Source organism: Myodes glareolus, chromosome 6, assembly GCF_982192425.1.
Source record: "Myodes glareolus chromosome 6, mMyoGla1.1, whole genome shotgun sequence".
Taxonomy (NCBI): domain Eukaryota; kingdom Metazoa; phylum Chordata; class Mammalia; order Rodentia; family Cricetidae; genus Myodes; species Myodes glareolus.
This window is the reverse complement of record NC_142031.1, coordinates 82,127,313-82,271,491: the sequence shown is the minus strand read 5'-3', so window position 1 is coordinate 82,271,491 and position 144,179 is coordinate 82,127,313. Positions and strand designations below refer to the sequence as shown.

General features: G+C 41.2%; 2 protein-coding genes and 2 long non-coding RNA genes across 6 annotated transcripts; 3 read left to right on the top strand and 1 right to left on the bottom strand.

The window, feature by feature from the left end:
* The first annotated feature begins 19,178 nt into the window (after nt 1-19,178).
* LOC125388302 (uncharacterized) lies at nt 19,179-32,652 on the top strand. 2 transcript variants are annotated; one of them, XR_007228186.3, is made up of 3 exons: nt 19,179-19,318; nt 19,809-19,987; nt 32,414-32,652. It is a non-coding gene; the product is annotated as an uncharacterized LOC125388302 (long non-coding RNA). The 2 variants fall into 2 exon arrangements; XR_015002355.2 differs by lacking the exon at nt 32,414-32,652 and adding an exon at nt 21,449-26,216.
* A 4,373-nt stretch (nt 32,653-37,025) lies between these two features.
* On the top strand, nt 37,026-57,897 carry Msh6 (mutS homolog 6). The gene is made up of 10 exons (XM_048416240.3): nt 37,026-37,348; nt 47,367-47,566; nt 50,488-50,657; nt 51,739-54,283; nt 55,669-55,934; nt 56,715-56,832; nt 57,010-57,099; nt 57,191-57,345; nt 57,426-57,625; nt 57,729-57,897. Exons 1-10 carry the CDS (start codon nt 37,092-37,094, stop codon nt 57,808-57,810), a joined length of 4,083 nt encoding a protein of 1,360 aa, XP_048272197.1. The 5' UTR covers nt 37,026-37,091; the 3' UTR covers nt 57,811-57,897.
* Fbxo11 (F-box protein 11) lies at nt 57,864-136,557 on the bottom strand. Of its 2 annotated transcripts, none has more exons than XM_085690939.2 (23): nt 136,159-136,557; nt 86,293-86,417; nt 86,092-86,173; nt 85,148-85,292; nt 82,329-82,458; nt 81,172-81,255; nt 80,802-80,934; nt 78,893-78,999; nt 78,699-78,810; nt 78,500-78,606; nt 78,284-78,421; nt 71,440-71,657; nt 69,073-69,158; nt 67,696-67,790; nt 65,406-65,528; nt 65,223-65,308; nt 64,139-64,215; nt 63,909-64,052; nt 61,268-61,378; nt 60,116-60,223; nt 59,774-59,882; nt 59,267-59,365; nt 57,864-59,187 (listed from the first exon to the last, which is right to left on the bottom strand). In XM_085690939.2, exons 1-23 carry the CDS (start codon nt 136,421-136,423, stop codon nt 59,058-59,060), a joined length of 2,814 nt encoding a protein of 937 aa, XP_085547065.1. In that variant the 5' UTR covers nt 136,424-136,557; the 3' UTR covers nt 57,864-59,057. The 2 variants fall into 2 exon arrangements, with proteins under 2 accessions (XP_085547065.1, XP_085547066.1); XM_085690940.2 differs by having other exon boundaries at nt 85,148-85,289.
* Nucleotides 136,558-137,240: 683 nt separating this feature from the next.
* On the top strand, nt 137,241-138,385 carry LOC148121871 (uncharacterized). The gene is made up of 2 exons (XR_015738136.1): nt 137,241-137,673; nt 137,939-138,385. It is a non-coding gene; the product is annotated as an uncharacterized LOC148121871 (long non-coding RNA).
* The last annotated feature ends 5,794 nt before the right edge of the window (nt 138,386-144,179 follow it).

Below are 144,179 nucleotides of genomic sequence, written 5' to 3'. Positions count from 1 at the left end.
CATCTGAGGTTTGTGAATTCCTTATATATTCAGGAATCAATTCTTTTGCTAGTTATGTTTTGTAAAATTCTCCCAGTTTTGTATGACTCATCCTCCCTCCCTCCAGTCCTTCCTCCTGCATATGTATGTGCTTGTTTTAGTTTGGGTTTTTATTACTGTGACGAGGGACCATGACCATGGCAACTCTTATGAAGGAAACATTTAATTGAGGGGGCTCGTTTACAGTTCAGCGGTTCCGTCCGTCATGCGGAGAGCATGGTAGCATGCAGGCTGGCATGGTCCTGAGGAAATAGCTGAGTGCCCTGTATCTTGCAGGCAGCAGGAAGTCGACTGACCACCCAAAGTAAAGCTTGAGAGAAGGAAATGTCAAAGCCCGCCCCCACAGTGGCACACCACCTCCAGTAAGACCACACTTACTCCAACCAGGCCACACCTCCTAACGGTGCCTCTCCCTTTGGGGCCATTTTCTTTCAAATCACCACAGTGCATGAGGTTATGTGAGTGTGTGTATACATGTTCCGTATGCTTGTGGTGTCTACTGTTGACAGCAACTGTGGTTGACAATTGCTTTCCACCTTATGTATCAAGACAAGGTTTCTATTTTATTTATTTTTTTATTCATGTGTATGTGAAAATACCTTTGGGGAGTCAGTTTTCTCCTTTTACTACCTTGTTGAGGCAGGGTTTGAGAGGGCTGGAGAATCAGATAAGGGCCATGACAGGCCCTGCTAATAGCCTTCCTAGAGACCAGGCCTTAGTTTCAGTTTACTGGAACCAGCTGGAGCTGGTTCTTGGGACAGTCGCAATCCAGGGACAACCAAAGGGCACCCCACAGCCTTGTGCAAGCTTAAGAGAACTAGAGACAGCTTCTCCCACCCTGCAGCTGAAAACCCCTACCCACTAAGCTACCAGTCAATCCTATAGCAGCCCGTAAACTTTTTGTTTAAGCCCACCAATCAGGTCCCAGACTAACCTCCCTGCCCTGGAATCCCACAATCTTGTTTAAAAGGAGCCTGCGAACCATGCGCCACCCCAACACATTAGAATTTTATTAATGCTCTTTATTGATGATTGCGTTCGTGACTGGTGAGCTTCCATAGGACTTCTCACGGACCCTAACAAGTTATTTTTGGTGTCCTCTAAATGGCTCTCTCGGTTCCTAGGCAATTCTCTTGTCTTCCCCCAGTAACACTCCGCTAGCCCTGAGTCAGAGTGTCTTGCTGAATCTAATGTTCACCTTTTGGGTTAGTGTAATTTGCCAGTTTGCTCCCAGAATTCCCTGCTCCGGTCACCTACACTGGCTTTACAGACAGGCTGCCACCCACACACCGCTTTTGAGTAGTTTCTGATGATCTGAACTCTGATCCTCACACTAGTTCATAAAATGCTTTACTGGGCCCTCTACCTGGCTCTCTTTATTTCTTTTGGATTGGTTATGTTTGAGATAGGGTCTCACGTAGTCCAGGCTGGCCTACAATTTACTGTGTAGCTGAAACTGGCCTTGAACTCCTTGGCCCTTCTGTCTCCACCTCACAGGTGTCTCCTGTGTATGTGAGGCGAAGGATTTTCTCTTTGCTCCCTTCCTTCATTTCACCTCTTTCTCTCTCTCTCTCTCTCTCTCTCTCTCTCTCTCTCTCTCTGTCTGTCTCCTTTTTCCAACCCTGGAACAGAAGCACTAGATCCAGGGCTTTGAGTATATTGAGCACACACTCCACACCGCCTGAACCATCCCCAGGCCTAGAAGAGGCCTCTATTTTGATTTAAGTTAATTCTTTTCTTTCATGAGTTGTATTTTGGTAGCAAATCTAAGAAACTTTAACCCCAGTTCCAAGTTCACAGACATTTTCTTATCAAAGCTTTACTGATAAGGTTTTATATTATTTTTATTTCCTTTTGAATTTGTTGTTTTCTCGCTTTAGCCATATAAGGGGATTGCATCCAGAGCCTGTGTACGCTAGGAAAGAGCTGTGCAGTACACCGCAGCCTCGGCCCTTTCACATTGACCTTTCTGATCTGTTCTGCGTTATTTTATATAGGGTGTGGAGTAGGGATTAAAACTTTTTATAGGGGCTGGAGAAATGATTCAGCAGTTAAAAGACTGGCTGCTCTTCCAGCGGTCCTGAGTTCAATTCCCAGCAACCACATGGTGGCTCACAACGCCATTCCAGAGGGCCCTCACACAGACATATATGCAGGCAAAACACCAATGCACATAAAATAAAAATAAATAAATAAATAAAATTTAAAAGTCTTTTTGTATGACTTCTATCTGCAGATCCAATGTTATTCCTTAAAATACCTTTTTACACCGAATTATCTGGGGGGCGTTGTCAAACATCAGGTGACCTTGTGTACTTGGATCTATTTCTGAACTCTACTCCACATCAACGATCAGTAGATCTTTCTGTCTTGACTCTTGTGACTTCACAGAATGGAAATCAGGTCACATGAGTTCTCTGACACTATTCTTTTTCAAAAATATTTTTGTCTGTTTCTGTTCCTTTGACTTTCTGTGTTTATTTTACTTTATTTTTCTAGAAGAAAGAACACAGAGAATTTATTACACCCTGAGGTATACAATATTAGACTACCTCATATATGTTTTACTTGTTCTTAAAAAAACAAAAAAAAATTTTTTCTTTTGAGTCACTCTGTAGTTCAGGATACTTGGAGTCTCTGTGTAGCCCAGGCTTGCTCCTAACTTGCCATGATCATTCTATCTCGGCCTCAGTGATGGGATTACACGTGTGAGCCACCACCATACTTGTTCTCTCCATGTACATTTTAGAATCAAATTGTTTTGGGTTTGTTTCTTAAAACAGAGTCTCATGTAACCCAGACTAGCCCTGAACTCACTATGTTACTAAAGATAATCGTAAACTTCCAATCTTCCTTCAAAGCACCAGGATAACAGGCTTGTCTTGCCACATCCAGCTCAGACTCTGTTCTTCTCTAAGGGATTGCACGCTTTCAGTCGCTACCAATCAATATTCATTCTGTTGTTCATGATGCTTTCAGTGGCTACCCATCAATATCCACACTGTTGTTCACAAAGTACCAAAACAATAGACTTAGCCAGTTATGCCTTGTGGTGGTTTGATCATGAGTCTATGACCTCCAAAGACTCATGTATTTAAATGCTTGGCCCATAAAGGGTGGTGTTATTAGGAGGAGTGGCCTTGTGGAGGAAGTGTGTCACCGTGGAGGTGGGCTTTGAGGTCTCATATGCTCAAGCTGCAATCAGCATGACGTATAGTCTCATTTTGGTGCCTGTGAATCAGGATGTAGAACTTCCAGCCCCTTTTCCAGCACCATGCCTGCCTGCACACTGCCATGTTTCCTGCCATGGCAGTAATGGATTGAGCCTCTGAAACTATAACCCAGCCCTGACTGAGTGCTTTCCTTTAAAAGAGCTGCCATGGTTGTCAGGCAGTGGTGGTACACACCTTTCATCCCAGCACTCGGAAGGCAGAGGCAGGTGGATCTCTGAGTTCGAGGCTGACCTCGTCCACAGAATGAGTTCCAGGACAGCCAGGCCTAAACAGAGAAACCCTGTCTCAAAAAGAAGAAGAATGTCTGTGGTCATGGCATCTCTTCACCGCAATGGAAACCCTAACTAAGACATAGCTGTAATCCTAACACTCTGAAAGTTGGGGCAGAAGAATCCCATGTTGAAGACCAGCCAAAGTAGTGCCAGCAGAGGGAAATAGGGTCTTGGGCAGGTTTGTTTTCTCTGCCAGCTAAAGAGTTAAAAGGCAGGAAAAATCTCAAATTCAATAGGCAGCAGCCGACAGAATCAGCCAATGAAGAAAGGCTTTCAGAGGGGTGAAGAAACACGCACAGCAAGGCACACTGAGGCAAGGACCCCTCTGCATGGTAGAGAGGAGACTCAGAGCCTGAAATCCCCTTCTCCTGCAGGGCTGAGGTCTGAAGGGTCTTTGAGAAGTCTTTCTTCCAAATTTAGGGTAGATCAGTTTGAACAGACTGGGCGGCTGATAGGTCAACTTTGGCATAAGCATGTCCTAATATAGCCTGACCTTGTCCTCCAGTTCCAACCAGTTCCAACAATAAGGGCTCCACTGGAGAAAATAAAAACCCACAAGGCCTTTGTTTTAAGCTGACAGATTTTTGTCTCAGGCCTGGAGGGTAAAGAAGCCGGACATCTTAGAGGTCTGCCATCTTTATCACCTAGGTGTGTCTCTTCTCCCTGTCCATCTGCCTGTCCACCCAAATCCTAGCTCTGGTACTTCCTAGAACTTGGGCAAGTTATTTGACATCCCTAAAGCCTCAACTCTCTGTTCTGTAAAATTGTGGAAATGCAGAATATATTTTTATAGGATTTTGTGTGTACCCCATTGACACAAGAGGAACAGAACAGGAGCCATGGGTGTGACTCGGTGATAAAGTCCTTGCCTAGGAGGCAGGAGGCTGGGGTTAGTCCGCAGCACCACAAAACCCCGAAATAATGCTGGTTACATAAAGTCCGTGATAAATGTTAGTTGTATTATCTTTGTCTCAATCTTTCTCCTCTCAGAAATCCTATTAAAGCAACTGCTGAGCTCTACTGAGTTTTCCATTTGAAGCCATATAATAGCCAACTTATCACCCTGCCATGCCCTCCTGGATAGGGAGAGAGCTAGCTATTGTTTGCACAGTCGCTCCTCTCCATAATCATGTCCATAAACCATTCGCTTTGTGAGCGATATCGCTTGTCTGGTGATGAGAGACCAGGCTGAGCTCTGGCCACTGTATCATGTGACACCAGTGCTAAAGGCTGAGGAACGTTTATGACCTCTGAAACAGACAATGAGGCCTATCCCTCTGCACCAGGAATTATCCCAGCGGAAAACCCCAGGGGCCCAGGTCTACCATGGCCTCTGTAGGGAGGCACTGGGACTACCACACGAGGGTGAGGTAGCTGGGAGGGGTGGTGGGGTCTACTCCAGTGCTACAAACGTCCTTCCGAAATATCATAATGACACCCCCCGCCCCTGAAAAATGACCTAACCCAAACCCAGATTCTTAGTAAATCATTAGTATACAGATATGTAAATATGGAGATTAATACCTACACACAAAAAGGAGGACCTGACGCAGCTACAGGAGTGCAGCCAGGCCCCGGAGGAAGATGTACACCCTTCAGCTCTCAAAGCTCTGTGGAAGTCTGGTTGTGCTGGAAATATAGGTGAACAATTATCTGAGAATCCTAGGGACATATTTGGACCAACATGAAGCCCCCTAGCGCACATTCCAGATTAACCCAAGAGGGCAATGTGCTCAGTTCTACTTCATCAAGGAGAGAACGCAAGCAAGCACGAAACTGCTCACAGAATTATTGGTAGAACAGTGTCCGTCCCTATATACTGCCTCATTAACCGAACATTGAATGGTTAACAACACAAACAGCTGCAGAGACAGCTCTACGTTGGTTTCAGTGAGTTTCCATCAATGCTTAGAAGACAGAGAAAATAAACCTTGTCATGGGCAGGTCGCGCTTGATTTCCATAGGGGAGATATTTCTCATTGAACTCACTTCCTTTCCCTGAAACCGGAATGCACTTTTGGAAGATAATAGCATATTACCAAAAAAAAAAAAAAAAAAAGTGTCTCAAGCAGCTGCAAGGTGGAAAGATGAAGATCTCAAGTTCAAGGCCAGTCTGGAGCACATAGTAAGACACTGATTAAAAATCAAATAAGCAGGACAGATGTGGTGGCACAGGCCTTTAATCTCAGCACTCTGGAGATAGAGGCAGGTGGTTCTCTGTGAGTTCAAGGCTAGCCTGGGCTGCGATGAGTTCAAGGTCAGCCTGGTCTACAGGAGACTCTGCCTCAAAAAGCAAAACCAAAACCAATCTGATTCTCAAATGTACACGAAGAGAGGTGAGTCTGGTGGCTCACACCTCACTGCCACTACTCAGGACCGAGAGTCACCCAGAAAACAAGCCGCTGGGTGTGTCTGTGAGGGTTAGCTAGATAAGTTAAACAGGTGGGACAACCTGCCCGTTGTGGGCAGCGCCATCCCCTGGGCTAGAGTCCTAGACTGAACAAAACGGAGAAAGCCAGCAGCGTGCAAGCTTGCATCTTCCTCCTCTTCCTGACTGTAGGTGCAGTATCCCCAGCTGCCCAAGCATCGGTGTCACGATAGAGCGACTGTACCCTCAAGCTGTGAGCTAAAGAAACTTCCTTCTCAAAGTTGTTTTTGTCGGGCATTCTGTCACAAGAAGACAGGTGTGTACAGCGCATGCGCGCTGTATGGGGAGGCCACTAGAGAGGAAAGACAAATCTCTCAGACAGAAGAACGGAGGGTGGGAAACCACGTCACTGCTTCACCTAGTCTTTCACTTCCTGTCTTGACTCAAAAAAAAAAAAAAGAGTCACTTGTAGCAAAGTGGGCCTCATTTAGAGTGTGTTGAAGATGGGAGTAAGTGTGCCCCACAGCAGGGACGCTGAGCCCAGTGGATTGGGATGAAACCCAGATTGAGAACCCACAGTGCCTCTCCACCGGTCTGGAGCCGGTTCTCCTTCCTCCTGGGTCTCTGCAGTAGCTCACCTTAACCTCCACTAGGAGGCAATCACCATTTTCTCCTGCTCACAGTGTTTGTTTTCATTCCTTACAGAGCTATCATTAAATCAAGGAGCACTCGGGGGAAATCACTTTAATCTCTTCAGGGGTGTGTTACAAGCCTCTGAAGGTGACTCAAGTGCACACAGGTAATATTTCACTACTGAACTGGAGGAAGAATGAATGAGCTGTAGAAAAACTCATTTGCTGTTTAGCAGGAACATGCCCCCCTCCCTCTCCAGGGCTGGTTCCTCCCTGACAGGCTCAGCCTCCTCCTAGTCACTTCCCTGTTCGGCCAGTGAACCAACCACATTCACCTCCTTCGCTCTTCCCAGACTGCTGCTAGCTCCACTGGCACCATTGTGCTAGCAATAAGCCCAAGGCATGGAAGTAAAAATATTTACTAGACCAAAATGATAAAAAGGTTTTAATAAACAGTCTACTATTAGACAGACATGAGCACAGCAGGCTAATCTCAGGGAGAATCACCAGCTGAGAGGGAAGGGTCCTTCTGGAGCAGTTCAGAAAGGCTGCATGGCTTTGGCACGGGTCCTTTGAATGGGGTTGATATTTTAATAGCTAAGCGGAGGGCAGCTCACTGTCTTGTTAGGTAGTGAATGTTAAAAGCGACTTTGTCCTTCTGAGATTGGTCATTTAGGGTGAAGTACCAAGGGCTTTAAGTGTGAGGCTCATATTTCTTGTATAGGGCATTTATACAGATCAGAGGCAACGGGTTCCAAACTGTTAATGTCTGCTTCTTAGACACTGGGGATTATTGTTGTGTGATATTTTGATCGCATCCTGACAATAAAGTTTGCTTTGAGTCAGAGGGCAGAGCTAGCCGCTAGCTGACCAAAATTAACCATACAGGTCTTGGAATGAGGACACAGGAGACAGGAAGTAGTAAGGCGGGGCCGAGAGAGGATCATAGGCATTTTGGATGGAGGAATGGCAGAGAGGAGGTGATTGGTGGCTTCTCTAATCATTCAGGTTCTTACCCCAATATCTGTCCATTTTTATTGATAAAAATAATTCGATAAGTGCTTCAGATTATGATTATGATTTTTGGTTTTTCATTTGTTGCTGCCTTTGCCAAAAGCCTTAGAAAATCTCAGTAGGACAGTGAGTGTCAGGAAAGCCTGTAAGAAGAGTCAGAGATGCTGTTCTCAGGTGGGGGCAGGCAGAAGGAGTGGATAGCTAGACAGGATGCTCTGGCAAGAAGGGCAGTCTCCCTCTTCCATTTCCTGCTCCTGCGCTCAATCTTGATGGCCCTTTGTTTGTTTGCTTTGTTTTTTGTTGCATAGTCTCATATAGACCATGCTTGACCTTGAACTCACGGACCTGAAGACGATTTTGAGCTCCTGATCCTCCTGCCTCCAATTCATAAGTGCTTTTAAATTTTCAGGTTCTCCGATTATTCCCATCTTGCTGAAGTGACTCCTACATAGGAAATATTCATGGAACAGAATTTAAGCAAAAACACAGCAGCAACAACGGTGTTCCTACAGCACATCCTGCCAACAGCTGGGCTCTAGGCTGCCTTCAGGATGTTTTCTGTTCTCAATTTTTCCATCTATAAAATGGAAATGTTCTCCGGCTAGATTGTAGGTCCTCCTTTAATCTAAACGGGTCATTAACAGAAAGAATAGAAGATGCTGTGATATTCTTAAGTGGAGAAAAGGGGTTCTTTATTTGTTTTTTGTTTTTCAGAGGGTTTCATGTATCCCAGGCTGACCTCAAGCACAGTATGTAGCCAACGATGGCCAACAATGATGATCAACGATGACCTGCCTCTCCCTTCCTAGCCTTGGGGTTCCAGGAATGCACCACAACATCTAGTTTTCAATGCTTTGTTTTCCCTCTTGAGGACCCAAAATTGAGCTGTACACTCCTGGCAATAATCAATAAGCTCTACTTTCCCAGAGCAATCGCAGAGAGTCTCTAGGTCACTAACCTGACCCGATCAGAGCTAGCAGTCACTGAGAACCGAAAATAATATAAGTCTCTTTGCTATTGGCCAGGTTGGTCTGTTGGTCAACCCAAGGGACAAGTTGCTGGAACAAGGAGACAGATCTTTGAAAGCCAACAAGGCAAAGATGGAGACTGTCTTAGTCACTGTTCCCATGCTGTGGAGAGACACTATGACCAAGGCAACTCTTAGAAAAGAACGTATTTAATTAGGAGTTTGCTTATAGTTTCAGAGGTTTAGTTCATGATCATCATTACGAGGAGCACACCGGCATGGTGCTGGAGCAGTAGCTGAGAGCCTCATCCTGATCCGTAGGCAGAGAGAGCGAGCCTGGCATGAAGTGACCCTCCCTGGTGACTACTCATTCAATAGATGAACCTGTGGGGCCAGTCTTATTCAGACCACCCAGAGGCTATCACCTACAAAAATATCTTAGGGAGGTAAGAGACAGAGAGAGCTTTTCTTGGGAGGGGGAAGGGAAGCAGGTAGCGGCCAGGAGCATTGCATGCTGAGCAGAGTCTACACCCTCCACAGCGTGAGTCTTCTTCTCTCTTCCACCAGAATATCCAGCGACAACAGCTGACTTTGGATGGCCCAGCCACTCTCTAGAATTCCTTAAACAAACGCATTACTTCCCTTTGAGTTAAACATCATTCTACTTTTAACTAAAGAACAAGACTCCAAAACCTTCAGCCCACTTCTTGGTGTTCTTGAAGACCATTAGCTATTTATTGGGTTTTGTAAATCTAGAGAAAAGTTACTGATGAGTCCATTATTTTACAATTTGATTTTTTTGTTTTATTTTATTGGTTTTGGCTTTCGTTTTTTGAACACAAGCATTCTCGGTGTGACAGTCCTGGCTGTCCTGGAACTTGCTTTATAGACGAGCCTCAAATGCATAGAGATCCTCTTGCCTTTGCCTCCTGAATGCTGGGGGGTCAAAAGAGTGTGCCTCTATGCCTGTCCAAGGAGGTTTTTGAGTCAGTCTTACCAGGCCCATATGCATGCTGGAGGACCGAGGGTGAAGTGGGTATTTCAGTGTGGATGTACTGCCCAGACTGAAAGGCACAACACGAGGTTTTGGAGAAAGACGTTTGAAATTGGAGGGTAGAAACATTATTTGTTTGATCTTAATTTGTCAAAGTCCATGACTTTAATCCCAGCCTTTGGTGGGCAGAGGCAGACAGATGTTTGTGAGGTTGAGGGGGACAGCCAGGGCTACACAGAGAAACTCTGTCTCCAAAAAAAAAAAAAAAACCAACAAACAACCCCAACAAATGTATTTATTTCATGAGCATGTGTATGAATGACAGAGAGAGACAGATGAGAAGAAAGAGAGGATAAAGCCGGGCAGCGGTGGCACACGCCTTTAATCCCAGCACTTGGGAGGCAGAGGCAGGCAGATCTCTGTGACTTCGAGGCCAGACTGGTCTACAAGAGGAGAGGCCCCAAAGCTACAGAGAAGCCCTGTCTCGAAAAACCAAAAAGATTTAGAAAGATGGGTCAGTGGTTAAGAAAAAAAAAGAAAAGAAAAGAAAAGAAGATAAAGAATTCAGATTGAATAGCGCCCCTGAGGTTTATGTGACAGCCTTACCTCCATACCCCGACTTTGACCTCACATGTTTGCCTTTGGAACCAGCTGATCACCTTCGGGTTCCAGGAGCCCAAGCTGAAAGATGGAGCTGCAGCTATGAACTGAGTGTCTGGATTCACGGCCTGGTGAGGGCTGACCCCTGGTGGCCACACAGCGCCTTGCAGCTGCCATCAGCTTAATCCAAGCAGACTCTTTGAGGACCTCTACTAAACGGTGCGGAGGAAACCAGGGAGTGAGCCAGGATCAGAGCCACGTAATGATTTTCAGCTCTATCAGCTAGACCACAAGAGACAATCGCATTTCCCCAGTCTTAGGTAATGCAGAGCAATTAGGAAGAAGGCCTGGGAAAGACAATAGGTAGGTTGGTGGGTTAGGTGTGCTAGGATAGGTTTTTAAAATTTTGTGTTTAAAATTTGGGATTGACTGTTGTTTTGTTTACCTGCTTATTTCTCTGTGTAGCCATGGAAATCTCCAGCTTGGAACTCAACTGAGGATGATCTTGAATTTGTCCCCCTGCCTCTACCTCCCAGAGCTGGGACTACAGGTCTGCTCCCCCTGGCGCTGCAAATAGACCTGTGGAAGAATGAGGGGCTGAAAGGGAGGTGTGCGCTAATGAGGGTAGACTGAGGGACTCAGCTTGCCTGTTATTCAGCTCCTCCTCTGCGTCTATAGGACTGCATGTCTCTTTAGGCATGGGGCAGGACACAGGTCACTGAGGTACTTCTGGGGGGTGGAGGTGACCTTCAGAAGTGACCTTCCTGGGGTTTAGGACTTGACTGGGGCAGAGTCAGGGGAGACAGAGGGAGACCATGGACAGGAGGAGGTCCATTTTGCACCAAGGGCTGTTGAGATAAGTCTGGACACAAAGGATGTTACCTAGGCATATCTTATCTCTTACAGCAGGCCTGAGGAGACGTGCCTGCTGGCTCTTTCTTCAGAACTACAGAGACCAGTTAGCTGGAAGATGTGAGTGACTTTGCAGAGGTTTCCCCACCACCCTCTGGTCACAGAACCACTAATTGCCTTCTGCCCCAGAAATCAGGCTATACCCTACTGCTCAATGTCAGTATCCTTGCACCCCTTGAGGACTTGGACAGTCACCCCTTTGCATATGGCAAGCAGGCCCTAATTTGTACACAAGGTCCCTTTAAGAGACAATCTCCACCCACCCCCATTTCCTCCCCAGTAGGTCTCTCTCTCTCTCTCTCTCTCTCTCTCTCTCTCTCTCTCTCTCCTCCTCCTCCTCCTCTTCCTCCTCCTCCTCCTCCTTCCCTGTCTCTCTGTCTCTGTTCTCTCTTCCCTTCCCATTCCCTTTATCTCAAATAAGCTCCACACTCAAGCTCTCTCCGCATGGCGTATTCTGTCACCTGCCATGGTCCTCACCAGACCGGCCAAGGTCCCAACTGAACACTCCATCTCACAGAATCTAGTAACCCAAGTGTGCCATGGACTTGCAATCCCCTTCTCCCTTGCAGCTATAAGCAAGCCCAAGACAGTCTTGAATTATAATTTTATTTGTTTTTAAGATGGATTTTTATTTGTGCATATTTTTATGTGTGTCATCAATGTGCAAATACCTTCAGAGGCCAGAAGAGGATGGAATCAGATCCTCTGGGGCTGGAATCACAGGTGGTGAGTGTTCTGAGAACCAAACTCGGGTCCTCTTTAAGAGCAGCAAATCCTTGCATCTGCTGAGCCCTATAACTTTACTCTTAAAAAAAAAAATTGTCAGGCCATGGTTGTACGTGCCTTTGGTCCAAGAAGAAGCAGGTGGTGTTAATCCTGATATTTGCAAAAGAAAAACCAGTTCCACAATTTTGAGCCAAATTTGAAGCAAGCTTTAGTTAAATGTGGACTAGGATGGACTTTGGTCAGGACCACGCCCTGGGATTCAAATGAGTGGCCCCAAAACATGTGTTGTAGGGGCTTTTAAGGACAAACTCATACGGCCACCAAATTTCCCATAGGGTTTTTACAACTTCCGGCATTCTAGGAAGTTGGCTGGTCCTTGGGCAGGTGGGGCTTACAGCTTAACTTTGGGTCTTACAGTGGATCTGAGTTTGAGGCCAGCTTGATCTACAGAGCAAGTTCGGGAAAAGCTATACAGAGAAACCCTGTCTCAAAAAACCAAACAAACAAACACTTTTTTTTTAAATGTGAATAGGTGTTTCATCTGCATGTGTATCTGTGTGTCATGTGTATGTCTGATGCCTGAGGAGGCCAAAAGCACTGGAGCCCCTGGATTTACAGATGATTGTGAGTCGCCACCATGTGGGTGCTGGGAATTGAACCCAGGTACCCTAGAGGAGCAGCCAGTGCTCATAACCACTTGGGCATCTCTCCAGCTCCAATGTGACTCTTATGCCATGCCTTTCTCTGAGAGTTCTGGCACATAGGAGAGGTTACATGATATGGGATGCACTGTTCCACCCCAAAACCTAGGAGACAGAAAAGTTCCCTTTGTGCTGAGGGAGCTCCTTCCGCTCCTTCAGCCAATAGCCTTGAAGATAGCAGCCCACTTAGGTGTGGTCTCTTTTGCTTTAAAAAGCAGCGATAGCTCTGCTCTGGCTCTCTTGCTTCCAGCTTCTGCTTCCGGCTGCCAGATTCTGTACCTGTTCATTCAGAGGGTTGTTGTCTAGGACAGTGATCTGTAAGTTTTCCCCTTAAATAAGTAACCCTTTTATTAATCATAATTCCAAACTGGTGTGGGATTGTTTTGTGACTTACGCCTTCACCTCTGTGTTGTGAAACTGTCTTTTCCCCTTCAAGCCATCGGCCACATCATCAGCCACATTGTCTGGAAGCACTGTCTGCGAAGGCCAGCTCTCCTAATGAAGCTGTTTTTGGACCCAAAGCCTTGCTTTCCCACTTCAGGCTGGGATGCAGGTGAGGCTCTGGGCTCACTACTCTGACGTCAACTTAACACAAGCTATAGTCATCTCAGAGAAACAACCTCAAATAAGAAAATTCCTCCATAATGGGGCTACGGGCAAGCCTGTAGGGCTTTTTCACAATTAGTGATTGATGGGGGATGGCCCAGCCCATTGTGGGTGGGGACACTCCTGGGTTTGTGGTCCTGGGTTCTATGAGAAAGCAGGGTGAGCATGCCATGAGGAGCGATCCAGTAAGCAGTTCCCCTCCATGGCCTCTGCATCAGATCCTGCCTCCAGGTTCTTGCCCTGTTTGAGTTTCTTTCCTGACCTTTGATGATGATGAACAGTGGAAGAGTAACCAAAATAAACCCTTTTTTTCCCAAGTTGGTTTTGGTCATAGTGTTTTTTTGTACAGCTATAGTTATCCTAAGACAGGGTCCCAGGTTGCCAAGTGCTTTGTTGGTGAAGGGATGGGCTCTAAGTTGTTATTAGCATGTCTGTCCTGAGCCAAGCAGTGGTGGTATGCGCCTTTAATCCCAGCACTCAGGAGGCAGAAGCAGGCGGATCTCTGTGAGTTCGAGGCCAGACTGGTCTACAAGAACTAGTTCCAGGACAGGCTCCAAAGGTACAGAGAAACCCTCTCTCAAAAAACCAAAAAACGGGAAAAAAAGAAAGAAAGAAAGAAAGAAAGAAAGAAAGAAAGAAAGAAAGAAAGAAAGGATGTCCATCCTGTCTCAGACACACAGTTGCAAAAATGGAGACGGGAAACAGCAGAGTGTGGGTTCTGCTTGTCTGTTTTCTGCCGTGTGATTTTTCTGTGCTTTCTCACTGTAACCTATGTAAGCGCAGCAAGCAAGAACCACACCACAGCCTGGATAGTATCCTGCTTTAACATTTCCTCCACAAGGGGCTGGAGAGATGGTTCAGTGGTCAGGAACACTGGCTGCTCTTCCAGAGGACCTGGGTTCAGTTGCCAGCACCCACATGGCAGCTCACAACTGTCTGTAACTCCAATTCTAGGGGATTTGACACCTTCACATCAATGCACATAAAATAAATTATTAAAAAACATTCCCTCCACGAACCCCTCAGTCTTGTTCAGCATCTCAGAACACAAATGAGACTTGCCAGATTCCTCACCAGAATATAACATGAACAGCTTCAGTCCAGGTCCTGGTAGAATCCTTGCTCCCTTCTCAAACTCCAACAGCCTGAGTTTCACCCTCCAAGTCACTATCAGCTTTCTAGTCCTCTATGGCCCTACCAGAATGGTCAGTTCAGCTTTCCTTAGAGCACTGCAGGGACTCTCTGGTTTACAGATCCGAACTCTTTCCAATGCCTCCTGCAAGCCATTTCCAGAAGTTTAGAAACCACATGCTCAGCCAGACTTGGTGGCATAGGCTGTTAATCCCAGTACTCAGGAGGCAGAGGCAGGAAGATCTTGAGTTCAAGGCCAGCCTGCTCTACATAGTGAGTTGCCCGACAATCAGGGCTACATAGAGACCCTATCTTAAAACGAAGAACGAAACACATGGTCAGGTAGTTCCTGAAGGACCTCATCCTCTGCTATCACCTGACAAGAAGCCACTTTCGGGAGGCAAGGTCAGTGTGAGGTCATGGTACTAAGGGAGTACGGTCCATCGTAGGGGTCAAGTGTGCTGGTGAGCTGTTATTCACTTGATGCAAACTTCGCTGGAACAAGGAAGACGGAGACTCGGTTGACGAATTGCCTTCATCAGATTGGCCTATAGGTAAGCCAGTAGGGCATTTCTGTGGGCAGCACCACCCCTAGGCAGATGGTCCTGAATTATATAGTTGAGCAAGCCAGAGGAAACAAAAGTGAGTAACATTCCCTGGTGGTCTCCACTTCCTGGCTTGGCTTGGCTTTCCTCGGTGATAAACTATAACCTGTAAGTCGAATAAACCCTTTCTCCTCCCCCTTCACCCCCACGCCCCAAGTTAGGGTTTCATCACAGTAATACAAAACCAAACTGGAAGAGGGAGTCACAACAGCAGATGGCTCCTCAGTGGCAGGAGCATGAGGCAGGTGAATGGGGAGCCAAAGGAGGACACAAGTGGGGCCAGGCAATAGACCTCAAGGCCTGCCCCTAGTCACTCTTCTGTGGTGAGGCTCCACCTTCAAGGGGTTCCGCAGCCTCTAAGGACAGCACCAGCAGCCAGTGAGCCAGGCTCACACACCTGCAGCTGCTGTCTTGCCATGTTTCTCAGGCCGCTCTAAAAGGCCCCACCCCAACCTTCCTAGAGGCTAGGGTTACAGGCACAGGCCGCTGCGCTGGCAGCTAAACCGCATCGCTTGTGCTTTGCTTTTTAGGAGTAGATACTTCCTAAAGCAAACCGTTTTGCTATTTTTACTTAGTATGAACCTGGAACCAAGGGATGGGAAAGTGTTGTTTATTCCGTTTCAGTTCACTAGCAATTAACCGAGGGCCCTTGGGCAAATGCCTTGCTTTTCCAAAATCATTATTAAAGGGTACTTAGTCTGTGCTATACGGTTCTGAGCATTTCATGGGGAGCCATTTGCTGAACTCTCTCAACAACTCTGTGTGATGATTACCATTATCTGCCCAAGGGTGGCCTTTGGAGGGGGAGGCAGATACTAGGAACCCGGGCCTCAAACATGCTAAGTGCGCACGCGCTCTGCAGCTGAGCCGCACCCGAACCCCTAGAGAAGCCTCTTTTCAAGCACAGAGAGGTTTAGTCACCTGCACAAGGTTAGACAGCCAGCCTATCAGCCAGGGTGATCTAGGAAACAGACCAATAGTGTGCATATATACTATAATGGGATTTATTAGAGTGGCTTACATGTTAGGGGCTGGGTAATCCAAAATTGACAGTCTATGTTTTGGAGAGGCAGAGAACCACACAGCTGAATGGCTCAGCTGTCCCAATGGGTGCTGAAGGCCTGGAAGGTCCCCAGGTCATTGCTGACATTCAGCTGCAGTGGAAGGCCAGAGACCCCGAGCCTAATGTCAATAGAAGACAAGAGCAGCAGCAACAGACCCGTCACTTGGAAAGAAACGAGGACAGCCGGCCATCCTGCTCCAGCCACCAGCTGGAAGGGGCCACCCACTTTGAGGGGCAGGTCTTCCCTCAATTTGTCCTCTCTGCCCATGCCCTCACAGGCAGGCTCTGAGACGATTCTCAATTCCACAGAGTTGACAGGCGAGCACAGTCATCAGAGCTGCTAAGGGGTAAGCCTGGCCTCCAGAGGTCCAACTTCTGTTCTCTTCACGGTATCAAGAATCAAACCCAATTATTCGTGATCCTAGAGAAGCTAAATAAGAAAGTGAACCTGAAGAAAATCATGTAGTTATCCTCCTGGAGATTGGAAGTAGACAAGAGTGCCAGGCAACCTCAGGTGCATGGGGGGGTGGGGGGGATTGTTGGAAGGGGAGAGGGTTAGAGAGAAGGGAGTAGGGGAGGAATGGGGAAAGCTCGGGGGATTGGGATGGGGGGGAGGGAGGAAGGATGGATATGGGAGCAGGGAAGTATATATCTCAACTAAAGGAGTCATTTTAGGGTTTACAAGAGACTTGATTATAAAGGGGATCCCAGGTCCAAGGAGAGATACCCAGATTGTTCTCTGGACAGAGGAGAGGTTGCCTGAACCGGCCTTGGCCCATAACCATACTGATGAATATTTTGCATATCACCATAGAACCTTCATCTGGCGATGGATGGAGATAGAGACAGAGACCCACATTGGAATACTGGACTTAACTCCCTAGGTCCAAATGAGAAGCAGAAGGAAAGAGAACGTGAGCAAAGAAGGCAAGATCAGAGGGAACCTTCACCCGTTGATAGATGGAGATTGAGACAGAGACCCACACTGGAGCACTGGACTGAGCCCCCAAGGTCTAAATGAGGAGCAGAAGGAGGGAGAACATGAACAAGAAAGGCAGGGCCGTGAGGAGTGCGTTCACCCACTGATATAAGGGGACTGATCTAATGAGAGCTCACCAAGGCCAGTTGGACTGGGACTGAACGAGCACGTGATCCAACCAGATTCTCTGACTGTGGCCGACACAGGGTCTTTCTGAAAAGCCATTGACAATGACACTGGGACTTGTTTCCTCTGCATATACTGGATTTTTGGGATCCAGTCTGTTTGGATGCTCACTTTCCTGGACCTGGAGGGACGGGGGAGGAACTTGAACTTTCCACAGGGCAGGAAACCCTGACTGCTCTTAGGGATGGAGAGGGAGGAGGAGAGGGAGTGGGGGGAGTGGGAGGGTGTTGGGAGGAGGGGCGGAAATGGAAACTTTTATAAATTAATAAACTTTTATAAATTAAAAAAAAAAGAATCAAACCCAGGGCCTTACACACTCTAGACAAATGCTGAGTTAAGGACCAAACTCTCAATCTCTGCCTGGGTTGGAGAGATTTCGGTTCTTCTGTATGTAACAGTTGGTCCAGACCCTTAGAGCTGCAGGGAGGTGAGGATGGAGCTAAGTGGTAGAGCATGCGAGAGGCGCTGGTCAATCCCCAGCACCAGACACACAGAATTGTTTTGTTATTCAACAGTGATGAGGCTGTACCTCAGTGGCAGAATACTTGGCTAGCATTCGTGAGGCCTGGGCTTCATCTCCATCACTGCCAGAAACAAAACAACCACGAGCTTTGGGACAGGGATCACTTTTTACTTCTGCCTTCTTCATTTAAGTTCTGGAGGCCGACAAATTCAACTGGCAAAACCAAGACTGCAGTAGTTCAGATGAGGACAGTCCCCGTAGACACATATATTTGAATGCCTGATTTCATTCCCTAGTTGGTACAACTGTTTCAGAAGGATTATGAGGTATGGCATTGTTGGAGGAGGCATGTGACAAGGGGTGGGCCCTGAGGTTTCAAAAGCCTTACCATTTCCAGTTAGTTCTTCTCTCTGCCGAGTGCACAGTCTGTGGGCGTATACAGCAGGTGACAACAAGTAGTCAACAGGTCCAGCTGCCAGATGAGTGACTCTCTGATGGGGAGAGTGTGGGGTCACCGACTGTAAATGACTGGTTGTTTCTGGCTGCAGTTTTTCTCGTGTGCCAGCTTATGGGTGTTTGCCCCACTGCCTGTGTGTTTATCTCATGGAAATATCCATCTGCTGGGCACACATCCAGCTGTGGGTGAGCAGGAAGATGATTTCTGCTTACGTTATTTAATTCTGACGAAGAGAAGTAACACTCGGGTGCCCCGCGCTACCATCTCGCCCGCAAGAACGACGCGGGACACTTGGGATCCTTCTGCAGCAAAGCTTTAATGCGTCTTGAGAGGGAGAGCATAAGCTTACATTGCGGAGACCCGGAATGAGGGGAACCCAGCCCTTATAAAGGAAACAGTCCTCGCTTCTGACGTGTCACTCTTGGATTGGTCCGCTGCCCATTATCCCAGATGATGCCTCGGAAGTAGGCAGGGACGCAGCAGTAGAGAGTTACCAAGCACATGCGCTGGGATTAAAGGCGTGTGCTACAAAACCTTGAACTCACAGAGATCTGCCTGTCTCTGCCTCCCAGGCATTGGGACCAAAGGCGTGTACTACCACACCTTGAGGTCACAGAGGTCAATCTGCCTCTGCCTCCCAGGTATCAGGACTAAAGGCGTGTACCACCACACCTTGAGGTCACAGAGGTCAATCTCTACCTTTGTCCCTTGAAGCAATGGAGACTGTGGTTGCGGCCCTCCACACTCAGGTATTTTTCGTTACTCAGACTGACATAGGAAAGGAATAGATGCTCAGTCACAAAGACAGCTAACTTTAGACTTCAGAACAAACTCAAAGCAAACTGGTTTCACCTAGAGACGAATCAAGGACAATCTCCAGGGTGTTTATTGCTGGTTCATGGTCAGGCACAGAGCCACTTTAGTAGACACAGCTTTCTCAGGAATGGACTTTCTGCGTGCATTCCCAACCTCAAGATTCAGCCAGCTAACTGTTTATTGCTGAAGTCCTGAATTTCAGCGCCACTTCCTGTCTGGGAACCCTGACCTCTCAGAGCTGCGTGCTTATGTTACTCACTGACCGGTCAGCGTGCCCTCCTCAGCCTGAGAGAAACTGTGATCACTTTGGCTCTGTCTCTTATTGTTTACTCAAGACATGCCACATGACCCTGAATGTGATTCATATTTGTCCTGAGGTGATGTGGGATTTCCCTCTGTATGTGAATACCATTGGTTAATAAAGGAACTGGTTTGGGTCTATAGCAGAACTGTAGAACAGGTGGGGAAAACTAAATGGAATGCTGGGAGAAAGAAGGCAGAGTGTGAGAGAAGCCATGTAGCCCTGCCAGAGACAGACGCCAGAACTTTAGCCGGTAAGCCACAGTCACATGGGGCTACACAGATTAATAGAAATGGGTTAAATTAATATGTAAGAGTTAGCCAATAAGAAGCGAGGGCCAATGGGCCAAGCAGTGATTTAATTAATACAGTTTCTGTGTGATTATTTCAGTTCTGGGCAGCCTGGACGAACAAGCAGCTTCCCCGTGTAACACAAAGGCTTTGCTGTAGAGGGAGATGTAGGAGAGAAGTGCATGTGTGTGCGTGCATGTGTGCTCATGTCTGTGTCTGTACACATACACTGAAAGGGACATGTAGCTGAATGAGAGGCAGAGAGAGCAGAGCTATGTAGCTGTGTGGAGACAGAGAGAGAAGTACTTTGTAGCTGTGTGGAGACGGAGAGGTTTTCAAAAAGGGATTTTTTTTCAGTTGAAGTAAAAGAGAAGGTTACCATTAGGAAAGCGTGTGATTGTTCCTGTTTTAAAGTTACCATCAGGAAGTGTGTGTTTCCTTATTTACTCTCAGACAGAGAAGAATTTTTCCGAAGTCCTGCTGCTCTGAAGGCATTCTTTTCGCTACCCTGGGTGTAGTCCTGGGTGCTGGACTCCCGGCCTCGGTAGAACAGGATGCAAGCTCCAGGAAGCATTCTGCCTGCTCCCATGCTCCCAGCTACAACAGTCGTGGACTCTTAATACTCTGAAACTGTAAGTCCCAATAAACTCTTCCTTCTGGAAACTGCTTTTATCATGGTGTCTGAGCAGCAATAGAAAAGCAACTAAGACAAAGACTGCCAAATTGGTTTACTGTGGATATATTATGTCTGTGGATATATTAGTCAGGGTTCTCTAGAGCAGTGACTCTCAAACTGTGGGACACGACTCATTTGGGAGCAGAATGACCCTTTCATAGGGGTTGCCTAAAACCATCAGCCACCTAGGACAGCTTCAAACTCATAATTCCCCTGCTTCAGCTTTCTAACTGACATGAGGTCTATCGATATCAAAGTGTCTCTGAACCAGGTCTGGACGCTCACCCCACAGGAACTGCTGTCTGGAGGCTCACCCCACGGGAATGGGTGTCTGGAAGATCCCTACTGGAGATGTAGAAAGGCCAAAGAATGGAGAAGAGAGACCTTTGCTCACATATCAGATTCTAACTCTTGGGGGTTGAGGCCCACAGAGCCAGGATAGGAATAAAATGGGAGAAAGGCCAGATAAGAGAACTTTTTAAAAAATGTTTATGTCCTTTCAGAGAATAGGCAGAGCTTCTCCTGGAGAGGGCTGCCTCTCTTTTCCTGGTGTTCCTGGTCACCATGGCCAGTAGCTGCCTTTAGGTTTGAAGAGGAGAGAGATTCGATGTCTGGGTCCAGTTAACCAGCTCTGGACCAAGTGTTCCCCAACAGTTCTGTAAATGTACAAGCTTAGCTAAGGAGGAAGTGACCCTGTGAAGGCGTAGGTAACAAACAATCCCACACCAGTTTGGAATTATGATTAATAGAATGGTTATTTATTCAAAGCGGAAAAACTTACAGATCACCGTCCCAGACAACAGCCCCTCTATACGATCAGGAAAGGAGTCTAGGAGCTGGAAACAGAGCCAGAAGCCAGAGAGAGAGAATGGAGGACAGCCGCAGCTTTTTTAAAGAGAGAGAGACCACGCCCCAATGGGCTGGTATCTCAGCGGCTATTGGCTGAAGAAGCAGAAGGAGCTCCTGTAGCACCTTCAAGGTGTGGTAGCATGCACCTTTAATTCCAATGCCTGAGGGCAGAGACAGACGGATCTCTGTGAGTTCAAGGTGTGGTAGCACACACCTTTAACCCTAGCACTGAGGAGACAGAGAAGGGTGGATCTCTGTGAGTTTCAAGGACAGCCTGGTCTACAGAGTTATTCCAGGATAAAGATATACAGAGAACCTGTCTCAAAAAGTAAAAGTAAAAATAAAAGAAATAGAAGTTAAAATAAAGCTGCACAAAGATGGAAAATACACAAAGAATCTTGATACTGTATGTTATTATGCTCTCTTTGAATTGTTTGAATGTTGAGGAAGGAGAAATAGCTGATAAAAGATATTTGTTTATAAATGCTGCTGAACTAATCCAAGATAGATATTTTGAAAATACCTTGACTTCAAAATTTGGATCTAAGGTTATGATGCTTTGGAAAAGTTCTTTTGTTTTCACAGAGGATGAGACCCTGTGGATTGCTTCTATTCCAATATGGTTTGATAGACCACGCCCTCCTGAAAGGTTGTTGTGAACACCCTCAAAATATTACTTCACTCAACTGCCGACTGAGATGAACCTGGCACACAGGTTACACCATAAAAGACCTGATTAACAGCTCCCCCATACAGCAGGAAGCAGTTTGGAGAGAAAAAGCTGTGCTCATGTTCCCAAATATTGTTTATAAATGTTCTTTTACATTTAAAGAGGGATATGATACAGATATGAATAATTTGCATTGGTATGGATTTTCAGGTCAATTTTGTTATATGTATATTTCTGATCTTGGTTAAAGTATTGTGATTGTGTAGTTCATTTAAAAATGTAATGTATAATTAAGAAATATAGGTTGTTGGGGCTGGAGAGATGGCTCAGAGGTTAAGAGCATTGCCTGCTCTTCCAAAGGTCCTGAGTTCAATTCCCAATAACCACATGGTGGCTCACAACTATCTGTAATGAGGTCTGGTGCCCTCTTCTGGCCTGCAGACATAAATACAGAATATTACATACATAATAAATAAATAAATATTAAAAAAAGAAATATAGGTTGTTAATGGATAATCATTGATGATAGTCAAGCTTGTAGTCATGTTAGGTAGATTTTCTAGATATATAGAGATATATTTCAGTTAGATAGGCATTCTTCATATCTTTCAAAGACTACAGAATATGGCATTTAAAATGTTTTAATAACTTAGGGTTTTCATGACAATGGTCTGCTCCTGGCAGCACCAGCTACTTCAAGAGGAAGATGGGCATTGAAGAGGCTCCTTATGGAGTTTGCTAGCCATTTGGGCAAGAAACTGCTCTTGCCTGGACTGATGCATAAACTGGACACAAAGAACCCGCAGAGAGAGAACTGCTAAACTTGCCTAAAGGTGAGATGGTCTTTCAGGGTTCCTGATTCATGAAAGAGTCTACAAGACATTCTGCAGGATACAAAAGAAAGTGACTAAACTGTCTTTGAAATATCCTGCTTCATGGAAATGTCTGCTGGATACTATGGGCCTGTAGGCTGAAGATGGATGCCCCAATGGTACAAAAGAATTTTGGGTGACTGTCCAGGCAGCGAGATGTTTCTGTCATTTCTAGAGTTTGGAAGTTGCTTATTTCTTGTTTGCTTAGGTAACATTATATCCTTCTGGAGTCTTTGATGGAGTTGAAGAATAGATAGATAGTTACTGTTTTCCTTAGTTATGATAAAAGATAAAGTAGATATAAATATTATAACTGTAATTCTTGCTTGATAACTGTTTTGTTATATGTAATTTTAGTATGTTAAAATGAAAGCCTTTCTTTTTTGTATAAACAGAAAAAGGGGAAATGATGTAGGTGGGTCTTTCTATGTGTTGCTTTCATTGGTTAATTAATAAAGAAACTGCTTGGCCGGATAGGTCAGAAATGAGGTGGGCAGAGTAGACAGAACAGAATGCTGGGGAAAAGGCAATGAGGCAGATGATGAAGCTCAGGCCCAAGATGGACGCAGGTTAGAATCTTCCCAGTAAGCCACCACCTCGTGGTGCTACACACATTAATAGAAATGGGTTAATCAAGATGTGAGAGTTAGCCAGTAAGAGGCTAGAGCTAATGCACCAGGCAGCGTTTAAATGAATACAATTTGTGTGTTGTTATTTTGAGTGTAAAGCTAGCTGTGTGGGAGCTGGGTGGGATGAAAAGCAGGCTTGCTTGCCTCATCACTACAACCCCAGGTAAAGGCAATGGAGAGGATCGGTTCTCTACCTTGAGGCTGTGAGTCTTGTGGGGTATCCACCAGAGAAGACTACTCAGACATGGATTTAAGCCAATAGAAAGTCTTTATTAGCCAGCTGAGGACTACACTGGGTATTTGGGATGCCAGTATAGTTCCCAAGCTTTCTCAAGGTGAGCTTTATGCACAAAACAAACAAATAAACAAAAACAAAAGCAGTTGACAAGGATAGTTACCCAGAAGCAGAACTACAGAGCTAACTTAGTGGATATAGAGACTTTCCCCGAACTATGGACTTTGATGGATTAGGTCTTTGTTTTCATTTGGCAGGTGGTACTGTCTACATTCTGAGTTTTATAACCTGAATGGTACTTCCATCACAGAGTCAGCTGTGCTAACTTCAGGGGCCTGCTAAGGTCTGGGGGCCTGGCATATGAGTTTATGATGAAGGAGGGTCATCTGTCTATGTGTTACTTTCATTGGTTAATAAAGAAACTGCCTTGGCTTTTGATAGGACAGCAGCTTAGATAGGCAGAGTAGACAAAACAGAATGCTGGGAGAAAGAATCAGAGTCAGGCTGAGGCAGAGAGCCGCCCGCCATGAAGCTGCCAGGTCAGACATGCTGAATCTTTCCAGGTAAGCCACGACCTCGTGGTGCTACACAGATTATTAGAAATGGGTTGAATCAATATGTGAGAGTTAGCCAATAAGAGGCTGGAGGTAATGGGCCAGGCAGTGTTTAAAAGAATACAGTTTCTGTGTAATTATTTCAGGTAAAGCTAGCCAGGCAGCAGGAAGCAGCTCGCTGTTCCTTTTACAAGTTTAAGGCCAAGATTACATAGTACGTCCCAGGCTATCCTGGACTCAGAAGAGTGAGATAGACTCTGTCTTTAAAGACACAAAAGACGAAGAAGAGGAAGAAGAAAAGAGAAGATCTCCCATGCTTGTGGATCAGTAGGACTAATATAGTAAAAATGGCCATCTTACCAATAGCAATCTACAAAATTCAATGCATTCCCCATCAAAATTCCAACACAGATCTTGAAAGGACATTTTTAAACTTCATATAGAAATACAAAAAACTAGGTTAGCTAAAACAATCTGGAATAATAAAAAGAATTGTGGGAGGCATTACCATCCCCAATCTCAAAGTTGTAGTATAAAACTATGATATTAAAAATAACATGGTATCGCCACAAAAACACACAAACACCAAACAATGGAATTGTACTGGAGAACCAGACATAAATTCACACACTTATGGACATCTGATTTTTTGATCAAGAAGCCAGAAATACACACTGGAAAAAAGACAGCATCTTTAACTGTAATGAGCATGGAAACAGATTTCTCTAAATGAATAAACAAAGTGGAATCTGTAGTGCAGATAGAGCAAGAAATTTATAGAATAAGAATGAGTGCAACTCGGTGTAATGTAAAAGCATTTCCTCTGTGTGTGGTGTGGAAAATTACTAAGGTGAAATATTAAGAGAACATTTTGCCCACTTGAAGGCTGCCACACACATCTGGCCCTGCCAGATGGGAAGGCTTCACCCAGCAACCTTGGTAATGAAGTAATCTTGCCACACGAGAAGGACCCCCACCCTTCTGTGGCCAGTCGATACTGATAACCTAGGACATTTGGTTATCAGAAGGATCAAACGAGGGGCAGTTTCAAACTGGCATAAAAAGAGAGGACAGAAATCTCACTTCTCACGATGGCCCGGGCATGCTGTGTGATGTTGGAGGGTCTTCTTTCTATGTGTTGCTTTCATTGGTTAAATAAAGAGACTGCCTTGGCTTCATTGGTTAAATAAAGAGACTGTCTTGGCCTTTTGATAGGACAGCAGCTTAGATAGGCAGAGTAGACAGAACAGAATGCTGGGAGAAAGAAGGCAGGCAGTGAGAGCCACCCGCCATGAAGCTGCCATGCTGAATCTTTCTGGGTAAGCCACGAGCTCGTGGTGACATACAGATTATTAGAAATGGGTTGAATCAATATGTGAGAGTTAGCCCATAAGAGGTTAGAACTAATGGGCCAGGCAGTAATTTAATTAATACAGATCTCCATGTGATTATTTTGGGTATAAGCTAGCTGGGTGGCCGGGACGACAAGCAGCCTGCCAGCCCAGGAATAAGCCAGCCGGGCCAGAACGCAGCCCACTCCTTATTACAACAGCTGTGCCTCATAGAGATCCTCCAAGCCTGCCTCCCAAAAGCAGAAACATTTAACGCCTTGCCTAAACATTTAATGCTTTGCCATCCCAAGAGGAGAGCTTTGCCTCCTGACCCGAGAGCAGACAGAACACTTTGCCATTTCGAGAGCAGAAAACTAAAGCCTTGTCTCCTGAGACTCTGTCACCCGAAAGCAGAGTCCAAAGGCCCTGCATTCCGAGATAGACTAGCACCAGACCACAGACTATGCAGTCAAGAATTGAGCGAGCATCCTATACCAGCCTGAGAGCAGGACATTGAATGCCTTATCTCCTGAACACAGACTAATGGGGTCAAGAGTTGAGCCTTGCTATTCAGCCCCAGTGCTGTCAGGCATCCAGCCTGAAGAAATCCAAAAAGCCCCTTTTAAGCTGAAGAACACCAGGCCGTATGATGCTATTTAATGCGTGTATGAAATGTTAAGAGAAGAGCATAGATATGTTAATACATATGTTTAGTGTGTGAAATGTTAAGAGATATCTTATGGATAATTGATAAGATTAGGAAATGTTAATTGATAAGTTGTATTAAGGTTAAGAAGTGTTTTATAGATAAGTGATAAGTTGTATTAAGGTTAAGAAGTGTTTTATAGGTAACTGATAAATTGTATTAGGTTAAGAAGTATTTTATAGATTAGTGATAAATTAAGGTTATGAATTGGTTTTATGTATTAGGATTAGTAGGATTAATAATTGTGATATTGAATTGCCTGTCTGTTGTCCATCATCAATCCCCCATGCCTATTAAGGTTGTAAACCCCAATGATACATTGGATATTAAAGTTGCTAGTGAAGAATCATAAAAACAATTCTCTTGTTTGATCTGGTTACTCATCACTCTCTGGGCACTGAGTCCTCATAGTACTACTTGGAAAGAACCTGAAGCTAAAACCCAACAACTCGTAACATTAACAAATGGTGCTGGTCAAACTGGATGGCTGCATGTAGAAGAACCCACACTTATCACCCTGTACAAAATTCAACTCCAAATGGATCAAAGACCTCAACATAGCACAGGAAAAGACTTTCTGAACAGAACACCAATAGCACAAGCACTAAGATCAATAATTAATACATGGGACCTCGTGAAACTGAAAAGCTTCTGTAAGGCAAAGGACACTGCCATTTGGACAAAGCAGCAGCCTATAGAAAGGGAAAAGATTTTTACCAACTTCACATTCCATTGAGGACTAATTTCCAAAATATATAAAGAACTTAAGAAACTAGTTATTAAGAAAACAAATAACCCAACTAAAAAATAGGGTACAGATCTAAACAGAAAATTCTGAAAAGAGGAGACTCAAACAGCTGAGAAGCACTTAAAGAAACGTCCCACATTCCTAGCCAACAGAGAAATGCAAACCAAAGCTCAGACTCCATTACACTCATCAGAATGTCAGATGGACTTGGCCATCACTGGGCCACTTTCTTCGCCCCACTGAGGACACAGTGAAGAAGTCTCTTTAGTCTGCCCTTAACTGTTATTTGTCTCTCACTGGGCTGTAGGAACTGTTGGCCAGGCTCAGGAGTTAGGACCACTAATTCCAGACTTTTCCTCTAAACACTCCTATATAGAGTTCCAAGCTGGGTAGTGGTGGCACACAACTTTAATTCCAGCACTCAAGCAGAGACAGGCGAATCTCTGTGAGCGCAAGGCCAGCTTGGTCTATAGAAAGAATTCCAGGATTGTTCCCTTTAAGAGACATGCCCCCCCCACACACACCCAGGCAAGTTGAACTCAGGCCTTCTCTCCACCCCCTCCCTCTCTGTCCATTCCTCTTCTGAAGAGGTGACTACTGCCTCCTTCCTCCCCACCCCCACCTCTCTCTTTTCTTCCCCCCTCCTCCCTTACCCCCCTCCCTTCTTTTTTCCCTCCATAACCCACTAAATAAACTCTATACCCAAACTCTCTCTCTACAGGGCATATCTGTCTGTCTCTCATCCCACTGTGGTCTCCCACCCTCCAGGGGACCTGCTGAAGTCTTGGGTGACCCACCACTGCCCGACCGAGGCCTTGGGTGGCCCACCACTGCCCCCCGTGGGACCAGTCCCCTACCATATGTTTATAAATAATAACAAGGACAGTCAGGGAAACACAGAGAAAAACTGTCTCAAAAAACAAAACAAAAGTTCTGACTCATACCTGTTATTATTTAGTTTATTATTAAATTAAAATATTATTATTTAATTTTCATATGAGACAAAAAACAAATAAGAAACAACTTGTACTCAGTCTGTAGGAAATGCCAAATATGATTTATTTATTTAATTAATTGACCTTTTTTAGTCTTTGCTATGATCTCATGTACCCTAGGCTGGCCTAAACTGGCTGAACTTGAACTCTGTTTTCCTGCCTCTGCCTCCCAAGCACTGGGATAGCACTCTCTTCGTTTCCCTTTTATTAAAAATAGATTTTCCCCCTCACATAATAGATCTTGATTTAGGTTTCCCCTCCCTCTCTTCTTTTCAGTTCCTCCTCATCTCCCTCCAATCTGGATTCCCTCTGTCTCTGTCTCTCATTAGAAAACAAACAGACTTCTAAGGGATAATAATAAAGTATAATCAGATGAAACAAAACTAGCATATCGGACTTAGACAAACCAAACAAACCGAAGGGGAAGAGCCCGAGAGAAGGCACAAGAACTCACTTGTTCTCATACTCACAAATCTCATAAAAACACTAAACTAGAAGCTGTAATACACACGCAGAGGACACAGTGTAGTCTGAGCAGACCTTTCTGCTCGCTGCCTTAGTCTCTGAATTCTTGTGAAGGCTGCTCTTGTTGATTTAGAGGGCTTTGTTTCTTTGTCTTCCTATATTTCCTCTGGCTCTTACACTCCTTCTGCTTGCTCTTCGGCAGATTCCCTGAACCCTGAGGTCTGATGAGTTAAATCTGTCTTCAAACTGCTTACAGACAGTCCCACAATACAAGGCCAGGGGTGGGGGCTCCACAGAACAGTCCAGGTTTCCTGGGTCTGGCTGGGGGCTGGCTGATTGTTATCTTGGGTCATTGTCTTAGGATCCACCTTGTAGAGCCGTGTAAGTGCCAAGAAGGTCTCTGTTGCTTAGAAAGTGATCTCTTTGCTTTGTTCCACAGTCAGACTTGTTTCTGGAAAGACTCAGGAGAATTCAGAATTCAAAAGGAAAGAAATAAAGTAGGGTCAGAAAGGCAGAGGAGTTTGGTATGTCAGTGTAGGCAAAATAAAGAAACCGATGAAATGACCGCTCATGGGTGGAAAAGTTGAAGTTTATTCCAAACTGCCAAAGCTTCCTAGGTGGTGTGTGTGTAAATTATGCAGGTTATAAGGAGGATGAGTAGCTGGGGGTAGGAAAGCCTGTGTGCTGAATCAGCCTGGAAGATTACAGTAGGAGTTGGTGGAAAGGGGTGGGAAGGGCCAGGACGGGCTCTGAGATGTGCCCATCACACATACAAGTATGTGGGAATAGAGACCAGAGAAGTCTGACGGCTTCCACTGACTTTGGTGTACACTGTAGGTACATGTCAATAGGAAATCAGATGCCTCATCTGCCAGAGGAAGAGGAGATGGGGAAGTGGCTCTATGCATACAGAAATCATTTCATAATTCCCTGTGCCAGCAATCCTACAGTCCAGTGTGATCTGAACCAAGATTGTCATTTCTGGACATATGCACTGCCTTTTGGGATCTGGGGAACTGGAGATTCCTCTGGACCTGACAGAGCCTCCTCTCCCCCTCTCTCTCCCTACTTCTTTTCTTTCCTTTTTTAATTTTTGGGACAGGTTCCCACTATATATTCTGGCTGGCCTAGAACTTTATGTGTAGACCAGGCTGGCCTCGAACTCAGAGAGATCCATTTGCTTCTGCTTCCCAAGAGCTGGGATTAAAATGTACCCCATTGCCCCCAGCTGTGCCTCTTTCAGAGCCTTCACTTTCCTTTTTCTTTCTTTTGTTTTGAACACTTATTTACTTATTTTGAACACTTATTTACACACTCTGAGTGTGTGTGTGTGTGTGTGTGTTTACACAAGCATGCTACTACATGCATGTGGAGGTTGTCAGGTTTCAGACTGGATATTTAACATATCCAAAGAAGACAACCTTTGGAGTCAATCCTCTCCTTCCACCACGGGGCGGATTGTGGGGGGGGCAAGTATCAAACTCAAGAATATCAGGCTTGGCAGCAGGCACTCTTTCATGATGAACCATCTTGTTGGCCTCCATCATCCATTTTTATGGAAGGGTTCTTAAATTGTAGGCCCAGCTACAACTCTTCCTTTTCTTCCCCATTCTTCAATCTTAAGGGACTTGGCCACTGTCATTGACTTGGCTATCTAGTGCTTGACTTGGTACTGAAGTGAGAAAAACATATTTGCTAAATCCTGACCTGACCTCGTGCTAAAACAGAAGGCAGCCTGACCCTCAGGAACTTTTGCTAACCTACGTTGTTCAGCTTCTATGACCAGAAAGCTTTCTGCTTCCTGATCAAACAGAAACTCCCTGGCATCTGAAGGGGTTAAACTGTCAGACTTTTACAACCGAATTCAGGTTTCAGTTCTTGGCAAAGCACACACGCAGGTGTCTCTCCCAACGAGCAGCCAATTATCCACTGCATCCTTCCATTCAGGGTCAAGGGGGTCTAACAAACACAGAGGGTCTAAGTTGGCCTCAGGATCTCAAGGACAAACCCAGCAGCACCCTTCTGAGTCATGTCCAAGCTTGTACGTACATGTCCAAAAATGATAACATGAAACCTCGGCTAATTAAAAATATACTAATGTAACAACTGTTTGCTTAACCAACTAAGTTTGAGATGACCTGACTGCTCCTAAATTCCCCTTTGCTATGCTTAAAAGGAGCCCACATATTCCTCTCAGGGTTTGTGGCCATTTTGTACAGGGGAATAACCTCACATGCATGTCCTCCATGCTATTTGAATCTGGGGTCTTCAGTGTTTCCTTGAACCCTATAACCCTACTTGGTGACACAACTGTGCCGTATTCTTATTAAAAGTTCATATCCTGTCATGCTGGCTGACAGCAGCTACGTCAGCAGGAGGTACCAAACTTCTGGTTTCTTCACCTTTATAACCCTCTGCTCACTCAGTTTGGGCTGCATTTTTAGACCCGTGGTCACAAAAGTGTGAGCCCCAGCTGGGCCTGTGTGGCTCAATGAAAACTGCAGATTCACAGACTGTCCTGATTGGTCACCTTGTCTTGGGTGAGAGCAACCGAGCTACAGCATTGTATAGATTTCATCAAGCATATCAGTGCCACCAGGTACATCAAAAGGAACCAAAGGCCAGGTGTGATACTACATACCTTTAATCTCCACACTCAGGAAGGAGGCAGTGGTAGTAGAACTTCTCAGAGTTTGTGGCCAATCTGATCTACATAATTTTTTTTTTCAGTTCCAGGATAGCCAAGGCTACAGAGAAAGGACGCTCTGTCTTTCTTTTTTCTTTTATTTTTTTTTAAAAAGACTTATTTATTATGTATACAATGTTCTATCTGCATGAATGTCTGCAGGTCAGGAGAGGGTGCCAGATCTTACTACAGATGGTTGTGAGCCACCATGTGGTTGCTGGGAATTGAACTCAGGACCTCTGGATGAGCAAGCACTGCTCTCAACCACTGAGCCATCTCTCCAGCCCCCTTGTTTTTGTTTTCGTGAGATGAGGGTTTCTCTGTGTGGTCCTGGCTGTCCTGGAACTAGCTCTGTAGAACAGGCTGGCCTTGAAGTTACAGAAATCTGCCACTGCCTCCTGAGTGCATGCCACCACTGCATTTTTTTTTTTTTTTGACAAAGTCTCTCTCTATTAAATAGCTCTGGCCATCCTGGAACTCCATATGTAGACCAGGCTATCCTGGAAGTCACAGAGAGCCACTTGCCTCTGTCTCCTGAGTGCTGGGATTAAAATTGTACCATCACCACACCCAGCTAAAAATTCACACACACACACACACACACACACACACACACACACACACACTTTTGTCCAAATTGGGAAAGAAAGAAAGTTTAGAAAGACTGGCCCAGGAACTAGAAGTAGTGCGGGCCTTTAATCCCAGTACTCAGGAGGCGGAGGCATGTGTTTCTATGGGTAGAGGACCAGCCTGGTAGGTAAAGCAAGTTTCAGAACAGTCAGGGATACACAGTAAGGCTGTCTGAAGACAGAGGGTGTGAGGGAGTTGAAAGAAAAGTAGGCTAGGAATTTGGTAGGATGTTTGTCTAACATGTACCAAGCCTTCTGATCTACAGAACTGTGAACTGGGTGCAGTGATGCACTCCTGTAATGTTAGCACTCAGGGATGGGAGTTCAAGGTCATCCTCTGCTATGTAGCCATTGTGATGCCAACCTGGGTTTATAAGAACTTGCCTCAAAACAAACAAAGAAACAAATAAATAAGCAAAGGTCAGGTGTAGTGGCGCATGGCTTTAATCCCAGCACTTGGGAGACAGAGACAGGCGAATCTCTGTCAGTTGAAGATAGCCTGGTCTACAGAGCAAGTTCCAGGCTAGGCAGGGATACACAGTGTGACTCCATCTCAAAGATAAATAAACAAATGGAAAAGTTTTGGCACCCTGATAAAGCTCTCTGCCAACACAACAACCCAAATCAGACCAAATAAAACCAAATTAAAAGAAGCCCAGGTTTAGTGGATACCAATGTTCCTGGGTGGCCTTCCAGCTCCACAGAGATGAGACCGGGAAGGAAGACCAGAAAAGCATGAGTTTGTTCTCTGGGGGGCAGTTCCCTGTGGGAATGGTCTTGAGCATCTCTGGGGAGGGGTCATCATTTGGTAGGCTTTCTAGGAGGTGGAGTCTGGACTGAGGCAACTTCCAGGGGAGGGGGTTTGAGATGGAACTTCCACCCAAACATTCCAGACTCTTTGGGTATATGGATGCCAGGGGCTAGGGTGAAGCCTTAACCCAAACACAAACAAGTAAAAATTAAATTAAGTAAAAATGTTAAGTGAAAAATATAAACTGGTTTTTCTCTTAAAGAATTCCCGTCGGGCGTTGGTGGCGCACTCGGGAGGCAGAGGCGGGCGGATTTCTGTGAGTTTGAGGCCAGCCTGGTCTACAAGAACTAGTTCCAGGACAGGCTCTAAAAGCTACAGAGAGAAACCCTGTCTCGAAAATCGAAGAAGAAGAAGAAGAAGGAGAAGAAGAAGAAGAAGAAGAAGCAGCAGCAGCAGCAGCAGCAGCAGCAGCAGCAGCAGCAGCAGCAGCAGCAGCAGAAGAAGAAGAAGAAGAAGAAGAAGAGTTATTTCCCTTGGTGAGCAAAGTTGCAAGGTGCAAGGTGATCGGGGTGGTGCGTTGTTCAGTTGTGTGGGTGAAGGGTGTGGCTGCATTTAGGAACCTTTAGCTTTTAGCATTAGCTCATTAGCTGCTCTATATTCTTGTTCCAGATATCTCAGGAAGGGAGGATGGCCTTCAGTATATGAAAGCAGTGTTAAGGCAAAGTTGGTGGCCATTATAGCAAATGCTAATTGTGCAAGGCTTCTTGTTTCTGAGTTAGTGGAGGCTTCATTCAGAATCCCTCTTCTTATCCTCATGCTGTTTTTTGTCTAGCCTGCCTTAATGCAGCAATGCGCAGTATTTTTTGATCTTAGAAAAAGTCTATAAGTAACTATTTGGTCGTAACCAGTTTAATTATATGAGATCTTTTCTCATATGCTGTATCATCCTTAAATAAATAATTTCTCTCTCATTTTTCTCTGTGTAACAGCCCTAGCTGTCCTGGAACTAGCTCTATGTGTTGTGCCCAGATTACGACACCCAGAGAGACCAGAGAGATCACCAGATACCAGAGAAGCCCAGATTACAAAAGGCAAGGTTTATTGTTAGCTTAATATGGGCTAGTTCTGGCACAGCGAGGCAGGGAGCTCAAATCCCTCTGTGGGGTTAGCTTTTTTAAAGGCAAAAACTACAAGTCCTTCAGGACCCTGGGGGGGTGGTGGTGGTTTGGCATGGGTGCAAGGTCTTTGCTCTTTCTCATCCTGCATTTGTTTTTAGAGCAAGGTCACCCTGTCCCGGGGTCAGGACATATTTATCAGTCTCCACCTGAAGGCTGGGTATTCTTGTGCTTTGAAATTTCCCGAGTGCTAGGAAATTTCTTCTCGTTCCTTTGAGAATAAGGGAGGAGGGTCTCACACTATAGACCAGGCTGACCTTGAACTCACAGAAATCCACCTCTATGAGGTGAGAGAGAGAGAGGGGGGACCTCTGGCTTAATTTATTTGGCCATGATGGTTTGGGTTAGGTTTTTGGGTAGGGTTTACTTAAGAAGGAAAGTGAGGCAGATTACCAGGAAACTAGGAGTTTATTAGAAGAGTTGATGGCGTAGACAGACAGAATGAGGGACAATGGCATGGCAGGGGCTTGAAGGAGAGCTCAGGCCCCAGGACCAGAGACAGTCAGCAAGGTGGGGGTCTCTGAAGTGAACCAAAGCCATTCTGTCAGAGGAAAGAGCCTCTTCTAGCAACTCTCTGGGAATGGAAGCTTTCATAGCAAGAGCTGGTACCGGATAGGAGGCACAGAAGTGAGTAAACACAGAACTAAACACAGAACATGGCACCCCTTGGATGTAAACTCACTTCCCAAGTCAATGTTGTGGCCCTGGGAGGTCAGTTAGCTAGGGAGGGACTCATAAATGTCTCTGTAGGATATAGAATGTGACAGCTGTGTGTACCTGTGTGTACATGTGCGTGTGTGTGTGTAGGGGACACTGCTGTGAAGCTGTTGGAGTCAGGCCAACCTAAGGCTTTCCTGAAGGCTATGATGTTTAGGGAAGGAATATGTTTCCTTGTGTAAAACCAGGAACATTAATGGCCTGGGGCCAGGACACTGAGGAAGCTTTGATTCTGGAACCCAAGTCCTTCCCTTAAAGGTTATGGTATTAGTACCAAGAATGATGCGAGCTGGGTCTGTAATTCCCTTGAGAAACCCTGTGTCCTTTTTGTGCAACATTACTTGATTAACTTTCTGTTGACCTTGTCCCACTGTGTGATGGTTTTCTTCTGACTGTTCATTTTTTCCCTCAAAAATAATATATATGATGCTGTACTTAGTAAATATGCTGGCACAAGTCTTTGGCTCATTCAGACCTGATCGCAAGGTTCCTGTCTTCTTAATTTCTGATCTCCTGAATCAGGAACAGGATCCTTAGGAACCTGATTGAAGAATGACCTGCTAGTCCTGTGACAGGGTAAGATAGTACAGAAGTTCCTCCATCTTGTATCCTCGCTGAGGCCTTTTCAGATTTAACTAGAATTTGATCTCTCGTGGAAAACCAGCCAACTCTATTCTATGAACCCAAGGTTAAAATGTCCCAGCTAATTTACCTATCTTTGGTTAAACTGCCTGCTTGTGCAAACTTTGCCTCCAGCTAACTGCTTATTTTAGCTTCTGTCAAACACACACACACACACACACACACACACACACACACACACACACACACAGCTGCCTAGTAAGATTGCCAGAATGTGATTTTTGCCTTCAAAAACCTTGTGTTCTGCTGATCCCTGCAATGAGGAGGCAGAGGCAGGCAGATCTCTGAGTTCAAGGCCAGCCTGGTCTACAGAGCGAGCAAGTTCCAGGACAGCCCAGTTCAGAGCAAATCTTTTTTTTTCTTTTTTTCTGAGACAGGGTTTCTCTGTGTAACAGCCCTGCCTCTCACTTTGTAGACCAGGCTGGCACTGAACTCAGTGAGATCTTCCTGCTTCTGCCTTCCCCTTGCTGGGGTTAAAGGCGTGTGCCACCACTGTCCAGTGTCAGAGCAAATCTTATTATTACCTGTTGTGCCCAGATTACGACCCCCCAGAGAGAGACCACCAGACAGGTTCAGACTGTAATAACCAAGGTTTAATCAGCATAACACAAACATGTTTGGAAACCCTGTCTACTGACCCCCTATAGCGAGGTAGAGAGAGGAGTTGTATCTCCTCTGTGGCATTTGGCGCGGGTGTAAGGTCTTTTGCTCCCTCCCATTCTACTAAGTCAGCTTTTTCCTTGTTTTCTTTATCACCAGGTGGCTGGCTGGCTGGGCTAAGTGACCTCGTACTTGGAATCTCCCAGGTGGAAGAGGGGAAGACCACTATCTTCCTGGGAAAACATTCTGCTAGGAAATTTCTTCCCGCCCCTTTGAGAATAAGGGGTGAGGGTCTTACCTACCCTTTTGCCACAGTGAAGTTGTTGGGACTGATTCCATATTTACTTATAGCTGGTTTAAGAGACCATAGGATCATTAGCCTCCCAATTTCTTTTGTGTGTGTGTTTGTGTGTGGGGTGGCTTGGTTTTTGGAGACAGGATTCTCTATATAACAGAGTCCTGGCTGTCCTCAAACTCACTTTGTTGGCCAAGCTGGCCTTGAACTCAGAGACCCAGTTGCCTCTGCCTCCTGAGTGCTGGGATTACACCTGGCTCCAACAGTTTTCTTGAATTTGAATAGGAGCTTTAATTTCCTAAAAGTCTTGTAACCAACCTAAGAGGAAGCCCTTCTGAGAGACACTTAAACCCCTTTGTCTATCAAGCAATTGAAACAATGGATCCCAAGGAACTGGTATTTTTCCAGGAATTTCGAGGTGGGAAGCAGGAAGGCGAATCCTGGTGTTGGCCAGAGGAAAACTTGTTTCCGGGAAAGAGGTTTCACATATTTCTAAAGCCTGTTGTGTCAACCTTGCAGGTCAGACTGGAGCACAGGCCTTGTTGGGCCAGATTATCCCTTCCCAATGGCCGTTTTGGTTTCTCTTTAAACCTAAATCTCATGTCAGTACCCCAAAGATGAATTTAGAGGGGGGCCTCCGAACTTCCTTTTCTCCCTGATGTGACCCCATTGAATAAATCTCCTTTCTCTGGTTTTTGTTATTGTCTCCTTTATTCAGTTATTGAGGATGGGTGGGAAGAGCCTAGTGTGTTAGGGCTGCTAAGGCCCAGATTTCGATTCTAAACATTACCTTAACGTTCTCAGTTTCTAAAATACAAAAAAAAAAAAAAATTTCGAACACCTATGCCAAAGGACTCTGATATAAGATTGTGGATTTTAGCGATCTACTTCAGAGATTACGAAGCATAAACTAGTTGAAGCAATGATGGGTGGCGGAAAGTTTTGTGGATAGCTGGTTTGAAATACAAGGGCCTCGCACTTGACATTCACAAGTGCCACCTTGCACACCGCTCTACGAATAAATACACCGTCCAGAGGAAACGGTAACAGTCAATTCCTGGGCTCTGGTCTGTCCAACCGCAGGGCCGCCCGCAGCGCCAGGTGTTTCCGGGGAACGTTTTATGCGGCCTCCCGCAGGGTGAGTCTCGCCGCTCCAGCTTAGGCCCCGGAAACCGCGCTCGCCACTTCCGTCTTAGACGGGTGACTTCCCAAGGTGCCCACCGCAAACCCGGCAACTTTCCTGCCCAGAGTTTCAAGGCCCGTCGGCCCCACCGGCCCCGCCATGAGGGTGGGGCGGGGCGACTAGATCCCGCCCACCGACGCCGGGGCACGTCTGCGGTGGGGCCCCGCCCACCGCCCCGACGGTGGTGCGTGCGGATTGGCTGCCGGGCTCCGGGCGCTCGGGTCGGACGCGCCTCCTCCCGATTTTCCCGCCAGCTGCTGCCGCGCGGCGGAGGCGGTACCTGTGGGCGCTTCGAGTGGCGGCACGGTCGGGCCCGCCATCCTCCATCATGTCGCGACAAAGCACCCTGTACAGCTTCTTTTCCAAGTCTCCGGCGCTCGGCGACACCAAGAAGGCCGCGGCCGGGGCCTTACGCGAAGGAGGCGCCGCCGCCGTCTCCGGGGCCTCCGCTTCCCTCGGCAAGGATGCGGCCTGGAGCGAGGCTGGATCCGAGCCCCGGCCCGCGGCGGTGTCCGCCTCGTCGCCCGAGGCAAAGAACCTCAACGGGGGACCGCGGAGCTCGGCCGCGCCGGCGGTTCCCGACAGGTAGCGGCTTTGGGGCGCTTAGGCGGCGCGTGGGGCGGCCAGAAGGAGGGGGAAGCTGTGCAGGGCCAGGCGGGCGGGCGGCCGGAGGAGGAGCGGCTTGCCCGGGAGGAGCGGGGCTAGTGCCTGGAACTTTCGGGGGACGCTGGAGGCGCATGCCCACTGTGGGGTGGTATGGGTCGGGTCAGGTCAGGAAGCTCTGGGGCTGAGACGCCCCCCCTTCGGCTCCGCGGGCGGGGGCGTGTCCCGCTGCGGGCCGGGGCCTGGAGGGGGCGGGGCGGGGCACACGTCACGATTGTGTACCTACAGAGGAAGATAGCAGGGAACTTGGGCTGCCGGTGGAAGTTGTAGCTGATGAGAAAGGTGTTCCGGTTTGGGACGACGCAGTTTTTAAATGCACGATTCCACACGAGGGAAGGGTGCGGAAGGTTTTTCTGTTTTGTGGGCCTTCGAAGTTTTGGAGTGTAGTGCCCTTGGCAAGAAAGTTTGCTGGGGAAACCAGCGTGGGGTTGTCATATCACTTTGTGAATTTGTCTTTTTTGTTTGTTTTTTTGGGGGTAATTAGACATTCTGGAAAGCTCGCTTTTATTGTTTGAAACACATAATGTGGTGGTGACTGTTTAAGCCATGACATGGAGGCTCAAGAAAAATCAGATCAAATCTCTAGCCAATGGTTCTTCGCAGCGATTTTTGGTGCCCTGTGTTCAAGGTGTCCTACAGGAATTGTTGGATTTTTCAGAGTTTAACTGATTGTAGGGGCAGTTTCTGTGTACTGGGAGGGGGGTTGTGGTTCTGGCCCCGGAGTGTAGGACCTTGCATGCTGTACTACTGAGCTTTCGTGTCCAGCCCAGAGTTGTATATTTAAATGATCGAAAAAAGCCACTTGAGTAGTCTGGGGTTGGGTTATAACTCAGCACTTGCTGTAGTGTGTTCAAGGCCCTAGCTGTGTCTGACCTAAAGAATTATTAGTAGTCTCTGCTTGTGGGAACTTGAAGCGAGTATCTGTTGAAGAACGCTTATTTACTTGGCTGTGAATTGGTTTTTGTGGCATCCAAAATAAAGGGTCGCATTTACTTTAAAGTACTTTATGTATTTTAATGTATCCTGAGTAGAAACTGACTCCAAAGTAAAATAGGAGTTTTTTTGTGTGTCGGAGGAAGGAGAAGGTGCGGTTCATGTTAGGCGTTTCAGTTCTGTAAACAGACCAAAAGGACAGTTGGAACTAGCCAGATTTGAGTGGCTTCTGGTTCTGGATGAGAACCTGCAAACTAGAAAATAAAAGAGGGTCAGAGGACAACTTGCAGGAGAGTGTAACCGGTTCAATCACTGGACTAATAAGTAGTCCAGTGATTGAGTGTAGGATGGGAGGTGAAGCATCATGTTTGCTGTTAAAATTTCCTTTTGACACCCGGGTGGTAGTGGCACACACCTTTAATCCCAGCAAATCCCAGCAATCAGGAGGCAGAGGCAGGTGGATTTTGTGTTCCGGACCACCTGGTCTACAGAGTGAGCCCCAGGACAGGCTCCAAAGCCACAGAGAGAAACCCTGTCTCGAAAAACAAAAGGTTTTCTTTTGTGCTGAAGTGCTGGTAATTCGCTGGTTCTTTGTCAGCTACCTGTAATACAGATGGGTTCTTCCATTCTGCATTGTCCTCTCATTAAGCTCTGGCCCCCTTTTTTTTTGTCCTGAGACAATCTCTCTGTGTAGCCCTGGCTGTCCTGGAACTGTAAGGAACTGTAAAACTCTAAAATAACTAAAGCATTTCTGACAACTCTGAGGCCTCTCAGCAAGAGTGTGCCCCCTCCCCTTCCTTGGGAACCAGGAATCTAACAAGTAACACGCACTGAAATGTTGGGAACTTCCCATTTCCCTGAGTCTTTGTAAATGTTCTCCAGAAATTGGGGCAAGATAACCTTTAAGATGTTGACTCAGTTCCTGATGTATGTGCCAGGTGGGAGGCCTCCCGGAGACTTGATTTGACTCAGTCCCTGGGAAAGGGGTCAAAGTGACCTCATCTGATCTAGCAACCGCTCTCCAGCCAATTATTGGTAATAGCCCTTTTAAATAAGCCAATCATAATAGTTAAAGAACAACCCCCAGACACCGCCCTTGCTTCTGTGGCTTTTTACTTTAAAAGTAGCCTGTACAGCTATTCCGGGTCTTTCTGGCCTCTCTAATGCTGAAAGACCCTGTCATGACAGAATTAATAAAATCCTCATGCTTTTACATCAGCTGTGGTGTGAGAGATGGTTTCTTGGGGTGACTCGTCCTCAGCGATTGGACTCTAGGGTCCAACAGAACTACCTATGTAGACCAGGCTGGTTTTGAACTCACAGAGATCTGCTTGCCTCTGCATCCTGAGTGCTGGACTTAAAAACATTTGCCATGCTTGGCTCAGGGTATAATGTCATCTTTGTCTATCTTTTTTCCTTGTTTCCCTTTAATTTTTTTATTTTTAGTTTATCTTAATATAGCATTTCCCTCTTCATTTTCCTTCCTCCAATTCCAATTTTTAAATTACAATTTTAATTTAATATAAAAACATTTTATTTGCATACATATTTATGTATGTTGGTCTCTTTATATGAGTGCAGATGCCCATGGAGGCCAGAGTTAGCAGGTGGTTGTGAGTACCCAGCGTTGGTGCTGCGAATAGTACTTATGTGCTTTTAACTGACTCTGGAGCTATCTCTCTGGCTTCTCCTTTTTTAGGCTTAAAAAATACACAGAAAAATTTCAAAATATTTTAGACTCATAATACATTTACAGACCTAAATTGTGGGGTGTTTTTGGTGTAAGTTTTCTTGGATTTTGGTCACACTAGAGCAGGCTAGCTTTTAACTTGGACTAGCTTTTAACTTTAGCTTTCTGCATTAGCCTCCTGAGTGCTGGGATTACAGGCATGCTGTGGTCTTTTTAATTTTGTTTAGTCCTCCCATCCCCCAACACAATATTAGAAGTTAGTCTGGATAGATTATTTATATGGTATCTTTAAACCAGTTTAAATTTTGGAGATGAGTCTTGCTTTGTAGATCACATTGGTTGTGAATTTAGCAATCCTACTCCCCTTTGTTTCTGAAACATGCTCCTACCACCACCTGGAATGCACCACTTTTACTGTGACTGGCTGGCTTTGAACTTCATACATAGCTGCAAGTGACTTTGAACTCCAAATTCTTTTGTTTTCGCCTCTCAAGTGCAGGGATTACAGGCCTGTGTCACCACGGCTAGCTTTATTTATAGAAGCAGATACTAGTTTTGGTCACTAAATGGATTCTTTTTTCAAAAAGTAGGTTAGAGGTGTTGATGAGGTTTATAAACAGCCGTTAGTTGGTACCCACATGCACTAAATGTTGCCCGAATATCAGGGAAATGCTTTGCTATCGAGCTGCCCCCCTTAGCAGGTCATTTTTTAGTTCAGTTAAAATGCTTTTGAAATGAGTATGGTAACACCATTTTGCCTTGAGTCCATTTTGTGTCTGTCTTGTTGCAGGACATGAGAACCCTAAGATTGCATTATTTACTGGAAAATCCTTTTCTAGTTGTGGTGTGGCTCAGCCCTCACGCACCTTTAACTCAAGAGCTTTCTGCTTGAATATTGTAAACAGGATTAAGTAAAGTCAATCATGGGTCAAGAGGCCTAGCAAGCAATCAGTTGACAGAAAAAAAACAGGAGGGATAGAGAGATGCTCAGGAAGTAGATGGGACATTCAGTTTGAGGTTTGTTGTTGGAGATGTGTAGGAAAAGGGATTTGGGGGAGTTGGCTGGGTGCTTTGTCTCTGGGCTAACAGGCTTTCACCCCAGCATCTGGCACTGGAGTCTTTACTGGTAAAATTGCACAATTGAGATTTTGTTAAAAACAACAGTGCCTAACCATTTCCACCTTGGCAACACTTTTGGGACTGTCAACCCTGACCATTGGCCAGATGTTTTAACCGAAGTAATTAATGTTTGTGCAAGCTAAAACATAAAATAACTAAGAAGAAGCATTAATAAAACATAATTGTAGTGTTGTGTCTGGAAAATACTGCTGAGTTCTGCAAAAAGACAGAAGTCACAAAGATACTCCAAACCATCCCTCCCCCAAACACTAATGTAACTGGTTTTGCCTTTAAAAAGACTACTCCTGAGCTGTACCCAAGAGACATTTTGGAGGCATTAGCTTACTCTTGGTCTGGCCATTATTAAAGGACTCTTATGCTCTTAATAGACTTAAATAGCATGGTTGTTGGTTATCTTAAGCAGATCATTTCACTATTACATTACTTTATTTAAATTTTAAGTTAAATATTTTTTTAAAGGCTGGCATGATAACAATCCTTTAATCCCTGCACATGGGCAGGTGGATCTCTGTGAGGTGGAGGCTACTTCATCAATGTAGAGAGTCCCAGGCTAGCTTGTGCTCCATGTTAAGGCTATTATAAAAGTAAAGTTTTACTTTTGTTTATGTGTGCTGTGTTTGCATGTATGTCTGCATCACATGTGTGTCTGGTACCTGTGGAGGATAGAAGGGTTACAGATAGTCATGAACTGTGATCTGGGTGCTGAGAGTTGAACCTAGGTCTTCTGAGAGAACAGCCTAATCTCTGAGCCTTATCTCCAGCCCACTAATTAATATTTGAGATAGTCTCAAATATCAAAAGCTGGCCTCAAAATTTGTTGTGTAATGAAGGATGACCTTGAACCTCTGACCACCCCCCACCCCCAAACCCACTTCTGGATACTAAAGATTACAAGTGTCTGTCACTGCGCCTGGCATTTATTTTTACTCTTTGCTTTTACCCGAGAATAATTTATTTAAAATTTAAAAACTTACGGCATCCAATATTCTGGCATTTCACCTTGAGCATCATGAAGAACCAATGTATGTTACTGTGGGAGAGGATAAGATAATTTTGGCTCACTTATTTCCCACTTTCTTTTTGTTTGTTTTGATAAAGGACACAACCCAGGAACAGCTAAATATAAGAAATGCCTATATATGTGTTTTGTCTGTATGTATGTATATGTACCCATGTGCATATGTGGTGCCTGAGGAAGGCCAGAGGAGGACCTCAGAGCCTCTGGAACTGGAGTTACAGACAACTGTGAGCTGCCATGTGTGTTCAGGGAATTGAACCTGGTTTCTATGGAAGAGTAGCCAGTGCTCTTAATTGCTGAGCCATTTCTCCAGTCCCATTATTTCTATTTTTTAAAAATTACCTGTTAGTATGTGCATGCTGTAGTAGGTTGTGAAAGTCAGGGAACAGTTTGGGGTAGTTTGTTCTTCCACTGTGTGGGTCCTGCAGATAATAGTGCTCAGGCCATCCAGCTTGACAAGTGTTTACCCTCTGAGCCATCTCCTCACCACTGTCTTGACTTTTGGGAGACAGGGTTTCCTCTGTGTAGCCCTGACCGTCTTGGAACTCTCTCTGAAGACCAGGCAGGCCTGGAATTTAAGAGATCCACTGGCCTTTTTTTGATCCACACTGGGATCAAAGGCGTGCACCACCACACTCTTTTTTCAAAATTAATTGCACTATATATGTGGGGCTCTGGGAGATGGTTATGGGGTGTGTATGGAGTTCAGGACAACTTGTGATGTTGGACCCTAGAGTCCAATCACCGAGGAGGAGTCTCCCCAAGAGACCACCCTCACACCACAGTTGATGTAAAAGAAAGAGGATTTAATTAATTCTGTTGTGACAGGGTCTTTCAGCATCCGAGAAGCCAGAAAGACCCTGAATAGCGGGTACAGGCTACTTTTAAAGTAAAAAGCCACAGAAACAAGGGGGGAGCCTGGGGGTTGTTTTCCAACTATTGGGATTGACTTATTCAAAGGGCTATTAACAATAATTGATCTGAGCCAGGACTGGAGGGCTGTTGCCAGATCAGGTGAGGTAAGAGGAAACATTTGAGGGTTACTTTGACCCCAAACATCAGAAACTGAGTCAACATCTTAAGGGTTATCTTGCCCCAATTTCAATAACTGAGTTCTATAATAACTCAGTCCTGGTTCCCAAGGAAGGGCGGGGGGGGGGAGGGGAGAGGACGACACACTACTGCTGAGAGGCCTCAGAGTTATTTTACTGTAGAGTGAGAGGCACCCTTACCCAGGTACTTTGACTTGCTGAACTCTGGCTCTGCTGTAGTTCCAGATGTAGTCCAAACTGCCTCTGTCTCTCAGGTGCTGGGATTGAAGATTGCATCATCATTATATGTGGGAACTGGGGAGGTTGGGTGGTAAAGAACTTGCTTTACAACTATGATCTTAGTTCAGTACACAGAAACCACCTTAAAAAATGAGCTGGGCATGGTGGCATATGCCCTTGGCATTGGGGAGGATCCCTGGGGCTAGCAGGCCATCCAGCCTAGCCCATTTGGCAAGTTTGAGGGCAGTCAGAGATTCTGTCTCAGAACAAAAAAACGATGGCTGGTAACAGGAATGACACGAGATTGACCTCTGGTCCTCACATCCCTGTGAATGTATACACATGCACTCAACACACAAAGCTTTTAGTATTGCTAGAAAAACCTGAAAGCCGGGCAGTGGTGGTGCAAGCCTTTAATCCTAGCACTTAGGAGGAAGAGGGAGGTGAATCTCTGAGTTTGAGGCCAGCCTGGGCTACAGAGCAAGTTCCAGCAACACTTGACCTCATTGGCATATTTTTCCCTAGTGCAAAAAAAATTGTCTTGGTTTACAACAGAGGTTAAATGTGCTCCACATTGGGAATTACAGCCATAGACATCCATCAGCGATAATAAAGGAATATAGCTTAGAGAAAAAGTCCCCGTCCTTAGAAATCAAAGCCAGGTGTGCTGGCTTTGATCCTAGCCCTAGGAGGCAGAGACAGACAGATCTTTTGTTTGCCATCCAAGTATACTGAGGAGTTCCAAGACAGCCTGGGCTACACAAGAAAACACTATCACGGAAAAACAAAATTAAGGAAAAAAAGATTTTAGAGAACTCAGTCCAGTTTTCCAGTTGCTAAACTGACTGAGTGAAGGGAGGGAAGGCCAGCCCTCATTTGGCCCTAGGCTTAGAGTTATGGGCTAGGCCTTTATCTGAAACCCTGAGAGTGGAGAGGGAAGTTACTGGTTCCCTGTTGAAAACCTGGCAAGGCCAGTAATAGCCTGGAGACAGGGCTTTGGGGAAGGATCCTGGGAAACACCCCCCCCATCCCCCTCCCCTCCCCGGCTGTATGCTTTATTTAATAAACTTGCTTGGCATTAAGGCACAGTTTATGCAAGACCTTCTGACCTCAGTTTTCCTATCTTTATTTTTTGGTCCCCTGGTTCTTCCTCTTGGGATGTTTGTGTCACTGAAGATAAGGAAACAGTTATCTGTTTGAATTGTGCAGGTACAGCTTCTTAATGATGACCACAGTGTGAGCCTGATGTGATATGCATAAACTTGTACTGGCCATTGTAGAATCTGAAGTTGTGCCAGGCAGTGGTGGTGTCTCACACTTTTAGTCCCAGCACTTGGGAGGCAGAAACAAAGGATCTATCTCTTGAGTTCAAGGCCAGTCTGAGTTTCAGGAAAACTGGAAAAGTGAGTTTCAGGACAGCCAGAGCTGTGTGTGTGTGCGCGCGCATACACACACACACACACACACACACACACACACACACACTGTTTGAAAACAACAACAACAAAAACCAAAAAGTGAAATTATAAGTCAGTCCTTATAAAGATACAGAGACAATACAAGATGATGCTCATATTCTCTTACTATTGTAATCTTTTTAAAAAAGATTTATTTTTTAAAATATGTATACAGTGTTCTGTCTGCATACTTGCCTGCAGCACAGAAGAAGGCATCTGATCTCATTTTGGATGGCTGTGAACCACCATGTAGTTGCTGGGAACTGAACCCGGTACCTTTTAAAGAGTAGTCAATGCTCTCTCTTAACTTTTGAGCCATTTCTCTACTCCTCTTTCTGTTGTATTCTAAAAGTATGTTTTCCCTCTTTGAGTTCCGGAATGGAGCCCATAGCTATGCCCGTGGTATACAAGTGTTGTACCATTGACCTATGTTAACCAAATAAACGTGTTCTTGTGTGCATGTAGACACATTTTTGAGCACGTCTTGTAATCCAGGATGGCCTTAAAATCATTGAGTTCCTCCTGCTTCAGCCATAATTATGGGCTGGGATTGCAGGCATGTGCTCTCATGCCTGGTTGGGGAAGTGGTTTTTGAAGAAATACTGCTTCATGATTGGGACCAAGTCAGTTGACGTCAGTTGACTTCAGCTGACTACTCTGGAAAGGTTGGAACTATTCTTACTGTAGTAGTGTGCTTATCTTAATGTCGGGGCCCACTAGGAATGTACAGCAGATGATGGCTATTCAGCTGGTCGGCCCCCATCGGATGAATGATTGTGATGGGGAGCTCCACTGTGTGGGGCTGGCTGTGGGTGGCATTTGTTTCTGCCTGTAGTTTTCTCATGTGCTGCCACAATTCTTCCCTAAAAAGAACAGCTGTGTGGGTTCTTTCCACAGCCTACTGATGGTGTGTTTTACACTTTTTGGGCATAATTATATCTGAATTGACAGAAGGATGATTTGTTCTTATACTGTATAATTTTGATGAATAAAATATACTTTCATGCCAGGCCTTTATTCCATGGCTTCAAGATAGTTTTATGCAATTAGCTGATTTAAAACCTCAGAGCAAATCCAAAGTAGACTAGTTATAAATGAAATGCACAAGGACAAATTCCCAGGTGTCTATTGCTGTACCAAGGTCAAGCATGGAACAACTATTATGCCAGCTTTTTTTTTTTGCTTGCAAAAACCCTGGCAGACAACTTTCAAGACACAACTCCCTGTACAAACCCTCTCAGCAGCTGCACATACTCCTCACTTTTATGATACGAGGTCCAGCCAGCTGTTTATTGCTTAGGTCCTGAATTTCAATGTCACTCTGTATGATGTCTCTCAGGCTAAGTACAGAGAGACTTTGCCTCCTGCCTACATGACTAAGTGCAAGCGTTGTCATGGTTATTCATTTCCAGCTGATCGGTGTGACATTCTAACCTGAGAAACTGTGATTCCTTGTGTATCAGAATGACCGTTTCTTATGTTTACTGAAGAAATGATATGTTTCTTGAGTGTGTGTTTCTTACTCCCCTCAGATAGAAAAGCTGCATTCCTGGATTTTTTACATACCCTGGGTACAGTCTGGGAGCAGACCCTCCAAAGGCTGCAATATTTTAATATTGTACGTGCTGACAACCTTTTAAGTGGGCCTAGAGAATACTGCTATTTAATGCACTTGGGCAGGAATAGTTATTAGTGGCCTTTCTATCGTTGAGGGGGTTCTTGAATGTTCTGTTCCGAGTTCTTTCCTTTTCCTATCTCTTCTTTGCTCAGAGACAACCCACAAGAGCCAAATTGTATAGGCATGCGTATTCACTGTTTCTCTCTCTCTCTCTGGACTTTTGAGACAGGGTTTCACTGTGTCACAGTCTTGGCTGTCCTGGAACTAGTGACCAGGCTGGCCTCAAAACTCAAGAGAGCTGCCTGCCTTTGCCTCCTGAGTACTGGGATTAAAGGTGTACACCACACTGCCCAGCCCTGTAAGTCTTGTAACTGACAGGATACTGTCTGAATTTTCATTTTAAAACTTCTGAGAAACAGTTGTCATCTAGTAGCAGTGTATGTTTTAATTGTTAAATAAGCACTATATTAGCTTATGTTATAAAAGGTGAACCTTCTGACTTACCAGAAGTTTCTAAAGGAGTCTTTTTTTAAAATAGAATTTTTAAAATTATTTATTTAACTTTATTTTTATGTGCATTGGAAGGAAGGTGTCATTCCCTGGAGCTGGATTTCCAGACAGCTGTGAGCTGCCATGTGGGTGCTGGGAATTGAATCTGGGTCCTCTGAAAGAGCAGTCAGTGCTCTTAACTGCTGAGCCATCTCTCCAGTCCTCTTAATGAGAGCTTCCTTAAAATTGTTTATTTGTGGGTAATTGCCTTTGAAGTAAGGTAACTAAATATTAACCGAATTCTATATTTCTTTTTGGCAACAGTTCTTGTGACTTTTCACCAGGCGATTTGGTTTGGGCTAAGATGGAAGGTTATCCCTGGTGGCCTTGCCTGGTTTATAATCATCCCTTTGATGGAACATTCATCCGGAAGAAAGGGAAATCGGCTCGTGTTCATGTCCAGTTTTTTGATGACAGTCCAACAAGGGGCTGGGTTAACATAAGGATGTTAAAGCCATATACAGGTAAGAGATACAGGGTGAGTGGGAGAGGAGATACTGATTGTCCATTATATAGTGAAATTGTGTGTGTGTGAGTAAGAGAGAGAGAGATTCCTCTGCAGATTGTAAAAATAGCAGTTGTAATCTGACATTAAAGAAATGGGATGCAGCTGGTCTTTGCTCCTTCATTTTGTATGGAACCTTTATTTTTGTCTTTCTAATGACGTACAGCAATTAAAGCCCTTCATGAAAAATTTGTCTCTTGATGGGAGTTAATTGAACTATGAAACAGACAGAAGTGTAAAAAGTTCTATTAGCTCTATTTTGAAGGAATAAATAGGTAATGTAGCAGGATAATAGTGTGGATCAGTGACATTCTCTATGACAGATGCATACCACATGGCCTCCAAAACTACAGCTTATTGAGTATATTTGAGTTGTGTATCACATCAGAACTCTATAGGCCAACTTTATTTGCACAGACACCAACAGTGCTGCATAAAACTTCACCTCACATGGGCCAAGGACATCTCCTGTCTCTTGTTACATACAGGATACAGTGCACTGTACATTACCTGTGAGCAAGTCCACATCCTTTATTCCCAGCATTCCAGGTTTGCACATTGAACTCTCTGGTATATGGGATACAACAGGATCAGTTTCCCAGAACTCTTAAGAACCATACCTCTTGCTTAGTATGCTTGTCCTGCAAAAGGTAGGTTCACTGAAAAATACCATGTCAGAATGGATAGAGAACCAGGAAGTTGATCCTCTTACTTAACCTGCTATATAATCTTGGTGAATGATACTGTTTTTTTTGTTTTGTTTTGTTTTGTGTTTTTGAGACAGGGTTTCTCTGTAGCTTTGGAGCCTGTCCTGGAACTAGCTCTTGTAGAACAGGCTGGCCTCAAACTCACAGAGATCTACCTCCCAAGTGCTGGGATTAAAGGCGTGCATCACTACCGCCCGGCTCTGATACTGTTACTCATATATAAAATGACTTCTTATGGCAGCCAATGATAAATGAGTTCTTTAGAAATAACTGTAATATTTTAAAACTGCCTGTGCAAAATCAGGAAAGTGTTTATATTGTCATTGTGTGTGTGAAATGTTATGTCTTGGTCTTTAAAATTCTATCCTTTGTTCTTTAAAATTCCCATTTGTTGGGCTGAGGGTATATTTTGGTGATAGAGCTCTTGCCCAGAATGAGCACAAGTACAAGGTCTTGTTTTTTCCTGCTAGTGTTGGGGAAACTGCCCCTGGTTGTTCTGGATACTGTTGACTAGGCTGGCCTCAAATTCACAAGAGATCCGCTTGCCTCTGCTCCCATTCCTGAGTGTTGGGATTAAGGGAGTAGTGGGGGGGGGCTATTTTTCTTTTTGAGACTAAATTGTATAGGCTACTCACTTCGTAGCCTAGGCTGACTTTGAATTTTTGTTTTTGAGACAAAGTGCTTTTTGTGTAGCTCTGGCTGTTGTGGAACTTACTATATACACCAGTCTGGGCTCCAGCAGAGATCTGCCTGCCTCTGCTTCCCTGTGCTGGGTAAAGGTATGCACCACCACAACCTGTTTGCTTTGAATTTGGAGTCCTCATCCTTCAGTTTCTCTTTGAGTTGGAATTACAATTCTACCATAGGCTAGGTCCCAGCACGCATGCACGTGCACACACACACACACACACAGAGTTGAAATAACATGCTTGTTTTAGTTTGCTAGCCAGGAGCATGAATGGAGAGGCCTCTTGTACAAATTCTGTCTCGTAGTTTATGTGGTGTGGTGTGTGTAGTAAAGCTATAGTGGGCACTTTGGCAAAAGTTCAGACCCCCCCCCCTTCCAGTTGATAATTCTTGTTGCATGTTATAGCTTTTGCTCTTTAGGGAAAGGGTAAGTTGTATCTTCAGTTTTCTTAGATGGTTCATAGAAGTTGTTAGTTCCAATGAAGTTCAGGTAGTCCTGTTTCCATGTGCAGAAAGAAGGTAATATAATAATGTTTTGGATTTGTTAATTTAGACATCTGGCTTTTCTTTTCCAGTCATGGTTCTATTTTGGCAGAAGAACAGATCAGAGACATTTCAGTTTCTAGTAATGTCTTTTAAAAAAGTAATTTTTAACATTAAATTTGTGATGCAAAGTTTTCATTGAATAGATAAAAATATTTTCACTTAAGATAATGAAAATCAAGTTCTAGGGATTGAACTCAGCGTTCGTGATAGGCCAACATTCAACCATTGCATTGCATTCCTATGAAATAAATTTTAAATGAAGAGTTTTATTTTAAAGCAGAGGTCTTTGAATGTTACATTTGATGCTGGGAGGAAAAAGTATTTAAATGATAGGCACTTTGTTAAAGAACTGCAGTTTGGTTCTTTTTTTGAGACTGGGTTTTATGTAGCCTAAGCTGGACTCCATCTCTGCAGCATCTTGAGCTCCTGACTCTTCAGATGTCTGCCTCTCAAGGGTTGGATATTACATTTTAGTATTACCACTTCTGGTTCTGGTATAATGGCGCTGGGGATACGACCCAGGGCCTCTCATGTGCTAGGCATGCATTCTACCAGTTTAGTTACATTCCTGCCTGGTTATCCAGCTGTTCATTTAAATAAAGTTGATCTGTCCCTGGGACAATTTTAGAAAGAGTCCCTACCAAACCACATTAATATTTGCTTCACTGTGAGGTTTGTCATACCGTGGCACATTCTGTGACCTTAGAATAGAGACTTAAGTGGCCTGGGATGATTTAACAGGGCAAATTCAAAGTAAAATTGGTGATTGCCGTTTTATTGCTAGCTTTCCCCTGAAAATTCCTTCCTATAAGCTTTTGACCTATGTATATGAAAAAAAAATGGGGCATTAAAAATTATAACTGATTGTAACCATTCTTGTTCACATTGTAATTTGGCCAACTATTCAGCCACTGTGTTCTCATTGTAAGTATATTTCTAGGTTCAAAGTCCAAGGAAGCCCAAAAGGGAGGTCATTTTTACAGTTCAAAGTCTGAAATTCTGAGAGCAATGCAACGTGCAGATGAAGCCTTAAATAAAGACAAGATGAAGAGGCTTGAGTTGGCAGTGTGTGATGAGCCTTCAGAGCCAGAAGAGGAGGACGAGAAAGAGGTTAGGCATTCAGTTCTCGTAAAGTTTAATGAGGTAAAATGATAGGTATGTGATGCACAAGCCTTTAATTCCAGCACTTGGGAGGCAGAGGCAGGCAGATCTCTGAGTTTGAGGCCAGCCTGGTCTACACAGAGTAAGTTCAAGGACAGACAGGACTACACAGAGAAACCCTATTATTGTTGTTTTTTTTAAGTGACTGTCCAGTGTGTGTGTGTGTGTGTGTGTATATGTATATATATATATATATATATATATACATACATACATACATATACACACATCTGTATTTTCCTAGATTTTTCAACAGTTACCTCCCCCTTTTTGAGACAATCTTTGTAGCTGAAAGCTAGCTTCAAGCTCAGAATCTTCTTGCTTTCTGCTTTTCAAATATTGGGCTGTTACACATGGTATCTCCCAGTCCTTGGGATTGAACCCACGGTCTCATGCATGTTAGACCAGTGATCTACTACTCAGTCTTTTTTTTTTTTAACCACTCCTTTATAGAAAAAAGTTATTTTTTATTTGAGATAGGGTGTTGCTGAGTTGCCCAGGCTAGCCAGAACTCCTGACTTAATATCACAAGAAGTTGGATTATTGACCTGATGTAGCAGGTTCAGTTTAGGCTAAATAAATAGCTTTAAGAAAGAACATTTTCTTAAGATGTGTGCAACATTGCAGCATACAGGTAATATTCCACAGCAGTATTGTTTTTATTTCTCTAAGACAGGCCTTGAACTGACATGTAGTGAGGATGACTTTAGTAATTCTCCTGCTTCTACCTCCCAAGTGCTGGAATTACAGGTGTATGCCAACATTCCTGGTTTATGAATTACTGGGGATCAAACCAAGGAATTTGCATGTTAAGTTAACTGAGCTATGTCCCTGCCTCATGTTGACCTCAATATTCCAGTAATGTTCTTGCCTCAGCCTCCGAAGTACTGGGGTTTAATGAGCCTGAGTCATAACGTCTGGGTTCCACACAAGGATTTTTCAGGTTTTGTTTTAGAATTTTTTTCTTAATTTATGGTGCTAGAGATTGACTAAGAGCCTTTTATTTTAAATTTTTTTCCCTCTTTGGCAGGTGCAGCATGCAGCTTATGTATCCGATAAGAGTGAAGATGATAATCAAAGTGAAAGTGAAGAACTGCAGCCTAAGGTGCAGGGGCCTAGGCGAAGCAGTCGGCAAGTAAAAAAGCGAAGGATCATATCAGATTCTGAGAGTGACATTGGTGGCTCTGATGTAGAATTCAAGCCAGACACTAAGCAAGAAGGAAGCAGCGACGAAATGAGCAGTGGGGTTGGAGACAGTGATAGTGAGGACCTGGGCACCCTTGCCAAAGGTGCTTCAAAGCGGAAGAGAGTAATGGCTGGTCATGGCGCATTTAGAAGGAAAAGTTCAAGGAAGGAAACATCCTCAGCCACCAAACAAGCGACTCGAATTTCGCCAGAAACCAAGAGTACCTTGAGTGCTTTCTCTGCCCCTCAAAATTCTGAATCCCAAACCCATGTTAGCGGAGGAGGTGATAACAATGGTGGGCCCACTATTTGGTATCATGAAACTTTAGAATGGCTTAAGCCAGAAAAGAGAAGAGATAAGCACCGGAGATGGCCCGATCATCCTGATTTTAATTCTTCCACACTGTATGTGCCTGAAGATTTCCTTAATTCTTGTACTCCAGGGATGAGGAAGTGGTGGGAGATTAAGTCTCAGAACTTTGATCTTGTTATTTTTTATAAGGTGGGGAAGTTTTACGAATTGTATCACATGGATGCTGTTATTGGAGTCAGTGAGCTGGGACTAGTATTCATGAAGGGCAACTGGGCCCATTCTGGTTTTCCGGAAATTGCATTTGGCCGATTTTCAGATTCCTTGGTGCAGAAGGGCTATAAAGTAGCACGAGTGGAACAGACTGAGACTCCAGAAATGATGGAAGCACGATGCCGGAAGATGGCACACGTGTCTAAGTTTGACAGAGTGGTGAGAAGGGAGGTTTGTAGGATCATTACCAAGGGCACACAGACGTATGGTGTGCTGGAAGGTGATCCCTCTGAGAACTACAGTAAGTACCTTCTGAGCCTTAAAGAGAAAGAGGAAGATTCTTCTGGGCACACTCGTGTATATGGTGTGTGCTTTGTTGACACTTCACTGGGCAAGTTTTTCATGGGTCAGTTTTCAGACGATCGTCATTGTTCCAGATTTAGGACTCTTGTGGCACACTATCCTCCAGTACAAATTTTGTTTGAGAAAGGAAATCTCTCTACAGAAACCAAAACAGTTCTGAAAGGTTCATTGTCCTCTTGTCTTCAGGAAGGTCTGATACCAGGTTCCCAATTTTGGGATGCTGCTAAGACTCTGAGAACACTCCTTGAAGAAGGATATTTTACTGGGAAGTTAAATGACGACAGTGGTGTAGTAATGCCTGGGGTACTTAAAAGTATGACCTCAGGGTCAGATTCTATTGGCCTAACACCAGGAGAGAATAGTGAATTGGCCCTCTCTGCTCTAGGTGGTTGTGTTTTCTACCTCAAAAAATGCTTGATTGATCAGGAGCTTCTATCAATGGCTAATTTTGAAGAATATTTTCCCTTGGATTCTAAAATGGTCACCACAGTAAAACCTGGTGCTGTCTTTACTAAAGCCAATCAGCGAATGGTGCTAGATGCAGTGACATTAAACAACTTGGAGATTTTCCTCAATGGGACAAATGGTTCTACTGAAGGGACTTTGCTAGAAAGGCTTGATACTTGTCATACTCCCTTTGGCAAGCGGCTCCTAAAACAATGGCTTTGTGCCCCCCTCTGTAGCCCTTGCGCTATAAGTGACCGCTTAGATGCTGTGGAAGACCTGATGGCCTTGCCTGACAAAGTCACTGAAGTTACAGATCTCCTAAAGAAGCTACCAGATCTTGAGAGGCTACTGAGTAAGATCCATAATATTGGATCTCCCCTAAAAAGCCAGAACCACCCAGACAGCAGGGCTATAATGTATGAAGAAACCACATACAGCAAAAAAAAGATTATTGATTTTCTTTCTGCTCTAGAAGGATTCAAAGTAATGTGTAAGATTATAGGGCTTATGGAGGATGTTGCTGATGATTTTAAGTCTAAAATCCTTAAGCAGGTTGTCACTCTACAGACAAAAAGTCCTGAAGGCTGCTTTCCTGATCTGAGCACAGAACTGAACCGATGGGATACTGCTTTTGACCACGAGAGGGCTCGGAGGACTGGACTCATTACTCCAAAGGCAGGATTTGACTCTGATTATGACCAAGCACTTGCTGACATACGGGAGAATGAACAGAGTCTCCTGGAATACTTAGATAAACAGCGCAGTCGGCTTGGATGCAGGACCATAGTCTACTGGGGAATTGGTAGGAACCGTTACCAGTTGGAGATTCCAGAGAATTTTACTACCCGCAATCTACCAGAAGAATATGAGTTGAAATCTACTAAAAAGGGCTGTAAACGATACTGGACCAAAACGATTGAGAAGAAGTTAGCTAATCTTATAAATGCTGAAGAACGTAGGGACATGTCTTTGAAGGACTGCATGAGGCGGCTGTTCTATAACTTTGATAAAAATTACAAGGACTGGCAGTCTGCTGTAGAATGCATTGCAGTACTGGGTAAGGCTTTAAACAACCCTGTTCCCTAGGCTTGGATTGATACAGCTTTGTGTCTCAGCTATACATCTCTAAACATGGGTGTGCATATTGACATGTATGCATACATTTTTGTTTTGAATCAGACGAACTACATTGCACAAGGCAATTGAAGTAACTGAAATTTGGATTTTAGCCATTAATAGCTTTGTGGCATTTTTTTGGAATAGCTGAATTATTGAGGGAAGATTTTTTTTCAGATTTCTTTTAAATGTTTAATGATACTAGGTCATTTGCTTTTTTGATTTGAGACAGAATTTCGAGTTCAAGCTTACCTTGAACTCCTGGCAATCTTCTTGCCTCAGCTCCTCAACTGCTAGGATTACTTGTAGGAGTAAGCCACTATTGCCTAGATTTACAATTTAATTTGCCATGCTAGGGATGAAATCTAGAACCTTGCACATGCTAGGCAAACACTGCCACTAAGCCAACTCTTGACCCCAAATTGCTTTTATAATTGAGGTTTTGATTTTTTTTAAGCAGAAATTTGGTAATCTTTATATATCAGGGCTTTAAAATATGGAAGCCAGAATTTGTTCTAGGTTCCTCCTCACCTTTTTGATGGTGTGGGGGACTGAAGCAAGTGCTTCAAGTATTTGTCCACTGAACTACAACCCTAAGGTACTATACTGAGACTGTAACCCTCATCTGAACACAATTATTAAATGGACTGAACAGTAAAATCCTTTCACAGCACAGATATTCTAAGTTGGTCTCACTTTCTGGCTGTTCCCCAGCACTAGCTATAAGGTCCTATCACATTGTGTGCTGACCTTGAACTCAGAGATTCCCCCTTGCCTCTGTTTCCTAAGTGCCCGGATTAAAGGCTCACACCTTTAGATAGACCTCCCAGCTGGTCTATCTCTTATTCCTTATTATATAAGCAGCCACCCTCATGGGGATGTGGAGGAGAAGAGAGGACTTTCAGTCACAGCATTTTGTTGTTCTAAAATGGGCTCTACTACGTGGCTTTCCAAGTGCTGGGATTAAAGGTGTTTGGTATCATGCCTGGCACTAAGAGCATTTTAGGACAAAATAGAACATAAAGTAAACATACTTTACTGAGTAGTACAGTACCTTTTGTGTGTGTTAGGGATTGTGCTTGTTACAGTTCCTGTGGAGATGATAGCTTAGTGGGAATTTGCTCTCCTACCGTGCAGATCCTGGGGATTGAACTTAGGTCATTGGGCTTGGTGGCAAGCACCTTTGGCCTGCTGAACCATCTTGCTGGCCCATTTTTAAAAAGACATTTTATAGAAGCTAGAACAAGTACTGTGTAGTGGGTATGATAATGTATACCTAGCAAGAAATGAACAAAATGATGCTTTACTTTTTTCTTCTTTTGACAGATGTCTTACTGTGCCTGGCTAACTATAGTCAAGGAGGAGATGGTCCAATGTGTCGCCCAGAAATTCTATTACCAGGAGAAGACAGACACCCCTTCCTAGAGCTTAAAGGGTCACGGCATCCCTGCATTACCAAGACTTTTTTTGGAGATGATTTTATTCCTAATGACATCCTGATAGGCTGTGAAGAAGAAGAAGAAAATGGAAAAGCCTATTGTGTGCTTGTTACTGGACCAAATATGGGGGGCAAATCTACACTCATAAGACAGGTAATTTACCCTTCATGTTCTATTAATTAGAAAGTAGTTGTAAGGTGAGGGGCAAATAGACTCTAGTCCATTTTCCAGATAGCACAAAGTCACATAAGAGGGAAACTAGTTGCATTTGTCTCAAGGTGGTAAACACACAATTAGATGAGCGAGGCCCTGGCTTTGATTTTCATGACCTCAACAAAGATAGAGGGGGAGGTGATGAGGGTCTTTGACTTGACTAAATTTAGAAAGTACATTCAAAATGAACAAAATTGTAGAGATTATATAATAAAATAATGATACTGGTTTATTTTGATTCTGGGGATTGAGTCCAGAGCCTCATGTGTGTACCTGTTCTTTTTGTTGGGTTTCTCTGTGTAACAGTCTTAGCTGTCTTGGAACTAGCTCTTATAGACCAGACTTGTCTTGAACTCAAGAGATCCTGCCTCCTGAGTCTTGGGATTAAAGGTGTTCGTTACTACTGCCTGGCATGTGTACATGTTCATATGGCTGAGCACATCCTTCTATCTGTACTGTTCTTCTTCCCCAGGACTGTTATAAAATTAACTACTTAGAGGAAACAAAGCAGCCATTTTGACATATTTGTCTTTTCACTAGACTTAGCCAACCACAGAGCTAAATTTTAAATTTCCAAAAGACTGTAAAGAAATCAAATGTTTGTTAGGCTTTACTTATATTGAGTGCCAAATTCGTACATGAGGACTCTTGAGTCAAATGTGTACTATGTATAGGTTCTCTTAATACTAATCATGACATTCCTTTCCTCTACCTTCACAGGCTGGTCTATTGGCTGTAATGGCCCAGATGGGTTGTTATGTACCTGCTGAAGTGTGTCGGCTCACACCAGTAGATAGAGTGTTTACTAGACTTGGTGCCTCAGATAGGATAATGTCAGGTGAGTTGTTCTTTCTCCTCCACCCACCCACCCCTAAGGCAAGGATAAAACTTGGCATTATGTAAAAGTCAAACTTTAAAAACATGTTAAAAGTTACAAATTTTGTGGTTTCACCTCTTGCTTGTCATATTCAAACAAGATATAATCTGTTGTTAATAGTCCTGTTTCCTTTTTTAGGTGAAAGTACATTTTTTGTTGAACTGAGTGAAACTGCCAGCATACTTAGGCACGCAACAGTCCATTCTCTGGTGCTTGTGGATGAGTTAGGTAAGAAGCAGCTTTGTAGTGCTCAGGCTGCTCCTGGCACCCTGTCATGAGGTGCACATCCCCTAATGCACAGTACATTTCACTTTCACAGGAAGAGGAACTGCAACTTTTGATGGGACAGCAATAGCCAATGCAGTTGTTAAAGAACTTGCTGAAACCATAAAGTGTCGAACATTGTTTTCTACACACTATCATTCATTAGTAGAAGACTATTCTAAAAACGTTTCTGTGCGCCTAGGACACATGGTAGGTGGAATTACCCAGGCATTTTTCAGTTGGCAGCAAATAAATCAGAGCTGTAATAAAATAGTTTTTCTTTCTTGAAGGCTTGCATGGTAGAAAATGAATGTGAGGATCCCAGCCAGGAAACTATTACCTTCCTCTATAAATTCATTAAGGGAGCCTGTCCCAAGAGCTATGGTTTTAATGCAGCAAGGCTTGCTAATCTTCCGGAGGAGGTTATTCAAAAGGGACACAGAAAAGCAAGAGAATTTGAGAAGATGAATCAGTCATTACGACTATTTCGGTAATTATTTCTGAATAAAGAATACAATTTTCCTATAGCTGACTTTGTTGGAAGGCCTGTATATAGACAAAATGAAATAATTAAATTTTTTTTTTTTTTAAAGGGAAGTTTGTCTGGCTAGTGAAAAGTCGACTCTAGATGCTGAAGCTATCCATAGGTTGCTGGCTTTGATTAAAGAATTGTAGACTACATTGGAAGCTGAGTTGACTTTTGACAAAGGTGGTAAATTCAGACAACATTATGATCTAATAAACTTTATTTTTTAAAAATGACCATTTTTCCATTTTCTTTCTAGGAAATTAAACCCTTTTAATTCTCATCTACCTTCTACATAATGGTTATTGAATACTCCACAATATATTAAGTCTAGATGTTATGGTACATGCATACACTTTCAGGCTGTTTATACCCACTGTCACCAATACACATAAATGGGAGGGGGAGCTATGAAACTGTATAGGGCTGTATATATACTGGTCTCAGCTTAATGTAGGAAACTTTTAATTTCCAGCCATCTTGTCTAAACTGTTCAAATAAAAACTATGAACAGAATTCAAATACAGGCCTGTTTTGAAGAGACTTTCTAATAAGTGAACTTTAAAACATAGTAGTTTTTACCTTTCACAAAACTGAGATACAAGAATACTTTTGTTTACAGTGCATCCCTTCCTAGGAAGTCTCATTAAAACACACTCAACTTTTTTTCTAGGGATGAATTTTTTTTTTTTTTTGAATGCTGCACAGGAGAGGGAAGGAAATAATAGTTTTAACTTTTCTTAAAGGATACCAGAAACATTGCTGGATATAATTTAAGATTAGTGTTTTTCTCTTTCATAGAAAGAACGTACATACTGGGACATGAGTACAGTTACAGCAAGTCTAGGTGTGCTAACAAAACAGGGCACATTCAAGTACAATAAGATTTTGCTTGAAATTAAAAACAAACTACATGAGATTAAAGCATTAAAATCATATTCTCAATCTGAATACATGTTAAAAAAATCAATGCAGAAGTGCTAGCTCACATTTTTACCATATTACAAAAGCAATTGGTACCCATGTCCATAAAGGCAGCAACAAAGCTGCTTGTCTATTTGAAGATTACTACTGCAAATCGGACTGCATTCAATGCTAGTTGTAAAAACACCAGCTTTTTCAGAAGTTGGTATCTGTACAGAATTGCAGCTTCACTTCTGTCCCTTCAAAAGTCTTTACACAGTAATGCTAAAATACCCAGCTTTGAGATCCTGAGTCAATATATTGCCACTTTCTTTTTGGTAGCTTGAGCTTCATAGTGTCAACTGACCTTGTGTATCCATCTTTTCAGTACAGTCTCTTTCTGTAGCATGGGCAAGTATTTTAAATCTTCCAAAAAAAAAATGTTTTTAAGTTACGATGTTAGAATGACAGGACTTTTTCTTTAGGGAGGAATTCAGTTGTGCTGCAACGTATTAGATTCTATAGGTGGAGCAGAATCATATAATGTGTCTGTATCGTGTGTAGGCTCACCAGCTAATGTACAAGGGTTGGACAGTGTTCCAGCACCACAGTCACAGAAAAACCTAAAGCAAAATGAAAATCCAAAAATTAGCAAAGTGAAGGGAAGTAACTGGGCAATATAGCAACAAGTATTCTACGTACCTATCATGTCTAATAAATTCTACATCATGTCCCTGATGGCACTTCTTAATGCAGTTCACACATATGGCATTTCGATCTGTGGTGTTACAAGTATGACATCTAAAAATCAAAACATTGTATTACTGAGCTTGTCAGGAATTTAAAACAGTGCGTTTTATCACTCATGACCTTTACCTGAATTCTGTGGCTGGCTATAGTCTAGACCAAAAGGAAACTGTAGTATTGTGTGTGTCTTAGGAAAATGGAACAACCTGAGTTATAAATAACATGGTGGAAATGTTACTTTAAAACAGTCCCAGCCAGCACTTGAAAAGCAAAGACAGGTAGATTTCTGTGAGTTCAAGGCCAGCCTGGTCTGTAACTTAGTAAATACTTCTATGATGACATCAGTTAACAAGTAGTGCTTTCCCTCCCCAGTAACAACAGAACAAAAGATTGTAGGCAATGACAACTTAAAGGGAATCACTAACTTCCACTTTTCTGTATTCAAGTAATTTAGAAATATACCTGTAGAAGTCATGCATGGGATAGCTGGTATAACTTGATATTTTATATAAACATTGTCCTCTACTAACAGCCTTTTCTATGGCATCTTGATTGTTCATTATTTTGTTATCTGTAAAAACAAAAGTATTTTCAACAGCTAGCCAAGGATACAATTATATGTAAGAAACTAAGAACAGAAATATGTTTTTCTTGTTTAAAATATCCCAACTCTTAGAACAAGCTTAAGCCAAACTCAAAACTGGTCATTTAAAATTGCTGCTAACGTCGAAAGCGACAGAAGGAATTAACAATGACTTCCAACTCCCATTTTTTGAGTGCTTAGAAGAACAGACTCCAACATACCTTTCATTGTCACATTAACACCAGATGCTAAAAATAAGCCTCCAAATCGGTTGTTAAAAATTTGATTGCCTTCTAGTGTTGCAGTTGCATGATTTGTAATTTCAATACCTGAAGTGAAATTTACAAACAAGTAGATGCATCATCACTTTACACTGTTGATTTGTTATTTGCTTTTTGTTTTTCAAGACAGGGTTTCTCTAACAGCCCTGGCTGTCCTGGAACTCTCACTGTAGACCAGGCTGGGCTCGAACTCACAGAGATCCACCTGCCTCTGCCTCCTAAATGATGGGATTAAAGGGGTGTGTACCGCTACCACTTTATACTGGCCACTTATTCTTAAAGAATCTCCAAATTAGGACGGATGTAAGCTGGTAGTTTCACATTAAATTAGTTTGCTTACTATCTAAAGAACAAATTGCAAGTATTTTAATCATCAGCAGTAACATGCACTTTTCCCCGATGACAGAGACATGGTCACAAGGACAAGCAAACTGGGGAATAATACTGTTAACAAGAGAAAGGGCCTATGAGTGTAAAAATTTACCGGACTGTTTAACAGATAAAGGGAGATTGGGATAAAAGATAATCAAGGGTACAGTACCCAGAAGTATGCTGAAAGTTTTCATATTAGAAAAGCTGCTAAATAGTTATTTGAAGTAATTAAAGTAAGCTTTTTTTTTTCACTTTTGACTCAAATTTATCTGTATTTCCAATCTGACTGTAAATTATTTTTCGGTTTTTTTGAGACAGGGTTTCTGTGTGTAACAGCTCTAGCTGTCCTGGAATTTGCTCCGTAGACCAGGCCAGCCTCAGACTCACAGAGATCCACCTGCCTCTGCCGTCTCAGTGCTGGGATTAAAGACATGCACCACCACTGCCCAGCCTGACTACAGATTTATTCCAGTTAATGTTCAAATGTTAAGAGTGGTTCCTTGAAGCAAGGTGGTGGTGGCACACACCAAGGTGGATGGGTATGTATGGATCTCTTGAGTTTTAAGACAACCTGGTCTACAGAGAGAATTCCAGGACAGCCAAGGTTGCAGAGAAAGGTTGGCCTAGAATCTTGAATAGATTCTTTCTTACTAACCAAATAAAATACAAGAAAACCTTTAATTACAGGTTTAAAACAAGTCACAGATAAAGAATACAAACCTGCCGCAAATCCATCAAATATTCTGTTTTTCCTTAAGACTGGATGACTATTAGTGCTGATAAGAACACCTGCTTGAGCGTTCCTGAAAATATCATTTTCTTCAAGGAGACCTATAATTAAAATACTTAGATTAAAGCTAATGTATACAGCAAACATTGTTGAAACAGGGTCTTAAGATAGCCCAAGGTTGGCCTCCTGAGTTACAGGCATGTACCATCATCATGCCTGGAGCATACAGGGGCTAACTTGGCTAGCATCTCATGGTATCTGGCTCCCTCCTGTTTAATAACTATATTATAATTTGTAGACTTCATTTTCCTCATTCCTGTCTCATCTGACACGCTCTTTTTCTGCTCATAAAATTAATTTCTGAATGGTCTGAAATCTACTCGCATTTTAAGTTTTTTAAGATTAGTTGACTTGTCTGACTACATTACTGTGCATTTGTGAACCTTTCACAAATGACTTGCACTCTTTTTCGTTCTGTCACTTCCTCTGTGAGGTTTTCACACCTTACACCACTATGAAAGTGCCAAGGACTTCATCCTTCAAATACTTGTATTACTAGGTATGAGTGGGTAAATTACTTTCATGGTACATGAAAAAGTAATTTACATGTTACGCTAGTAAGTAACAGCTATTACACAGACAACCTGCAGTTAAGAGTGCTGGCTGCTTTTTCAGAAGTCTTGGGTTTGATTCCCAACACCATATGGTGGCTTATAACCACTCCTTAACTCCAGTTTCAGGGGATCCAAAGCCCTCTTCTGGCCTCTGTAAGTATCAGGTATGCAAGAGATGTGCAGACTTTCATAGTAAGACCACTATCTGTTTTTGGTACAGTAAGTTATATACACGGGTGTTTTTGTTTCCAGAAAGTAGACATTTTTATTTCAGTAGACATTTGACCTCTACTATTTCCGGGCACTGCATTGTATCTCACTGCAATGTTCTTTCATCTTTCCCCTTGCAGTGTTAATTGTATTAACCCAATCTACAACTGAACACCAATACATTCCCTCTGATTTTTATCTGTATTTTTGTGTGCCATATGCAAGCCTGGTGCTCAGAGAGGTCTAACATGGACATTAACAGAGAGCCACCATGTATATGCTGGAACTTGAACCCAGGTCCTCTGCAGGAACAGATAGTATTAATCACTGAGCCATCACTCCCGCGCCATTCCTACTCTTTTAGACATATAGTTGTGTTCATGTATTAACTTCTCGCCTATATTACACCAAGTCCCTCCTTCTAACCAGCTTGCTTGGCTTCACTCACTTATTGAGTATGTATATGAATGCAGGTGTGTGTATGTTGAGGTCTTGGGCTACCTTGTGGGATATGGGGACTAAATCCAGGTCCTCAGGCTTGTGCACAAGCACCTCTACACTGTGCTGTCTTCATAGCCCTCTAATGCTGTGAAGATAGTTAAAACCCCCACTGCATATAGAAAACCTCTTAGCCACCCTTAGCTCTCTTCACTTCTTGCACCTTTTTCAGTTTCCCTCAGATTTTGTAAGCAATGTGCCTTTCCATTTAATCGTAGATTTTATGGGTATCATAATTTTTATTTATGGTCTTTAGCTATTTCTACCAGTGGTTGGTACAAATATTCAATGAGGTATGACAAAATAGGTCAAAGGCAAACAATTATAATTGGAAAGCCCTCCCTCTACCACTTGAATATTTTGACAGCTCATTTTACTGTAAGAACTTTTGCTTAATACCCAACAATTAAAACCAGCCCCACTCTACATCTTATCTCCCCGCCACACACACCAAAACTGGCTGTCCTGGACCTAGTTGTAGACCAGGCTGGCCTCAAAATCACAGAAACCCACCTGTCTCTGCCCCAAGTGCTGGGATTAAAGGTGAGCACCACTGCCTGGTGCTCACACTCTCTCTCTGTCTCTTTCTGAAGACAGTTTCCACTAAATCACACAGGCTTCAAAGTGCTGAGATTAGAGGTGTAAGCCACTACAGTTGGCTTGTCCTCACTGTATTTTATAAAGACTATGAGCATGTCAATTTTGAATTATTAAATCTAGCCTCTTTGAGAGTCTACATCACTGCTATTAACTTACTATATTTCTTTCATGTTGGGTAATACAGAATTTTGGGTGTTGGGTTGTTGACGTAGAAACTGTGCTTGGCTCTCAGCACTGTCTCATACAGTCTGCAAAGGGTGACCAATGTAGGACTAGTGCCTCAAGGCAAACTGGGCTGGCTTTATGGACCAGGATCAAGTTGGCTTTGTTAATTTAGTTCTCCAACAGTTACAAAATCAACACGTGTTTGCTATAAAGAGTTGCGTGTACTTTACATACTTGTCACATCTACTTCTGTAACTTGATTTTAATGTTTATTAGAATAATAAACGGACCAGAGTGAGGATGTGCAACTCTACTTTCAAAAAGCTTTACTGACAACTGGCACAGAGTCAAGGTAGTTACAAAAGATGGAAATACTTTACATATTCATTTATTTAATTCTAGGCACTAATTTCCTAACCATCTAAAAGTAAGGAAAATGTTCATCCACTTGTAACATTTTAGTTGGCAGTGTCACTGATCATTAAAGATATAGAAGAACAACAGAAAACTGGGTTTTTTACTAATGCAAAATTAACAACAATACCTCGACCCCCATTAAATATACAGATGCCACCATCTCTTCCATCATGGATTTTATTTCTTCTTAGTGTAGGATTACTATCTGTCTTAATCCAGACTCCAGCCATTGCATTGTCAAATATTTCATTGTCTTCTATACAGCCTAGACCTATAAATGTAAAATTTAGGTACATTATTTAGAAAGCATATTTCTAAAGTTTATTAACACAGAAAAATATGATGGATTAAACATACCAGAATTATAAACTAGAATTCCACCATTCTGTCCTCCCCAAATTTTGTTGCGTCTAATTTTAGGGTTGCTTCCAGTCCTATGGATAAGAAAGAAATACCATTTAAGTCAATCATTCTCACTCAGTAACTCTTCTATAACTCTGACAAGCATCACTAATCACGGCAAGAATGAACTAACAGGCCAGTGACATGGCTTAGCACCTGATGACAATGCTGATGACCTGAAACCACATGGGGAAAGCAGAACTGGGTTGAAAGTTGTCTCTGAACTCCACTTCTGTGCCTTTGCACATATACCTGCCCAAATGCATACCCAAAATAAAAATTCTTTATAAGTGGTTTGATTAACCTTGCTTTTCCCATAGAACTTCAGCTTGTATTATTCTGCTATAGAGTATCACTACAGAGCTCTATAACTAAGCTAAGCTGAAGTTATATGACTTTATAGTTCTTCATACATGAATGAAGTTAAAGGATGAATTTATAATCATTGAGACTCTTAGGAGTCTAGGGCCAGGCATGGTGAGTGATATATACCTTTAACCCCAAAATTTGGGAGGCTGATATTTGTGAGTTTGAAACAAGCATGGTCTAGAGACCCTGTCACAAAAACCAAAGTTAAACAACCACACCCAAAGACTTGTAGTTTCATAAAATATTACAGATGCAATATAAAAATTTATGCTGGACATGTGCATGTATTGAATCCCAGCACTAGTACTGGCAGGCACTAGTATTAGTGCAGGCAGAGGTAGGCATATCAGACTGCTATCCATAGTGAGTTTTAAAAAAAAAGATTTGTTTAATATAAATACCATAAAAGCAGAAGTTTCCATTTTATGGAATGCCAATGACATGCTAGACATAGGGATAAGAGTAGGTAGCAGCTGAACTGCTCTAAATGGCAGAACAGTGAAATGAGCTAGCTCTTCCGGCCTATGTTATTAACTCCTGATCAAGAAAAGCTGCAAGTGCAAAGAGAATATGAATACACATTACAGAATGACTGATCATTAAAACAGGCAATTTTTCACAGTCTACGTGCTCCCAAGTCCTTCACAAAAGAAGTCAAGAAAACATTTACCTTATCTGAACCCCTGAATACATATGATTATAGATGTCGTTATCTTCTAGCACACCATGTCCATTGTCATAAAAATAAACACCAACCTAAATTTGAAGGGAAAGAAAAGAACAACTTTTTCAGATGATACCTTTTTAAAAAACAACAGTAGTGGCCCAAAGAAGACCAAGTAAGTGATCTTGCCTGCTTTCCACTGTGTATCCGATTTCTTCTCAGTACTGGTGTGCTGCCAGTTGTCACCCAGACTCCAGCAAGAGTATTGCTGTAAACTTCATTCTCTTCTATTACACCTTGTCCCTTTTCATGCTGAACAGAAGATAAACTGGTTACAGTATATGCTGTCTATAATAGAATCTTAAGTGTGATCCTCCCTGAAACAGTTCTGCCAACAGCAGGTAGGTAAGGAAATGATGACAACTTTTCTAGCACTGGTAACAACCTAGGACTCATGAACGCTAGGAATATGCTTGACTACTAAGCAGTACCTTCCAACATTCTTTTCTCCTCTGGTCTTTAAAAATCTTTGTTATTTATTGTGTGTGTGCATGTGTGAGGGTGTGCACATGCCATGGCACAGCGAGGTGGTCAGAGAAGAGCTGTGTGGAGTTAGTTCTCTCCTACCTTTACATGGGTTCCAAGGAGCTCAGTTATCCCACAGGCCTTGCCCTGGACTTTTCTAACAGGCTTGTACAAGTGCTTTTACCAGCTGCAATGTCCATCTCACTGGGCCCCAAACTGCCCTTCCAGCTTGAGACGTGGGCTGGAACTCCTTAAGTAGACTAGTCTGAACTCAGCCACCTGCCTCTGCCTCTGCTACTGTGATTAAAGGTGTGAATGGCCATTTTTCTTTAAAACAGACTTTTAGCTCCTTTTAATTATTTTTTTAAAATAATTTTATTTTATATGCATTGGTGTTTTGTATGTATATCTGTGTAAGGATGTCAGATCCTGTAGTTACAGACGTTAGCTCTCATGTGGGTGGTGGGAATTGAACCTAGGTCCTCTGGAAGAGCAGCCAGTGCTCTTAACTGCTAAACCATCTCTCTGGTGGCCTCCAACTTTCATTCTTCCTACCTTACTCTTTCTAAGTCGGGTTCACACACCACCATAACTTTTTTTTTTTTAAATGTAGCTTCTACTTGAGTTTACTTTTCCAAAATATTTGTAACTTTTTTTGTAATAGTTTGGATTTTAAATCTATCACAGTAAGAGAAGCATCACTTTTTTTTTTAAAGAAAGGAACATTTCTAAGATATGTAACATACTAAAAATGTCTCATTTAGCAAAGTTATTACAAACTTCTCCAAAATGATAAGGTCTCAGCGCAGAATTTTTACTACCAATAGAAAAAAAAATAGGATCCAGCTGGCTATTTCATTTTAAGGCTTTCTTTTTTTGGTGGTGGCAGTGATGGTTGTAGTTTAATTACTGCTTTTATAGAATTTCATATTCACGAAGTTGGCACACTAACAAAATTCCAGTTAATCAGTTGCTATATTTGGAACATACTACTTACTCCCAGTAATTCGGCAGGTGAAATGGTTAAGCTGCCATAGGCACTTCTTAAGCTTGCTTTGAATGGGGTGCCTGAGGCCCACATGGTAGAAGGAAAGAACCGACTTCCTTAAGTTGAGGAATGAATGGTATGCATTCCCTTCCCCCAAATAAATAATTAAAGAAGGTTCTATCTCCTATGCTACTTATACACATATCTAGAAGTTATTTATATATCCAAAGGAAGAACAAGACTAGTATTTATTGTCTACAAAGGTCAAACGTAAGTTTCTCAACCCTGCTTGAACCCCTCACAGATATTTCAGTCAGTTTTATTATGTAGCCTCAAGTTTATTTTCTTCACTTCAGTTAGTTATACCTCTACTCACCCCAGGGATTCTTCCTTTCTGACTCCCCAGTAGCCATCACACCTTTCCGTTTTTTAAAGTGGGTTCAGGAGATCAAACTCAAGTTATTATGCTGCCACCGTACAGCCCCTGCCCTGAGCCTGTGATTCTCCTGTCCTAGCTCTGTGTTGGAATTACAGGCCAACATACCCAGCTGCCACCAGTTCTCCCTCCCTTTCCCCCTCCCCCAAAATGAAAGGGTTGGTAATTTAATAGTATTTAACATAAGGCTTGAACATGAGAGTTAAGACAAACAGGTGCTTAGAAGATGTACCCAAGAGCATATCTGTAGGCGTCAATGAGTCACTTTTTGTAGTTTTCTCCTTTCCTATTTTTTGAGTTGGGGTCTCATGCTGTCCTTGATTTTGCTTATATAGCTGACAATTACACTTGAACTTCTGATCCTCCTACCTCTTCCAAATTCTGGGATTATATAGGCTTGGATTACTAGGCTTGGTTTAAGTGGTGATGGAAACAAAACCTACTCTATCTAGCTAAGCACTAGAAGCAGATCCCTAGCCATGGGCTTTGACTTCTTGCAAGGGTTTACATAAGTATATACATTAACTTACCACATAAATCCCACCATGTTGCCCATCATGAATTTTGTTATGTCGAACAATAGGACAGCTGTTTGTCCTAATCTGAATTCCTGCTAATGCATTGCCTATTTGAAAATAAAATTTACAATGTCAATGTTTAGAGTCTAGTAGTAGTATACAGTAAAAATTTTACATTAAGCAACAGTAACAATTCATGTACTAGATTTTTAGTGAGCATTAAAAGATAACACCAAGAGGACTAGAGTACAGTAGATGTAGAACTGCTGCAGTTAGATTTAGAGATCAAGCCAGGTCACCAAGGATTCATTTCCAATGTGACTTTGAGTCAGTATTTTAAATTCTTCATGCCTGTTTTCTGATTAGCAACTAGAGGTATTTAATATTATGTATCTTGTAGAACTGATGTGAATACCACGTGTCTGGCACACAGGTATTTAATCAGTTGCTAAATAAAAGCTTTAGTGAGGAGTACTTCCCTTCTCTATTGAGCTCAAAGTAGACTAAACTTCAAACAAAACTTTTTTATTAGATATTTAGTGATTTAGTGAATGTAAAAAAAAATCATACATATTCCTTAAGACTAGGGTCTTATTTCTATTTTCCTGTGGTATTTGGCTTAGTGCTTTGCATATACAACATTGAATGTTTAAATACTAGAGAATAATCTTTGACAATTTATTCTTTTTAAAAAGATTTATTATTGTTTTGTATGTGTGTGTGTGTTAGTGAGTGTGAGTATTTTGTTCTCCTGAATGTTTGTGTATCATATACACCCTAGATATGGAGTTAGAGATAGTCGTGGGTGCTGGAACTTGAACCTGGGCCTTCAAGAACAATCACTGAGCCATCACTCTAGCTTCTTCATTTAGACTTTAAAGGAACTAGATCATTTCTCTCCCTTAGATAATTTCAGAACAGTCTACTGCTGACATGAAGAAGTTAGGCTAGTTTTACCCTCCTAGTCCCTGCAAAGTGCAAGAGCCAGAGCTCTGCACTACAGCATGGCTGTGGGCTTCTACAAGGCCACAAAATAATAAAGTGTACGGCAAGTCGAGGCACAGCTGGCTCCACGGCATCTCACCAAACATACCAAGTTTATATAGGACATGATCTGGCAGGATGTGACTTCATACTCTAGTGCACAATGGAACTGCTCAAGATCTCCAAGGACAAGCAGGTACTGAAGTTTATCAAGAAGGTGGCACACACATTAAGAGGAAACAAGGAGTTGAGCAATGTACAGGTAGCCATGAGGAAAGTAGAGGCCAAGAACTGAGCCTGCCTCACCTGTACTCTCCTTCATTCAACAAATCTATATGTATCCGGTGCACACACATGAGAAAAAAGCTAATGTCTAAGTTTTAGAGAACAAAATCATATGCTTACCATAAATGTCATTTCCTTCAATAAGTCCTCGTCCATCACCAAAGATGTAAACTCCTCCTTGATTTCCATTAAATATAGAATTCCCCCTATAATGTAAATAAATTTGTAAAAAGTCATATACTTAAAATTTGTTTTAGACAATTATGCCATAAGATCATCCATGGTAACATGAAAAATCATTTAGCTTCTATATTCAGAAACTTAGTTTGTGAATTTATAAAACAAACAAACAAAAGCCAAAAAAAGCTATCTGATGATATTTCAAAATTCTCTTATTATTTAAGATGAAAAAGCATGTATGTATGTTTAGTCTGCAGTGCTGAACTAATCTAGGGCCGTCTATATTGCTGGGTAAGTTCTGAGCTATATCCGAAGATCTCAAATAATATTTTTTGCTGTTTTGATTTCGTTTTAACCTTTTCAGACAGTCTCATTATGCAGACAGGTTGGCCCCAAACTTGTGGGGCTCTTCTACCCTCTGAATCCCAAGCGATGGGAATACAGGTGTTTGCTACCATACCCAACTCCAAAATAGTATTGTTAAACATTCCCTTGAAACCTTCAAACAATTTCTTTTAGCTGCCTTAGAAACATGTGGTGAATATTAGCAATATATTTTTATAGGCAGGGCAACCAGCCTAGGGAAGGCAGAGAGTCAGTCACTACCCAGACACAGAGGAAGCAAGATGAGAATGTCTTGCTGAAAAAGGTACCAAGCCACATGGCTACACACAGATAAGAATTATGGGTTAATTTAAGTTGTGAGAGCTAGTTAATAATAAGTCTGAGCAACAGGCCATACAGTTTATAATTAATAAGCCTCTGTATGTTTTTTTGGGACTTAATGGCTATGGGATCAGGCAGAAAAGAAACTTCTGTCTATACATTTTCATAAAATCAACAACTTGATAATTAAAAATAAATCAGCTGGGCATAGTAGTACACACCTTTAATCCCAGCACTCAGGAGGCAAAGGCAGGTGGACCTCTGTGAGTTCAAGGGTAGCCTGGTCTACATAAAATTTGAGGCCAGCCAAATATGCAAGGAGACCAGAGACCCCATTTAATAAACAAAAACGAAACAAAACAAAACAAAACAAAAAAACCCTATGCTCCAATTAAATTAAAATAGCTTTGTACTACAGGACTGACCAATGATGCTTTTAAGTTTGTTTGCTTTCTTACTGTGACCAGAGTGGGCCAAAGACTTTTAGATACTCTTAGTCTCTTTGTCCTAGGATCTTTGAGATAATTAGGGTCCTAAAGCACACTATTTGCTGTCTTTCATTTAAAAAAAAAAAAAGACAAAGGCATTTATGTTCTAAGACAGTTATAGACCTATTTAATGACCTATAACATGGGCAGTTAATAACCTGTGCTAACACCTATAAACATATGTATGTTTTCCTACATGCATGCCTGTGTGTGGGTGTCAAATGCACTGGAACTAGAGTTACAGGCAATTGTGACCTGCCATGTGGGTGCTGGGACATGAACCCGGATCTTCTGGAAGAGGAGCCAGTGCTCTTAACCAGTGAGTCATCTCTTCAGCCCCACACAAAGAAGTATTTTAAACGGGGTGGTAGCAGTGCACACCTTTAATCCCAGTACTCAGGAGGCCAAGGCAAGAGGATCTCTGTGAGTTCGAGGCCAGCCTGGTCTACAGAGCGAGTTCCAGAACAGTCAGGACACAGAGAAATACTGCCTCGAAAGTCTCCTCCCCCCACCAAACTATCTGTATCTAAATCTCTCTCTCTATATATATATATATATTTTTGGTTTTGCACTGAACCTTGAATCCAGGGCCTCATGTCTTCTAGACAAGCACTCTACCACTGAGCTACACCCTAGCCATAAAAAAAAATATTTTTTTAAAAGATTTATTTTTTTAGTATGTATACATTGTTCTGCCTGCATGTACACCTGCAGGCCAGAAGAGGGCACCAGATCTTGTTACAGAGCTGCCATGTGGTTGCTGGGAACTGAACTCAGGACCTCTGGCAGCCAGTGCTCTTAACCACTAAGCTATCTCTCCAGCTCCCTCCCCATATATATGTGTGTGTGTGTGTGTATACATATATATATATATATATGTATATATATATAAAATAACATATATTTTTATTTAATTTTTTTATGTGTATTTGGTATGAAGGTGTTAGATTCCCTAGAACTGGATTACAGACAGTTGCGAACAGCCATGTGGGTGCTGGGAATTGAATGTGGGTCTTTTGGGAGAGCAGCCAGAGCTCCCCCAAAATATATTTTTTAAGAGTTAAGTTCGGCATCTTTTCTCAGATGTAAAAACAACAAACAAAAACCCCCAAAGCAAAATAAACTCAACCTGTATCTGTAATGATGCAAATACCTTATTGTTGGGTCACTATTTGAGGTAATCCATACGCCTGCGAAGTTGTTTGCATAGATTTTGTTCTCTATAAACTGTCCTCTTCCTTTCTCATGGACATATATTCCTCCAGTTTGCCCATGGTGAATTTCACAGCGAACCACTGTGGGATTAGCATAGGCTTTCACTTCAAAGCCTGCTATCCTGTTTCTGTGTATGTTGCAACTTTCAAAGTAACCCTGAAAAACATGAGTTAAAGTCTTTATGTAAAGGTTACTTTCTGAATAGAAATGAAAAAAAGAAAAAGAAAAATATACATTAACATTCAAATGACAATAAAGAAACAATACAAATTGTCTAAATATTGTAAATGCATTCAATGGTAGGAAATAAAAACAGATAAAGAACTATTCAATAAATGTAATTACTTACTTAATATGTATTATCCTTGTAACAAAAGGCTGCCGTCATTAAAGAAAATACATGTTGATCGTCTTAAAAATATCAACAATTTGACGTTGGAGAGATGGCACAATGGTTAGGAGCACCTGCTGTTTCTGCAGAGAACCCGTGCTGAGTTCCCAGCACTTACGTGGTGATTCACAACCATGTACTTAACTCAAGTTCCAGGAGATCCAAAAATGTGTCTGGCCTCCATGGGCACCAGGCATGCATCTGGTGCATATACACACGCAGAGACAAAACACTTGCACATATCAGTTAAAATTTAACAACTGGCTTGAGGGTGGGGAAAATAAAATGCCTATTATGCTTGATCCCCAGAGCATAAGAAGAGAAAAAGAAATCAGCTTCATAAATCACTTTCTAAAAGATGACTTACAATTAGGCACAAGGGCTCAACCTTCTAAAAGACCCACAGTTAGGCGCAATGGGTTCAGCATCCAATCTTGGCTACTCTGGAGGCTGATGCAAGAGGATTACATAATCTGATTCCAGCAGTTTCTGCTAACCTGCATCAGAGAGGCCTAGTCTCAAAACCAGTATTAGTAAACAAAACACTGACCTAAAACAACTGTTAAATATCGTGGCCTGTGACCCTAGGCAGGAGGACGCAGAGTTCAAAGTCAGCGTTGGCTACATAAGATGTTTGAGATCAGCCTGGGGTACATATGAGACCCTGTCTCAAAAAGCATTAGAAAAAACAAAAAATTCATTCATCCTAACCAATGGAATGAGCCATATTTTGCTTTAAAACAGTATAAAGAAATGCATCTATTTTGTTAAGCTACAACTCCAGTATAAACAGAAAATGGTTCAGTAAAGCCAAACTGTAAAATGAATTTGAACAGAGCACTGCTTTGTAACATAAAACCACAAAAGCGCTAGTTGTAATTTTTGGTGTAAAACCATCTTTATTATCACAAAGAAAGATGTGCAAGAGAATCATGAGAAACCTTTCCAAATTAAAAAAAGAGCCAAAGTATAGTGGTACATGCTTTTAGTTCCAGACCTCAGGAGAAAAAGGCAAGGGGATCTTGAGTTCAAGGCCAGCCTATGCTACACAGCTGAACACTGCCTTTAAGTAAATTGATAAGATTGGAGAAGAAAAAACAACAACAAAAAAGACCTACCATTCATTGAAATCAACACCTATAACCCAAATTATAATTTATAAGACATATGCAAAATGTTGCATCCTCTGGAAAAAAAAAGACTCTAACAACCTATTTAAAGTGATAAGAAGTGAAAGGATGAGAGTCAGATTTAAACACAAGAAATGCAGACTCAATCTGTCAAAGTTTAAGTTCAGAAATTTGGAATTAGTGTTTCCAAAATTCTATTACAATTTGGCAGCTATCCTTTAATCATTATCGTACAAAGATTAAGTCTTCAAACTGGGCATGGTGATGTACACTTTCAGTTCTAATTCCAAATAAATTAATATTTCTCAGTGCACTAAATAAAAACAAGGCGGTGGGGGGGGGATGGGGAGATGGCTCAGAGGTTAAGAGCACTATCTGCTGCTCTTCCAGAGGACCCGGGTTCTGTTCCCAGCACCCATATGGTAGCTAACAGCTGTCTCTGACTCCACACACAAACAGACATGCAGGGAAAATACCAATGCAAATAAGATAAATTACTTAAAAAAAAATAAAAACAAAGGGGAAAACACCCTCAAACTGTAAACACCGACAATAGATTTGAAGAAGGAAATATTGTTATTTATTCTTTCTAAAAAAAAAATCTGTGTGTGCTACTCCCTCCCACCCCCTGCATGTATGCACAAACACAGAACTCTTAAGAAACTTATCTCCTTTTTTTTGAGGCAGGGTCTGTCACTGGGACCTGTGTGTTGTCTGGCTGGTCAGAGCCTGTAGGGTCCTCCTGTCTCTTCTTCCTCAGGATTGCCTACCATGGGTCACCAGGTCACCACTACAACTGTTTTGTTGAACAAAAAAAGCACTGGGGATTGTTCTCAAGTCCTCACGCCTGGCCTGCACAGCAAGCCCTCATTCATCAACTGAGCCATCTCACTTCTTAAGAGTCTCGCCGACATTGGGGTTTGTAGAGGAAAAAACTCTGATGCTGGTGAAAAACCCAGGGCTTCATATGTTCCTACCACTAAGCTATAATCTTGGCCCCAGAATACTAGCTTTTCAAAGATAAATGCTAAAATATTTAAATAATATTAAAATAATGCTATCTGGATTTTACCAATCCTGGTAATGTTCAATTCTGTTTCAAAATAATCCAGAGTATAAGGAAAGGAACATGTAAACAACGAAGCAGCGTGAACTAAAAGTTATTTGTGGGCACATCAGGATTCGGGACATTATTTTCTCTACTTCTGTGTCTATTAGAATTGTTTCATTTAAAAAAAATGTTAAAAAATGAAAACTACAAAATAAAGTAAGAGAATCATATCATATCAAATCAAATAGCGGGAATGAAGGGACTGCAGACTTCAGAAAGCCACAGAGCACTTAAAGGAAAGGAACAGAGTAATATCAATAGTAGAAAGAGGCAAGTTTCTAAAGAAAACTAAGGTTTTAAAAAAACTGGAAAACAGCAATAAAAACAACATATGAATATAGATAAAAGCAAACCAGGGCAAGAAAGTAAAGAAAGCAAAAGTTTTCAATCACACTGATGCTAAAAAGAAAGATGGCACCACATTAGAGAAAGATGACCCAACTGCAGACTTCACTGAGTTCAAAGGTAACAACCAACAGACATTTTCAAGGGGCAGAAATTTAAGCTCCAAACCCTTAAGTTCTTCTAAGAATGAAGGGGGGAAAAGGCTAGCAGAAAAAACCCAGACTCATATCAAGAATAAATGAACCAGAATGTAAAATTCAGGAATGGAGAGTCAAGGGGCATGGGAAGAATGATAAACAAATACAAAGTAAATACAAATCAGCAGCTGTAAGAACAAGATGTTTTCAACAGTTACAAAACAATGTATAGGGTTGGAGAGACAGCTTATCCATTAAGAGCACTGGTTGTTCTTACAGAGGACAATGGTTCAATTCCCAGCACACAGTTACTGTCTGTAACTCTAATTCTAGATGATGGCATCCTTTTCTGGCCTATGTGAGCACTGCACACATGTGATAAACAGACACACAAAGACAAAATACCTATATACATTAAAAAAACAAAAGGGTGCTCGGGAGGCAGAAGCAGGTGGATCTCTCTGAGTTCAAGGGCCAGTCTGGTATACAGAGTGAGTTTTAAGTCAGCCAAGGCTAAATAAGTGAGATACTATCTCAAAAAAACCAAACCAAATCCCCAAAAGATTTATGAGTGATGGAATGAAGCTAGTTGAAAAGTATATTTTTTCTCATTCTTTTTTTAAATAGGAGAGCTCAAACACACAATGACCAACTCTAAAGTTGTAGCAAAGCTTTTCATTTATTTATTTTTCTATGTTCTTTTAAACCAAAGTTTAAAGAAACAACATTTTTAAGGTAAAAAATAGAAAATCTTTAGGGTGTTTGTGTAGCACACATATCCATGGTCAGTAAGTACATGTCTGTGTATAAATGTGTAGGGTAGGGTCACTATAGGTGTTTTACTCAACTTATGTCACCATTTTTATTAAAACAAGTATTTTTAGTTATGTGTTTCAGTGTAGGGTATGTACACCTGAGTGCAGGTGCTCTTGGAAGCCAGAGGCATTGGATCTCTCTTGAACTGGAGTTACAGGTTATGAGCTGTAGACAGGTACTGGGAACCCAGCTATGAGGGCAGTATATACTAATAATCTCAGAGTCTTCTCTCCAGTTCTCTCACTGAACTCAGAGCTCAAGGATTTGGCTATATTAGTTACCCAGTGAGCCTCTGTTATCACTCTGTCTCTGCCTTCCTAGGGCTGGGATTAAAGGCAAGTGATGTAGTACCCAGTTTTAGATGGGTTTGGGGATCCAAACTTGGGCTCTCAAGTTTGAGCAGCATGCATTTTACATACTGAACCATCTCCGAAGCCCTTAACATCTCTTGTGATTTATTTTAGGAATACAGGAATTCAAATTCTAGGAATGCAATATATACAGAAACGGATAACTTCAAAAATTAATAATAAATATGAATGTATTCAAAGATAAGTGATAGACCAGTAGGTGGTTTTAATGTTTATTTTCATATTCTTCGAAGCTCCACAGAAAACAAAGGCCAATCTTAGAAAGGTTACATGGGATGCGAGATGTGACTACCAATTATGAGCTGCCAACAAAACAACAGGCCAAACAGGACTGGAATGGAAGCACAGCTCTAAAAGGTTTTCAGATTGTGCACAGTACTCAAAGAAATCCAAAGATACAACAGGCAAAGATACACTTCTTTTCCCTCATAAATTTGTGATTATTTAGAAAAGCTCTCACTAACCCTTAATGGAACTATCAATCCAAAACACTATGTAGAGTTGTTTTCAAAATGCTGTTATAATACTTGTAAACACAAACTACAAAAACCTACCTAAGGGGTATAAGATAAGGAGTAAATTACTAAAGTGAGCTTTAGTAACTAACCATAGATACTTCATAAATGAGGAGCTTGTACTCAAGCTAAATTACCTTTGTACCGCTAATCATTTGTGAATGAGACAAAAGTATTCATAAATATGATACTTGAATTGAATGTAACTTCTGGACACAGCCTAAAGAAAACACAGGCATACTATAACATACAGTTCCATCACAAGATGAAGAATTCTATTTAGGACTTATTACCAGTAGGTGTTTCCAAGGGAGTGTAATTTTGTAACAGTCTTGTTTAGGTGCCCTTGGTATAATTATCCAAACCCCTTCTCCCAACTGCCAGTAAAAGAGCTACATCATTCAGTATTACTGACACACACAAACACACACACACACACACACACACACACACACACACACACACACACACACACACACACACACCCTGCATGTTAGGGAGCTGCTATGAAGTTCAGGCTGGCCTTAAATCTGTCATCTTCCTGAGTGCTAACATTACAAGTGTGCACCACTACACCTTCACTCTACCACCCCTTCTACCTCTCCCCACTTCTTAAGACAGGGTCTCTCTGTGTCACTTTGGAGCCTGTCCTGGAACTAGCTTTGTAGACCAGGCTGGTCTAGAACTCACAGAGATCCTCCTGCCTCTGCTTCCCGAGTGCTGGGATTAAAGGCGTGTGCCACCACCACCCGGCTTTATCTTCTCTTTCTTTTCATCTGTATCTGTCCTTGCCATGGACAATATGCATATACGAACCCAATATTCTCAGGTAGTTTAATTAATACATTACAATCAAATCTCAACATAATCCTATTTGTCACCACTTTTCTCCCATTTCTCTGATGCCTACAATACAAAAAATGTTGGCAATGTGGTATGAGAAGCTGAAAATTAACTCAAGAAAAACCAGACACTAACCCAAAAGAACATCTAAATGAGTATCTATGAATACTACTTTTGTTTTTCCGAGACAGGATTTCTCTAGTTCTAGTTGTCCCGGAACTCACTTTGTAGACCAGGCTGCCCTCAAACTCACAGAGGTCTGTCTGCTTTTGTCTTCTGAATACTACTTTTGCTGCTGTTGTTGTTGTTGTCTATTGAAAGAGTCTTACTCTGTAGCCTTGTTTTAAACTTGTGATGACCTTCCTGCCTACAGTTTTCAGACTACAGAAATGAGCCCCTACACCAGTATGCTACTAACACTATTTTGGAATACTGACCTTAGAGAACTTAAAAGTCAAGCCTAGAAAATTGTGTAAAATAAAGAGCCAAATTTAGGTGCTCAATAATTTCTGCCTGTTTTTGAATTAGTATCTTATTATTTATATTGGCTTTGAATTTATGAAAGTTAAAAATTAACAATGGGAGGCTGGGTAGAAACATTTGCCTACTATTCCCTTGTCCCAGGTTTGACCCCTCAACACTGTTCCCTACCAAACAAACAAATAAATAAAAAAAACCCTAAACAATTGAGACTATTGTTTCCAAAGCAAACACATTACAGATAAGCTGTCTTAGACTCATTATGGTACTGGATAAAAACGCTTTCCTTTGGTCTCATTTTTGGAAATCCTTACCGTACATGATGTGGGCATAGAAATTCACACACACTCCCTTCAACAACAACCAAAAAACCCCATAGGTTTCCACGTGATTTTATACATATTCAGACTTGAGAACTAACTGCTGGATTAAACTTCAAAGATCACATCAACTCTTGATTAATTCTACCATAAACGTATTTTTCTGGGCATGATGATTTCGGCACATGAATTTATAGAATGAATATTGTATGACTTTAAAAATGCAATGGTATTCTTCAACTCAGATAATGATAAAAAATAATGCTGAAGTATGAAGTATTAATTGGCAGCCAGCTTTTATCTTAATAAAAAAAAAATCTTACCATGCCATGATCAAATGTGAACACACCAACATCACGTCCGTGATGAATGTGATTCCGTCTAATAATTGGATTTCCATGATTTTTAACCCATATCCCAGCTAATGCATTATTAGAAATTTCATTATCTTCATATATTCCCTACAACAATGAGAAACAAACATTAGTGCAATTTCAAAAAAATTAATTAAAAAAAAAAAGCTCAAACTACAGAAATACCTGTGCATGATCTGTTATATAAAGCCCGACATTTTCACAGTCACTGATGTTACAATGTTTGATGGTGGGACATGCTCCTTGACCACTAACACACACTGCAGAACCAACTATAAAAAAAAAATGATTTATTCATTAAAAAAACCCATTGAGGAACAACATACTGGCTCTATTTTATAGAAAACTTAAAGGAAATACGAACCTGTACATGTACTTCGGATGATACAGTGATCAATAATAGGGCTACAGTTCACTGTAATTTCTAAGCAGTGGTGGGCATTATGATGCTGAGCAGATTTGTCATCAGGGTTGAACTGAAAAGTAGAAAGTGTATTTAAAATAACAGCCATCGCATTACCTAATTCAAAAAATATTTCGAAATGAAAAATTTCTTACTCGTATGGTCATATAGCCAACATAAGCATCTTCAGAACCTTCCATAAAAACAAAAGTTGAATCTCTAGTGTTTTCAATGATAACTTTGTCTGCCACTTTCCCAGGTGCTGTAGGGAAAACATTTGAAGCATTGGCTTTATTCTATTTGTATCTGTACAGAGACCACCCTCCTCCCCCAAGGGCAGGACTGACTCAGGATAGCCTGGGGACAAGCCTACATCACCATAGAGGGAGTGTAAAAAACGCTAGTTAGTATTGGACTGGAGAAATAGCTCAGTGGTTAAGAGTACTTCCTGCTCTTCTAGAGGACCTAAGTTCAATTCCCAGCTCCCACACCAGGTGGCTCACGACTGCCTGTGTCTCCAGCTCCAGGGATCTGGCCCTCTCTTCTGGATTCCATACACACATGCCCATACTCAAACACACACATATGAATACATAGATTAAAAAGAGATCAATATTAAGCAGCAGGACTAATATTGATCTTTTAGTTAACTATGCTTCATTAGTATTTATGACAAATGATCATATCTATTGGAGATATTGTTTGATCAACCCTACACCCAAACTCACATATAGTAATACTTCTAGTAAAATTCAACTATAAACCGGGCAGTGGTAGCTCACGCCTTTTAATCCCAACACTAAGGGGGGCAGAGGCATCTCTGAGTTCAACGCCAACCTGGTCTACAAGAGCTAGTTCCAGGATAGGCTCCAAAGCTACAGAGAAACCCTGTCTCAAAAATCCAAAAACAAACAAGCAAACAAAACAAACAAAAAACAACCAAACAAACAAAAACAAAAACTATAAAAATATAAATATCAAATGCAGCAAATATTAAGAAATAACCAGTCACCAGCAACAGCAGCCCAGGGAGAGAAAAGATTTCTTTATTTCAATTAATTTTCAGTGGGAACCTCAATTGTTAAAGATACAAGTTTCTCTCTTTTTTTGGTAGTGGTGTTGTTAGGACTTGAACAGGTCCTCACACATGCTAGACAAACATTAAACTCTCAATCCCCCTCCCCCCTTTATGGTAGGGATAGGGAGGGAAGCAGAGAAGCAGTAAATGCAAATTTCATTAGTAATGGTACTAGCTACTTTAAAGAGGTGTTAGCAGCTGTATTCTCAAAAAAGAAATTCAAAGATGGAGTCAAATCTTGAAATAACTCATTATTATTTTACTAATTTTACTATTACATTTAGTGTTAGAAACTTGACTAGTGCAACAAGCATTTACAAGCTATAATTTGTTTCTTTAAAAACACAGCAGTAGGGGCTAGAGATAGAGGCTCAGAGGTTAAAAGCCCTTGCAGAGGACTTGGGTCCAGGTCCCAGCACCCATGTGAAGAAGGCTCAGAACCATTTCTAACTCTAGCTCCAGAGGATCTGATGGCCTCTTCTGACCTCTGCAGGCACCAAGCATGCACGTGGTGCACATATATACATACATACAAGAACACACAAAATAAAGCATATCTAAAAAGACAAAATGGCACAGCAATAAAAACATAAGCATTAGCATTAGGGAGGTGGCTCAGTGGTAGACACTTGTAGAGTGAGTTTGAGCCCCAGCAGCAAAGAAACAAAACAAAACAAAACAAACCAGCATGCTTGTTTTCAAAGGGAAAAATCACATGACCATGTTTTCTCTTTCAATGAGTAACTGAGGGCAACTGCACGAGTGACATCAAAACACACAAACATCTGTGACTCTAACCTTTCCTGCTTTCGTTTCCCTCATATATAAAGGATTAAAGGATCTCCACTGCTGGGCTTTCCTACCACTAAGGTATTAACAAAGTTCAACTGGATTTTAAGTCACTAACACTAAAAAAAGCACCAATATGTAAAATAAATAATATTACAAAATGCTAAAATTCTAAAAAATAATGAGTTTCAAAATACCTGCACCAATCATAGTGATTGGAGATTCAATATAAATCCATTCATCAGTATATATCCCAGAATGAACAAAGATAAGCCCATCAAAATGTGCTTCCTGTACTCCACCAAGGGCATCTTCAATAGTATCATAATACTAGAAAAAAAATAAAAGTATCAGTACAGTACAGTTACTATCGTTCAGAATAGAAAGTTATTATGTAAAGTCATAAAAATACAAATGAGACAGGACTAGGCATGTTCACAGTAGTATAGAACATATGTCATATGATAATGGAAAGAGAGACAAGGGGGAGGTCAACAGAAATACATTCTATTTGAAAATGCTGTAACAAAATCCCATATGCCAATTAAAAAATAAAAACAAACATACCAACATATTTTCTCTTCCTTTGTATCTTGCAGGGTTACTATAGAAATGCTCAGCAAATCCCGGCTTTACATGTGCACCTTTATACTAAGATGTCAAAAACAAGACAAACATTGTCTACTATCATAGAAACATAGTGTTTTAAGTTAATGCACCAGTGTAATGTTTATTAAATATGAAACATTTCTCAACTATCTCAACTAATTTTTAATCATACAGTACAATGAAGAATCTATTTACTACTATCTAGTAAGATAGGCAGACTTTCAATTTCACCACTACTATTACTTTGGGCTAGATAGTTCTTTGAGATGGAAGCTGTCCTATGAAGCAGAGGCTACTCAGTAAAATCTGTGGCCTCTACCAAACTTGATACTAAAGATAAATGTCCTCTTCTGCTTTGACAAACAAAGTGTCTCAAGATCACCAAATGTTCCCTAACATTTGAGAAATCAATCATGCCTAGCTGAGAATCACTAAAAATGGACTACAAGAAAATTAAAATATGAAGGATGTGGTGTATGCCTTTAATCCATATCACAGGTGGAGGTAGAGACAGGTGAATCTTTGAGAGTTCTAGGCCAGCCAGAACTACACAGTGAGACCTCAATTAAACTACACAGTGAGACCTCAATTAAAAAACAAAAAAAGTAAGACATATGTAAAATTTTAAAACGACTAAAACCTGCTAATCTATGTACAAATGGAAACAGATCCATTGGAATCATAACCATCCATGCTACTGATAGTTCCTGTTATTTACGTTTTCTTCCTTCAAGCAGTCTTACTATCAGACAGAGGCTGGCCTTCAACTTAGGATCTTCCTGTCTTAGCATCTGAGCACTGGGATTACAATCTATTCTTGGATACATTTATGTATTTAATTAAAAGCTTTAAATTATGTATAGTTGTGTGTGGGTATGTGTGAGTGCAATTGGCCAAGTAGTCCAGAAAAGGGCATTGGATCAGCTGGAGCTGGAGTTACAAGGAGCTATGAGTTGCCTATGTGGGTGCTGGGATCCAAACTCAGGTCCTTTAGAAGAGTAATGCATGCTCTAACCCCTGAGCCATCTCTCTAGCTCCAGATCTATTTATTTATTTTTATAAAGAAATGTATTTACAGATACATAATATAAATCTGTATTTTCTGTATATCATACCAACTGCTGAAAACTCTCTTTCCATGGATTTGGATGTTCATATTCTTCTGGATTAATCTGATAGAATTTACCAGGTTCAGGATGCATCATAGGGCGAGTATATTCAAATACTTCCATATATAATCGTTTCCTGAAGGAAAAAAAGGAATTAAAGATTTCCTTATAAAATACTCTAGATTAATAAAATATTTAACATGTTACCTGAATGACCAGAATTTAAGTAAGGACAGATAAATATCAAAATACAGAAATTAATTAACTGATTAGTTCCTGAGATGGTAGGTGGTGCAAGGCCTCTGTGCTGTCCAGGTTGGCTTCAAACTGCTGGGCTCAAGAGAGCCGCCTGCCTTACCCTTCTGAGTAGCAGGGACCACAGACATGTACCACTGTGTAAACAAAATACCTTCTTTTTTCTGTAGACCAGGTTGGCCTCAAACTAACAAGCTACCTGCCTCTGTCTCCCAAGTGCTGAGATTTAAGGCATGTGCTACTACACCTGACAAAATGTATTTTAAAAAATTATTAATTTTCAAAAGCTGGCAGTGGTGGCACACACCTTTAATCCCAGCACTAAGGCGGCAGACGCAGGTGGATCTCTGAGAGTCTGAGGCCAGCCTGGTCTATAGAGCTAGTTCCAGGACAGCCAGGGCTACACAGAGAAACCCTGTCTCAAAACACCAAAAAGTTCCTGCATACGCACTCTCTCCTTCTCTTACTCCATAAAACACAAGCATAAAAGACTAAACACAAGCTTCAATGCATTTGATATATTTTCCTTCCAGTCTTTTTTAATCTACAGAGCATTCATTTACTTTGATTAAACAAAATATCTTTTTAAAATGTTTTATAAATTTTATTTATCTCTGTGTGGGTTGGAGGGAATATGTACATGTCATGTAAATACAAGTGAAGGTCAGAGCCAACTTTGGGAGTCAGTTCCCTTCAAACACCATGTGGATTCCAGAGATCAAATGCAGGCTGTGAGGCTTGGTGGTGGTGTCTTTTCACTTCTGAGTCGTCTCAACAGTTCAGGGTAGCCATCCTTACTCTGCTCCATTCACCTTTTGTTTCATGTTCTTTCTTTCTTTCCTTCCTTCCCTCCCTCTCTTTTGGACACAGTCTCATGTAACCTCAAATTTCCTATGTAGCTGGGGAACTGAGTTTCTTGCCTCTATCACCCAAGTGCGAAGATTATAGGGGTGTACCACACCTGGCTCAAAAACCAACTGTTTTTAAAGTAAAAGTCACTGTTAGCTGATTCATCTCAATCTAAGTGACATTATACAGTCCACTCATTTCTTTCTTTTTGTAAGAGAGGTGTTCGTGTGACTTCCTTGCATGAGTTCTGTATGGCACTGTATGTGGTACTGGGAAGCCAACCAGGCCCTCTGAGAGGACAGTGAGCAGCTGTAGTGCCAGTCCTCACCTCATTCCTCACTGCTGGAAGAGAAGGTCTCTAGTTTCCTACTCATTAACTACACGTTGTCACGAAAACATTTTCATAAAAACAATGACTGGGCCAAGGGAATGTGTATTTCAAGTTTATGAATGTAGCCATTTTTCAGGTGTGTATAACACATATACTCACTGAGCTACTAGATTTAAGGAACTATTTTCAAATTATACTTGGATGATTTTTATTTCTTTTTTTTTGAGGGGGACGGGATAGTTTCCCTGTGTAGACTGGCTGTCCTGGAACTCACTCTGTAGACCAGGCTGGCCTAGAACTCAGAGATCTGCCTGCCTCTACCTCTTGAGAGCTGGGATTGAAAGCATGTACCACCACTGCCCAGCTTATTTTTTTGTTTGTTTTTGAGACAACGTCTCAAATATAGCCCAGGCTGGCCTGGAATTCTATTTGTAGACCAAACTGGTCTTGAATTCTGCTGCTTCTGTTCTGCTGGGACTGGGATTAAAGGCACGTGTCACCAGTCCAGCTAGCCCTGCTCTCAAAATCTTGTGGAGCCTGTACCGACCTGGGCATATCTTTGTGACTCTTTGAGAAACCCACACCCCTGCTCCTGATTGACCTACTTTATTCTGAGTATCTCCTTCTTCTTCTTCTTCTTCTTTTTTTTGCTTTTGCTTTTATGAGAAAGGTCCTGGAACTTGCTCTGTACGCCAGGCTGGCCGGATGGTTGTAGCGCACAACTTTAAAATTCCAGCACTCAGAGGCAGAGGCTGGTGGATCTATGAGCATTTTTTTCTTGACCCTGGTACTTAAGTCTGTATCGAAATATTTTTATTATACCCCAACTCTGCTTCATTTAAAAAAGTAGAACTGAAAGGATTTGGGTGTGGAGGTACATATTTGCATCCCAGGCTGAGACAAGAGGATCTGGAATTCAAGGGCAGCCTCGGCTACACAAGACTCTCTTCAACATCCAAATAAAACATTTCCCCCCAAATCTCTCAACTGCTATCAACCTGCAAATAGCAGAAACAATTTTATTCATTGGTTTATAAATACTTTTTGAATTGACTAGTCCTCCACATTTATAATCATCAGGTAAGGTTTTTTTCGTTTGTTTGTCCTCCACCACCCCCCTGCCCTGAGACAGTTTCTCTGTCTGACAGTCTTGTCCTGGCTGTCCTATAACTTGCTTTGTAGATCAAACTGACCTCCAACTCACTGAGATCCACCTGCCTCTGCCTCCCAAGTGCTGGGATTACAAGCGTGCACCACCACCACCCAGCTAGAATTTATAAACATTTTAATTTTCTTTTAACTACTTAGCTGTTAACACTTACTTCCCTACATTTGGCATTTATATATCACATACTAAATATTTCAAGATAACAAGGAAGTTTTTACTTACCACAAAATGGGATCATTAGCAAGTTCACTGAAGCGTTTACACACACAAGCAGCTCTACAAAGATCCTGTTCCAGTAAATAAGAGAAGATTTTTAAAACTACTTCATCTGGCAGTTTCTCCTGAAGATATTGTTCAGCAGGTGCTGCTAAAGAGAGATTAATAAACAAAATGTAAACAATTCATTTATCAAACAATGACTTCCTCATTAAATAATAGCTATTTTATCTAGCAAACGGCTAGTATTTTGATGACTTATATTTTCCTTTTATCTTACATGTATGTGTATACACCAACACACACACACCCCAACACACACACAATGGCTTTTGTTTGTTTTATGTTTAAGGCAGTCTTGAAAAGTTTCCTAGGCTGGCCCTGAACTCACTAACTTAGTCAGGCCCTTAATTTCCCAACCCTCTAACCCTGTACATATCCACATTAGCCTCCCAAGTAGCTGGGGTTCATGGTTATACTACTCGGCCTGGCTTAAAAAAAAAAAAAAAAAGACTTTTATATAAAAATAAGATAGGGGCTGGAGAGATGGCTTAGCATTTAAGAGTTGGTACTGTTCTTACAGAGGACCCATATTTGGTTCTCAGTAGCCATAACCAGAAGCTCACAACCCCCTGTAAATCCAGCTCCAGGAAACCTGATGCCTTCTTCTAGCCTATCAGGCAACTGTAATACCCTCCCCACAGAACCACACACATCCATAATTAAAAATAAATCTTTAAAAAAGGAGGAAAATAGTTTTAGTAGTAACTACTCCTAACATATTCAGATATTTAATTAAAAACTTTTGTCATCAAATATCTATTTATTTATTTATTCATTACTTGAGATAGGGTGTTTTATGTAGCCCTGGCTGTCCTGGATCCTCTATGTAGACCAGGATGGCTTTGAAAACTCATTTTTTCTTACTCCTTAGCTTCCCATTCAAATACCTGATAGATCTTGTGACTTCCCAGACACTCTTGCACGCTTTGCTCGATGACCAAAGTTTTCTGTAGTTGAAGTTGAGGCACCCTTCAGAACCAGAAAAAAAAATTATCAATCAAGTATTTCTATAGTATATAATTACCTCTCAAAACTGTGTCCCCTCTCTCACAATTCTTTCCTTACAAAAACAATTATAACTAACTGACCTCCATACTGTTCTTTGTAGGACACGCTGTTCTTTTTGGCAAAAGAGTTTTTCTACGAAGTTGGTATGGACTATTTTGTGCACCAGGACCTGATTCTTCTGCAACCATATCTGCAGGAACATCATCTGAAAGAGAGAAAAGAAAAATGGTATTCAATTTTCTAATAAAAATTTCAAATTTGGCAAGAGATAGGAGGAAACAGAATTTTTGTATGGAATTCCAGTCAATTGAACGACTACCTGACAGATGTTAGAAGTCTTTTAAAGCTTAGAAGACAGGCTGGGCAGTGGTGGTGCATGCTTTTAATGACAGCACTCAGGAGGCTGAGACAGGCAAATTTCTGAGAGTTCGAAGTCAGCCTGGTCTACAGATTGAGTTTCAGGACAGGCTCCAGAGCTACACAGAGAAACCCTGTCTCAAAAAACCAAAACAACAACAACAACAAAAAAAAACAAAACAAAAAGCTTGAAAGACATTAGGAAAGTGAAGAGATACCTAGTTAAGGAGAGAAGAGGGTGGAACAGGGAGGTGAGGGGAGCAGACCAACAAGGGGCACCACTGAAGAGCAGAGCAGAGGAGGCGTCACTTCTGCCGTCAGTACTGTGTACTAGATACCAACAGGTAGAAAGGATACCCAGAGGGTGCGCTGAGGTCTGGTGCTAGAGATCCAAAGTGTGGAAGAAATCTGCCTGAGGAAGGGGAAGACAGAAGGTGAGGGAGACCGGAAGGAAGGGAAGAGTCACACAGCAGAGGTGATGGCAGAGAAGGAGTATAAGTAACAACAGAGTGATACAAGCGTCAAATAAATACACAGGATAATGAAAGCCATATTTCTGTTAAAGAAAACAGCTGTAAATATAAAAACACAAAGCATGGATAAGCCCTTTGATGTTGAGACTGGAATTAAAGGTATAAAGTGTGCTCTCATGATTTTCAACCACAGGATATAGAAATACAGATGTAAATATTTAGATGTGCATGGAAAGTGTGCCTATCATCCTTAGCTCTCTCCACATCTAAGAATGCAAAGCTTCCAAAAGTAATGAGCATGACTAATAATAGTTGGATCTTGCTTCTGACTACTAACATTTTTTTTATAAAAGTAAAATTTCATACTCATTGGAAAAAAATGGTAGATCCCAGGGCTGGGGCAGAAAAAGTACAAAATAAACCGAGAATAACTTGTTGCAGAAACTACTCAAAAAGTGATGAGGTCATATAAAATGAGGTAGAAGTGAACTTGAAAAGGCAAAATTATGCTGGAGCATCAAAAGAAACCAAAGCAAATGTATAATCCATAAACTAACAATGAGGAAAATATGACAAGTATAGTACTTAAAGTTATCTACCCAGAGATTACAAAGTGAAACAGGATAAATGTCAACTGTGTTAAAAGCTCAAAGTTAACATCATTAATAAGACAAATAACTGAAACTGAAAACCTGATAGCATAATAGAATTTCTATGATATCCCTGATAAAGATGCATAAGGAGAATTATGAAGAATCAAACAAGCCTAAATTTGTTCTATGAAGTAAAATGGTTTCTGTCAAAACACAACACAAAAGTTGTTCTGTGGGACTCAAAGAGACAGGGCAACTAAATGCAACATATGGTTCCTGAGGGAAGAATGCTACTTCACTCCCACACCACCAATTAGTGAGACCTGGAAACCTAGAGACTGGAAAGAAGGATGTGTTTAACTTCATGGTTCTTGAGGACAAAGTCTTGTTTGTAGGACACATATATTCACAAAGTAGGATGTAAAAAGGTGATTTAACTTTTAAAGGACTGAATACTCTCTATAGCTAATTCTCTAAGTTTGGATTAAAAAAAATCTTACAAATTTCAATCTAAACAAGCCAAAAGAAGAAAGACAGAAAAAGACTGCAATACATTACAAAGGGAAAATTTGTTCACAAACCAATACATGATCAACAGGTTGTAGTGGTAAATAAGATGTGGACAGACAGTTCTAAATTAAGGAAATACAAATAAAAACAATGAGATAAATAAATGTATATAATCACACACACACACCGGGTTTTTTGAGACAGGGTTTCTCTGTGTAGTCCAGGCTGGCCTTGAACTCAGAGATCCACCTGTCTGCCTAAAGGCATGTTCTGCCACCCTCAGGATGATTTTATGTACCACATTACCAAAAATACAAAAGACAGTTTACGTATTAGAACCATCAAAGACAAGAGGAAAGACTCTTCATTGCTTTCAGAAGGCAGTATGGCAAGCTCTACTCTGACAGTTGCAAACAGCTGTCGCCACACACATGACAAAGCAGTAGCATGTACCAAGACATTTGTCACAGTAGCTGTCCTACAAGACAGCAGCCAAAATGTTCACTGTCAGACAGCTCACAATGGAGTACTGTGTAGCTGTTACAACATATGAAGCAATTCTATAGATACAGTGTGATGAAGCACTGCCTCCACTATACAGAGTGGCATACAAATTAGGGCTGCCAGCACTCTGGTGGCAGAGGCAGTTGGATCTCTTGTGAGTTCAAGGCCAGCCTGATATAAAGAGTTCCAAGACAGCCAGGGATACAGTCAGGCCAGACAAAATACCCAAAACAAAACAGCAAACAATCAGGGCTGAAGAATGTAGAGTGCCCATTATGTACAAGGCCCAATACTAAACTAAGACAAAACAATTAAAGTATACAACCAAACAAAAATCCTGTACTTATATCTACACATGGAATTTGTTTGTAGTTCAGGGACATACACACACACTCTCTACGGGACAGGAAGTTAGCAAAAAGAGGCTCTTATTGGCTAAAGGAAAGAAATGACTCGAGCAATGGGTCAGCGGTTAAGAGCTCTTCCAGATGACCCAGGTTCAATTCCTAGCACCTACACTGGTAGGTGTTCACAACTCCAGTTCCAGGTGATCTGGTGCCTTCTGGCCTTTTCAAGCACTAGGCATGCATGTGGTGTAAGACATACATACAGACAAAATACTCCAGTTCATAAAATAAAAAATTTGTTCTTCCTGGTTTAAAATGAACCATCAGATGGCCAATAGACAAGAAATGTCTCCCCTACAGACACACACTCCAGAAGAAAATAATAAAACTGCAGAATCACTGCTTTGCAATTTTTAATGAATTAATAAATTCAGCAATTGAAAAATCAATCATCCTTAGTATAACTAAAAGAGAAACCAGACTTTCTTTTTCCTCAAGAAAGAAGCCCGAGACATAGCAGCAAAATGAGCGGAGAGCTTAGCTGTTAATATTTCATTTAAACATTGTTTTTAGCTGGGTATCGGGCGCATGCTCATTATGTCAGCATGCAGAAGGCTAAGGCTGGAGGATCAAGAGTTTGAGGCTTCTCTGGGATATATAACAAAATGTATTCTTTTTGTTGTTTTTGTTTACCTTTTTTCAAGACTGGGTTTCTCTGTATAGCCCTGGCTGTCCTCCTGAGTGCTGGAAGGCGTGCACCACCACTGCCCAGCACAGAAAGTGTTCTTTTAACACCATTTTAATATGGTTCAATTACAGTCTGTTCTTTCTTGTGAGTTGGGTTAGTATGGTTATCTACTAGCTTCAGAAAGAAATAGGCTAAAATCTCCCACTGTGTCTCTAGGTAATCTATTTAACCTATAAGCCTTTATTCTATATACTCCAAAATGTTAAGTGGATACAGATCAAGATTATTAATTCCTGGCACATTACTCAATGTATGTGCTTCATTCTTTATGTAATAGCTCTTTTTATTCTTTTCGTAAAGTATCCTAAGTATCATCTTAGGCACTACCACCACCCTTTCTGAGACAGAGTTGTGTTATATAACCATATATCCTTGGAACTAGTGATGTACACCTTTTGGCCTCAAACTTGGAATGACCATCCACCTGCTCTTCCCTGTGGTTTAAAGCCATGCAATATCAACCTTAATTTTTGAAAGTTGATTTGACTTGTTTGCTAAATTTTCATCATGCTTTACCCATCCCGTCTCCCTTCAAGTGCAACAAGTATGCTTACCCACCGAGTCATCCTCACAGGTCTCAGATCACAGAGTCAGGACACACAAGCCCAGTGCTACTACTGCAGCATCTCCTACTCACTGTTTGGGCTCTCTCATTCCCAGCACCCACTCCCCTTCCTCCTTCCTCAGGGTTCAGCTAAAATTCAGTGATGTCACTCTGCTATGTTTGGAGTATATGCATACATTGGACTGGTACTTCTATCAGCCTAGTTTAGCCATGCTCAGAATAATGTTATTAAGACTCAAATTACAGTATCAACTTTGTTATTCTACATAAACTCCCTCTACTTACACCTTCATCTTTTTATTGAAGTGATCACCCACCCATCTGCGCTGGAATTTTTTTTCTCCTATAAGTAGAACAAGCATCAAAGACTTCAAAGAAGCAAAGGAGGACATTTCAGTTATCACTGTCTCTATGATTTGTCCTTGAGTATGTACCACATCTTCCTTACTGTAGTATTGTGACTGTAGTGGTTTGAATAAGATGACCACCACAGACTCATATATTTGACAGCTTAATTACCAGGGAAAGGGACTCTTAGACAGGATTAGAAGGATTAGGAGGTGTGGCCTTGTTGGAGGAAGTATGTTACTGGGAGTGGGCTTTGAGATTTCAAAAACCCAAGCCAGACTCAATGTCTCTCTGCTTGCAGATCAGCATGTAGCTCTCAGCTGCTTCTCCAGCATCACATCTGCCTGACCCATGCTTCCCACAATGATGATAAAGGCTAGAACTAAGCAAGCCCCCAATTACATGCTTTCTTTCATAAGAGTTGCCTTGGAACCAGGTGTGGTGGCACACGTCTTTAATCCCAATCCCAACACTAGGGAGGCAGGCATATTGTAGAGTTCAAGGCCAGTCACTACACAGTGAGTTCCAGGAGAGCCAGGGTTACACAGAGAAACCCTGTCATGAAGCAAAAAAGTTGCCTTAGTGACATTTTTCTTCCCAGCAATAGAACAGTGATAAAGACAGTTGCCTTAATTATTTTTACCTTAGCTGTAACATCTTAACAAAATTATAATCTCTGAAGACAAGGGCCCTTTTTTATATCTTTTTTCACTGTTTCAGCTCAGTACCTATAGAGACTCAGTAAATGTTGGTTACTCTCAATAGAGAATTACTTAATTTCCACAACTAATGAGAACTATGATGATTTTTACTGAAGAATGAACATATAGGAACTGATTTAACTTTTCTATTCTCCATACAATTTTTTTACATTATTTTTTGTTCCCATCTAAAATTATAGAGAAATATTCCCCAAGACAGACCTGGCACACAAGAATAGATAAAATATGATATATCACATAAATAAGAAAAACTATATAAAGCCAATAGTCCACTGCAACTACTAAATACTGCAACTCTATTAGGGTTTTGCTATATAACCTCCCATATATATATGTATATATATAATCTCAAGAATAGTAATAGAACTTAATATGCAATTTAACAGAAAGCTACATATACATATTATATATACACACAAATAACCAAAATTTATTTTTACATTTCTAGACTTTTCTTCAAATCCTATATATATTTTTTTCTTAAATTTTCACAATGAATTGAAATCACTAGGGAAAGGAAGATCTTCAGAAAATAAACGGGTTTCTTAATTTAAAGGTAAATATTTAACAACTTTATAATTAAGTAGCAATGAAAATGTATTAGGATGCAAATAACAATCTGATGTCTACACAGTCTAAGGCTAGGTAGAGCACCTTGATTTTTATATATATTTGTGACCATATCAAAGGTTTGCAGAATATAGTTTATAGAAATTAATATGCAGAAGCTATCCCCTATACACACAGACTATCTATATTCCATATTACTTACAGAGACACAGGGCAACCTGCAAACAGTCCAGTCTGTGCTGGTAACAACTGTGTGTTAGAAACAGCTCTAACAGTGTCTTACAGTGCAAAGCACTGACTTGACAACTGTTTCTAACACAGCTAGGAAACACTACAGAATTTTTCCAACGAAAAATATCCATGAATAAAGTGAAATCAAGAGAACACTTATTTTAAATATTCTTTAATTTAAATACTTTACTTAAAACAGAGGTATTTTAAGACAGAGAATCCAAAAGTAAGTATTTTAAATCTGTTTTTGAAAGTCTTGGCCTGGTGCACAATGTGACCAGACTCTGGTTATACTTGTATTACAAATTTTGTAAATGTAACCGTTTAATACAATACTACAAAATACCCCGCAGTAATATATTTATTTATATAAACATGTAAACATGTTTGTTAAATTTTCACCATCACAACTGCAGGGATTAGCTAATTCCTTCTTCAAAAAAAAGATAAAAACACTTTGGCTACTCTCTAACAACTTGGAAAAGACTAATCTTTGCTAATTATAAATATCAGAAACCCAATGAGGATTCATTTCTACTGAAGAAATTCATACCTTTTTGTTCTAAACTGAATGGCATAAAGCACGGCTAACAAGTATCTGCCGAATGAGTGAGTCGTGAATGGCTGTGCCATGCGTGGTGCTAGCTAGCCCTGGAAGAGTGTAGACAGATCTACAGAGCGACAAGTGAGGTCTACAAAGGAAGCTGCTTCTGTCATCTGAAAATACACTGCAGCATGCATGCAGTCAAGCACAGACTACCCATCATCATTTCTATATTGCACAACAGTGATGCTTCATGTTTGACGTGCCATCCAATTCACGAGAAAACTGCACTGTGAATGATAAAGTATTTTTGCTCAATGGACTTGTGCTATTATTTTTGTTTAGGTCAAAATTATTGATAGTGTCTAGAAAGAAATCTCTGTTCCAGAACTGATTAAATTTCATAGTAACTGGAAAAGTCAAATCTCTCAATTTTTACAGCTGCTAATCCAAGTTTACATTTCCTTGGGAATATTTTAGCTCTTTCCTGTTACACATCACAAGCTGTTTCCTCAGGACATTTTTCTCAGGCTTTCAGGGAGAGGAGTGTAAAACAGCCCCTTCTCCTTGTAAAATGGAGCATCATAAAATTTCTTGGATTTGTTTTTATTTACTAGTGTATGTCTATGTGAATGCAGGTATGAACGCACACCACGTGTGGAGGTCAGAGGAAAACTTTTGGGAATTGGTTCCTTCCGTCTAACATGGGTTCCACAGACTGAGCTCAAACTATGAGGCTTCCTTCCATGAAGTAAGCATTTTAACCTGCCAAGCCATCTTGCAAGTCCAAAAATTCTTTCAAAAGGTGTTTTCTCTTTTCACACTATTCATTCAATTTTGCATCTTCATTATTACCTGTCGATCTTCATAAATATATTCCTAGTCTATTGAACAAGAAAAAAATTATTTTTAAAGTTAGTGACTTTTCTCAGGTTGTTTTGAGACAATGTCTCATTACATAGCCCAGGCTGACCTGGAACTCACTATGTAGCCACCATGTCCAGCAACTTGCATAATTTTAATCATTTCCAAGTTCAACCCAAGATTAACCAGTTAACACAGTAATTAAAAGCATGGCTAGACCTGTATAAGTTGATGTGACTAATATATCATCAGAATGACCATCGCTCCAACTAACAATGACCCTCAATCTTGGCACACAAGTTTAGGTAAAAAGGTTTATCATGTCTGTCCCTTATTTTCATATGAAACTCAAGATTTCTAAAAATGTCTTTTATTGGTTTATATTTACTGGAGAAAGAATAACTTAGATCAGCCAAGTACAAAGAGCAAAATGAGAATAAGGCTATATTATTTGTAGGATTTATTAAGTGTATGTGTGAGTGTTTGGTGTGTGTGCTTCCTACTGAGGTCAGAAAAGGGCAGTAGAGCTCCTGAAATTGGAGGTACAGGTGGTTATGAAGGATGTGGTTGCTAGGAACAGAACTCAGATCCTCTTCGTGAGCAACAAATGCTCTTAACTGTTGAGCCATCTGTCTGGCTCCTATTTCATTCTTATAATCACTACATATTTAACCTCAAGCTGGAGAAATGCCTCATTGGTTAAGAGTACTTGCTGTCCTTGCAGTAGACCCACAATTTGATTCCCAGCACCAACACCGCAACTCACAAGCATCTGTAACTCCAGTTCCTCCTTTTGTCCTCCTTAGGGACATAAATAGAACACATAATTTTATCACCTCTGCTTTGTGAAATGTCACTTAAAACAACTACTTTATTTGGAAGAAGGAAAGCAAATGGGGAAGAGGCACAATCAGTTCTTTTTTTCCCCCACAGTATTATAGTTAACAATAGTACAATGTCTAGTAATGTTTCTACAAATAAAACAAGACAAAAACCAAAAACCAGTATGACCTAGTCATGGTAGCACAAGGCCCCAATCTTCAACCTCAGATGGCCAAGGTAGGAGAATGATCAGTCCGTGGCTGGCTAAGATTTTACTGCTATCCAAATGCAAACTGTTTGTACTAAATATCACTACGTACACCTGCTACCTAGTAGTATTTTAGAGCCCTGTAGAAAAAGACAATGCAGTGGAACACACACCTTTTAAGAATCATTTTCTGAAGAGGTAGCTCCTTAGGTATTTTCATTTAGTAAAAAAATACCAATATTAACTGGAGACAGTACAGGACAATGTAAAGATATAAGAGTTCTAGAAAGACTGGCCTTTATTTAGAATTCACTATTAGCCACATTCTGTTCAGAAAGTTTCTGTGTACGTTTATACACACACACACACACACACACACGATATATGGTAATGGTTTCTCTACTCTTATTTAAATTATTTTTTAGAAAATTTTTAACAGTATCTCTCACTGACCCGGGGTCCCCGTGTCTCTGCTTCCCCAACAACTACAGATACATGATGCTGGACCTAGTTGATTTACATGGAACCTGAAGATCTGAACTTAGGTCTTCATGATTACACCGTAAAGTATTTTAACTAACTGAGAAATCTCCCTGGCCTCAGCTTCTCATTTTTAAATTTCAATTCCTTTACTGATTCTCAGTTTATCTACAAAATGGAGATAAGTAAGTAGGCCACCAAGACGGGCTCAGTAAGTGAGCACACTTACTGTACAAGGCTGACAACCTGAATTTAATGCCCAGAACCCATGACAGAAGAACTCCTGATAGATGGCCTGACTGTTTGCATACACTTGCTTACTCACAAGCATTACACACCACATAAATAATAATCTTAAATTTAAAATAAATGGGTATGTGTCATGGTTGTCCACCTTAGAGTATTTATTGTGATGACTGATAATAGTACCTGGTAAAGATATTATCTCAACATCAGCTATCATCATAACTGTGACGGGACACCGAAAGTTACAAAATGTATACAAAATTTATTTCAAATCCCAAGTAAAGGTTTTGTTTTTTTTTTTAAAATTACCTATCTAGTATTTAGAAAAGCCTATGAGGCAAAAAATAATGATTACAAAATACATCTCATGATAGGTCTCAAAGAGCAAAAATGACAGAGTTAAATTCATAAATGCCAAGGGCTGACTACAGGTTAAAAACAAACCCTGTCTCTATTAACTGCAGTAGTCATCTTGTAAGGCTGTAAAATAGCCAACAATGTAAGGCATTTGGTAAAGCTGTAAAAAGGTCAGCAATGTTGCCAGTTAGTGTGATTATTTTTTTTTTCCGATTATAAAAGTACAAATACAACAAAGGACAACTGTCATAGTGAATGTCAAAATAATGGCCTTCATTGTAGGTCGCAAAGGAAGTAATGACTCTTCATTAAACCCTCAAACACAAGGGAAGGTAGAATAAAAAAATATTCCAGACACGCAGACCTATTTCAGCCAAACTAAAGAGTAAATACAGAAATAAGACGACAGTATCCAGCAAATAATGTAGTCGCCTTACAGAAGCAGGAGGAAAGAAGCTCCAAGAGAAGCAGTAGACACTCAATCTTTGAAAAAGAATCAAACAATGGTTTTTTTTTTCCCCAGCAGTAACAGATAAAATGATAAAAGCAACACATGGTATTTAAAAAGTTCATTGGGGTTGAAGTGATGGCTCACACATTCCAAGCACAGGCTGCTTTTCCAAAGGACCTGGGTTCAATTATCAGTACCCACATAGTAACTCATAAATGTTTGTAACTTTGGTCCCACGGGATCTCACAGTTCTACTGGCCTCTGAGGGCATCAGGCATGTAAGTGGTGCAAAAACATACATGCAGGCAAAACAACAGTCAATCAACACAACTAGGAAGAATCCCTTGAGTGGCTCAGGGATAGGGTGATACTATGCACTGGAGAAGAAAATTTACTTCTGGTACATATTTAGCATTACAGAAGTATTACATTATCCGTTTTCATAATAAGGTGAACACAAGTATAAATTCAACTTCTACACTCAATACACATACAAATTACTGAAAAACTTAAAACAATTGCACACATTACCAATATAGACATTCTTTTTTAAAAGATTTATTTATTTTTTAATGTACATTGGAGTTTTACCTGCATGTATGTACATGTGAGGGTGCCAGATCCCCGGGAACTAGAGTTACAGACAGTTGTGAACTGCCATGTGGATGCTGGGAATTGAACCCGGGTCCTTTGGAAGGGTAGTTGGTATTCTTAATCTCTGAAGTCATCTCTCTAGTTCCCAATATAGACGTTCTTTTTGGGGGGTCGGTTTTCGAGAGAGGGTTTCTCAGTAGCTATGAAGCCAGTCCTGGAACTTGCTCTTTAGACCAGGTTGGTCTCGAACTTAGAGAGATCTGCTTGCCTCTCTCTGCCTCCCAAGTGCTGGGATTAAAGGTGTATGCCACCACTACCCGGCAATATAGACATTCTTTACCTTCATCATACATGTTATGGTTTCTATTACTGCAATGAAACACCACAACCAAAAAGCAAGTAGGGGAGGAGAGGGCTTACTTGGCTTACTCTTCCAGATCATAGTCCATCACTGGAGGAAGTGAGGACAAGAACTCAAGCAGGGTTGGAACCTGGAAGCAGGAGCAGATGTAAAGGGCATGGAGGGGTGTTGCTTACTGGCTTGCTTAGCCTGCTTTCTTAGAGAACCCAGAACTCCTGGCCCAGAGATGGCATCACCCACCATGGCTGGGCCTTCTCCAACTGATCATTAATTGAGAAAACACCTTATAGCTGGATCTCTTGGAGGCATTTCCTCAACTGAGGCTCCTTCCTCTCTGACTCAAGCTTATGTCAAGTTGACACACAAAACCAGCCAGTACAAATACAATACAAATACAGAACTTATTTAGGACAGTATTTCAATGAAAAGCAAGAATGGAGAATGTCATCATTATACTAAAGAATGGATCTATAGCTATCAACCAAAAAGTTTAAGGGAATTAAGTTGATCATCACAGCAGAACTCAATAGACAACAATGATGGGATGAGCTCTTAATAGCCATATGATCTACTTTACTAAAAAACTACCATTTGGAGCCATCTCTCTTTACGCACAAGTCTCTCAATTAGGACAACAAAGTTCCAAGTTTATATATCTAATAATACATGCAGATTTACTTTCTAGGGATCATGAAAACAGGGATCCAGAAAAACTGCACAGAAGTTAAGGGTGTGTACTGCTGTTGCAGAGGACCTGAGTTTATTCCTAGCTTTCCCATCTAGTTACTCAAAACCTCTATATTTCTAGTTGTAGGAGGATCAGATTCCACTAGTCTTTGAAGGCACCTATACTCATAAGTAGACACTAAGACGTATCTGTTGAGAAAGAAAAGACATACTGTAATAATCTTTAATATTCCCATATATACAAATTGCTACACTAGACAAAGTACTAGATCGTGTAAGACGATCAAAAGACTATGAATATAAAATAAGATGCTGTATTTGTAGTAGAAATGATTTCTATAAAAGAAGCTATATACAGGCATATGCTATCACAGAAGAGAGGGAAGGACGATTAGGAGTTAAGGCTAATCTCAGTTACACTGTTGGAGTTAGAAGCTAGCTTGAGGTAAATGAAAATCTGTTTTAAAGGTCTGGAGACTCAGCTAAGAGAAGAGTCCTTGTTACTCTTACGGACTACCTGAGTTCAATTCCCAGAACTCACAGGGTGGCTCACAACCATCTGTAACTCCAGTTCCAGGGGATCTCTTCTGATCTCTGTGGGTAGCAAGCATGCACATAGTGCCCATACATATTTGTAATCAAAGCAACACACACATAAAACAAAAATAAATCAATTTCTAAAAAATTAAGTAAAAACGAAAACCCTGTTTTGGGGTTGGGGGAAAGATGTTAAGAAGTAAATGTAAGCCAGGTGGTGGTGGCACATGCCTTTAACACAGAGGCAGTCGAATCTCTGAATTCAAGGTCTGCCTGGTTCCAGGACAACAGGGCTATACAGAGAAACCGTGTCTTGGAAAACCAAGGGGGAAAAAATCTTGTTTTTTTTTAAAAAAAAAACCACAACTACATCTTGTAAATGTAGTTTAGAATTATGGAATGAGTGTTCAACTGAATGGACAGCCGTGGAACTTTGCAGGTAAGAAACAAACCTATACAAGATGAAAAACTAGGTGTTCAGAGACAAGAAAAGTCATAAAAACATGAATGGTAAGGAGCCTTGTCACTGAGACTCCATAAGCAAAGTCTTCAGGAACTTAAAAGGCACTGGTTGAACATGCAAAACCAGCAGCGACAAGAGCACAAAAATATTCCAAGTCTATAGTCATGCCAGATGTGATATAAAAAATTAGGCAGGTGAAGCATGCTTTAAATTCAATTTTAGGCTTACATGGGCAAAAATTAGAAAGAACATATATTTTAACCTCCTACTTACAAGTTTTACCAAAGTAAATGGAGTATCACATTAAGAAACGGCAGATGGCGCCAAAATATCATTAAAAATACTGTTTTGGGGTTACTATAAATGAATTCATAATTAACTGAAACCAAAGGCAGGAGGTGGGACTCAGGACCCATCATGATAAAACTGAAGAATCTACATTAGAATAATAAAACATTGAAGTTTTCATGTGGTACTGTTTTAAGAGAGGCCTCATTAAACACTCTCCCTGTCTCCTAAGTGCTGGGATTCCCCTTTCCTTACTGTCTGTCTGTCAAATTCTCTATCTGTCCACCAACAATAAAGAATATCTTTTTTCCCTAATAAGCCAACGAAACAAAACATCTATATCTATTTTTTAAAGTAAACGAACACTTAATGGGAAACTGTTTTTCTCCCAAATAATAAAGTACATAGGGTATAAAATTATATTAGGCTGCATAGAAGTCTATATTACTTCTGGTTTTTTTTTTAGTGTTATGGAATTTGAGTACTGTATTTCAAATAATTACAAAACTTTCTAGGGTGGCCAGAGAGCTAAGACAGCTAAAGGCACTTGTGCAAACCTGGCCAACTCAGATCTCAATTTGATCCCTGAGGCCCACATAAAGGTGGAGAACTGACCTCCACAAGCACAGGCGCCCGTGCATTGTACAGACACACACATGCACAAAGAAACTTAGAAAACTCCCACCACTGTTCTAACTGGTTAGCTCTTGACAAAAATCACAACCAGGACATTAATAATCGACTATTTCCTATTGATGGCTAGTAAATGTAAATGGCAATTATGAATATAAGATTTCAATCTTTATCCTTAAACCTTGGAATCTAACCAACACAATTAACAAACTTTAGCCTTGGGGTCCTCAGCAGATAAACAATGGCTGGACTGTAAACAATGAATGACCTGGAGATTTGCGTTTGTTTTTGATAGCTGGGATCCATGTAAAAAGGGTCCCAAAGAAACAGCTTCAGAGAGTCGTCCTTGGACTTCCACTTGTAAAATGGTACATGCCTCCCACCTCACACCACAATAGTCACCAGAATCACTTTGTCACACTGGAAAACGAAGGGTCCCCACCCCATTTTTAAGCCTGAGACTGGGAAGTAAAAATGGTCTCAAACTTAGCTGTGGATTGAGCCACCTGCAGACTCTGTAGAAATAGTTGACTAGCTACTAGAACTGATTTCACAAAGCCGTCTCCCATGGCAGATACACATCTATATCAGGATAGGTAAGCCCAAGCCAATCTTATGCATTTGTTTATTTTTTGGAAGGGGGGGGTTGTAAGACAGTAACACTCTTTTCTGCTAGCAGAATCGAAAACAGGTGACTGCTGGTCCACAGTAGGCAATTATTCCAGTTCTTTGAGAAAAACCAACAGAATGTTAGGTTGACAAACTGACAAGAGCAAAGATACAACTGTGGAAAATTAGAAATAAAACTTGCTGTGTGAAATTATTTATGTTTTACACACTGGGTTTAATTTAATTTACATCCAAAACACCTTGAATTCTGAAGGAGTTCCACCATTCACGATACAAAACAAGGAGTAAAAACAGGAAGTCCATGTTATTAAAGGGACTAAGTAAGGTGGAGCAAAGTAATCTATGGGGCAAAGAATAACAATTCAAGTCCAAATCTCAAAACACACACAATATATAAATCTTTCTTTGGATCCTCCTTTAGCATCAATTATCATAGTATCAGATACATTACTGCTAATTAATAACTATAACAAATCTACAACAATTAGTTCAAAGATTTAACAGTTTCAAATACAAGAATTTGTGCTTCATTCAAGTCTGTTTCAATCTAGAAAATAGAATCTAAACCAAGCTCTTGTTAAATTAGCTCAATAAGAAGTAGACCTGTCAGAACTATAAAAAAGATAATTGATGCCCAAGCCAGCAGAGGCATGCTTGCGATCTCAGTAATTTCACTATGGAGAGGCTGAGGCAGGAGTTCAAGGCATGCCCAGGCCACAGAGTGAAACTCCATCTTGAATAAGGCTGGGTGGCAGTGGTGTATATCTTTAATCCCAGCACTTGGGTCGCAGAGGCAGGTGGAGTTCAAGGCCAGTCTGGTCTACAGAGTGAGTCCCAGGATGGCCAGAGCTGTTACACAGAGAAACTCTGTGTGTGTTGTGTGTGTGTGTGGGGGGGGGGGGTGTCGGAGGGAAAGCTTCTTACCAAAAAATGGTATATTTGCAGGAACCTTAAATTTACCTCAATTAAAAACTTAGCAATTTGATCATATTAACAAAAGCATGTGAATATAACCCTACTCATCTTTGATATGTAATACCAAACTAACTGTAAACAGAATCCATCCTAAACTAATATTTCTATTCATTAAATTATAAGTTAGTTGTAAGTCAGGTTAGGTGGCATATTCCTGTAATCCCAGAACCTGAGGCAGAGGCAAGTGAATCACCGCAAGTTTGAGGCTTGCCTGTTATAAGTCAGGGCCAATATAGTGAGATCCAGTTTCAAAAACAAACAAACAAACAAAAACCTAGCTATGTTATTTGTAAATAGGGGCATCTGTCAAGAGTGAGACGTCCATAGAGGTTGGGTAGACAACTACTTTATTCAGTAGGTCAGCAGCAGACAGATGAATGAGGTATATTATCATGTAAGTGCAGGGAATGGACATTAAAATCAAAACTCTCATTTTATTTTTGCTTATAAGATTCTGGTGAGAATCCTCATGCTTTTTTGTATTAAGCTATGTTAAACCAGAACATAATTTCTGCTTTTTTTAAAATTTTATTTTTTTAAGATTTGTTTATTTTATATATACCAGTGCTCTATCTACATGCACACCTTTATACCAGAAGCGGTCATCAGATCTCACTACAGATGGTTGTGAGCCACCATGTGGTTGTTGGGAATTGAACTCAGGACCTCTGGAAGCGTCCTAACCTCTGAGCCATCTCCAGCTCCAACTTTTTGTCTTTTGTCAGGGGGTTTTCTCCTTTTCTTTTCAAGTAAAGTAACATCTGATGACACATCTAAGTGAGTAAAAAACACCCGGATAATTGAACATATTTATAGCTCAATTTTGCTAAACTATAAATGAACACAGGAAGGCAATTCTCACCACAGTATCTATCAATAAGGACTTTAAAAAAAAACATGATTGTATCAGTGTAGCAAAACTGCTAAGGTTCTACCTGTGGCAGACCCCAAATCGTGATTAATAACCTCTAGAACAATGGTTCTCAACCTGTGTGTTGCAACACACAGGGGTGGACTGACTTTTTCACAGGGGTCACCTAAAATCATTGGAAAATGAAGATATTTACATTATGATTCGTAAGAATAGCAAAATTACATCCACTGAGTTGGCTATCAGACTGTGTTTTGGCCAAGAGAATACACCAAGTGCTCTGTATGACTTCTAGGATACGTTCTAAAGGAAGAATGCCTTTCCTCAGTTTCTTGTTAGACAGAAAGCTAGAGCATGAATATATATCTGCAACATAAAAGTAATTCACATATTTAAGAGAATGAAGTGGAAAAAGAGAAACCTAGGTCCCTTATGTAACGATGAGCCCTCATGCCAACTGTACATGCTAACTTCAAATGCTTCATCTGAGGGAAGGAAAGCCTCTTACCTCCGCCCTTCCGTATGTGTGGTACATGTATGTGTGTGCAGGCACACATGCCTGCCTGTATGTATGCAGAGGTCAGAGAGCCAATGGCTGGGTCTCTATTTTTCTCCTTCTTATCTGTATGTTTGTGGTATGTGCACACAGAGGAGGTATCTGTGGAGGCCAGAAAAGAGCGCTGGAGTCACATGAGCTGTGATACAGATGCTGACAGAGCCACCAAGTGTTCTTAGCTGCTGAGCTATGGTCACAGCTCTATTAATTTTATATTTTGAGATGGATCTCTCACTGAATCTGGAGGTCATCAACTGTGGCTAGCCAGCAAACCTCTGAGATCCTCCTGTCTCTGTACTTCCCCAAGCACAGAGATCTTAAGACACGTGCCGGGGAACAGCACACAGTTATACCAGGCCAGGGATCAGCACACAGGTACTCATGTTTCTTACACAGAAATCTCCCAAGTCTCCCCTTTAATCTTTCTAAAAACTGCTGGTGGTGGCTCATGTCTTTAATCCTAGTACTCGGAAGGCAGAGGCAGACAGATCTCTGTGAATTCAAGGCTAACCTGGTCTACAAGAGCTAGTTCCAGGACAGGACCCTGTCTCAAAAACCAAAAAACAAACAAACAAAAAACCAACCAAACATAACAACCACAACAACAAAAACCTCTGCTATTTAGGGCATTTCTTACCAGTCTGACAAATCTAATTTTAAAGATAAGAAGTTTTATCAGTTTAAATTATGTGCACATGTGTATGTGTGTGGGAGGTTATGTGCATGTAAATGTAGATGCTAGTATAATTCAAAAGCCATATATCCCCTGGGGCTGGAGTTACAGTTACTTGAGCCACCTTACATGGGTGCTGGGAGCCAAACTCAAGTCCACTGCAAGAGCAGTAAACTGCTGCACCACTTCCCCAGCTGCAATCTAATCTTAATTAATAGTTACATCAGGTCAAAGGATTCATTACATTCATATAACACAACCAAAACAATGTTCAAAAACAGATTTTACTTAAGAAATATGAACTGGATTGTAACCTTACTGGTTATATAAATAAATATGCATAATGTAATATATATTACATTATATATATATAAAACCTGGACTGGATCTGTAACCTCATTTAGCCTCAACGTCAAATGTAAAATGGCAGAAAAATAACTAATTATTTAAATTATATTTGAGGATTAAGTATACAAAGGGAGAATAGAATAGGCAAAAGGATGTTTGGGTGGTGGTAGCCCATGCCTTTAATCCCAGCACTTGGGAGGCAGAGGCAGGCAGATCTCTGTGAGTTCTAGGAACCAGGGCTACAAAGTGAAACCCTATTTCAAAAAACCCAAAAATCAAAACAAATGAACAACAACAAAGGCAAAAGGAAAGCACACATTAGCAAAGAGAGCTAAAAAAATCATTAACTGGGAAACAGAAATCAAAATGGTCATTTTAAAAGCTTAAAAGCAGAGCCGGGTAGTGGCAGCGCATGCCTTTAATCCCAGCACTAGGGAGGCAGAAGCAGGTGGATCTCTTTGAGTTCAAGGCCAGCCTGGTCTACAAGAGCTAGTTCCAGGACAGGCCCCAAAGCTACAGAGAAACCCAGCCTTGAAAAACCAAAAAAATTTAGAAAGATGGGTCGGTGGTAAAGAAAACTTGCTGCTCTTGCAAACACTCACGCTCAGTTCCCAGCACCGATGGGGCAAGATAAGTTCATCTGTAAGTTCACCTCCAGGGGATCTGATACACTTGCTCTTCGGCCTCTGAGGATGGTACACATACATATATGCAAGCACACACTCCTTAACATTGTTAATTGCTAGCTGAAGGAGCAAAACAAAAAGAGCGCTCGGAAAGTCTCAGACTGGAAATGACAAAACATTTCTGGACAGAACTGCTCGTATGGGCCAATGACAGCTGGCCCAGAAAGGAGCAGATGAAAGGGCAAGAACAGCAATGTTCTGTCATCAAATGGAAGCGATACAGTTACGACTGTGCCAACAAGGCCCTAACTTAGATGAAACATCTCATGATGATCCTTACTCCTGCCACCACCCCGTCACTGCTGTCACCAGCACATGTGACCCCAGGGGGAATTCTTTATCGGTCGATAAAGGAAGACGGGGCTTACTTTATAGGATATTCCTGTATAACATGTAGAAATCAGTTCTGGGTGGAGAGTTGTAGTACTCCAACTCCATTCTGGGCCACCCACTGAAGGGCAGTGATGAAGGAATATAGCCAGATACGCAATTATATACCAATTGATGGGCTGTGGTCAACGGCTGGAGGGTCAGGAATTTGGAGATATGCGACTCAAAGTTGGGGATGAAGAAACATGGGGGAGGGATATGCGGTTAAACTTAAGTGAACAAACTCTAAGATATGTGTTACCATGTAAATAAATGCCAATAAAAGTAAATATTTAAGTGGTGATGTTCCCTATTAGTGACCAATGGACTCATGAATAAAGTGTCCATTAAGCAAGTAGCAGCTGGGTTTAGAGGGGAAAGGAAGGTGGGTTTAGTTCTGGCTGCTGCTAAGTGCTGAGTCTGTCAGCAGTAGAGAACAGTACTTAGACTTGACATGACATTTTTCCCTGCGGTGGAAGGTTGATGTCACTGAAGTCTGATTATCACTGGAGCACCTACCAAAATGGAAGACCAGCACCTTATCTGCCTTAGACACAACACAGCAAATGCTTGTGAAATTCACTTACTATACCATTCTAAAACAGTTTGGCTTTAGAGAACAGTCTTTTGAAGATTGTTAGGTTAATACTTTGTAGGAATGAAATGATGATCTACAAGAAACTATGTACTTCTCTGAATTTGTGTTTAACATATGGTACGGTTTCTTCAGTAGCCAAAATTCACAGGCCCAAAAATCCTAAGAGTCCTATCTCTTTTGAATTTAGTGACTTGACACACTAATAAAATTTTTGCTTTTTGTCACTGTGAGCATATACTCTTCCAGCCTGGAGATCTTAGTTCCAAAGGAAGAAAGGCTTCTATCAGGAGATAAAACAATTCCACTAAATTGGAAGTTACCATTGCTATCTGATCATTTCAAATACCCACGCGTATCTGAATCAAAAAGTAATGGAGTTTTTAAGCTGTCTAAGTATTTTATCTGGACTACTGAGAGGAAATTGGTCAGTTACTACTCACTCACAAGGGGAAAAGGAAGACCATGTACAGCATGTAGGAGATTCCCCAGGTTATATCATATTATCACTGTTCATGTAATAAAAATCAACAGAAAACTACAACCCAATTAATCAAGACTACAAATAGCCCAGATCCTTCAGGAATCAGAAGAATTACAGCTGAGTTGTTAATGCAAAGAATAATACAGAATAGGTAGCAAAAGGACACTGCTATGAACAGCAGTTATAATCATCTAAGTAATTATAGAAACAAAGAAGTTTGTTCCTCCTTTGTGTATAGATATTTAACATATATGATCCTTTGCGGAGGGTAGGAATCAGACTGAACTCATGGCACGCATGATAAGCACACTATTACCGAGCTATATAGCTCATTCCCTGTCTTTGTTTGTTTTGAGATACGGTCTCCTATGCAGTTCTGGCTGTCCTGAAACCATGATGGCCTGGATCTCAGAGATCCAGCTGCCTCTGTCTCCCCGGTGCTCAAATTAAATATGTGTACCATCTTGCCTGCATGTCTTGACTCTTTTTTTTAAAAAAAATATTTATTTATTTACTTATGATGTATACAATATTCTGTCTGTGTGTATGCCTGCAGGCCAGAAGAGGGCGCCAGACCTCATTACAGATGGTTGTGAGCCACCATGTGGTTGCTGGGAATTGAACTCAGGACCTTTGGAAGAGCAGGCAGTGCTCTTAACCTCTGAGCCATCTCTCCAGCCCATGTCTTGACTCTTTAAAAAAAAAAACAAAACAACGCGCTATTTACTTATGTGAAGGTTATCTTTAAGGAGTTAATGGCCATGTATGGTGGCACATACCTTTGGTCCCAGCACTTAGGAGGTAGAGGCAGGTAGATTTCTATGAGTTCCAGGACAGTGACAGATTATGTAAGGCTTAAGAAAATAAATTTGGGTGCCAATGTATCAATTTGGAGAGCATCTTGTGGTAAGAAGAAAACTGAAACCAGCAAACTGTGGAGTAAATAAATAGCTCTCCGTCAGTGCTGAGTGGGACTAAGGATTTGAATAAAACAAAATATCTACAGCCTCCAGACTTCATTCATACCATCAACTTTTATGGGTCTCAAACCTGGTAGACTATATGCAGATTTTAAACGCCAAAGGCCACAAAACTACACGAGCCAGTTCCTTATTAAATAAATACATGTATCAATACACACATATTTGATAAGAAAAACAAAAACATGGAAGCAAGTATTAAATCATTTCTTAAGTTGGACACCGAACACTATAAAACAGTGTTACTATAAATGTGTTAGGGGAGAAGTTAATTACTTATTTTTCTCATTACCATGACCAAAAAAAAAAAAATCTAACATGAAAAACTTATAGGGGAAAGATCTGTTTTGGTTTTTGACTTCAAAGAGTGTATACAGTCCATAATGGTAGGGAAAACTATGGTGAAATATCTGTGACAGATGCTTGCTCACATATGTCTTTGATAAAAGCTAGATGGAAACTGGGGCTGGGCCATACCTTCAGACAGCCGAGTCCCACTTCCAAAATAGTATCACGGGCTAAGAATTGAGCCCCAGTAAGTACACTTTCCTGTAGGAGAAATTTCAGATTAAAAGCATTACTCTTCATTTAAAGTATGCCATGGTACCACATACGTTTATTGCTACAATTTCTAAAAAAAATTTTGTTTTTACATTTCTATTTTTCTATCTGTGTACATATATGTTACAGCATGTGTGTGAAGGTCAAAGGACAATCTACAAGAGTCACTTCTCTCCTTCTACCATGTGGGACGTAGGGATCTAACTTGTTGATGAGCTTGGCAACAGGTGCCTCTACTCACTGAGCCATCTTGCTCAGCCTTTTTTATGCTACAGTTATTGTATTAATAGCTGTAACCCACTTTAATTTTATTAAGGGTATCTTGACAAGTCCTGACATAGGAAAGTTTGATATTGCTACCGCAGAGCAATAAAATAGGGCCATAATGAAGTTTCAGCACAAACACTGGCAGTTCATCATCTTTCTGGGGTTTATTGGGAGGATGTTGTAGGGTGCTACAGACTGATCCCAGGGCTGTGCGTATGGTAAGCAAATGTTCTAATACTGAGCTACAGTCATGGCTCTCACTTTGTTTCTAGACGGCTCAGCTTACCTCCTTTAATGCCATGATACTGACATGCCATTTTTGAAAGGCAAATCTAGAAACCTAGTATTTTAAAAGGTGAGGATTAAGGCACTAGTATTTTCACCTTTTCATATGCACACCTCCCACTTAAGTCATCGTCCTCATAGGTTTGAAGACCCTTCCTTATCTTCAGCTTTCTTGCCTTTAATAGTAGAAGCAGGTGTATGCCTAACCACACATGACACGGGAGGTAGTTGGATGTCCAACTGGTTTTATGCAAGTTTTAACTCTCAGTCCTCTAGGTCTCACTCCTGCTATAGATCCAGACTTCAAAGGGACTGTGCCTCTATACCGTCTTTCCAGGATTCTCTGACATGATCTGGCTTGTTCCTTGTAGCTTCCATTCCTATAGGCTTGCTTTCAATTTTTCTGGACATACTATATCGGTTATCAGCTTACTTTTTGGTTTCCAAAATGACTTTTTTTGGGGGGGGGTGTCTTTTCCCTTTCTGTTTTTTGAGTTCAGGCAGTTACAAAATTGTTTTATTATATTAAGGTGCTGCAAGAGGACGTGTTCACATTTCTATTTCCTTACATTTAAACCATGTCCCTTTGAGTATGAGAGTCAGCCTTTAACTTGTTATTTTTAATAAAGATTTATTTTATATTGTGGGTGTCTTCCTGTATGTGTATCTGTGCACCAAGTACATACATGGTGTCTAGAGTTTAGGAGACTGTGTTATCAATTAATCGGAAAAAAAACCATCAACTGTCTCTGGCACCAAGTAGAGTTTACACACAAGCATCATACAAAGCAGAAGAGCACTCTCATGACATCTTTTCTCTTCAGAGATGGCTAAGATTTATTTTGCAAATATCTCTGAATAATGAACTAGGTAGATGATTTTTTTTTAATCCTTAGAGACAGTGAGAGCAATGGGTTTGGTGGTACAAGCCTTTCATTCCAGAATTTAATTCCAGATTTCTCTGAGTTCAAGTCATGTTTAAATAGTGAGACTGTCTCCAAAAATAAAATAAAAAAGAATATTATTCATCAGAAAAATCTTGCCTACTGATGAGTTCTCTTGAGAAAATTCATACAGGATATGATAATATTAAGACTCATAAGCTAGACATGGTGGCATATGTCTTAAATCCCAGCACTCTGGAGGTAAAGACAAGACTGGTCTCTGAGTTTGAGGTCAGCCTTTTAAAGGTTGAATAGTCCATGGTGTATACACCATTTCCATTACAACCAGCAGAACAAGAACATGTCACCCAGCCCTTATGTTTCTGCCTAAGTAAACTATAACACTGTAACTTTAATTTCTCTGTGAATGAGGAGGCTGGCAGCTTCTTATTAAAAACAACAAAGATTAATTTTCTAAGAACTACCTATTTGAATTATCACCCACGGTCTGGAAATGCGCTGTACATAACTATGATATGATTTATTTATGTTTTATTTAGTTTGTTTTATTGGTTTTTTCAAAGCAGGGTTTCTCTGTGCAGTCCTGCTTGTCCTGGAACTAGCTCTATAGACCAAGCTGGTCTGGAACTCACACAGACCTGCCTGCCTGTGCCTTCCAAGTGTTGGGATTAAAGATGTGTGCTAACACTACCCAGCCCAGTCACTTTTTAAAAAAAATATTTATTTATTTATTTATTATGTATACAACATTCTGTCTGCATGTATGCCTGAAGGCCAGAAGAGGGCACCAGACCTCATTACAGATGGTTGTGAGCCACCATGTGGTTGCTGGGAATTGAACTCAGGACCTTTGGAAGAGCAGGCAGTGCTCTTAACCTCTGAGCCATCTCTCCAGCCCCAGCCCAGTCACTTTTAATTGTAAATTTTAGAATGTACATAAATATTTGCTACAAATCCATACACACTGAACAGCCCGACAATACCATTCTGCTTTCAATGAATATAACTAATTGAGGTACCTGGGTCAAATGCAACCATATACCAATTGTACACATTAGACAAGCATTCCACAACTGAGTTAAATAAAGTCCACCCAATGGCTGTTTTCTTTTTCCTTCCTTTCTTTTTTTTTTTAATTTGGAGACAGTGCCTTGCTACGCACCCAGGCTGGCCTGGACCTCAGGGTAGTCCTCCTGTCAGAGCCTCTTACTACACCACGCTGCTCAGTCCTACCTGGCATTGTATGAGTAGTTGGTTTCACTCAGCATAATTTCTTCAAGCTTTATTTATTTGTGGTGTGTCCCATGCTTCTTAAATGTAGGAGGACCGACTATTTCACAACACAAAATACATTTTCCTTAACCATTCAGACAGGAATTTATTTGACTTTGGTTTTGTTATTTTGAAATAAGATTCTTAACCACCCTGGCCTTGCATTTTCTCAATCCTCCTGCTTTTGCCTTTGCCTCTGCCTCCCAAGTGCTGGGATATATCTACTTAAAAATAATTGTTTATTTTTTAAATTTATTATTGTGTGCACATACAAATGATAAGGTGGGAAGCATGTGTAGGAGTGGACAACTGTGGAATCTGTTCTCTCCTTTCACCTTATTTGGGATCTGGGAATCCAATTCAGGTCACAGGTTTGCATAACAAGCACCTTAACATGTTGAGCCATCCCACCAGCTGCAAGAGTGTATTTTTTTTAATGTAGTAAGCATATCAACTACTTTGTTACTTTATTTTATGTGTATGAGTTTTGCCAGTATGCATATCTGACCACCAGATGTATGAAATGCCTGCCCACACCCCTGGGTCAGGAGTTACAGATGGTTGTCAGGGACTGGGAACTGAAGTCAAGTTCTCTGGAAGAGCAGTCTGTGCTCTTTTTTTTTAATTTTTTAAATTTACTTTATGTTTACATTTGTCACTTTATTACTCCTTACCTGAGCTGGTTTGCTGTTGGTCCTGGCAGAGCACCAGAATCTTGTGCAGACAAAAGAGGCACTCCATCACCAAGCTACACCCTCGCTCGAATCATGTAAATGTTTTCCCTTACTAAGATTATAAAAAGACATCTATATTTTTTAAATTTTTAAAATCTATTTCATGCATGAGTATTCAGCCTACACAATTCCACATTTTTGGCTTTTTTTGTGAGTTTTGATGTTGTTGTTGTTGTTTGTTTTGTTTTTCAGACAGAGTTTCTCTGTGTAACAGTCCTGGCTGTCCTGGAACTCACTCTGTAGACCAGGCTGCCCTAGAAATCACAGAGATCCACCTGTGTCTGCCTAATAAGTGCTGGGTTAAAAGGTGTGCATTACCACAACTGGCACAATTCTATGTTTTTCATACTTAGTTTTCAATGATCCATGTGATTATATGAAAAAACGTTCATTTTTTTTCTTTACATACACTTTGAAAAGAGCATGTTTATTATTTAAAATTAATTTATACAAGTTTCTCCAAGAGAACTGCTGTTTTTAACGTTACTTTGTCATTCCAAAAATAGTCAGTATGTTTTCTCATTTGTTTAAGGCTTGTTTTGTGACATCTAAGAACACACAGTGTTCATGCAGCAAAATACCTAATAACACATTTCTTTGAAAATGCCTTAGTTAGGTGACTCACAACTGTTAAATCAAAATTTAAAAACAAAAATATAAACTTTAATACTGAAAGACCCAAAAACCTATTAAAATCTAGTTTACATGCAGCAAAACATAGGAGTCTTAAGATCTTAAGAAAAAAAAAATAAAGGGCCTGATCTGTTAGCTCACTGGTAGAACACTTGCCTCGCATACTGGAAGGCTTGAATTCAATCCCCTTGCTGAAAAACTCAAACAGAGCAATTAGTGGGCTTAATTCGCCTTAACAAGAGAAATATTTTGACGTTGTTTTCCAGGCAAAACTAGTTCTGCCCATTTATTATAGAAGTTACAGGGATACACAGAGAAACCCTGTCTCAAAAAACCCAAACAAACAAACAAACAAAACAACAAAACACAGTGCCCTTTGAGCTCTATGTGTACTTCAATGACAATGTGACTGGACAGGAGAAATCTTCTGTTCCTATCCTACTCTCCCTGTCTGTTATACTTTACTATTCAGTGTTATAGAAGGCCAGGTTGATTTCAGTCTCTTATAAATTACTTAGTCAGATTTGTGGGGATGTGGCTGTCTGTCTACCTGGTATAAGATGATCAGTTTTTTTCCTCAGCACAGTCTTTAATGTATATATTTCTGTCAGTTAGCTTCTTTTCAGTCATAAAGCTCATCAGTCATCCTGTTGTACTATCTTGGTTTTCTCGACAGAGGTTCCAATTCTAAATACTGGATCTATAGCAGTTTCTATCAGTTTTATTTCCTATCTGTTTTGTTTTGCTTCTTGAGACAGGTTTGTATGCAGTCCAAGATGGCCTCAATCCTGCTTCTTAAGTGCTGGGTAACAGTACATCCAGAGTTTCTGATCATTTTTTACAACTGTAAACATTTCTTTTTTTTATACTATTTTATCTCACAGCTAAAGCTATTCTGAAATTCACTATGCAGCTCATACTGGCCTCAAATTTACAATCTTCCTTCTTTACCACCCAATGGAGATTACAGGCATACTGGGATTATAGGCAAAGACCATCCACCATCCATCCCTCCTTCCTTCCATTAACCCTCCTCCTCTCCCTTCTGAGACATGGTCTGTTAGGGCTCAAGCTGGCCTTAAACTATGAAACTAAGGATGATGCTGAACTCACGATTCTCCTACCTCCACCTCCCAAATGCTAGAATTACAGGCATGTGCCCACCAAGCCTGGTTCCTCTTAGTTTTATCTGCTTATTTCTTTGCGCTTTTCCAAGGCTACCTCCTTTTTCTAACTTCTGTGAACTTCTGGATTTTTGCCTTTTCAAGTTCTTTTCTAAGTTTTCTCAGTTCATACTCCATCTCTTGTTGGTTTACCTTCTTTTCCTTTAGTTCCTACATTCCTGATTTTTGATCATCTTTGGTAGAAATTTTTACAGCATCTGCAGCTCAGAAATAAACCAGGCACAGCTGTGTACAACTATAATCCTTGTGAGGCAAATGAAAGGACCACTCCCAATTTGAGGACTGCCTGGTTTACATAGTGAATTCCAAGACATCCAAGGTATATACAGTGAGGAACTCTGTCTCAAAAATCAAAATGGGTTTGGGATGGGGGCACGGAGCCAGACATGGTGACTTACACATCTAATTCTAGTCTGAAAGGTTATAAAGTAAGACCCTCAATCACACACACACACACACACACACACACACGCACGCACGTGAGCTGTAGGAACACCTTTACTAATGTGTCCTTTGGTGCTCTGGTAAATTTCTACTATCATGACCACTTCTTTTGTTTTTGACACAGAGTACGCTGGTTCCTAGAATACACCGGCAGAGCAGGCAGCAGGGGTATGAGGGGGCGGATGTCACAGTACAATCCAGGGGATGGTTGTTTCTGAACTTGGGGCTGTGTATGCTTCTGGATTGGTCTATTTTCTCTTCCTTCTTAAACTAAATCAGTTATTTCTACCATTACCTCTCTCATTATAAATAACTTCAAGGTGAAACTCCCCCTTTCAGCAAACAGACTTAACAGCTTCTGCCCTTCTCTGACACCTCTGATAGCCTTTAATAATCATAATCTTTAATTTCACTGAGAATGAAAGTCAAGGTTTTTTCTTATTCTCCTTTTTTTTTTTTTTTTTTTTTTTTTTTTTATAATTTACAGAGAAAAAAGGCCCAGGCAAAGACAGAGGTTATTGTTCCAAAGACTCTAACTGTGAGTCTCATTTGTCAATGTTCTTTTGGGAGAGACAGAAACTCTCAGAGCTGTAATTCACAGCACCATTCTTTTGGTTTTGTTCTATCTACAGCACAACTTAAAATGCAGGAAAAGTTATGGTAACTCACATGTCTAGTAGTGATTAGGTAAGCTTTAGTATACATGTAAAGTATTATGCATCCATTAAGAACCATTTTCATCATGGCAGTGGTAGTGCATGCCTTCAGTTCCCAGCACTTGGGAGGCAGAGGTAGGCGGATCTCTGTGAGTTTGAGGCCAGCCTGGTCTAAAAAGGCTGTTCTGGAATAGTCAGAAATACACACAGAAGTCTGTCTTGAAGAAACAAAGCAAAACCTTTTCAAAGAATACATATGCAGGCACATTTAAGTGGGAAAAAAATGATATGAAAGTAAACATAGGATTCTAGTAGACACAATTTTACATATTTCTATGTTTTCGATACTTACTTTCACCAGATGAAAGAAGTAGTTTTCTTTAGTTTGTTAAATTGCTGCAATTTTTCAATTTTTAAACATACTGAATTTAAAAAAATATTATAAGCATGCAATTTATTCTCTCTCTCTCTCTCCTCTCTCTTGGATTTTTGAGACAGCCTTAGCTGTCTTAGAACTCAGAGATCTGCCTTCCTCTGCTTCCTGAGTGCTGGTGTACTTCCTCCTCCTTTCAGAAAAGGCAGGTAACTGCAGCACAATTAGTGATTAATTTTATGTAACAAAAGGTTACATTTCTTAGAAACAGTCTTACATCTTTTACATGAGCTCATCATGATTGGTACAGTATAACATAGTAACGAAGGTTCACCTATGGTTTCCAATCTCTTTACATTTCCTAAACTTCTGTACTGTCACATGTAAACTGTACAAAACATTATCTGTCTGATGTGGGGTGTTACAACACTAAAGAGTATTTAGTGCTTCCCTAGAACAATGACCAAAAGTGATGGTTATTATTATTGTTGTAAGTAGTGTTTGTTATAATTATTAGAAATTTTCTACATTGTTTCCCATGCTTCCAGAAACAGAAGTATATATAAATTCTTCCAAAAAAAAAATCTTATTGCACTTAACATAAATTACAGGGTTTCTATTGTATATGACAAGTCCATGCATTGATATTATACACTTCTAAACAAGGAAAAAATGCTCCAGTTAAATATTTAGCAAACTTAACTGTCAAACAACATTACTGCTTAGAAATATTTTTTGTTTGAGTTTTTGTTGTTGTTTCATGATACAGGGTTTCTTTTCTTTGTGTAGTCCTGGAACTCTTTATATAGACCAGGCTGACCTTAAACTCACAGAGATTCACCTGTCTCTGTTGGGACTAAAGGAGAGCCACCATGGTCCTGCAGAAATCTTTATCTGAAATGCTTGGGATAAGAGTCTGGCTCCCTCCACCCTCAAGTTCTTTTTGAGATAAGATCTCAAACTAGCTGGCATCAAATTATTAGAGGTAGAGGCTGATCTTGAGGATGATTCTACATGTCAGCTCCTCCTGCCCCACCTACCAGGTTCTGGGAATACAAGCATGCACCACTACAGTTAACACGAATTTCTGACTTCTACCTGCCTGGATTACCAACTCAACCTGCTATTTCAAAAATCCAGAATTCCAGAGGTTCAGAAATCTTAAATCAACAAGTTAACTCCAAAAAGTTGGAGTTCAGAGCAAACAAAGAGATGAACAGAGTATGACACAGTGAAGATAGTCACTGGTAACTCTCCCAATTTCCCAATCTCTACATTTTACCCACATTCTCTAACAGGTTTTTTTTTTTTTTTTGAGTTTTTTAAGTCCTTCTTTTTCTCTTTCCTTTATCTGTGGTATATACTCATTCTTCAAAATTTACTTGCCAAAAGGGGTGGCCTATAATCCCTGCATTTGTGAAGTAGAGACAGAAGGACCATCCTAAACCCAGTATCCAGTCAAACTGAACCAAACCAAAGCAAGTAAATCTACTTTACCTACTTTCTCTGAGAATCTTTGGAAATCATTTCAAACCTAGGCCTAGTTAGTCCCTAAGTATTTCGTGTACATATTCATTCAATAGTATTCAATCTTTTACATTAATGGGAATGATAAACTGCATACATGCATACACGCACCCCCTCCCCCCAAGACAAACAAACAGCTCTGGCTGTCCTGGAACTACTTCTGAAGATTCAAGCTGGCCTTAAGCTCACTGAGATCTGCTTCCTCTGTTGCCCAGGTTCTTTTGATCCAATGACCTTATTTTATGAATCTGTTTCCTGAAACTGCGACATACACATGCAAAGATACCAGCATAAGGTTAATTGCTATAGTTCAATAAAGGTAAAAATTAAAACCTACGTATCAATTAGTAGAAAAATATTATAATAAATACAGTATATTTATAAAGACTACTCAGTAACTATAAAAAAGTTGAGTGATGGATATGGAGGAATGAATACTCTAAGTATCTTAACTAAAAAGCAAAACTTAAATAACAAACTAATTCCTGTACATCTTGTGGCTTCTTTTTAATTGAAAAAGAAAAACAATCATATATATTCAAATAAAAAACTTGGAATCCTTCATTAGCTTGAGTGCCGAAAGCAGAGGCATTTATCCCTGCACCAAAGAGAGACAGGATCTTATGTATTCCAGGGTGTCCTTGAACTCAGTATGTAGCTGAGGATGACATTGAACTTTGGGTCATCTTGCCTCCACCTCCCAAGGCTGCAGTACTGGTGTTAAGGTATGTACTATCATGCCTACTTTACATGATGCTGGATATCAAGCCAAGGGCTGTGTAGGTGCTCAGCATATACTATAACAGAGCTACATACCCAGCCAAGACATTAAAAAAAAGCCTGCAAACTTACTGCTATAACATCATGTTTGTGCTTGAGTGCACACTCATGCATGTTCTCTCTAGCTTTAACTACAGCACATATCCGCTATACTTAGTTCTCTCCACATACTATTTCTAAGAGTCTACTTTTTTGCTTTTACACACCAAAGTACATTTGTCTTAAAAACATCAAATTACTGATTTCTTGTTTTTATCCAAAAAACAAAATTTCAGATTTGTTATCTAATGTTATCTCAAAATGTTTAGTAATGTCAACCAGTAATTATATGAACAAAACCAGGTTCAGAGAAGTAAAAGGAACAAAAGAAAAAAGACAAAAAAGTATCTGCTGCCAATGCTGGCATTACTTTATAAGTTAAAGCTTTCCTAAAACCACATTTACAAATTTCCTGCAACTGACAAAACACAAATATAACTGCCACAATAATTTTATTTAAATTTGTTTCTCTTATTAATTTTTTGGCTAAAAAAATTACAGTCTCAGATAAACACATCAAGTATATACCCATATAAATTATTATCTAGAATCACTCTTAATGATTTTTCTAAATCAATCAGTAGCTTCTAAATTTTTTTTTCTTCTCCAGACAGGGTATCATTATGTAAATGTGGCTAGCCTGGAACTCACAGAGATCCGCATGTGTGCTCCACCATGTCCAACTTGAGTTTTAATGGTACTAATTATCAGACCTAGGACTTGAGCATACTAAGCAAGTAGTCTATCACTAAGCTATTCCCAATTCATTAACCTTTATTTTAAGACAAACATCTCTGAATTCTTTGATATAAGCCTAATGTATTTAAAACAGGTAAGTTCTTGTTTTCTCTTGGTCTAGGTTTGTAAGAATCCTGTAAGACAGTCATTATATAACTAATTGAATATATGAATCAATTTAAAAAAATCGAGTGGGGACTGAAGAGATGGCTCAAGTTATAAGCACTGGCTTCTCTTCCAAAGGACCCAGGTTCATTTTCCAACATCCATAGGGCCGTTCACAACTGTCAATAACTTCAGTTCCAAAGGATCCAACACACTCATACAGACATACACACAGGTAAGACACCAATACACATGAAATCAAAGTAAATAAAAAAAGATTTAAAGAAAATAATAGTGACTAATTATATTTCAAAGGCCCTTACTTTTTGAAAGCAGTTACTTATTCCCAAACAGATTAGGTCTCCTCACAGCCCAAAGGTAAAGGGCAGGCTGCACAGACAGCACAAAGTGCCTGCTCTGCAGCACGAATGAGACCTCTGCTTGTACAACCAGCATTCACATAGACCTAGGGTGTTGTACACCAGTGCTCCTAAGGGAAGATGAGAGACAGCCACAGGACAATCTGCACAAGTTTATGGAACCAGCTAGCCTGGTTCACATAGGTGAACAAGACACCCTGCCTCAAATGAGGCAGAAGGCTGCAAGAACCAACACCCAAGGTGTTCTCTGACCACCTCATACATGTTCTAGTATGCACATACCATACACACAAAAAGGGCATGTGTGTGTAAAATGAAGACAAAACAATTTATTAATCTGTTTTTAACACCTCTTGAACCAATAGTCATTAATTTTTCTAGAGCCAAACCCAATTTTATGAAAAACATCAAATAGCCTTCAAATCTATACCACTGATATTTAGAAGAACCAACTACTGTCAACAAAAACACATTTTCCTTTCAAACCTCATTCAGTTTGCTTAGACACTAAATTTCTTTGTATTTGCTATCATAATCTAACTGGTACAAAAAAAGATTTTTATGCCACGCTCACCAAGTTTATTCCGTAAAGTATTGCTTGTTCAAAGTCCCAAACATTTAAACTTTAAATTCTCCACTAGGTCTGTGCTATTAGCTCTGCTCAGTTCTAACCACAGTAATTTTAGCCAACTATCACTGCAAAGCTGCTGGGTTATAAATACCAAAACCGTTCAGAAATTAGTAAATATTTACAACTGCGCTGAGAAATATAAAGCTTAAGCTTTTCTAATTTAAAAAGAATTAAGCTAAGGATTACACAATTAACCAAGTAGTGTGACTTCATATCATAATCAAAAACACTGGCCAGGTGTGGTGGTGCATGCCTTTAATCTCAGCACTCAGGGGGCAGAGGCAGGAAGATCTTTTTGAGTTCTAGGCCAGCCTGGTCTACATACGGAGTTCAGGACAGACCTGGCTATATACATCCTGCCTCAAAAACAAAACAAAAACCACTAAATCACAACTTTCTAACTAGTTCCTTTTATTTGGCCAAGATCACTTAAGGTGAGTTGTTGTTTTAACCTGTGCTGAAGACAGGCAGGTTCCCAGCACTTACTTGTATTGCTTAACTGAAACTTTATGTTTGCTGATAACTTAATTCTCCACTGACCCTCCCTCATTTTCTGACAAGCTCATTCCAGGACTAGTCGATTCTAGGAAACTATTTTAGATAGTTCATAGAAATGAAGCCAGGTAGTACTTCCTCTGACTGGCTATTTTCTTAACATACTGTCCTCACAGAACACCAATATCATTGCATATTGCACAGTATCTTTTTTTTAAAGGCTGAATAATATTCCTGTGCGTGTGTGTGTATCCATTCATCTGTCAATAAAAGGTGGATTGTTTTCATACCTTACTATGGATAATTGTTGCTATGAACACAGAGAGTCAGCGTCTCTTCAAGATACAGAGGCTGTCTGTGACTTGAGAATAGAGTTCAACTGGAAACTGCTTGCCTGCTGGGTTTAACTCCCAAGATGAGAGAGTAGGAGAGGTACTGGTTTCAGCCCTCTTTTGGGAAGTAGAATTTCTGGGAACACACTAGCTTTTTGGAAACCTTCGGCCTGTTAATCTTCTACAGAATTGTACTATTTTATATCTAAGAACAGTGATTACAAAAGCTCCAGTCTTCTACACTGCCCCCCCCCAATACTTGTCTTTTAGAGAGTGAGGTGCTAAGGATTGAACATGGGGCCTTGCACCGGTTAGGCGAATACTCTACACTCCTAAGCCTTGTCTATTTTCTTTTTTGATGTGTATATATGCAATCTTGCATAAATTTATGCGTACCACATGCATGCAGGAGTCCCCAGAGGTCAGAAGTGGGCATCATATAACCTGGAACTAGAATAGAAATTGTCAGTTGCCACATGGGTGACAGAAAGGTTGGGTCAGGTCCTTTGCAAGGGCAGTAAGCACTCTTAACACCATTGAGGCACCCTTCCAACCCATCATGCTTTGCTGCTGTTGTTTTAAATAGCTGAAGTGAAAAAACATCTTAGTTTTGACTCATATTTCCCAGATGGTTAGAGACATCGTCTTTTTTCACCAACTTGCTTGCTAATTTGTATATCTTTACTGGAGAAATTTCTTAAGTCCTTTGCCCATTTCTAATAGTTACTAGTTTTCCTGCAATCAAATTGTAGTAATAATTTATTTATTGTGAAAATTAACTGCCTATCAGATAAATGGTAAGCAATTATTTTCTTCCGTTTCATAGGCTGCCTTTTCAATCTCTTGGCTATGCAGCAGCCTTTTAATCTGATGGAGAACCAGACATCTACTTTCACTTTTGCTGTCATATCTATGATGCCAAAACCAATGTCACAAAATTCTTTCTCTTTAGGTTACATATATACTACTTGAAAAAAATGTAAAAGAGTAACAAGTTATGCCACCTCAACTTCTGATCAAGTTTCTCATTAAAACATTCAGACATTTATCAACTCAAGAATGCATATTTCTTAGTTTCGGTTTCTATGTTAAAACATGTCCATAATAGGTAGTGGAATTTTTCTAGCCCCCTAAACGTAGAGCTTTAATGTAGATGCTTTGGTTCAAGTTTCTGACATTTAGTTCTTAGCTTTTCTACTCTTAGAGATTCCAGATAAACTTTCAAATCACTAACTTAGAAATAGTCTAGATTTCCTGCGAACTCCGAAAGCTCCGTAAAGCCCACTGGGAGACATAACTACTTGTTCACATATGAGGAACCTTCAAGTGCTGTTGTATCTCTGCAGTTGAGCTACTTGGACTCTAGCAACACACATTTAATTTAAACCCATCTTCTTACCTTTAATTCCTAGATAAGGCCAAAAAAGTATAATAAAATAGAACAAAACCATGAAAATAAAATGAGTGACCAGAATTCTGCAGGTATTTCCTTAGCTAGAATCCTTTTTAAAAAACAATGTACATACACAAAACTCTAAATAATTGTTAAGTTAAAACAACTTTTGAAATATGGTACAAGACCATTAAAAAGCAAAAATATTACTAAACAACAGGGGTCCCAACAAAGCCCCACACAAAACTGAAAACACACATAGACTAGTACACGTCTACATCGGTCACCACACTTGAAAATGTATATGTATCTGATTTAAGCAAAAAAATATGGGTTGACATAGGCAATAAATTATTATTTTAAACAAAGAAAGCATTGATTTCTACTTGTTAGAAGAAAGAGACAAAGTAAAAAGCAAGGTGGTAGAGGTGCACACTTTCAAACCCAGCACTTGGGAAGCAGAGGCAGGCAGATTTTTGAGTTCCTTGCCAGTCAGGGCTACACAGTAAGTCTTTATCAAAAAAAAAATAAAAAAAAAAATAGTGAAAATAATATCCTTATTTACAATCCAACTTGGTCCTGTATTTTATTTTAAAGTCAGTTTAAGTTAGCAGTAAGTTTCACAAGGCAAGAATTATGTATACATAATGACTAATAAATTCAAACCCCATTGAATTATATTAGTAACTCAAAAACTACACAAAGAATTTTTAAAGGTCTCAGAAGTCATTTTACTCAAAAAAAAAAAAAAAAGTCCCTAATTAAGAAATCCTTCTCAACAGGGTATGATTCATGCCTGTAATCCCAGAATTCCAGGGCTGAAACTGCCAGAAGTATGAGACCAGCTTGGTCTATAAATGAGACTGCGCCACTACCACCACCCAGCCCCCCCCACACACACACACAAAGAAAAGAAGAGTAGATGTCAAAAAGAAATCACTCTGGGGGGGAAAGGGAGGAGGTGATTCTTAACTCCAAATTTTTAGGTAACATTTACAAAACACAGCTCAGTAAAGTAAATTAAAAAAAAAAAAAAACCACAAAGCTGAAACAAAGAAGGTAAGACCTTGTCTGGAAAAAAGATAAGTCAGGAAAAGAAGACTCCTCTAAAGGAAATCTCCTCTAACCTGCTTTTGTGGACAGGAAGGATAACCTCAGTCTAGACCAGCAAATACTAAGAACAGACTTAAAGCAACGAATCCCTTCTCTTTTGGTATCTAAGGCTACCATATCATCCATTTCAAGCAAGCAGTCATTCTCGGGGGACACCTGTATTCTAGGGACACAAGGTTGAAAGTCACTTTAACACAAGCTTTTACTTGAGAACTTACCAATGATGTTTATTTTCATCTTTTTTCTTGTCAGGAATGATAAGGTCAAGGATAGCAAAGTTTCAAATTTTCAGTTGAAGTTTAAAACTCTTAACCAGGCAATGGTGGTGCACACCTTTAATCCCAGCACTTGGAAGGCAGAGGCAGCCAGATTTCTGAGATCGAGGCCAGCCTGGTCTACAAAGTGAGTTACAGAACAACTAGGGCTAAACAGTGAAAAATTGTTTCAAAAAACCAAAAAAGTTAACAATTCTTTAAAAAAAAAATTTAAGATTTTATTTTTATTTTATGTGGATGGGTCTTTCTCTTGCAAGCACATCTTTGCATACTGTGCATGTCTGGTGCCCACAGAGGCCAGAGTAGGTGTCTGATCCCCTAGAATTGGATTTACAGATGGTTGTGAACCATCAACCCCATGAGTGCCGAGAACCAAACCTAGGTCCTCTGGAAGAAAAGCCAGTGTTGCTAACTGCTGAGCCATCACTTCAGCCCTAAGTTTTTTTTTTTTTAAATTCTTACTATATGCTGGCTGTAAGACAAAAAAGAGCAGTTAAGAATGAGCAAAAAGCCAGAGAACAAAAAAGTATTTCTTTGATGAGTGCAATGGAGCATGTTTTTAATCCCAGCACTCTGAGTTTCATCCAGTGTTATCTTCATAGGGAGTTCTAGGCCAACCAGGGTTATTTAGGAATACCCTGGGGATGGGGGATGGGGGATGGGGGATGGGGAGTAGGTTCTCACTATATACTCCAAGTTGGTCTGGAACTCAATTCTGTGCCCAGACTCGTCCTGAACTCATAATCCCTCTGCCTACACATGTGGTACCTGCCCAGTGCAAGACACTTAAAGATGAGCCAAAAAAGATGCGCTTAAAAGCAGCTAGAACAGTGTTTCAAACTTAAACTTGAAAAAAAAAAAAACTTAGAACTTAGCATTAGTTATTGGAGTGAATACTCAAAATCAAAAATCTGTAATATTTTTAAATTTCTAAAGATAAAAAGACACTCTCCTTGCAACCACATAAACCTATAATTTTATTAAGTGAAACATGAAGTTTATTTTTGTAGGTTGGGGAGAGAAGAAAACCATGCTGGGAATTAAACTTAAGACTAGTGAGATACATCTCCAATTCTTTTTCCAAAGTTTTTTTTTTTTTTCCTTTGAGACAGGGTTTCTCTGTAGCTTTGGAGTCTGTCTTGGAATTAGCTCTTGTAGACCAGGCTGGCCTCGAACTCACAAAGATCTGCCTGCCTCTGCCTCCCGAGTGCTGGGATTAAAGGCATGCGCCACTCGCCTAGTCAAAGTTTTATTTAAGAAAGAAACTCCCCCAAATTGCCCAGGCTGACCTTAAATTTATAATCCTTCTGCCTCAGCCTCTTGAGTAGATAGTACTTCAGGCAATGAAAGGTAAACTTTGAAATGCTGACAATACAGTTTTTATGGACTAGAAAGATAGCTTAATGAGTAAAAGCCTGAAGGTCCGAGTCACAGTTTCCAAACCCATGTGAAAGCTGGACAAGTACCCGGAACACCTGTAGTTCCAGCATTCCTACAGGAAAATGGAGGTGGATACAAACCAATCCCTGAAGCTTGCAAGTTAGCTGGTGTGTACAACGGGAACAACAACAACAAAAAGACACAGTCTCAAACAAGGTGAAACGTGAAGACTGACACCCAGGAATATCCCCTGACCTCCAGACATATGCTATGGCATACATGTGCATACATTTACGCACGCGCACACACAAAGAGAGAGGGAGGGAGGGGGAGAGAGAAAGAAAGGGGGGGAGGGAGGAAGAAAGGAGAGCAGGTACAGTGGTGCACAAATGTTAAATCCCAGCTATTTAAAAGACTGAAGTAAGATTTCTTGAGCCCAAGAATTCATGGCCAAAGTAAGTTTCATAGTGATCCTTAGGGGAAAAAAAGTAGCTGGCGCATCTCTGTGAGTTCGAGGCCAGCCTGGGCTACAAGAGCTAGTTCCAGGACAGGCTCCAAAGCTACAGAGAAACCTTGTTTCAAAAAATAAATAAATAAATAAAATGATTTCTACTATACTCACAGATAAAAGCCCAGCTCAATTGTTATCAAAGAGGTTTCCTCTAGCAGCTGAAGACTCACAGCCAAACACTAGGCAGGATCAGGGGAACCCCTGAGAAGAGGAGGAGGAAAGATTATAGGAGCCAGATGGGTGGAGGATACAAAGAGAACACGACCGCATTTTCAACAAAGCAGGACTCACAGAAACTGAAGTGACAAATACGGACCCTGCATGGGTCTGAGTAGGTCCTCTGTATCCATCTTATGGTTGAATAGCTTGGTGTTCTTGTGGAACTTCTAATATTGGGAACAGGGTGTCTCTGACTCTTTCGCCTGTGTTTGGGACCCTTTTTTTCCCTTTTGAAGGGAAGCAGAGGAGGAATGGATCTGGGTAAGAGTGGAGGTGGCGAGAGGGACAAAGAAGAATGGAGGGAGGGGAAACTGCAGTCAGAATATTATGTATAACAGAAAAAAAAGTCATTTGGTTGGTGGTGGCCCATACCTTTAATCCCAGCACTCAGGAGGCAGAGGCAGGAGGATCTCTGAGTTCAAGGTCAACCTCAGAGTGAGTTCCAGGACAGCCAGGTTACACAGAGAAACCCTGTCTCGTAAAGCAAAATAAAAAGAAGGTGGTGGTAGGGAACAAGCACCAACATGTTTATAGTAATGTCTCTGGTATAACCCAGGTAATTTAATACCAATGTGGCTTTCTGAAAAAATGAAAACAGAGGACATAACATTCTCCTTCACTGTATTTTTGGATTGTTAGAATGGTAAAGTTTTAGTGACATAATCATGAAAAGCCAGGGTTCACTTGTCTTCAAACTGTCTTATCTTCCATTTCTTGTAAATTTCTTTGAGAAGAAGAAATAATATATGTTGACATAAAATGCAAAAGAATTGTGGATGTGTGTGTACACATAATAACATGTGTGTACACATAAAAATTTAAGATACACATAATAACGTTCATTGACATCCAAACACAAAAACAATTTCTGTTTGTCTCTAGGTTCAATGTTGCAGCATATTTAAGCAACGTAATAAATGAGTGAACAAGCTAATGTCATAAGCCATTAACATAGATTAAGCCCACAAATACTAGAGTCAAGTAGCAAGGAACACAGGAGTCCACACAGGGTGATTTTATTAACATAAAGTTAAAAACATGTACAACTAATCCAGGAAATTAGAAAGAGTTGAGAGCAGTAACAGAAGACATAATGTTTACGTCTTCATGTAGGTGTTATCAGTTACACATTTGTCCAAAGGCATCAAACTGGGCACTACTTGTGTACTTAACATACTTTGACTGCAAGTCTGATTTGTTTTGTTTTGTTTTGTTTTGTTTTAGGGGTGTTTGTTTGTTTCAATGCAAGGTTTCTCTGTGTAACCCTGGCTGTCCTGGAACTAGCTCTATGACCTCATCAGAGATCTGCCAGCCTTTGCCTCTTGAGAGCTGGAAAAAAGGCATGTGCCACTACTGCCTGGCACAAGTCTTTCTTTAAGAAAAGATTAACAAAAATCATTACTGCAATGGTCTCTCTCTCTCTCTCTCTCTCTCTCTCTCTCTCTCTGTGTGTGTGTGTGTGTGTGTGTGTGTGTGTGTGTGTGTAAAATAAGACTCTAGGGATGGGGAGATAGCTCAGCGGTTAAGGACAGTGGTTGCTCTCCCAGAGCAATCCAGGTTTAATTTTAAACACCCACATGGCAGCTCCCAACTGTCTGAAACTGTAGTTCCAGGGGATCTAACATCATTATACAAAATATATGCAGCAAAACACCAATGCACATAAAATAAAAATTAAAAGACTCTTTGATCCAAATGTCCTTTACTGATTTAAATGACTCATCTATATGTTCCACTACAACCCATTCCAAATCTACTTCTCTCTATCCCAATCCTTAAAGCAAAATCAGTTTCAGTGAGAGAATCCTTAAGAAAACTAAAGTCAGAGTGCATTCAGAAAAGCCATGCAGAATGTACCTGCAAGACTTCCACTCTGACTTTCTGCCTCAACCTGGGCTTCAAATACTAAAGTACCCAGCAGTTAAGACTCTTAAATGTAAATGTCTTCAGAGCACTGTCAGTCACTCCTGCACAACTGTGAGTTAATTCAACGGCCACGTTAACAAAGTAATGTAGATCATGTAAAAAGAAGAAACATAAATGTTTACACAATTTCTTATACGATAAAATCACTTCGTTAAAGCAGATTTCAAAAGTCTTTTATTTCTACCTCATTCAAACATGCAGAGTCTTTGGTCTTTCATAGCTGGAAGATACAAGCTTGTAAACACATGTACTTTTCATTTGTTAAATTAATATCTTTTACTTTTTGGGGAGGGAGCTCACTAAGTAGTTCTGGCTGTCCTAGAACTCACCATGTATACTAGGCTCAAACTCCAAAATACACCTGCCTTTACGCCTCCTGAGAGCTGGGATTACAGGCATGCACCACTATACCCAGCTTAAACTCACTTTTTAAAGTGGGTTTTTTGTTTCATTTCTTTTCAAAGTGGTACATGACCAGTTACATGGGAAGAAATAATTACTAGTGGAACGTTTATACTAATTCTGTCTGTCTCAAAGCATAACAAGTGATAGGAGAGGAACAGGGTTGAGTTCCCAGCACTGCATGGCAGACACAACCATGTAGAACTCCAGTCTCAGACGACCCAACACCCTCTTCTTGTCTCCATAGGCAACATGTACGCACATAGTACACATACATACAAGCAGGTAAACCCTCATACACATAAAAAAAAATGAACTTTTAAAAAAATAAATTAAAAGGTTTTTTTTCTTTTCTCCAGCAACTTCCTCTTAGATATAAATTCTTCCTTTTTAAATTATTATTTTATGTGTGTTGCCTATGTGTCTGTCTCTGTAACACATGCATACCTGATGACTAGCCTTGAAGGCCAGAAGAGAGTGTCAGATCCCCTGGAACATGAGTTACAGACAGTGGTAAACTACTGTGTGTGTGTCTGTGTGTGTGTGTCTGTGTGTGTGTGTGTGCGCGTGTGCGCGCCGCGCATGTCCTGCAAATTAAACCCAAGTCCTAACCACTGAACCACCTCTCCAATTTCAGATTACAAATTCTCAAAAACAACATGCTCCTATATGTATGTACTATGTCATATATTATGGGTACAAGATATAAAATCAATGCTAAGGCAGAAAACAAAATTTTATAAACTCTGTACACTAGGCAAGAAGGCATCTAAACCCAAGTAGAGCTCACAAACTCACATACTGAAATTCAAATCAGATGGTTATACTAAGTAAGATACTAAAGAAGCAATACAGAGGGTTGAATCTACATTTGTGGTCAGTTATTCCACCAATCAAACAAAAACCTTCAACATAGATTCTGCCTTAATTCAACTTGGCTATCTGGAAAACAGTGATGTTCAATCAGGAAACAGTGAAAAACTAAGATTACCATTACTATTAAAAAATAATTTAAAGCACTAGTTTTTAAATCTAGTTTTATCCTTCTAATGTTTACACTTGGAAAAAACCCTGTAACCTGGGCTAGAGAAATGGCTTAGTAGTTAAGAGCACTTGCTATTCTTGCAGATGACCTGAATTCGATTCCCAGCACCCACATTGTGGCTCACAAGCATTCACAGGCACATACGCATTGTACATACAATACATACATACAAGCAAAACTTTCATACACATAAAACCCTGTAATCTTTCTCATAAAACAAAAGAAAAAATTAAATAACCCTCCTTTTCTCATGATACAGTAGTAATAATAGTTTTTAATATTTAGACACCAGATAGAAGAACAGCTTTTAGTAATTTTTCCTTCGCCTTTTAAATCATTAACTTTTCAATGTCCTACGTGTTAGAAGAGCAGAACATCTGAAAGTATGTTTTAGAAACTGAGAGGTAAGCAATAACCAAATAGAACCTACACTTGTTTTAACATACATATCTCAATTAAGGTGTTTTAAAATGAATAAATACAACTAGTGTCCACTTTAAAGTAAAACAAATTATTTTTGGTATCTGGCTAAAACCAAGTAAATTACATGAAGGAAGTTAGTTGATTTCATTTCTTTGTTCTCTAACATTAAGTTTAAGCACATCTATTATACTATTAAATATTAAAACAAGAAAATCTGGTAAGGAAAGTATACTCAGTTCTAAACCAGTTAAAATTACTGTTATTAAACTGTTATTTAACTCATATTTCCTCTCCTGAGATATTCCACCTGTACCCATGAGCTAAAATGGCTTGAAATCCTTTACTCCTAAACTATGTGTAATTCAGAGGAAATCGACCCTTCTTTGTACAATAATTGCTAGTAGTGTCATCAACATGGTAGAAAAAATCCATATTGGTCAATCAGAGCAGCATCTGACTAACTAACTAGTCCACAAGTGAGGAAAATTATCATCAGGTTATTTGGAACATGTAGCCATGAGACTCATTAACGGTATGAAACTAACGTACCCATCTCCAAAAACTAGATGAGATTAGATAAAGGACAGACCTGCTGCAAGGGCTAGGTTAATCCTCCTCTGAACATGATGGAAGCATTCAACCAAACATGTTCTGGCCATTTCCCTTTACATGGAGTCAGTGACATAAATCAATTTAGAAAGTCCTTTTTTGCTACTTCTTGTGCATGGAAATGTGATTCCTGATTGTTCTGCTGAAAAATGAATAATGAAATGTACTTTCCAGACTTGCTGCATGGTTCGATGAGAGAATATTATGAAAGTGCCTGCAGATTAGTGCTCAGCAGAAAGTTAATGTTTATTGTTCAATACCTATTGCTTGTTTCCTACTTAAGAACAAAAAACAGACAAAAATCAACCAGTGTCTAGAGAGATAATTCAGTGGTTAAGAGCACTTGCTGCTTTCCCTGAGGACTCAAGTTCAATTCCCAGCACCAATGTCAGGAGATTTACAATCAGCTGTTAACTTCACCTCCAAGGGACCCAATACCACCAGACTCAGCACCTACACTCAAGTGTACACACCTACATGCAGATACTCATCTACATATAAAAAAAATCTAAAAACTAACTCAATTCACTATATTTAAGATTACTTGTTTACAATTTAAAAAAAAAAAAATCAGTGCTACTGGGGCTGAAGAAATGGCTTAGCAGTTAAGAGCACTTCCTGATCTTGCAGAGGACCCAGGTTCCACTCCCAGAGAGTCAACAACAATGTCACTTCAGTTCCAGGAGATTCAATGCCCACTTTTGACTTTCATGGGCACTAAGCATGCACATAGTACACATGCATACATGTAGGCAAAAACACTCATAATAAATAAATATTTTTAAAAAGAACAGCTTTAAAAAAAATCGGTGTTGCTCAGTTTATACCAAGTCATCTAGATCAAAACTTTTGGCCCAACCCAATGTCTCATGTGCACTATTTTCTTGCATTTAATTTTGTACATGCCTGGCTAGAACCTCCACTTTTAAAAAATATTTCAAAGAGTAGTTATTATTGAGCGATTATCATATGTGCACATCATAGGTGCTCCTTATCTTTCCTTCTTACACTTTGTATAGTTCAAGCGCTCACCTCTCTTCAAAGACTCTAAAGTAAGGCACAGCAGTGTGCTGCTTGCCCTATAGCAGCTAAGTTCTTCACACTATGCTGTCTGTCAGGCCCCTAATATTTTGTTACCCTAATTTTGTTTTCAATGGACAACAAGCGCAATTTGAGGAGTGCCACTTTGTCACCAACCCAAGATATTTGGAAGAATATAATTCAAGCTAATAAAAAAGTGAAATGGAAAGTAAAAATCAGAATTCTTCAGCGACAGGTACAACAGGATTTATACAAAATAAGAGTACATTATTAGTGATAGATAAACAGGAAGTCAAGAACTCTTACATTGAAATAAACCACAGACTGGCTATTTTTCTTTCTTTTGTTTTAAAGACAGGGTCTCACTATACAACCCTGCCTGGCCTGGAACCCTGGGATCAGCCTGTTCTGTCTACTGAGTGCTGGCATTAAAGGTATATGCTACCATGCCATGCCTCCAGTAAGCTATTTCTAACATTAAGAAAAAAATTAAGTCCCCAAATGCCTAACCTACATAGCAAGTTCCATGACAGAGAAACATAATAAAAAAAAAAACCCTGTTTCAACAAAGCAAAACTATCTGGAGAGGAAACTACATCCATACTGGAAACTGTCATGTATTTAAGCCTTTCCTTATTAGTATTCCTTAGAAGACAGTGTAACAGTCTCCATAACACTTACATTATAAGGAGCAATCCAGAAACGACTTCTTGTCTATGGGAGGATAGGTAAAGTTTATATGCAGATTCTGTACTATGCCATTTTGTAGAAGGGACTTCAGAATTCAGACTTTGGCTTAGGGTCTCAAAACTAGTCCCCTTCTCCCAGCATACTGCAGGATGCACCGTGAACTCTGTCAAATTTGAGTTATAGAAGGTAGCCATCACAACCATACAGCACCTGCTGGCCGTTCTTGCCTACCTAATAGGCTTCCGAGCTAGCTGGCCTTCCCTTGGGTTTGCCAGGATTTCAAGGAGCTTCAAAGAAAGAATAAAGTACTGCAGTGACAGCCTTGAGGTCTCACTAGCAGAATGGCGACATTAACATTTTGTATCTCTCAGTTTCTAAGTTTTGGGAAAACAGGTTCCCTTAAGAAAGAGGTCTAAAGAACAACACTCTTCTCTCAGGAGCTTTTGTGAGGGTTATGTCACTAGATGGAAATGGTGTCCCAGGGCATTTAATTCCTCAAAAAAGAAAAATCACATTTTAGATTCAAAATTAGGTCTTAGAGGTTCCTTCTATAAGTAGTATGAAGAACCTGAAGGTAAAATTCTATAAGCCCAGTCACACAGAAGGTATATCCAGCACACATGACCAGAGCCTACAGTCAGAGATGAGATCTTTATCATACAAATATAAATACTAAATTTTTGTGTTAAGAAATCACTTCTGATAATAAATAGCAGTATCTACTAATATATGGCATTAGTACATTTCTTAAGTAATGCTTTATAAACTTTCAGCATCCAAAACAGTCATGCTCTTTCCCACGTACTAGAAACTACTATTTTCAGAAACTTCTATGTAAATATATTTACACAACTCAAATTCTCTTACAATAACATCATGATGGAGAAGTTGGGAAGAGTGACTGATCCCAAGTAGAATTTAGTAGGGAGAGGCATATATAAAAAGGTACTATCAAGACTGGATGGATGGCTCAGTGGTTAAGAGCACATATTGTTCTTGCAGAGGACCCGTGTTCAAATCCCTGCACCTACACCAAGCAGTTCACAACTGCCTGTTTCTCCAGGGGATTTGATACTCCCCGACCTCACACACAGACATTTACATGTAAAAAATATTTAATAAAAAAAGGGAATTGAATTTTAAATTGTGCACATGTACTAATTATTTTTTATTTGAGTCTTGCTTTGTAACCCAGGCTAGCCTACAAATCATGATCCTGTGTCTGCCTCCCTACAACTGGGATTCCAATGATGGGTCAATCGTATCCAGTTGAAAAATGATTTTAGCATCAAAAAAAAAATACTGGTTAACCAGGTGTGGGTGTTTGAATTAGAATGCTTCCCTACCCATAGGCTCAAGTCTCAGTGCCTGGTCACCAGTTGGTGAAACTGTCTGAGAAGGATGAGGAGGAGGTTTGGCCTTGTTGGAGGAAGTATGCCATGGGGGCCCAGCTTTGAGGTTTCAAAAACCCACACCATTCACAGTCAGCACTCTCTGCTGGGTGTTTGTACAAGACGTAAGTGTTCAGTGACTGCTCTAGTGCCCTGCCTGCTGGAATATCACCCACCACGATTGCTATGGACTCTAACCCTCTGAAGAACTGTAAGCCCCAAATAAACTCTTTCTTTTATAGGCTTCCTTGGTCATAGCATGGTGGCACACATTCTTGATCCCAGGGCGTGGGAGTTAGAGGCAGGCTGTTGAGTTCCAGTCCATCCAGGACTACATGGAGAGACTGTTTTTTAAAAAATACGGACTAGAGAGATGGCTCATCTGTTAAGAACACTTGCTGCTCTTCTCTTCAGGATCCAGGTTCCCATTCCTGTCAAGTAAGTGGCTCATAACTATTCCTAGGGACCTGACACTCTTTTCTGCACTCATACATGTATATGACCTATACACAGACACCCACTCACACACAGAGAAATGTTATTAAATAAATCTTAAAAAAAAACTACTAGTTAAAATATCTATAGTACATCTACACATTTGTTTTCCTTGTATGTCTAGAAAAAGTAAAAAATAGGCTCTAAGAATAAAGAGAATGCTAAACCCTTTCAGAATTTTAGAGTAAACATTCATGCATAAACAAAAGAAATGAATTCAGTATGTTAAACCTACACTGCCTCATTTACTGTTTAGTCAGGAGATGCAAACAACTCAAGAACTGGCAACTGAAGAACTGGCACATACATAGACATGCACATACACTTTTTTCAGGGAGAGAAAGGGATGAAATCTGTCATTTTCATGATGTTAAGTAAAACAGGCCAAGCACAGAAAGACAGATGTCTATGTGGAACTTCAAAAGTTGACCTCACTGATGCAGAATCAAGAAAGCTGGAGGGAGGATGCAGAAGGTGGGACAGCACACCATTACAGTAAAAGGAGAACTTAGCACTGGTGCTTTACTGTTATAGTACGAGGATACAGAAACAATAATGTACTATGTACCTCAAAAAAAAAAGCTAGGACTGTTTTTAATTAGAAAGAAATTATAAATATTCAAAGTGATGTTTATTTGATGCTTATCCTGATTTGAACTTTACACATTATATATACAACTACTAAACAGAGTACTCCATAAATAGTAAATTAAAAACACAGGCTATAGCCTGGCATGGTGGTGCACACCTTTAATCCCAGAACTCAGGAAGTGGTGGCAAGTGAGTAGGAGGCCAGCCTGGTCTATGTAGTGAGTTCCAGGTCCGTCAGAGCTACAAAGGAGACTCCAACTCTAAATAAATAAGTAAACAAATAAAATATATGAACAAACCAAAAAACAAAATCCAACCCCAATGTTTTCCAACTTCATTAAATCATGGAATATATTTCCCAACTGTGACTACATGGAACACAAATTTTCTTCTAGTTTTTAGTAGTACGTGAAATCCCAAACTAAAAATTTTCAGACTAAAACAAACAGCTTCAGTTAGTGTAGACGATTACTCCTCTCCCAGTGTAGCCTATTAAATCCTCCAGGTAAGTGGCATATAATCCTGCTAAGATCCCATCCAAGTTTCTATTGCACATCAAACACTGGTCATTACATACAAGAGAAAATGTGTATATGTGTACAAAACAGACAAATATCTATACATAGATACTTAATAGCACAGCCAAGGAATTTTTATTATAGTTAACTTGTGAATACAGAAGCAACTCAAAAACAACCTCAAAGAATTTTTGTTTAAAAATGTCTATAACTGCATTAGAATTAAAAAGCTTATAGCACATCTTCATATGAAATCACTCAATTTTATACAAAGATTGAACTAATTTGTCTACAAATTGTGATTCTCACTTTGATTTACTACCTGAACCACTATTACATAACTATAACTAAGAATAATGTAGAATTACATATTCATCAAGACTTAAAAAATAACCACAAACACACTAGCCTTAGCTCCTTAATTCCCTTATAAAATCATTTAAAACTTTATTATTCATTTATTTCATGTATGTGTATGGCAGGGTATAAGGTCAGAAAATGACCTAAGGGAAGGTCCTCTCCTTCCATCATGTGTCTCAGCATGGAGCACTCAGGTAGGTCATCAGGCTTGGTGACAAGCTCCTTTATCCATCGAATAATCTTTCTGCCCCTCCTCATAAAATTATTAATTACAGCACATTCCTAAATGGCTATTAATAATATGATACTCTTAAGCTAGAAATACTCTATACACCCTAAAATTTTTAAACACATTTAAAAATGTAACAAAAATGCTAATCTTTCAAAAAATGATATTATTTTTGTACACGTCTAGCAAAATCTTTATTATTTTAGTCTTAATTCATTTTAATGTTTTATTCATTTTGAGGTCATCTATTTGCCCGCTGAAAAGACTCACGCTATTCTCCCCCGAGGCTAACCAGCACGTTCTTATCCCCCTGTGCCAATACTGAACCTCCACAACAGTTCCTACTTGCTACAACACAGTCAACAACCCCAGAGTGCACTTCACTTACTATTTGGCTAAGTATATAATGAAATCACAATTCAAAAACATCTTTGTCAATTTTTGAACAATAAAAAGAAAACTGACACTGTGGCATGTGACCATCAATGACCAAGATGTAGGTAGAAATAGACCTTGGTAACTAATAATTTAGAATAAATAAAGAAAACGCCCAGGGTCTACCTCAACTAGCCGGAAACTAGAACAAGTGGTGAGACTGGAATGCAGAAGAAACATTTAAAAATACACAATGGGAGTGGACTGACACTTTAAGTGATCTGCTATCAACAGATTAGGACATCTTTAAAGGCTTACCGTAATGACAGAATCTTTAACATTTCACTTAACATTTCACTTTTGCTTGTTTTCCCTAGTGTCAATTCTAGAAGACCGGATAATTATTTGGATGGAACTCTGGTAGTTAAACGGAAAGGTTAAACGAGATACAATTTTTTTTAATTTGTCAAAAACTGGTAAACGTATCACAGAATTGCTAAAACATTTTTGCCAACCCTGTTGCAAAAGCACTCTAGTAAACATCCCCTTCTCTCAAACAACATACAACAAATTGCTTTCTCAAAGACTATAGTAACAGTGACTAATGCAAACCTTTTAAACTGTTTTTCAAACTAACAATTTCCTACCCCTGATAAATATTTCAGTCAAATACAATTAAACAGTTAAGGAAAGAATGTACAATTCTAAAAAATTTCTCTAAACGTAGTCTTCTTAATCAAAGGAGGTGTGACAACCAACGCAACCCAAGAAAAATTAACCTTAATCCTTCAACCAAAACACGCAAAATGTCTCCTAACAAGTCTCCTTTAAACAACCATACACAAAAATACTGTGCTTACTTATACCCACTACAAGCAGCTCAGTAATAGAGAGACTAGTTACGTTCGGAGATCAAGGTGCAACTCTCATCTCACAAACCTCCCCAGATAACTATATCATCCAGGCAAAACCGAACATTATTTTTGCTAAAGCAGGAATCTAACCCCGGGGAGCCTCAACCCTTAGACAATGGTGGTTACCAGACAGCGCAGCACAGTTGGGTCCAAATGACACATTTCACTAGGCCTTAGTCACAACACATGCGCGCGCGAGAGAGTCTACATACGGATACACACACGATCCCAAGGGGCCGGTTCTACCACAGGGGTGCTCAAACCCACCAGGGCACAGAGGGGAGCACCGCGGTGTAGTGGGGAGGATAGATGAGGGGGACGACACAGCGGAAGGGTAACTGCACTGCACACGAGGGAAGGGGCTGGAAATGGCCGATGGCTTCTATATTTATTTATTTAAGGGTATTGATTTAACGGGTCCTTCCCAGGGGCTCCGTAACTAAAAGCAAACTGCGCAGCAAACATCGTGGGATTGGAAAAGGAGCCGCTGCTCCCCCTGCCCCATGACCTGAAGCGGGGGGCACACAAGTTCCCTAGCCAGCGGACCACTCGGGCGCCCCTCTCCCCTTCTTCCAGGGCAAAGGGAAGCCCACAGAGAAGGGGAAAACAAGTTCCCCAGCCAGCCTCACCGCCCCACGCTGCTTGCTGTCCCCCCCCCCCCCACCTACCACGAGAAAGGGGGAGCCCAGACCCAGCCAGGCGGCAAAAAGGGGGAGAAAAATCCCACCCTTTGCCCGCCCCCGGCCGCCAACAGACTCTGGTGGGGTGGGTGAGCCAGCCGGGAAGCCCCAAGGAGGGGTGGGGACGGAGAGTGCCGGCCCCGAAACCAAACAAAGCGCGGCCTGAGCCGCAGCCCGGGCGAATCGCGCAGCCGCGGCTTTTCCTGCCGGGCCAGGCCGGGCCCAGGTCGGGCCCAGGCGAACACTGCGGCACGGTGGGACCCGCCTCCGCTCGGCCTCCGTCTCCCACCCCCGGCGCGCCACCGCCCCCGCCCGCCCGCCTGCCTGCCCGGCCCGGCCCCGAGCGCGGCCTTACCCCTCTCGCCGGCGTTGTTCCGCTCCTGAGGCGGCGGCGGAGGCGGTGGTGGCGGCGGCGGGGGCTGCTGCTGCGGCGGCGGCGGAGGCTGCTGCTGCTGTGGCTGCGGCGGAGGCTGCTGGGGAGGCTGCGGCGGCTGCTGTTGCTGCTGCTGCTGGGGCGGCTGCGGCGGCGGCTGCTGCGGGGGCTGCTGCTGCTGTTGCTGCACCGGGCGCGGCCGCGACACTCGCCTGGGTCTCCGGTTGGCGGCTCGGACGGAGTTCATTTGCCGGGCTGAGGTGGCGGCGTTGGCGGAGGGACACACACACACTCACACACTCACTCTCACACTCACCGCGAGCTCCGGGTACCGGGGAAGAAGGGGGTGGGGAGCGGGAAAGAGCAGGGACGGACAGAGGGACGGGGGGGCCCGGGGCGGGCGTGAGCCCCCGGGTCCGCGAGGAGGCCGGGGGCACAGCCGGAGCTCGAGCGAGGCCGGTCGGCCAGGCCTGGCGCACGGGCAAGGCCGAGGCCGCCGGGCGGGGCGGCCGCGAGGGACGCAGACAGAAAGACGGGCCGGGCGAGAGAAAGAAAGAAAGGGCGTCCGTCCGCCTGGGGAGCCCGAGGCGAAGCGCGGCGGCGTCTGCGGCCGAGCAGACGAGCCGGGCCCGCCGACTCCCGAGCGGCGTCTCCGGCGGCGGGGGGAGTGGGCGGGCGATCCCGGAGAGGGAGAGCGGGGCGGGAGCGCGCGGGGGGCGCCGGGCGCCTCCGTTCCTCTTCCTCCCCCCACACCCCCTGAAAGAGCGCCCTGCGAGGAATTTTCTCTTTCTTCGGCCTCTTCTCTCCTCCGCCCCCCCCCCCTCAGCGAAGGGGAAATGAGTGTAAAGGGAGGAGATAGGGGCAAAAAGAGGCGTCGTCGTTCCTCCTCCTTAAAGGAACCTTTCCTCCTCAGCCCCAGCGCCGCCGCCGCCGCTGCTGCACCGTGGCAGGAGGAGCCATTGACACCGCCGGAGCCTCCACACTAACCCAGTCGGTCCCTCCCCGCCGTGGGGCTGGCCTGGGGGCGCGGGGGAGGGCCGCGGGGCGGCGGGGGAGGGGCGAGGGCGGGGCCATGGGCGGGGATTCCGGCCGGGCCGGACCAATGGGGAGCGCCCATGCAGCCTCCGGGCCAATGGAGCCTCCTCTCTTATCGCGAAGTCCCTTCCTCCAACGCCCTGTTTCCTCTCTCGGGTTTCCTCCTTCCCCCGCGGAGGAGGAAAGAGGAAAGGGGGAGTGTGGCAGGGCGGGTGATAATGGGGAGGTATTAGGGCATATAATGGAGCTGGGGGTAGGCGAAGAAGCGCCAGTACATAGCGAAGATTCTGGGAGAGGAGGTGCTCGGAAGAAAGGGCGGGGGCTGCTGATGTAATTGGGAGAAGTGATTAATCTTGCATTTTGCCGTTTCAGCCTCCCTCCACCCCAGCCTTCACCTGGTTTTCTTAAACGGAAAGTGGAGTGAGGGAGTCAGTCTTTGGTAACTCGGGATTTCTGTGCTCGGTAGGTTCTAACTCTGAGCTGTAGGGAGCGCTCCAGGTTCTGTGCCCATGAAACCAGCTGGGGGTATTTGCAAACCTTAGAGATGTGCTTTCACCGAGCTTAAAGTTTGGAGTCAGTTCCAGTGTCTGTTAACCCAGACCAGAATGTTTTAGATCTTGGCCAGCTAGTTTGCTTTGATTTTTGGAAAAGTGGTCTACATAATGTTACGGAAGAAATAAATATGTGGAGGTTGTGATCGTGACTATTTCATTGTTTTAATTTTTAGGGCCCACACACTCAAAAAGAGAAACTCCCAAGAGGAATTACTTTTGTATCTGTATCTGGTCCCCTTAGCATAATCTCTCCCCAAGGAAATCGCGTTTCTATTCCCGGGCTGCCACTGTGATGGCTGAAAACGCACTCCTCGCTATTCATTCGTGATAGCTCAGCTAGCTAGTGGTTCACTTCTGGATTCTCTTCTTTTCAGAGCTCTCAGTAATTTCCTGCTTGAATTTCATTGGTTGCTCTCTAGGCTTAAGATAGATAAGACATTACAAAGCTTGATAAAAGCAAGACCGAGAGGGAGAAACGTGCATTCTGAGAGAAGCACCAGGAGGGCAGTAAGCCAGTGTTGTGCTGTGTGAGCCCCAGAGTTCTTAGGTGACTCTAGGCAAATCACCTTTCTGGATAGCAGACATCTCTCCTGCCGTTTAAATAAAACTTTATCACATAATATACAATTGTTTTTCTTTCTTTGGGGGGAGTATGGTGATTTTTGAGATGTTCTATTTTTAAGTCAGGAAAATGAAGACTTGTGAACAATCTTTTCAAAACCTGTATGTGAAGACAGTTATTTGAAAAACATCTTGAAGAAAGACGGCTCATTTCTTAAGAGCACTGACTGCCCTTCCAGAGGACCCACGTTCAACACAGCACCCACATGGCAGATCACAACTGTCTGTAACTCCAGTTCCTGGGCATCTGTCAGCATCTTCTGATCTCTGAAAGCACCAGGGATGTATGTGGTGCACAGATACACAAACAAAACACCCATACACTTAAACTTTTTTTTTTAATTAAAAAAAAAGCTTGAGTTGTGCACAAGTAGATCATGCCTATAATCTCAGAATTCTGAAGGTCGACACAAAAGGATGGCAATTTCTAGGCCATCCTGTACTGTATATGCATAACAAGGCTCATCTCTAAACAAATATGTAAATAAATATTAAAAATGTTATGGTTGTTAACTAGGTGAAAATAAACATTGGTTTTAGGTTTAAATAAACATTGAGGGAAAAGTTTTAAAAGTATGGGAAAATAGCATAATTGTGTCCATATCCTGATTACTTTAAAAATTTGTAGCCAGGTGGTGGTAGTGCATGCCCTTAAATCCCAGCACTTGGGAGGCAGAGGCAGGCAGATCTCTGTGAGTTTACAGAGCAAGTTTCAGTACTGGCTCCATAGCTACTGAGAAACCTTGTCTCATAAAACAAAAAAGAAAAGAAACACCCCTCCTTCCTTCCAGGCAGGCTCTTGGATGACCTGGACCTTACTTTGTAAAACCAGGCTGGTCTTGAACTCAAAAAGATCTACCTACTACTGTCTCCCAAATGCTAAGGGCATGTGCCATATACTGCTTGCCCAGAAACTCTGTTTTCTAATGAACAGTGACTGAGAAATAGGGAGGTTTACACGGCAGGAGGAAAGGACGGATGTCTATGCCCCAAGTGCCACACCATGTATTATTGTTCTCTAGTGTGGCCCCTACTGTGCTTCAGGAGTTCTAACCCCAAAGGTAAAACTGGTAGTTTCTATCATTTTTGAGATATTATGCAATTTCCTTTCATTGCAATTCATTTGGAGGTGTTTGCCACTTTCCTCCCTCCCCCACACTACAGTGTCTGTATTGAACTCAAGGCTCTATGGATTCGGTCATCCTCAGAGTAGTACTTTGTCTTCTTGCTGAAATAAATACATCATCATTTCTGGGCTTCTCAAATACCCCATGCCTTGATGAGGCAGGAGACTTGCTTTGTGCTTCTGGGGCCACCTCTTCCAACATTGCATTGTTCTCCCTGCATCATGTTGAACACACTTTGAGGCTGATAGCGCACTCGAAGAGGCCTTGGCCTTTTGCAGGCATGCCCAGAAAAGCAACCCGTTATCTTCGGCTTCTTGAATATCCATATGTATGTGCATATGTCAGCTGCTTACTTCCAACTTCTCTTTCCATCATGAGAGGGCACAGAAGGTGAATTAGCTCTTAGCTGGCCCCCTGCCTTCTTTCCCTCATCTTCCTGAGCGACAAAGAATGAATTTCTTTTCTTTGGGAAACAGTCCTTATGTACTAGATTTTTTTTTTTTAAGATATGATCTATGTTGTAGTTCAGGCTGGCCTTGAACTTACATCCTTTCTGCCTGAACCTTTGCAGTACTGACAGCACTGGCCACCTCTTCCTCCATGAGATGGCATTTGCTCTGCTGTGCTTCCTAGCTGAAATGATGAAATGTGAGAGAGAAACTAGCTTAACAATAATGGATCTTTTGGGAAATATTTTTTAAAGTACCTATTCCCATGTCACTGGTTTACACATATTTTTAGTTTATTTCGTGGAATTAAGTCTTGTTTGTACACCAGTGTTCAAAAATATCTTAAAATTGTGGAGCTCAGAATTTTTAGGGTGGGCTTTGGAGACCATTTCATCTTATTTATGTATTCAACAGAATGCGAAACTAAAGTCCAGAGACATGAGGTGACCAAACCATACCCCATTAACTACTTAGCAAACAGACTCACTGTCTGCCAGTCCAGTGTCCTCCATTCACAGCTATTAGAAAGATTTAATGGTTCTCATGAAAACCTAAAACATTCCAGAGGGTTTTCATCCATCGCCAGGCCCGCGTATATTAGCAACTGAGTCCTGACAGTTGCCATAGAAGTTGCATGATAGAAGTGGGCATGATAGCTCACACCTGTAATCTCACCACTCAGGAAGCTGAGGTAGGAGAATTGTGGTGAGTTCAAGACCACTGTGAGCTACATACTGATTTCCAGGACAGTCTAGGCTACAGAGAGACCCTATTTTGTGTGGGTGGTTTATAGGCAGGTATGCTGTGCTCTAGCGTGCTCACACACAAAGGCCTGAGGCAGATAGCAGGTATCCTGCTTTACCGCCGTGCCCTTCCCTTTGAGGCAGGGTCTCACACGCCGGTGGCCAGTAGACCCAAGTGCTCTAACTGCTGTGCCTGTCTCCCATAGCACTAGGGCTACACGTGGGTGCACGGAGTGAACCCATGTATTTACATGGGTGCTGGGATTCAAATGCAGGTTCTCGTTTATCTCAGTTCTCTTACCTACTGAACCAAATCCCCTGGGGAGTTTGTTTGGTTGGTTGGTTTTTGGTTTTGTTTTCCCAGACACTGTTATTCGGTGGCGGGAAAGAGAGGAAAAGGTAAAGGGGTTTTCATCTGGGGTAGCAGTCTTCAAGAATTACTTCAGTAACACTTAGTATTATCTCAGAGGACTGAATTCCCTCAGGGTTCGCTCCATCTTCAAGAACATTTGTGTTTGTTTTTCTCAGCTAATTACTAGTGTTTAACAGGTTAACACACTTAAAATTATTTGCTTATGAAACCTCTCACAATAGGAGTGTAGAAAAACATTAATCATTTTAATGCCTGGCAGGTGATATTTATTGTAATTTTTAAAGTATAATTTCTGCCATTTCTAAGATTCAGCTTCTCTTTCCCTGTCAGCTGCCATCAGCACTCAGCTGGTTACATAAGACACCCCAAAGCCTCTCGCTCCTTTTATGTCATTTAAGAAATGAGTTTGATCTGAATATAGTTTCCCTACAGGAATAACCAGCACGAAGATATCCGTGTTGGAGTGTGAATGACTTATTTCACTAAGCTTCGGAAAGTCATTCTTTAGTACGTGCCCAGATAGTACTTTATTGGGTAGTAAAAATTAACTTGGAACAAGGCTTTGAATGTCTGTCTACATGAAAAAGCCTGGTGACCTCCATCCAGCTATTCTTACTCTAGAGGTCATCTTTAAAGAATTGCAGGATAACTTCAATACCCTTCCCCCAAAGAATAATGTAGCCAGCACAGTATGAAAAATTAATTGTGTTCAAGATTTAGGGTGGATTGTGGTCCATATTTATACATCTTTATATTTTGCTTTTAAAAGGGAGAACCCAGTTTCTCAATGTTGAGAAGACTAGGTCAAAGTTCTTTGTGGAAGTTGTCCTATGGAAGGCAGGGGAGGTGACAGAAACTAAAGGGCTGTGAGGGACCGGATCACAGAGGTGCAGTCACTGACTGGATGACCTTGGGCAAATTCCTTAGCCTCTCTGGACTTGTTTCTACTTTTGCAAAATGAGGGTGGGGAGTTATGATAATAGTTCTCATTGTGCAGGATTATCACAAGGACTAAAGAAATTAGTGTTTATTAAAAAAGAGTGTGCTTCAACCAGTGCCTAACGCATAGTAGATGTTCAGTCTCTGGTAGTCATTATTGCCATTGCTGCTGAGGGTGAGTTTACTTCACACATTATCTGATCAGTGTTAAGATTATGTGTACAGCTGGGCGGTGGTGGCGCACACCTTTAATCCCAGAACTCAGGAGGCAGAAACAGGTGGATCTCTGTGAGTTCGAGGCCGGCCTGGTCTATAAGAGCTAGTTCCAGGACAGGCTTCAAAGCAACAGAGAAACCCTGTCTCAAAAAACCAAAAAAAAAAAAAAAAGTAAAAAGCTACAGAGAAACCATCTCGGAAAAACAAACAAACAAAAACCAACCAAACAAAAAAGATTGCATGTACATCTGGGGGGGACATAAGGGAGTAGGTTTATTCTTGTAAGGAAATGTGACTAGAAAATTAATGGTATAAGAACTTTTAAAATGTATTTTATTTATTTGTTTATTGTACATGTGTATTTGTTTTTTTTTAAGTTATTATGTATACAGTGTTCTGCCTGCATGTATGCCTGCAGGCCAGAAGAGGTCACCAGATCTCATCCTAGATGGTTGTGAGTTACAGTGTGGTTGCTGGGAATTGAACTCGGGTCCTCTGGAAGAACAATCACTGCTCTTAACTTCTGAGCCATTTCTCCAGCCCTGAGATTTTTTTTTTTAAGTACAAGAAACACACAAAAGAAAGAGGTAGGACAGCTATAGGTATGAACCTGACGTGGGTTGGATCTGATGAGAGGAGAATCCTCCGGAAGGATTTCTCCACTCAAGCAGTACATGGAACTCATAGGTAGAGGGTAACTGCTGAGGACAAGTAGAAGCAGCAGGCCAAGAAACATACAGGGCTGAGGCAGGGTAGGGGTTGGGGAGCAGTTGAAGGCTTATTTTTGTTAGAGGAAGAATTGGTTCCATTTAAGTAGCAGGTTAAAATAAATACTCATCCTAGCAAGGTGGCAAATGACTTTAATCCCAGCAGCACTTGTGAGGCTGAGAAAGGACCATCTCTGATTTGGAAGCCAGCTGATTCTGTATATCCAGTTCTAGGCAAGCCAAGGCTACATAGCAAGATCCTGTCTCCAGAAGAGAAAACAACGACAAAACACTAATCAAATCAAGCCCCATTGGGAGTAGTAAATGATAGGAAAAAAAAAAACAGGACAGGGGAAGAAAAGAGACAGAAATAATCCTACACGAGGGTCTAACAACTAAGAGAAGCAAGCAGTTGAAGACAAGCATGTGCCAGAGGACACGCTGGTCTCCCACTGTGTTTCTGCAATTATGATCCTTTGAAGCCGTAACCAGCTTCAAGTCAGTAATCCATGCAGTTAGGGACACACTGCAGAAAAGGGGGCCTTGGGAGCAGGGTTAGCACAGAGCTCTAGAAGAAGAAACGGTGGCAGCAGCTGTGCCCTACAGTTGATAAAGTCTCCAGTTATTTCTGGAAATGGGCAAATCCCAGAAAAATCAGCACTAAGGCTGTAAGCACGGATTGTCGAGGTGATTACTATAACTGAGTGTTGGGCTCACATATGGGAGAAGTCATGTCAGTGGGCAGAAACCAGGATAAGATCAACCTTGTGTTTCCAGGCCAGAAACACCAGGCTGAAAGAGAAATAAGCATTCAAAATACGGAGAGGATTCCAAGGGAAAGGAGGGAGGCAAGAGAAAGAACTAGAGTTTGAAATGCTACTAACCAAAACCCTCAGGTCCATAACTAATTGGCTTCATGCCAATTCTTTGTCTCTAGCAAAGGAGAGGGAATTGCCCTCAGACCAAGCAGACTAGCTTTGACCTTCATATGGAGTGAAACCAGATGTAGGCCTTTAGAAGAAAAAATTAAAGATATTTTGAAGTTTTTGTCAGGTAATTTGTGAAAGCAATGAAAAGTAACGAATCCAGAATAGTATCAGAAGTGGGGTGGTTACTGAAGCGATTGTCACTCTTAGGCCTTTGCCACTGTTTTGGGAGAGGAATATGGAAGAGTTTGGAGCTGTGATCTAGGGAGAGGAAGGAAGACGCTGTATAAAAAGTGGTGTGACAGTTTGAATG

Bases quoted from the DNA above. Each gene is read 5' to 3' on its own strand.
- Msh6 (XM_048416240.3), top strand. From the start codon at position 37,092: ATGTCGCGACAAAGCACCCTGTACAGCTTCTTTTCCAAGTCTCCGGCG. The intron at 37,349-47,366 runs GTAGCGGCTTTG...TTTTGGCAACAG, and splicing joins GCGCCGGCGGTTCCCGACAG to TTCTTGTGACTTTTCACCAG. The intron at 47,567-50,487 runs GTAAGAGATACA...GTATATTTCTAG, and splicing joins GATGTTAAAGCCATATACAG to GTTCAAAGTCCAAGGAAGCC.
- Fbxo11 (XM_085690939.2), bottom strand. From the start codon at position 136,423: ATGAACTCCGTCCGAGCCGCCAACCGGAGACCCAGGCGAGTGTCGCGG. The intron at 78,607-78,698 runs GTTCGTATTTCC...TTTTTTTTATAG, and splicing joins CATCCGAAGTACATGTACAG to TTGGTTCTGCAGTGTGTGTT. The intron at 59,188-59,266 runs GTACGTAGAATA...ATTTTGCTTTAG, and splicing joins GAATTTATTAGACATGATAG to GTTTTTCTGTGACTGTGGTG.